This window comes from Embiotoca jacksoni, unplaced genomic scaffold (genome assembly GCF_022577435.1).
Source record: "Embiotoca jacksoni isolate LCO1_2020_lvr unplaced genomic scaffold, fEmbJac1.0.p SCAF_5, whole genome shotgun sequence".
NCBI classification, from domain to species: Eukaryota; Metazoa; Chordata; class Actinopteri; family Embiotocidae; genus Embiotoca; species Embiotoca jacksoni.
In genome coordinates, this window is record NW_027185403.1 from 16,650,085 (window position 1) to 16,789,880 (window position 139,796).

The 139,796-nt window shown below is 42.3% G+C and overlaps 10 protein-coding genes across 12 annotated transcripts in view; 3 read left to right on the forward strand and 7 right to left on the reverse strand.

Annotated features, from left to right (window-relative positions):
• Positions 1–4,528, forward strand: part of rps6kal (ribosomal protein S6 kinase a, like) — a 16,076-nt gene extending 11,548 nt beyond the window's left edge. Inside the window, exons 19-22 of the mRNA XM_069170833.1 lie at positions 290–366; positions 548–665; positions 1,635–1,775; positions 3,220–4,528. Of these exons, the coding sequence (XP_069026934.1) occupies positions 290–366; positions 548–665; positions 1,635–1,775; positions 3,220–3,345 (462 nt within the window). The 3' untranslated portion in view covers positions 3,346–4,528. The remainder of the gene's footprint in view (positions 1–289; positions 367–547; positions 666–1,634; positions 1,776–3,219) is intronic.
• A 7,203-nt stretch (positions 4,529–11,731) lies between these two features.
• On the reverse strand, positions 11,732–14,109 carry LOC138211635 (POU domain, class 3, transcription factor 4-like). The gene has a single exon (XM_069171607.1). The coding sequence runs from the start codon at positions 14,055–14,057 to the stop codon at positions 12,969–12,971; it is 1,089 nt and encodes a 362-aa protein (XP_069027708.1). The 5' UTR covers positions 14,058–14,109; the 3' UTR covers positions 11,732–12,968.
• Positions 14,110–59,483: 45,374 nt separating this feature from the next.
• Positions 59,484–64,778, reverse strand: LOC138211234 (transmembrane protein 182-like). Its single transcript, XM_069170976.1, has 5 exons — positions 64,469–64,778; positions 62,914–63,037; positions 62,490–62,588; positions 61,373–61,510; positions 59,484–61,024 (listed from the first exon to the last, which is right to left on the reverse strand). Exons 1-5 carry the CDS (start codon positions 64,640–64,642, stop codon positions 60,804–60,806), a joined length of 756 nt encoding a protein of 251 aa, XP_069027077.1. The 5' UTR covers positions 64,643–64,778; the 3' UTR covers positions 59,484–60,803.
• Positions 64,779–65,345: 567 nt separating this feature from the next.
• LOC138211625 (sodium/hydrogen exchanger 2-like) lies at positions 65,346–70,739 on the reverse strand. The gene is made up of 13 exons (XM_069171595.1): positions 70,490–70,739; positions 69,726–69,948; positions 69,182–69,422; positions 68,444–68,694; positions 68,116–68,333; positions 67,838–68,034; positions 67,656–67,745; positions 67,009–67,079; positions 66,713–66,847; positions 66,330–66,426; positions 66,024–66,149; positions 65,647–65,710; positions 65,346–65,530 (listed from the first exon to the last, which is right to left on the reverse strand). The coding sequence occupies exons 1-13, from the start codon at positions 70,737–70,739 to the stop codon at positions 65,346–65,348; spliced, it is 2,148 nt and encodes a 715-aa protein (XP_069027696.1).
• Positions 70,740–75,386: 4,647 nt separating this feature from the next.
• Positions 75,387–77,216, reverse strand: LOC138211687 (uncharacterized). The gene is made up of 2 exons (XM_069171746.1): positions 76,935–77,216; positions 75,387–76,371 (listed from the first exon to the last, which is right to left on the reverse strand). Exons 1-2 carry the CDS (start codon positions 77,101–77,103, stop codon positions 75,698–75,700), a joined length of 843 nt encoding a protein of 280 aa, XP_069027847.1. The 5' UTR covers positions 77,104–77,216; the 3' UTR covers positions 75,387–75,697.
• Positions 77,217–79,346: 2,130 nt separating this feature from the next.
• Positions 79,347–91,058, reverse strand: sh3bgrl (SH3 domain binding glutamate-rich protein like). Its single transcript, XM_069171442.1, has 4 exons — positions 90,823–91,058; positions 83,697–83,882; positions 80,723–80,803; positions 79,347–80,310 (listed from the first exon to the last, which is right to left on the reverse strand). The coding sequence occupies exons 1-4, from the start codon at positions 90,865–90,867 to the stop codon at positions 80,275–80,277; spliced, it is 348 nt and encodes a 115-aa protein (XP_069027543.1). The 5' UTR covers positions 90,868–91,058; the 3' UTR covers positions 79,347–80,274.
• An 807-nt stretch (positions 91,059–91,865) lies between these two features.
• On the forward strand, positions 91,866–95,574 carry LOC138211362 (non-histone chromosomal protein HMG-14A-like). 2 transcript variants are annotated; one of them, XM_069171175.1, is made up of 6 exons: positions 91,866–92,251; positions 93,209–93,241; positions 93,441–93,470; positions 94,168–94,212; positions 94,318–94,437; positions 94,561–95,574. In XM_069171175.1, the coding sequence occupies exons 1-6, from the start codon at positions 92,237–92,239 to the stop codon at positions 94,606–94,608; spliced, it is 291 nt and encodes a 96-aa protein (XP_069027276.1). In that variant the 5' UTR covers positions 91,866–92,236; the 3' UTR covers positions 94,609–95,574. The 2 variants fall into 2 exon arrangements, with proteins under 2 accessions (XP_069027276.1, XP_069027275.1); XM_069171174.1 differs by having other exon boundaries at positions 92,058–92,251; positions 94,165–94,212.
• Positions 95,575–103,700: 8,126 nt separating this feature from the next.
• Positions 103,701–111,995, reverse strand: LOC138211461 (proteoglycan 4). Its single transcript, XM_069171379.1, has 3 exons — positions 111,562–111,995; positions 108,747–109,061; positions 103,701–108,372 (listed from the first exon to the last, which is right to left on the reverse strand). The coding sequence occupies exons 1-3, from the start codon at positions 111,574–111,576 to the stop codon at positions 105,013–105,015; spliced, it is 3,690 nt and encodes a 1,229-aa protein (XP_069027480.1). The 5' UTR covers positions 111,577–111,995; the 3' UTR covers positions 103,701–105,012.
• A 1,533-nt stretch (positions 111,996–113,528) lies between these two features.
• Positions 113,529–119,055, forward strand: LOC138211674 (charged multivesicular body protein 1b-like). Of its 2 annotated transcripts, XM_069171714.1 has the most exons (8): positions 113,529–113,643; positions 113,916–114,013; positions 114,103–114,249; positions 116,275–116,343; positions 116,439–116,546; positions 116,680–116,723; positions 117,052–117,124; positions 118,230–119,055. In XM_069171714.1, the coding sequence occupies exons 1-8, from the start codon at positions 113,637–113,639 to the stop codon at positions 118,275–118,277; spliced, it is 594 nt and encodes a 197-aa protein (XP_069027815.1). In that variant the 5' UTR covers positions 113,529–113,636; the 3' UTR covers positions 118,278–119,055. The 2 variants fall into 2 exon arrangements, with proteins under 2 accessions (XP_069027815.1, XP_069027814.1); XM_069171713.1 differs by having other exon boundaries at positions 113,529–114,013.
• Positions 119,056–127,633: 8,578 nt separating this feature from the next.
• tbx22 (T-box transcription factor 22) lies at positions 127,634–133,811 on the reverse strand. The gene is made up of 8 exons (XM_069171404.1): positions 133,673–133,811; positions 133,006–133,219; positions 131,581–131,682; positions 131,330–131,504; positions 129,539–129,703; positions 128,645–128,709; positions 128,266–128,351; positions 127,634–128,178 (listed from the first exon to the last, which is right to left on the reverse strand). The coding sequence occupies exons 1-8, from the start codon at positions 133,809–133,811 to the stop codon at positions 127,634–127,636; spliced, it is 1,491 nt and encodes a 496-aa protein (XP_069027505.1).
• Positions 133,812–139,796: the final 5,985 nt, after the last annotated feature.

Genomic DNA, 139,796 nt, shown 5'->3' on the forward strand with positions numbered 1-139,796 from the left:
TATGCAAATTTTAGCCCCAGATTTGCACCATATTTGTAATGTAATTTTCTTTTTCTTAAAAGAGATTCTCTGAAATTGGTATCAATAAACATATTGTTCAAGAACTGGTATTGAGGTCAAGCTAGTGGTACTGGTATCAAAAACCTTTCAACCGATACCGAGCCGTAGAAACATGGCAACAGAGATGTTGGAGAAAAAACTAAATCAGGATAGAATAACATCCATAATTCACATTGTTAATAAGAGTCTCTAATATTGTGCCTTTCTCTCTCTCTGTGTGTGTGTCTAGGTACTAATGCGACAAGGTTATGATGCAGCCTGTGATATATGGAGTCTTGGAGTTCTACTGTACACCATGTTGGCAGGGTAAGACTGGACTCTCAGGGCTGGTTGGGAAGCATCAACAGTAAACGTCCAGATTTATAAACCACTCTGATGTCTTACAAAAATGGAAGTCCAAACAAGAGCTGTGATTCATACATAGAAGTAGTCTGAAGTGAAACCCTACATATAATGGGATTATATCTGTGTTTTATCCCTCTGTCAGGTACACACCGTTCGCTAACGGCCCAAATGACACGCCAGAGGAGATTCTTCTCCGGATAGGATCCGGAAAGTTCTCTTTGACAGGTGGCAACTGGGATACGGTTTCAGACACCTCAAAGGTACACACTGACACTCCGATTGAATGTCACAGCACCACCGGGAAGTGACAAAGACTAGTGCTAATTAACATTTTTATTCATGTATTGTCTTGGTGGTGCTTCTTTTAATGTCGCTGTCATATTTGTTTTTGATCTAAACGTTGGATTTTCTTCACTCTGATTTTTGCTGTGACTCCGAGCAGCTGAACAGAGATGACTGAACAACAGCGATCACAAGCTTTTCTGATGTATTAAAATGTTTGATACACATCATGACTTTTCTGTCAATTAAAGATTGGCCAATTCCGCTTATGATAACATAAGAAATGAACTTTTATCACAGTATGAATCCATAGTGATCGTGTTCATCCTTCACGACGGCGTTATGTTTTCACAAAACGCCCGAGTGGAATTTTTGAAAATTTGGGTACAAATGGTCACTTGGATTTAAGATTTTAGGGGTCATAAGTCAAGTTCACGGTGACATCACATCCTCCCATTCTCGTCAACACAATATATAATTAACGCCTTGAGGGAATTTCTTCCAATTTGACACAAACGGTCACTTGGACTCCAGGACACTTTGGTGGTAGAAGGTCTTATTCTTGTGAACATGATGGGATAAATCAGGACCAGAAGGGAAGATGGCGACCATTATTTCACATTTGGTCAGATAGTGAATTGATGACGCTCATCTTGGCTGTCCACCTTGAAATGTCTGCGCTGTCTAGATGAAGAAGTTTGTGAAGCATCCACATTTTAGAACTTGTTGCTTCTTTCATTCATATTGGACGATTTTTCTGTTGTCATGGCTACAACTTTGTGCTCATAGTGTTTCATCAGAATCGCCTTTATTAGCCACACGGGAAGTCATACATGGGTTCCTTCGAAGTCTGCGCTACCGAAATTAGCTCTCTGGACAGACCAGGATGTAAACTGCAACTTGACTAGTCGGTACTTTCATGACCAGACATGTTTTTAATATTCCAGGACCTGCTGTCCCATATGCTCCATGTGGACCCTCACCAGCGCTACACAGCAGAGCAGGTTCTAAAGCATTCCTGGATCACGTGCAGAGATACACTACCACACTTCCAGCTGACACGCCATGATGCACCGCACCTCGTCAAGGTGAGAATACACACTGTCCTGCCAACTAAGACATTTAATATACAGAAACATTTGTTACCATCAGGTTCAATTGAATGGTTTGTAGCACCCCAGAGTATCTGCTGCTCTTTAGCATTACATCATCCCACACCATCAGAGGAGGTGCTGGACATCACACCCCGGCAGCGCCTGCGCTTATTGACGAATAAATGTGATGCTTGATGATTCATACACTTCTAATCTCATCTGTTGTTAATATCAGATCCTGCACAGCAGACATGTCCGTGCTTCTATCTCATCTCGGATCAGATGCGTCCTCAAATTGAGCTCATCATGTTGGATTATGTTTGGTGTTCAAGTGGTGAGAACTCTGTTGCTAGGTGACTGGAAAAAAAAAGGATGTTGTCTTGCTCACTTTAAAAAAAAAAAAATAGTGAATCACTTTATTTAGTATTCTAACATCATGTTTAAAGTAGAGATGAAAAAATGTACATCATTAAGATGAAAGAAACTTCAACGTGAGCCAAAAGACATCAGTGTGCGTCACACATCCTGAGCTGGAAGAAACTTTCCACTTACAGAGAAGAGGACAAAGTCCTGACTCCGTTTGAAGGTGCACAAGGTCGCAGTTAAAACGGCACAAAATCCATTCTCCATTACCGTCCCTCAGGTCTGCAGCCATCTCAACTCAGTGGTGCAACATCCTGGAGATTTCTCCGAGTTGCTTGTTCTTAGATTCTCTGTAGTCGGGTTGTCTGGACAGCATCATTTAACCCACATTACTGTCCTTCTCTTTGTCTACTTCAACAATAAGACATTCACATATTAAACGATGTCTCTGCCCAAACGAGTGTTTCAGCAGTGTTTAATAAATATGTAAAGACTTGACAGGAAAAATGTGTATTGTGTTTGTTATATAAGTATTTGCTTGTAATTGAATCAATTTTGATACGATTTTCCTGCTTTTTAAGTTATATCTGCACTTGTTAGAAGTCCTACTTCAACGCCATGTTTAAATACAGCTCCCATTTTGCAATGTATTTTTTAAATAACACACGACATGTTTCTGATTGATATAAGTGGGAACAGTGTTGTGTGATACTGTTGATGAGCTGAAAATGGAGGTAACTCAACCAGAATCTGATAAACCTGTTAAAACACGAATGATATGAAAAACAAATACTAATCAGCAACCGTTCAAAGCTGCAGCGTGGAGCTGTTGTCTCCCTCCTTCTGCCAGTAAGGGGAATTACAAAAACACAGGTTAACATCTTAGATTCCACCGTAGGCTACTCTGTCGCTACTGTTGTGGCTGTAAAACGGTGGATAAGACAAAAAGGCTTTAGCCTCGATGCAAGTGTTAAAATTCAGCCATTTTGGCCACTCAGTCCGTCAATAATGATAAAGTCTAGAGGAGCTGCATGATTTTAAAAGTTTAAAGACAAGTGTCCATGTTGTTTTCCAGGGAGCCATGGCCGCCACCTACTCGGCTCTGAGCCAGAAGACGAGTCAGCCGGTGTTGGAGCCCGTTGCGGCCTCTAGTTTAGCCCAGAGACGCAGCATGAAGAAACTCACCTCAACAGACATGTAGACACACATCGCTCCCTCTCCAGTTTTAACCTCAGACTCTCTCACACACACACACACACACACACACACACACACACACACACACACACACACACACACACACACACACACACACACACACACACACAAGTCTTGGCCAGTCAGAACTACTGTCTCCCTTTTTAATCTATTTATTTGACACACCCAACATCCTCACACACACACACACACACACACACACACACACACACACACACACACACACACACACACTGGACAAGGTTACATTGCAAAGAAGTCAGCAGATGAGTACCAGGGGAAACTCTCATATCTGTTGCTGCTGGGGAGACGGACTTGAATTTATTTCCACAGCTTTCATATGCACTCGCCCTCCTCGCCTTTCATTCTTTCTTCCTCATGTGGGGAAGAAACGCACCAGCTGATGTTCTCCTTCACTGTGATTGGCTGATTCAAAGCTGCTTTGGTAAACTGTGCCCTCCCCCACTGCTCTTCATCTTCACTCTGCCGTCCTCCTCAGTTCTCTCTCCTTCCCTTCTTTGCTTTCGCTCTCTTTAACTTCTTTTCTTTAAAGTGAACTAATGAATTATGTGTGAGAGTACTGGCAATATGATATTGACTGAGGTGCAATTTAAGACTGTTTCCTCTCTGAGACTCAGAAAAACAAAAAATATAAATATGCGAGTCTGCTCGTGGTGGATTAAAAAGTCCCTCAGGATCAAAATCATTTACCAGCACTTTTGGTAACATAAAGACATGTGTGGACAGAACCTGTTCTCCCTTTCCCTTAAAACTCACCATCAGACTCATGTTACTTTGTGATGCTAACGATGTATCAAAAGAAAGCTGCAGAAGGACAAAAGATCATGTCTAGAGGTTGAAGGTGAAACAATGTGGTAAGATAACAGAAAATCTTGTTTGCAAAAAATATATAAATATATATAATGATGATGAAGATGAAGAGCATGTGGGGGAACTGTAGGGATTTCTCTGGGGGGGACAGGACGCACCCCGTCAAACCAGAGGCTGAATTAAAAAAAAAGAAAAACAAATATTTCCATGAATATCTCTTCAAAAAGACATTGTGGAAATTGTATGATATTGTATTTATTTCATTTGATTTTTAAGATTCTATTTTTCTTTCAAGTTCTGTATATATTGACATTAAAGATCATTATTGACATGCATCCTCTGCGGCCCAACCTGGTTTGTTCTGTCACAAAATGCACCACAGAATTCTGTTAGTGACTGCAAATGAGCAAAAAACAACTGGCGGCTGTCTCACACAGACCTGATCACCCATGTAACAACAAGAGTGTGTAGCTTGTGTTCACAGGTTGCAGACACGGATTTCCTCTTTATTTGTGTTGAACTAGAGTGTTACATAATTATAAAAACACTGAAATCTTTACGTAACTTCTGAAAGTTACTGTAAAAGTAGCACAAATTGAAAATTTAAAGTAAAAAAAATAAATAAAACCTGACCTTGTAAAGTCAGTCAAACAGCCTTGTCTACATAAGTAATGTGTGTAGCATTAGTTGGCTGTAATAATATATTTATCATACAAGACCAACGCTTCGGCAGTAAAACCCGACAACCTTGTGAATCAAATGAAACAAAGGTTACTTGGTGTTCGTGAATTAAACTGAGACAAGCTGAAAGATTTACTACAAAAACAACTAAAATGCAGATGAATGTGATGTTTGTGTTCCAAACTTACATTTAAAAAATGGTGACACGTCTCTCTGGGGAGAATATTACTGTTACTCTGGATAATACAGACATGACCTGTGAACAATTTGAACTGGAACTAATTATTGGAATAAACTACTACTGGTGTCACTCGATCACTGCTGAAAGACCTAACAACTGTACTCCAACTGGCCCAAGTCCCAAAACAAAAAAAATGATCATTTAGTTCATTTGATTACAGTTATTACAAATACACATCACATTACAACCATGTAAAAATGAATGTCTAATCATTTAAATTGAAATAAAATGTGCCTGTGCATAGCCAGTGAAGGATGTCACGTCAAGCTGAGTCAGTCAGATTCAGACTCCTCAGTTGTTTATTCTAACAAGCAGAATGAGTGCAGGAACACGTCTGAAAAACAGGTGACAACACTGGACCTGACAGGTGAGATGAACCTTTTAATGTAAAAAAAAAAAAAAAAAAGAGGAGTCAAAGTCTCCAGTTGGAGCCGCGAGTGGCTCCTTTTTTTCTTCTTTTTTTTTTTTAGCAAGACATGTAAGTGTATTCTATGATTATGAAACGGAGGCCTGATGTTGTTATTTAACATTTCTGAAGCTGCTGTCTGGTTAAATCAGTGAGTTTTGCTGTATGACAAAAAAATAAAATTGTATCTGCAGTGGGAAGTTTTATTGGAGCAGCTTGGAGTACATGGTCTGACCAGTTCGGGAACCTCTGATCTGACGCGTCATCGCCTCGTAAGATGATATGGTGAACATGTTAGCGTTTTTTTGGTTTTTTTTGACACATCCGACAGGTAGAGCATCAGGATCAGATGGTGGCAAACTGAAACCAGGCCGTGATGGATGCACAGAGAGCAGATGTAACGTGAGTTCCCTACTTTGAACTTGGTTTCGGTCTCCACTAACTCCTGGGAGGATTCTGGGTCTGGGTCTTCAGCTCCACGATATTCGCCAGCTGGTCGCTGACTGTTTCAGTACCAGGATGATGGTGTACGTCTTTTACCGAAGCAGTAAAACACAACTTAAAGGGCTATCAGTGGTGAGAGTGAAACAATACAGTAAAGTAGCCAGGACAAGATAAAAGGAGATAAACTATGACAAACATATGTAGCCCATCAGTGCAGCTGTGAACCGAACAGTTTATCTCGCTCTCGGGCCGAGTGGAGGGAATGTTTGTGTAATTTGGGTGGAGCACACCCTTGATGGCAACATCCCAAACGGCTTCATTTCCCTTTGTTTCCTCCGCCAGTAAACATGAATGAGATGCAGTAATGCACCTTTCCCACCACTAGGTGGTAATACTGTCCAGCCCAGGACGAGTTACTGCTGAACACTCAGTGTCCCACGCTGGGTCTGTGTCCTGTCCTTATGTAAATATCCTGTCTCGCTGCTTCCATTTTGTAGCCCCCCCCCCCCCCCTCCCCAGAGGATATGAGCTCCTCTAACCAGTGGTGTGGAAAGGAGAGAGTGTGTGTGTGTGTGTGTGTGTGTGTGTGTGTGTGTGTGGTGTGTGTGTGGTGCGCGCGTGTCAGAGCTCTCATGGCCAGACAGCAGAGGATGGAGATCTAGGCAGGAAGGCAGATGGATTGAGGCAAGAGAACTGCCCTCATCAATGCACACACACACACACACACACACACACACACACACACACACACACACACACACACACCAGCCTAGGGACCAGCTGTTGTCCTTTTTCTGTGACTGTCTGAGCTGCCTCCATGTGCTCCTCTTCCTCTCTCCCTCTCTCTTCCTGGATTAGATGCATTTTGCAGTCAGCCTGGGAGCTGAGAGGTAAACAGTGGGGCTAATTGCTTTGACATACTGCTCTTTGTTTTGGCCTCCTGGTGCTAATCAACCACTCGGCTAATACGTCCTGCCTGGCAGGGAAAGCACCAGTGTGTTCAGGGCTGGGAGGAAGAAGGACGGGGACAGGGGCTCCATCCCGTTGACTTCCACTCTTCAGCAAAGTGCTGCGGTCATACTAACAGCCCACGTTTGCTCGTCACTCATCAGAGTTCCCACAGTGCTGCTGTGGCTGAGCTAGCGCCCTGCTCAGGTGTGAATCTATTTATCCTCATTAATGAGTGTCTCCCCAAAGTCAGCCAATTAACACGCTGCTCCTAATGAAGCCATTAGCTGTCAGATGAGGTAGAGGCCGTGCTTGTCATCGGTCCACTGTGTGTGTGTATACATATATATGTGTGTGTGTGTGTGTGTGTGTGTATCCACTCTGGGTGCTAATAAAAGCAAGAGAATTAATGGAGTGAGCTTGTGTGATAATGAGGTTAATGTGGAACAAGCAGGACGAGCAGTGATCAGCCCTCTGTCTCAAATGAAGATATCAGACAGTGATTTACTCGTGTGCCATAAACAAGCCTTTCTTCCTCTCACATACACCACTCCCACGTGTGCGTGTGCGTGTGTGTGTGGTGTGTGGTGGTGTGTGTTGCGTGTGTGCGTGTGTGTGTGCGTGTGTGCGTCGTGTGTGCATGTGTGTAACTGGCAGATAAGTGGGATGAGCAAAAATCCTCTAAATAGTTAGAAGCAGCCTAAGACCTCTTGAGTGCAGGCATGCAGGCCATGTGTGACCACCTAACATCACATAAAAAAAAATAAAAAAAAAAAAAATATATATATATATATATATATATATATATATACATATAAAAATAACAAACAGCAGCCATCACTTGTGTTCATATGTTCCTTAATGGAGCGATCGCACAGCTCGACAACAGTAATATTTTAATTGTCGAGGTGATCGCGAAGACGTGAGCCCCACAGTCTCGACAGAGAGGAGCACAAAGATCACAGAGGCAGCTGTTCTACTGACACCGTTTCTACAATTAATCCTTTGTCACTGACTCAATATAAAAAAAAAAAATGAAATGGAGATCCAGGTTGGTGCAAGGTTTCCTGTCTCAGGCTCCACTCATCTGAGAAGGGAAAGAAAGAAAGAAGAAGAAGCTTTCTTTTGCCAGCAGCGATGAAGAGCTGCACTTCATTTTATTTCTATTCATGATGATTCATATGGACTTTCATGCTGGTATCAGTTGCCTGAATGTACTGAATGCCTCACACACACACACACACACACACACACACACACACACACACACACACACACACACTAAGAGCTGCCCAGCCCTGTCAGGAGGGTTGGATGCCAGAACTGAGGATGTGAAATTGATTTCAGGTTACACGATTAATCCCATTGCAGATTCTTCTGTTTTCTCTCTTTCTTCTTTGAACACCCCTCCACCCCCACCCCCCCACCCCACCTTCCCTCCTCCTCCTCATCCTCCTCCTCCTCATCTTCATCCACGCTGCTTTCTTCTCTCCTGTCTCTCCAGCTACACTCAGGATTGATTCCGCCGACTGTCCTCTAATACATTATCAATACTGAGTGTTCCTCTGCCCTCCAGTGATCAGTGAGCACGTTTGGTCACAATCACTGTGAAGTTGTTGAAGCAGCCAGTTGCCCTGCAGAAGTAAAAGCACGGACACGCTGTCGGAAAATGTGTGGAAATCCATCCCGCAACAAGTGTGTAATGCTTTGCCAAAAGAAAAAGTGTTTGAACAATTCCAAAACGTGCAATTTGTGGTGTGAAAATACCAAAAATGTGTCAACCCCAAATAAATAAATAAAACAATTCTTTGTCTGAGGGAGAAAAGCAAGAAATTCTTAACCATCACATGCAGAAGGTTTTGCTTTCTACACATCTGGTAATGATGTGATTTCAGGACATTTATGAAGAGCTGATCGTATGTGCTCATGCAGTTTGTTCCAGCTGCTCCTCTTGTAATGGATTTCTATCTTTATGTGACACAACATTTTGTTCGTCTGACATCAGGAGGGAACTTTAGTTTTTAAAATGATCTTTTTTCATAAAGACTTTGGTTGTCGCAATAAACTAATTTGTCACTTCTTTTTCAGAATATCAAGTTAAAAATTCTGATTTACTAAATGTCACATCCAAGTGATTGAATGCTAACTTAAATACACAACACGTGTCACTGGTAATACATAACTTTTATTATGTTTCATGAGCATTTATATATTATATAACAAAACGTATTGATTTTTAAGGCAAATATTTTACTCACTTGGATTTGCTCACGTTAAATAAATGATTTGCTTACATTAAAGTTATTCTTGTCGAAAGTTATTTTTGTGTGTTTTGTTTGAACATTTAAAGACAAATATAACGGCTGATTTTATGCGCGATTATTTAAGTTTTTTCACACAAATTAGTAGAAGTGTTTAGGTGTTTCAGGCAAACGAAGAATTATGCAAACAAAGCAAGGAAGAAAAAAACGAGTTTTTGCTTGAACTTGTCTCGTGGTTGACGTACAGCAGGCAACCAATCACTGCTCAGCTTTGAGGTGTCACAAAAGAGTCTGCACGGGAACAACAAGAACAGGTCAGACTAAGAGTGGTCTGACATCAGAGGTATGAAAACACATTTGTGACCTTTTGTTGCAAGCAGCAGTTTGCAGAAAATAAAGGAGTCCTGCAAAGTGGATGATTTTATACACTTTAAGAAAAGGAAGAGACAGAATTGGTGTTCAAAAAGTGGAACAACCATGTGGCTGATATTCATTACTCCCATCCTCTCATGCTGCTGTTTCCCTCTCGTCTGTGTTCTTGGTAAGCAGACTGCAGCCCCGTGCTTTCCTCCGATATAATTAAAGAGAAACGTGATGTTCAATGTCCTCTCTTTGACCTCCTACCTTTCTAGTTTTACTGCAAACAGTATATCAACATCTCACATACTTTCTTCTGCCTTCTCAGAAAGGTTTCGCCAACCTGCTTTAAAGTTACTGCTCTTACTTTACTGACCTTCAGAGGTTTGTTTTTGTGACTCTGAGGGAAAAATAACACTATTAAAAGCTTTGAAAAACAATTTATTTTACAGGATTTGGTGACCATTGTTTCTCTTTTCATTTTTGCTGTTAACTTTCAGGGAAAGCTCTTTAAAAGAGGATACAGACTGACAGAAGGTTGGAGATGAGATGTAATTATGAGAAATGTGCGAGGCGTGCCAGTAAACAACTGTGCTCATCCTCCAACCTGCGACGACACAAATCACTACCTCTGCTTCTATTGTCGCGTGTCTGATTATCAGTCTGCACTCACTCAGGATCTGATTCACAGGCTCAATTATCTGCCACAGAGCAAAGCCCAGTCATCCAACCTAAAGCGGTTTTTTTTTTTTTGAGAAATAATTACTTGAAGTTCATCATTTAATACCTCTGAAGTACGCTTTCATCTCACACCTGTTATGTTTTTCTCACTGTCCTTTCCCCGAGTCAATCATTTTTCCACTGGTGAGATATTTCTGAGGGGGTATCAGTTACTCTTGAAAGACATATTTGGATGGTGGAGGTTTGTTTTTAACATCCAGGCAGTGCTGGAGCTCCACACTGAAGAGGTGGAAGAGGCTCAAGGATACTGCAGTGCTGCTCTGGACCTTGGCTTGCTTTGCTTGTTTGCTTCTTCTTTCCAGGGTCATTCCCCTCCTCCTCCTCCTCCTCCTCCTCCTCTCTCTCCCAGAAATCAGGGATTATTCCGAACTAAAATAGATGGATGGAATCAATCAACCATGGTTTTACTTTTCTCTTCTTCTACATAAGAGCCCCCCTTTCACCTCCACCCTCACACCCTTTTCTCTCTCCCCCTCCCCCACCCCCCTCTCAGGGCTGCAGACTGAGGAGATGCATAAATTCAGACACATTAGTATTCCAGTCAGGCTCTCCATTTCAAGGCAAGGCCTAGCACCCTTCCGCCTCTCCTCTCTCCCTCCTTCGCTCTCCCTCTCCACATCTATTTTTGAATCATTTAAAACAGCGCCGCATCTATAGGCCTACTTATATCCAAACCATCCCTAAATTATTTTTAGGCATTAGGATTTTTTTTTTTTAAAGGAAATACAGCTCTATTTTGCCCCTGCACGGCCAATTATACACAGCTGTAGTCTTTGAAATGAGATTCATCTGCTTCTGATTGTGTGTGTGTGTGTGTGTGTGTGTGTGTGTGTGTGTGCGTGTGTGTGTGTGTGTGTGTGTGTGTGTGTGTGTGTGTGTGTGTGTGTGTGTCATTGTGTTTTGCTGTCAGGCCCAGCGGCCCAGGCGATAAATCACGCATGTCTGATTGAGGAGGGCAGAGGGCCCGGACAATAACATTTCAGTGGAACGGGCTGGAGAAAAGCGTCTCCGTTTGCTGCGATCCGTGGAGCCGGCAGACCTGCAGCCGAGGTCCCGCTCAACCTCTGGATATTTTACTGCTGTTAGTGACACGGAACATCTGCAAAAGTTGCCTTTTGACACGACATTGAGGCTCAGTGAAGGTTATGCTATTTAACAATGCAAATATGTAAATATAATAGCATAACATAAATAAACTTATGAATAGAGTTTTTAGGTGAACCAATATTAAGTACAGAATCTTTAATATTATGTAACATTTTAAAATTTGTATTAAATAAAGAAAATGTATTTTACATTTTAATTAGGCTATTGCTTTCCCTATTTTAATAATAATAATAAAAATCATTATAATAACAATCATCATAATAGGCCTAATTGTGATAATGATTTTAAGCCTGCTTCTAACTTCTGCATATTCAATATTCATTCCTCTGAAGTTCAACTCTGTTTTAGACAGTTGTAGCAAGAAATTGTTTATTACAACATACATAGTTTATTTCAAAACATAATACAAGCTTTTATACTGAAAATAAATAATTACTTGAGCTGTCATCGAAATTTGGAATAAAACCGCCGGAACAGTTCAATCTTACTGAAAATATTGTTTTTTTGTTTTGTTTGCTTTTTTTTTTTAAACATTGCTAATTAAGTGCATGAATAACTAAGAGCATTTGTTTAAATTAATGACTTGAAAAGGGTAATATATAAAACTGTACAATATTCGAAAAAATACTTCAGAAATAAACCGAAGAACAGGAGTATTTAAGATTATAAAATTTGTTTTTGATACTGAACGTACATTAAAATTATAGGCAGGTGTATAGCGTCGTCAACCCCTCTTTCCTATTCTCGGCTCTGTTTCAGAGTCCACACAGTTTATATGGTCGAAGATGATTGAAATCAAATACATGGATTAATAAATAGCTGTAACTGTGTGTGGCTTCATAAGCTACAGGCCATGAGGGAGGAATTTCATTTAAAGAAAAAAAAAAACTCCAAGTGCTATTATGCTGGCAATACCTCTTGTACAACTGGAATGATGGCCTATATTGGCATAAGCAAAAATAATAATAATAATAATAATAATTACAGATTTGCTACATGTAATGTTACAAAATAATGCATGTAAATAAGGTGAGAACTAAAGCATTGAAGAAGCCCGAGGGAAGCGTGAGCTGGACTGTAAAATGGCCTCTGGTGCTGCAACAAATCAATTAAGAAAAGTGATATTATTATTTGTTTCACGCCACTGATCGGACAACACAAGCACAGCGTGTGTGAGCAGAGCCCAAACAAGTCCAAACAAAACCTCAGTCCCGTTTTAGCGTTACTCTAGAGCTGAAATGGAGACACAAACCAAAGGCGCTGGCAGGTTATTAGGCACATTTTGTATTTATATCCGTGATGTAGGAAACAAATTGGCGGGCTCCAAAGAGGGATCTGAAATGTGACGTTTGATATGCCGCTATGGAGTAATGCCCTCATGACAGTTAGAAAACGACGAAGGCTGAGCAGGTATCTCTGTTATTGTTATTGTCGGGTTTCAGTGCTGGAGGCATCTGGAGGAGTCTGTACCGGGACAGGCGCGGAGCCTGGAAGGGGCCACCGCGCGCCCCTGCGCTCGAGAGTCTGTGCCGGAGGGAGGGGGGGGGAGAGAGAGGAGGAGAGGGGGGGGATTCCTCCCGGTGCTTCGGTCAGAGGTCGTGGCACGAGGAAGCGTCTCCTGCACTCCCGCTGTGAGAATAGGGTCCCTCGTGCGGCGGCGGCTCTCCGGGCGGCGTCATGCGCTTCTCCTTCTGCCTCCGGTTGCAGAACCACACGCGCACCACCTCCTTCTCCAGCTGCAGCGAGTCCGCCAGCGAGGTGATCTCCGGCGCGGAGGGTTTGGGACACTTGAGAAAGTGCGTCTCAAGAACTCCCTTCACGCTGACCTCGATGGACGTCCTCTTCTTCCTCTTCCTCCCCTGAGCTGCTATCTTGTCTATACTGCTAGCGCTGCCAGTGGAAGAGTCTGCCTCCTCCAGCCACTTGTTCAGCAGCGGCTTTAGTTTGCACATGTTTTTAAAGCTCAGCTGCAGTGCCTCGAACCTGCAGATGGTAGTTTGGGAAAAGACGTTACCGTAAAGCGTGCCCAGTGCCAAACCCACGTCCGCCTGCGTAAAGCCCAGCTTGATTCTCCTCTGTTTGAACTGCTTGGCAAAGTGCTCCAGCTCGTCCGAAGTTGGCGTCTCCTCGTCGGAGTGGTCGTGGCAGTGGTGCCCGCCGAGGTCGCTGTGCTCGGGGCTGAGTGTGTCCCTGAGGCCCGGGTGCATGCCTTGGCCCTGCGGGTTGGGTGGAGGTGTGAGCCCTCCGTGGTCCAGCATGCCGTTGACAGTGAAACCCGTCTGGGAGTAGATGTTGATCTGCTGCCCGCTGGTGATGGAGGAGTTGTGGGACACCGGAGTTCCCCAGGCTCCCGGGTGGTTGCCATGGTTGTTGTGATGAGGGGAGTGATGCGCTACGTGCGAAGAGCGGTGATGGATGATGCCGAGCTGCAGGTCCTCTCGGCCTGGTTTGACGTCCTGCTGCTCCATGGAGGCCGACCAGGGGCTGCCCTCCGACAAACTGCTCGCCCATTGGTGCCCGAGGGGGTGCCCGTTGCTCTGGACGCTCTGCAGGTACTCACTCTGGAGGAGTTTCTGGTGTCCTCTGTAGGGGCTCGCAGGCTGCATGGCCTGGCTGTCCGGGTGGATCATGGGACTGGAGCTGAGCAGGGTGTAGGGGCTGGAGGCAGCTGTGGCCATGCTGGCTGCTGAACCCCACTAATGCTACTGAAGGGAGGGAGCAGCTCAGCCTCTGACATCTCCCTCTCTCTGGAGTCTCGGCAGCAGCCTGGCACTGACTGACAGCCTCCACCACCACTCACAGTCCGACTGAGACGCAGTGACGACACGTCTCCACCAATGGCGGCGCAGATACCGGAACCTCCGCCTCTGAAAGCAGCGCTGCGGGTAGGGAAGGGTTACAGGGAGTCGAACCGGAAGTGTGTCGGGGAGCTGGTCCAGTGGGTCTGGCTGTGGAATGATGTGAGCGTGGAGCGCAGTTCCTGTTTATTAATTAAAGTTTCCAACTGATTTACGCACGAGTTTATTGCTGCTCCTGTCACCCTTGAGCGCGTGCGAAGAAGGAGATTAAAGCGCAATGGCATTTCTTAGACGTGCCAGCACTTAATTTAGAGGGATACAATCAAACTAAGAGCAGTTCTCACTGCTAATTATTAACTTGGAGAATATTTCCTTAGGTGTTTGTAGAATGACACGACTGAACGTTGTGTTTTACGCAAAATTGTTTTACGCACGCATCCATAATCCTTATCCATTTTATTTGACAAAAATAAAACATGCGTGGGCTGATTATTGCAATTTAGAGCTTTAAAATTAAGATTTACATATATATATAAAATTTACATTACTCTGGTAAGCTAAACTCACTTTTTGCTGCTACTGTTGGAAATGCTGTCACCGGTTTACAACCTAAAACGTCATCATTTTTACCTATTCACAAAAATGCACACGTGAGCTCGCGCAGCAGACACTTACACAGTCTTTAAGAATCTCATCAGGTCCTCTCAGAGTTGAAAAAGATCTATCTGCATATCTGAGATTAGCTGCGTAATTATATTTGCCATTAGAAGGCTGCGTTCCAGTCTCCTTATTGGTTTGAAATTCCATTAAATATATTGCTCGAGCTCCCAGGTTAAGCTTGATTTAAATTTGCATACATTTTCATACATTTAGGAGAAATAAAAGAAGGCTGCAGCCACCAGAAAGTCATTAAAGAGCGGCTGAGCCGAGCCACAAGCTGCTGGTGGAGACAGGAGACAGGAGACACGAGAGGAGGCCGGAACAGGTGAGCTGACCGCGGGCTGGAAGTGAGGACAGGGCCGCTGGACGGTGGACAGGGCCTCGGGTAACGGAGGAATGACAGACAGCGGAGAGAGGGGAAAGGCGATGACAGGATGGTCTTTTCTAAAGTCTCACAGTGGAGCCTACAAGTCTGTAGATGGAAGGAAAATAATTCATCATCTGTTTGTTGTTTTGTTCTTATTCTAATTCCTGTGTGATGTTGTGCGTAAATTCTTTATGGAGCTTCCTCTTTGAAACTTGGCTAAAAGTGGCTGAATATTTGATGTGGATGGCAGCGGCCTAGTTTGCTGAACTGGATTGCTTCGTTTGAGTCGTAATGGGATGAAACAGGAAGAATAATTAAGTACAATATATGTAGTAAAAGTGAAGCACAATGGTAGTTGTGGTATTTCAGTGAGACTGCTGCATTTTCAGACGTGTCATTTATGACGCGCCACAGCGAATTGATTTTGGAGGATGAATTCTCCATTTGAAGGAAAATGGATTTTACTAATAGAGTTAATTTAATCTGGAAGGCGAGATGTGAACAAAATTCGAGGTTTAAAATTTTACCAAAGCAATTCCACGATTAGAATTTAAACAATCATATTTTTTGTCTTGTTTCAAAGATAAAGTGTGCGTTTTTGTGGCGCATAAAGCAGACAGGAGAGGGACTTGGAGAGGGGGTTGTATTGCTGTCGATAGTCTAAGTTTCTAAGTGTAACAGATGCTTCTCTGGAAACGCTCCTTGTGCCGATTCCTTTTATTCGCATCAACATTTTTCTGCCGTCGAGCGCGTTTCCATAGCGAGGCGAATAAAAGGCAAATCCCCGCTCCGCGCCTCCAATAAAGAGCCCATTCACAGATAACCCGAGCCAGCCTCTGCTACACTTACACCATGCAGCACTGCAGGCTCTCCCCTACCAAGGTGCACATTACTGCTAAAGAACTACAACTAATGACTCATAATTTCGTTCATTTTGTCTTTGTGAAATGTCAGTTTGTGGCTGTTGATCGCACTTGTTTAGCGGCTTGTTTGTGTTTGCTTGACGGCTGTGAGTGGATCTTACACCGATTATCTTCTGAGGTTGTTTACTGCACAAGAAGTGGAGTAAATACAAAGATTTGTTAACGATAACCTGCAGTAGGTATATTATTCATGAGGCAAAAACAAATCAATAATATTTTCAGGATATTTTCTAAATAAAATAGCATATTGATTGCTTTCACTCCTAAAACAACCGCTTCTTACAATTGGCCTATAACTTAATATGTTTTAAATATTAAATTAAATTGCTTCCTGGTTGCAGGTTTGTAAAATACTGGTTTACAAAACAACAACATTGGCACCCATAACTTTTGGAAATATTGAATTTAATTAATGTTGTGAATGCTTGTATAGCTTTAAGGACAAAAACATGCTGCAGGTTTGGTCTTTCTTATTTTTTGTACTTTGAAGGACTTAATTGTATTTTGTCATCCCTATAATATTTATTTATAATATAGTTTTGTCTTTTCTTTCCAAAAATTACTTTAAAAAAATGTTTTGGAGTTGTTTTCCTGTAAAAGTCTAAAGGTGCCGTAGAGGGGTATTTTTTTAATTATTTATTTTGGTCTAAATGTCCCCCTCTCCACATTAGCGCACCGGCACGCAGCCTATAGATAAATCAGATTTTAGAGACTGCCTCTGGGCCTCAGGGCGGGACCTGTCACTTGGTGTCATGACCTTTGAAAACTTTCCCCATGACGCCTAAATCTCTGCCCCATGCCCGCCAACAGTGGCCAGTATTTATTTATCTATTTATGTGAGGAATGAACTTATTTCCGTCCTGTTTTTCATACAAACATAAAATGAAGCTTTCATTTTTTGTTATTAACAAACTTCTTTTGGTGTATTTTTGTTTGTTAGAGCATTTCAGTTTGTGCTTGTTTTGTTTAAAGGAATCCAAAGCCTCCCTGTCATCTCGATGACACCCGCCGTAGATACTTCACAAGCTCCCAGACAGTAAAATCGATATTTCCATTAACCCGTGACGTCGCTAATAAAAGACAGTGACGAGTGTTTAGACGAGGCGGCCCTTCAGAAACAAAACCTCAAACTAATGTGGCGACATTTCGGTGACAAGTCGTTTGTTTTCCTCGTCGACTTGACACAACGACGTCTTTTTATGCGCTGCTTGTGATATGGAGGTGCATGCTGTCAATCACAAACCTCACTTCTGACTCCGTGTGTGTGTGTGTGTGTGTGTGTGTGTGTCCAGCAGAGGTTATGAGGAAGTAATACATTGGACACACCGATGGGTGAATGTATGTGAAGCTGAAGCTCATCCCAGGAGAGTGTAAATGTCCATTCATAATGCATGAGGCCCAGTGCGTCTGTTTGGTCTGCACTGCGAGACCCTAGTTCAAGGTGTTATACGTGTGTGCGAGTGTGTGTGCGTGTGGTTCTATATTCTGTGCACGTGATTTCAGACATCTGCAAATCATAATGTAACGACGAGGAGGAGAGGGGGGGAGGAGGGGGGGATGAAAGGGGTGCTTTTCAACAAGTGTGGAAGTGTCGAGACTTTTACATGCAGAAAATGAGTCTCTGAAGGTTTTTCCTCGAAGTGTCCTGTTCGCTGGGTTTTCCCGACAGCCTCGTTCTGAGGAGGGAAATGTCTGAAATTGCAGGAATTTAGAGAGAAAAACTGCATTCATAATGTTTATGACATTGAACTCAACCTGCAATAAGCAGAGCATTACATCAACGTAAAATGTTTCACTAATTAAGACAAAATTCAGGAGATCAGGTGTTACATTTACTACAGTGACGTCAGTTTGATTTTTTTTTGCTTTTGTTTCGCTAATAAATGTGACTTTTATTTTGAAAAGTTTCCATTAATTATCAACTCGTAAGAGAAGCAATTAATACCAGATAAAAGATTAGCACAGTTTGGCATGATCCCGATGATCAGACAGCAGTAAAAAAAAAAAAATTAAGTTTAGGATGAGAGGGTGAAACTACACCTGAACTTGTTTGGGGTAAAATAAATTTGACTTTAAATTAGGAACATATTAAAATAAGATCACACAGGCTTAGTGTTACATTTCATGGCCACAACAGTGATCTTGAAATGACATTAAACTGTGGATTTAAATATGACAAGTCACTCTGATGATGAAATGTTGCTGTCACAAAATGTGTTTGTATTAAGAATCATATTAATGTGTAAAATGTAATATAAATAATGCAGAGCTACAAAACTGAATACACAGATGATATATGGAAGTATAAATAAAAAACATTGGATCATGACAATATTCTGCCATTATAAGAGAAATCAAGTATAAGAGATTTCTTTAAACACCCAGGATTATTCTTTTTTTTTTTTTATAAGATAAAGTTGTTTTGAACGTGTTTCAGATTTAAGTAATTTAATTTCCCTGAACAACTCAAAGACACCAAAGTGCAACGGAGAGCGTGAATTTAAATGTCTCAGGTTTGGATATTAGTATTCCAACTATGATGTAAATTCCAGCGTAAAATTATTTTTCCCAGTTAATTAGAAAATGAATTCAGTCACAACAAGACACAGGCCTGAGGTCAGAGAGTCTTTGAGCTCCTGAAAAATTTCATTCCTTTCACTCTCGGAGAACAAACACTGTGCAAAAGCAATTGTTACAATATATATATTTTTTTTTATTATTATCTGTAAGGATTTGAAACACCTGAACAAAATTTAAACTGTTTGTCCCTCTTGCCATCCCTCAGACAAAGCCAACGTTTGTCAGAGAGATTATTCATCGCATGTGTGTGTGTGTGTGTGTGTGTTACAGGTGCTGTCTGCAGAAGAGGCTAGTATATTGTTCCTGGGTCAGTGACGGAGCCACGGCGGGTAAAAAATCTACATAACATTACCATCTGTTAAACTTCAAACTGCTCGAACACACACACACATGAACACAGAGGATCCTAAACAGAAAGCATTGAAGAAGAGTGGAGAGTCTATAGAAAGGTAATGTATGCTCTTCAGCACCCTCTCCAGCTCCTCTTCCACATCCTCCTCCTTCGTCTCCTCGTCTCTGCTGAGAGCAGAGAAGAGCTCGGGGTTGAGGCCTCCGACGGCACCAACGAGCAAGAGAAGGGACTGCGGAGCAGAGGAGAGGGCAGGGTTGTCACGGAAACTTCTCTGCTTCTTCTCTTCTTGCTCAGTAGTCAAACGCGATGTCGATGTTTCATGAAAGGCCCCAGTGAAAATTTTATGAGGAATATGAGCAAGTTCTCTGTTGCTGCTAAACAACCAACCAACATACTTTCCCCTGTGGCCCACAAACTCCCCCCACCACACACACACACACACACACACACACACACACACACACACACACACACACACACAAGCACACACAAGCACAAGCACGCACACACACACGCACGCACACACACACACACACACACACACACACACACACACACACACACACACACACACACACACACACACGCACGCACGCGCACACGCGCACACAAGCACGCACAAGCACGCACACACACACACACACACACACACACACACACACACACACACACACAGGTCCCTCTGAAGGAGCAGGCGGAGCCGGCAGTTGCACATCTGCATTTCAAACAGAGACTCTCTGGGATTCATTATTAATTAGCCTGCTGAGCCCTGGAGGATGGTGATGCTGCCATCACACACACACACACACACACACACACACATACACACACACACACACACACACACACACACACACACACACACACACACACACACACACCTCGTGACCCCTACGCCCCCTCTACACTTAGAGTCCTCACCAGAATACTGAGCCATACAGGAGCGCCGGCCCTCCAATCACATCACTTCCCCTGATTTCCCAACCTAATGTATGGTAAGGATGATGAATTACAGGAGTAGATGGTTTTATTAAGCTGAACGCAGCGTGAGTGTGTTTAAAATACCAAATTCGATTGAGTTGTTTAGCACAGCAGAGAGCTAAATGACATGCGAGAAGATGAGAGAGGCCTGCAGAGCTGTACTGCTTCTTATATCACCTCAATAAACACGACAGAACTCCTTCCTGTCTTTGTTTGCTGTCTTTCTTTTGCTATTTTCGGGGAAATAAGTCGCATTTCGCTCGACTCTAATTTAGCAAGTGTGTTTCTGTGCGAGCAACTCTGCGCGTTAACCTCCACAAGCAGCAGATAGAGGCAGATCAGAAAGACACACAAGCGATTATGCATGAGCAATGTCTCCGGGGTCCAAAGAGAGCGAGAGAGTGAGACATCAAACGCGACGCAGCGAGAACACTCCGTCCACGACGCAGGTCCCACCGCTGCGCAAAGTTGGAGTTGCGCAGTTTACAAAAATAAACAAGAAAGGAGCGCGGTTTCAGCCTATTGTGTCGCTGCTGTTGCCCACGGTTGAATTAGTATGCAGGGAGCTGACATCGAAGGCTGAGATCATTCAAGAGCATCAGATTATGCATGATTCTCTGGCATATTTGTGTCGGGATGCTGAGTTGACTGCTAATATTTGACCAGAGTGTGTATGCGCTTGGATTCAAGTTTCCTCTCCGCTCCTGAAAATAGAAGTTTTGTAATTGGTGGTTGATTGAAGAGTCCTTTTCTCCTGCAACATGTGTCTCCATCCATCCGTCCACCATTATGGCTCAGATGATATTACCATTGCCAGTGGGGCTGTGAGGTGGCCAGACTGGGATCTCTCAGCACACATCATCACCTCACCGACTGGCTTGCTCAAGGCTATAAGCTGAGTTCTGATAGGGCAAGAAGCTCTGGCAGTGATTTGAGCATAATGGCATAATTGAGCAGGACTCCACCATCATCATCATCTGCCTCTGAAGTCTTCAGTTTAGGCCTCACAGTGGCTGAAGCCACAGCTCAGCTGTCACCTCCTATCTCTATTCAAGCTGATGCCACATGAGGGTGAAACACACAAACACACACACACACACACACACACACACACACACACACACACACACACACACACACACACACACACACACACACACTGCAGGGTCAGCGCCTCTTGAACCAATTGGATCGGACTACGAGTCAGCAGCGGACCTCCTCGGTGCACACTCACTTCCTGGTTTTGGAGAGAATGCTGAGCGGCGGTGCAGGGCGGGTTGCAACGGGGGGAAGAGACCACTTCTCCACAACACAGCGTGGCCTTTGTTAGATGTGTAACGAAGAATCTGGGGCAATCGAAAAATCTGCACAAATGTTGTTACAAGTTCTCGCTCTGAAAGGGAATTCTCGTTCCCCATTCGGAGCGTTCCCCCTCAACCCGCTCTTTCTTTCAAAGGAATGTACATGTGATTTTTGGTTTCATACCAATTCCACCTGGAGTCTCGAAGGAAAGAATAACAAATATGGGAAACATTTAATCCAGAATAATATGTTTATCCAGAGACCTGTGGACTTGGGGAGGAATGGACCCCCTCTGATGTGGTCTGCTGCCAGTATGTGTGTGCGTCTGTGTGTATCACATGTGTGGGTCGCTGTGTTTGAGTTGGACGTGTGAGACGGGTGAAGAGACCCTCCACCCCCTGGGTCCAGGAACTCTGGGTGAGGAGGAAGAGAAGTCTAACACACTCTCAGATTTCGAAAGCTATTTGTGTGTGAGCTTTAGTGAAGTGAGTGGTGTGTGTGTGTGTGTGTGTGTGTGTGTGTGTCTGATGCAAGATGTGACAAAAGCTCAGCAGCAAGTAAAAGCTTGGACAGAACTGCAGTGAAAACTAGAAGCATCTCAGTTATGGTGTTGATTCTCACAGAGAAAATATTAATTCAATCTTCCCAACATCCCTCCGTATTTCTGTTCATGGAGTTAAGTGTAGAGAAAATACTCAGAAGTATTTTCATGACCTGTCTCTGTAGGGAAATTTTGGTTTATTACAGCTGGACTTTACTTTCATAGTTTTAGTCAGTTTTTACTGAGAATCCAACAACAAAGTCAGACGGGTCAGAAACACAAGCAGTCACATGATCAACTGCTCCTAGTTTAGCCCGTTTCTCAAAATTGCTACACTACTACTACGACTACTACTACTACTACTACTACTACTACTACTACTACTACTGCTATTGCTATTGCTACTGCTACTGCTTCTGCTACTGCTACCACTGCCACTACTACTACTAATACTATTACTATTACTACTGCTACTACTACCACTACTACTACCACCACTACCACTACTAGCACTAGTACCACCACTACTAGTTCTACCACTACCACCACTACTAGTTCTACCACTACCACTACTACTAGTTCTACCACTACCACTACTGCTACCACTACTACCACCACCACCACTACTAGTACTACCACTACTGCTACTACTACCACTACCACTACTACTACTGCTGCTGCATGTAAGTACAATAAAAGTCAAAATGATAGTAATTACATAAAACTGCATTCACACACAAATAAGTACTATGTATCAAAGATAAACCAGGAATTCAGTCTATAAATTGTGGTGGATGTGAATAATCTGGGCAGTGACTTTCCATTCACGTCTGTACTCAAGGCTAACCTGAGCCACTTAAATATATTTTGTTACGTCAATGTGATGGCAAATTTACATTTCAGTCCCTGTCTGGAAAGACACCAAAGTTATTGTTATATAAAGGTTATGATGCCAAAATCTCCGAGTAACTTAACAACACTCAAGTAGCCCTGTTTATTACACAAAAAGAACCTGTTTAATGAACCCAAAGAGTTCCAGTTTAACTTCTTGTCATTCTTGGCACTCTCCACTTTTGACTCTTCTCTGTGCGTGTATGAGGTAGACTCACAGAGCCCTGGGAACTGAGCCAATTTCTACTGAAGGTGAAAGGCAAAGATGCATCTTCTTGTCAGTTTCTGGATAATTTCACATCTAACTGTAACTTTACAAAATAAATGATGTATCGGTATCTACTGTATATATACATATATATATACATATATTACATATATATTTAGACATACACATATATACATATGCATATATATATACATACATATATATATCTGCATATATATACATATATAAATATACATGCATATATACATATATTACATATATACATACATATATATAGACATATATATATATATGCTTATATATATATGTATATATACATTTATACATATATATATACAACATATATATTTAGACATACACATGTATATATATATATACATATATAAATATACATATATTACATATATATTTATACATACATATATACATATGTATATATATATGCATATATATATACATATATAAATATACATGCATATATACATATATTACATATATACATACACATATACATACATACATACACATATACATACATATATACATATATATATACACACGATATACATATACATGGCGATATACATATATATATACACACATATATATATATATACACACATATACAGATCATTTCTTATATAGAAATTAATGCAGGAAAAGAAGTTTGGCATGAATTAAAAAATTAATAGAATGTTTTTCCTCCCTACTATCAGGAATTGGCTCCAAAATTTCAGAGTTGGTCTGGGTTGAAAATGTCTTATCTATTGAATGAAGGAACACTTTTTTGTGTGTGTTTGCACACACTTTCACCTCCCAGTGAATGTTTCTCATGATGGTTGAAAACTGAGGGTGAAATTGTAAAGCAAGTTTAAAAATCCATCACAGATACATTTTACAAACATGTGTCTTTCTACAATAGTCAGATAATGGTCCCGTTACATCTGAATAAAGCCATAACAAACACTTATGGAACTCACACTTATTAAATGACTTAAACAGATATACAGTCAGCAATATTTTCTATTCCATGTTTGATCAAAACCTGACAATTGATCTACTTTGTGTTTTTTTTATTTTGTGTCGCTGTTTTTGAGGACGATGTTAACTGATAGAACTGAACTGAACTGAACGCTCAGGCATTCCTAACTCGGTGAGTAAATGTTGTCATCGTCAGATGAATGTATGAAATTACCATTTAAAACACACAAAAAGTGACATAACATCTACTACTATCTCTACTACGACCGTATCAGTATGCCAAAAGTACTGAATCCCACTCTCTCTCTGTCTCTCGCTCTGACTCCGTCTCCTTCCCCCTGAAAGAAGGTCTTATTGTGGCGATGTCAGCTGTCTCAAGGGCATCCAGAACAAAGAAGCTTTTCACCCCTCTGCATATCCTCCTCTCATCCTTCACTCCCTCACCTCTAACTCGTTTCTCTCAATCTCTCCCAGTTCGGTCTGACTCCCCGAATCATCCAAACCTCTCATTTGTTTGCACCTTTTATTCTTTCCTCATCACAGTCTTGCTGTGGCATTCTCGTGTGTGCGTGTGTGTGTGTGTGTGTGTGTGTGTTTGATAGTTGCTGGTGAGCACACTATGCAGCAGGTTTACATATATGCAATGACGGGCCTGGAATACTAAAGAATAAATCCTGTGGTGGGTTTTTGTGATTTGGACTTCGATGTAGCATATGTGTGATTAGTTTGTGTATGTGTGTGTGTGTGTGTGTGTGTGCTTGGATATACGTCCTGCATGTATCTGTGCCTGGCAGAGTGTGGAGGCAGGAGGAGCGGGATGTGTGAAGGCAGCAGCAGCTGGTGGAGATACACAGTGTCAAGAGAGCTCAGAGAGACAGAGAGAGAGGACAACAGAGGATGCCTCCTTGGCCGACTGCGTGGAAGGGGGGGGACAGTGGAGCATAACAAACAGGATCCACCTTTCTGCTTGGCTAATTTTCCCCATTAAAACAGCCCAGCAGGAGCCTCAGCAGTCCACCAGCTGGAACAGAGGTTATTTTAGTGTCTGTCTTTCAGCAGGATGTGTGTATGTATGTGTGTGTGTCACTTGCATCTATTTTGGTGTGTGAATCTGCAGTTTGGGGAAGCATAAAGATCTTCCATAGGAACGGTTTCAACACACTGATATTAATTTCCTTCCCTCCAGTCGTGCATAAACAAATAAAATCTCCCCGGTTGTCGCCCGTATGAGGTTTTTTCATCCTGCTGGGCGTCGCTACAATGTGCTCGCCTCTGAGATTGATGTAGGTGCCCATATTTGCCCAGTCATCTCTTTATGTGGCTAAAGTCATCAGCCCTTCTCTCCTACGTCTCAGTCAGATCCTAAACTAATCCCCAACCCTGCTACTCTGACAAGAAAATCCCCTATTTTAATGCATGCACACACGCTCCGTCTTCCTCTTTCACCCACCAGCCACACACACCCCCATCCCTCACACACAAACACACACACACACCCCCATCCCTCACACACAAACACACACACACACACTTTCTGTTTTATCCCTCTGTGTACGTGAGCACTGCATCTCTCTAGTCTCTCTACCTTTCAGTAAAGCATGCCTTGTACACACATTACCATTTGTGATGTTTGTTATGGTAATATCCTCGCAGTGTGGTGGCGTTTCTGCAAATTTATAATGTAATGAAATTTCTCCTTTTGGTAACACAAGGTAGCGCAGCGTCATTATGTTGAAGGCCGTCAGGAGATGTTAACCGAAATCTGCTGCGGTCCATTTACTGTAAGAAAACATAATCAGATGAGAGATATCAGCCATTCAGGGGAAGGAGTGTTACTAAAACAACGCATCAGTAAAGCTCACTACGTTTCCCAAAGGGTTGTAATGGTTGTAGATGAGAGCTCATTCATATTGGAGTCCCAGAGCTTGGATACATTTTAAGCCTGAACAATCGATTTCAGAGTAAAAGTAATCCAATAAAATCCTCTGAAGTTTCTCTTTTTTTTTTGCCAACATGTTTTGCGGTTAATTTGTACCTCTAAATCAAACTACAGTAAATCTGCCCTTGAAAGGCAGAGAGCGCTAACCAGTAACACTTACAGTATATTTGAAAAAAAGGCTTGAAATTGACCTTTTTTTTAGGCTGGCTGACAAGCTTGCAGCAGTTGGAAAGGTTTTAAGGCTAATTATCTTGGGACTACTTTGACATCATAATGCCTAAAGATGCAAATAGTGTGTTCCTTCCTTTGGATTATATTTGAGAACTACAGTAAATGAGCAAAGTGCATCTGTTCAGATTCAAAGTTTTTAACTTAAAGCTCTGCTATTGTGGTTTCTTTTGACATTTTTTTTTTTATATATAAATACTGAGTCTAGTATAAACATAATCAAGGCATTTGATTCACCAACAGTTTGGAAAGATTAAATTCCTTACCGTCACGATTTCCCCCTGTCCTGTTTTGGAAGCTATGTTCATACAATTTGTATTATTCATGAAGACCTGGTCTGGTTGGCTGGAGGTGTGGTCCCAGGTTCACCTCCAACCAATCTGAAACCTCCTATATGAATAATGCAGCTTCCCATATTACTGGCTGCAGCTGGAGCCATTAGTAAGACAGTGGCCAATCAACCGGAGTCTCTTCCTGAATGGGACGGGGAGAAACCTGTTGATATTATAACTATATAATATATATATATATATATATATATATATAACATAACTACATATATATATATATAACATAACTACAGCAGAAACTTTTAGAGCAGTAAGAATGTAACAAAGTCGCCTCAGTGTAAAAGTAATTTTATTTCCATTGTAGCCAGGGGTTCCTACCTTAGCTTTACTGCCACTTGCCAGTTTAGAGGGAAGATTATTTCCAAAAATGTATTTCAGCTATTACTCACCTAAATTTTCATCCTGTGGATGGCTGTATAAAGACGCTCCAGGTAAAAGCAGCAGTATGACACCTCATAATGTTCTGCTTTCACTCTGGACAGGCAACAATGCAAACTGTGACTACAGACGTATGCGCTTAGTGAATGCGCTGATTTGAGGTGAGCTTCTGCTAAAACTTCGTAGCAAATGTGATTTGACTTTCTTATGTGACACAACAGATACTGAATCAAATTCATGATGCATGAATTTCAAAAAGCTTAAAGAACCTGAGGAGATGAAGTAGTTTCACAGCACAGGAGGGACCCACCAGCACCCCAGTCCACCATAAAGCCATTTACTCTAAATAAATATGAGAATATTGATTATTTACAGCTCTTGGTTTATAGTGATGGTTCTGGGTTGTTTTTTTTTACGTGTCTGTTCTCATTTAATATATCTGTAATATAATTTGTGATTTAAATATACCTTTACTATAACAAACTGCATGAATTGTACAAGCAATTATGCTACTGCTACTCTGCTAATATAAGGTATGCTTTTGATATGAATTATAACTGGATTTGATGGGGAACCTTTAGCAGGGGTCTTGTTATTTTTTTATTCTGCATCATTACTCAATTGAGAGACTTTTAGCAGGAATTTATCTCCATTTATATTCTGCATCATCATTGGATTTAACGACGGTCTCGTTTCGTTATCTGTAAAAACAAACTGAGAGGATGTAGGTTCATCACAACGGAAATTTTTCATTTACTGTTACAGCAAACAACAAAAAGTAAGGCAAGTTTTAGATTTAGTTAAGGCATCCTTTAAATTAACATTACATGACCTGCTCATTAGCTTCCTATCTGGCTGTTTTTTCTGTGAGACCGTCTTTATGTGTAGTCTAATAACTGATTTAACATGATTTAAATGCCCAAACAGAATAAAATTGCTGTATTTAAACAACTCAGTCAGAACATATGGGCTCAAACAAAATGAAATAAGGAGTAGTACTTTCTGCATGCGTTCTTTCATTCTTTCTGCACATGCCTTCCGTCTTGACATGCAATAAATGTGTGGGAACATACATCTCTCCTATTCCAAAGAAATGACTGCTTCCACGATGAACTGGTGCGCAGTAAAGAGTTTGTTTTTAAAACCAACTCTCCAAGAAGTAAACACTACTGGGAGCCTACGACGCAATGACACATTGCAAAGTACCATCACCAAAAAGGTCTCGTCTTCATTCCTTTATTGCTCTCCGTTCGTAAAAAGTGTGTTGGTATCTAGCTGTAGTTTAATGAAGAGCAACACAAGAACAACAACTACGATGCTGAACAAACAAATGGACGAACCTTTTAAACACGTCATGTATTCATCACTTTTTGTCACACAGCAGTTCTGATTAAATGGATCAGTGCCCGTGAACACCGGACTGTATTAGATCACATCCCACGTAAACAGTTGACCTGAAATTTCCAATCAGAATGATTTCTATCTGAAACAAAAAGTGTATATGCGGCTAGTGTAATCAGTGAAACAATGTTTTCCAAACCAGAGTTCATGTACTGTGGTTTGGTTTGGGTTTTAGCCTGTTTGGAAAAACTGCCATTTTCATTGAAATTACACATTTCTATGGCAAAATGACGTTTTGTAGCATTTCAGGTAAAACAGATGCTAAGCAGTCAGATTTGTGTCTTAGCTCAATTTTCTAACTAATACGTAATTTCCCAGCAGTCCACAGTGGGGTCATGAACTGAATCGAATGCATACATCCAACTGGGTGCGGCCTCTGAAAGGTTTCTACGGTATTGACTACAAGAGTGTGTTCTCAACCCTGCTGAGTTTTCCCTTGAAATATAACCACATACACAGAAACAGAAGTCACGCTGAAGGCTTAATTTATGCTCTTGTTGGCCTGTCAGGAGGTCTGCCAGCTCGAGCCCATTTGGATTTCACACTGTTGTTTTCCTAGCGATAAAACATTTTATTTTAAATTTTTGTGGTTTATAGCATATTAATGCTCATAATAAAACAGCACTATTAAGCTGTAACTCTCCTATAGCACATTATTTATGTTTAGTAGCAATAAATTCAGCCTGCTCAGATGACCAATTAGTGCGTCGTAGCCAACACATGTAGAAATGTTATAATTATGGCTTATAAGAAAAACATAAATGAGCTAAACCAATAACAAAGGACAGGTTTCTATTTATCTGTGGAATACCCGCATTACATTTAACAGGTAAAAGGGCTGCCTGCATTTACCAGCCAGCAGCGATCAGGTGCAGTTGACCTTGGCATGTGTGGGTGTGCATGTGTGTGAGCACACATGCACACCCACCACGTAGGGCGAAACTGACAAATGGCAGTACAGCAGCTCAGTTAGATGGTAAATGTGTGTTTAAACAATGCAGAGTGACGCTTGCACACACAACACTTAGTGGCCGGTCAATGATATAAGATTGATTTGGTTCTCTCTCTCTCTCACACACACACACACACACACACACACACACACACACACACTCACAATCACACTCTATTTCCCTCTTGCTCACACTTTTAAAACACACACAGACAGACACACACACACACGTAGTGGAATATGAGTGATGTGATTCAGCACACCTCTCGGCAGCCACTCTGCTTTCCATCCTAACGCCTGAGCAGAATACTAATCACTGGATCACATTACGCGGGGGTGGGGGGGGGGGGGGTGTCTCTGCTGTGGAAAGAGAAGAGGAGGCTAGGATTATATCTGATAACAGAAATATAAAGGTGGGCTTAGCAGGCCATGGTGTAGTTTTACATCTGCACCTTCCTGAGCAGCATGCAAATACTGTGTCGCTGATGAAAAAGTAATGTCATGGGCAGGTGAGAGCAAAGCTAAACAGCGGGGTTGGAAACATGCAGGAAACAGAAAAGAGATCAGAAAAATAAGTTTTGTTCTCCTGACAAAAAAGAAAAATCACCAAAACATGTAGTCGCTAATAGAAAAAAGATTTGTAAAATTACTCAACTGCAGGACACAATAAAACCGAGTACACCTTTCTTAATTTTTTAATGTACTTCATTAACAAAGGGAATTAACTCTTAGACACCAGCAGGCCAAAATCATGTTCACGGGTTGCTTTAAAACTGTGTATGTAATTAGCCTTAATTGGAAATTACATGTGTAATTGGTTTTGTTGGTCACAAGTAAACTGACTGTTGTTGCATTGCGGTTGCACTTTGGGGCGCGTCTGACCTGTTTCATTTTAATTCTACATGAGATCAACTACCCGGCATTTTAACTTCAACTTACTGTAAGACGGTAGTTTTGGATCATTTACATTCTTTAGGATATTGCACGGGGGCTCTGTTTTGTTGTATACTTTGAATATAACTGACATCATAATTTTGCATACACACTGTTGCATCAGTAAAAATAAGATAATAATGACCAAGCATTTCTGCTGTATAAGGATTACCTTCACTTTTAAGCTGAAGACTTGAAAACTTATCAATGCATTTTTAAAAGAAAGCTTCAAATGTATTTCTTCTTTTTAGCCCTTAACTAGCTACACCTGAAGCTCTCTTGCACCACAGAGCCTTTAAAATGTGTTTTGCTTAATTATATATTTTTTGCCTATTTTCTTTTATTAATGTGTTGTCTTATATTTAATTGCATCTGTTCTTGTGCATTTTATTTACTTTTAAAATTGTAAAATTACATTTTAACATGTTTTTGTGTTCCTTTGTGTATTTTCTATGTGAAGCACTGCATGTAATTTTCTTGCTGTAAAGCACTTTTATCTGCATTTCTTGTATGCAAGGTGCTATACTGATAAAGTTTATTATTACTATTATGACTATAAAGTCAAACTAACAACAGGAACAAATAAAGGTTTCAGTTGTATTAACAAACCCATGGATAATTATCCCCCAAACCCCAAAGTCCTAAGGTTGCTTTTTATTTATTTTTAGCTTTAGACGATTTAGCAGCTAAAGAGCCAAATGTTCCCTTTAGGAAGTGGAGGACACCAAAGAGGAGCTAAAAGAAGAGCGATTAGTGGACTGTGAACAGGTTGCTGTTTACAAACATGTTCGTCACATCAGGACATTATATGACAATGCTGTCTTTGGAGCGTGACACTCTGCCCACAAGTGGCCAAAAATAAATGAATGCTGCTTTCATTTATTATTGTCCTTTGGGATCGTTTTCTTGAGATGGAGTGTCTTTGCACTTGTTTTGCAGCTTTCAGTGCAGAGATGATATAAACAATGAAAAAGAAGCTGCTCTATGCACCTGTGCAGGACTCAGGAGGGAGCTGTAAATAGAGACTTTTAGTTTCATTAAGTAGAGTTATAAGAAATAATTGTTGGAGCCATTTTTCCCGAGCGGTGACTCAAATTAGAGCTCATTTCAGACTAAGCTGGATCATCAAATGCCAGATTGGGCAGCACAGCATCCTTTATTCTCCGTTCTGCACTTCCCTGTATGGCTTCATGCAAATACAACGACTCACACTAAACCTCACACACTCTCCTTCTCCTCCCTCCTCCCTCCTCCCCCCACCAACCCCATGCTGAAGCAATTATGTCCAGTGTGTGAGTCTTCTACAGGCAGTGTGAGGGTGATTGATGATGCTGTCAGCACAGGGAACATGTTTTAACGTCAGAATAATCTCCCTGCTAATATATTACATCCACTGGATAGGGTTCAATCATTACTAATAGCGGCGCTAAGTTGGTGAGAGGGTAGCTGGTTGTTGTGAGCACGTGCCTTCGAGTGTGTGTATGACTTTGTGTGTGTGTGTGTGTGTGTGTGTGTGTGTGTGTGTGTGTGTATCTCATTAATCAAAGGAGAAGTAGAGGCAGAGAAATCTAGTAAGGCCAACCAATAAACAAGTATGCCAGTGCAAGGTGGAATAAGCAGCCAGTGAGAGGTGTTTACTTCTTACATAATTACTCACTCATATCCTGCAGTTGGTGAATCAACTGAAACGTTGTTATTGTGAATGTGAGAGTCTTACCACCACTTATAATATCGTTTTATGAAATGAAAGGGCTGGAAAAGAATGAAGCACAAAGGCATCCGACGCTTCAAAAAGAGGCAGCCTTGTGGTGTCTAATCCGGGCTGTCTAATCTCTCAAATTGCTGTGACGTTTGATGAAGGGGATCGAGCTGGTGTGAGGAGAGAAACGGGCCGAGTCAGAGAGGGAGTGTTGTTGTTTTTTTTCTTTTTCTTTTCTGCTTATGTGTACAGTACAGATCCAGCTGTGCCCTCCACTTCTGAACAAATCCTCCTTTAAATACAAGCTGTGTTGTTTACAGCAGTTTTCTGCCTCCAGACACCATCCGCTCTCTGCCTACACTGCCTCTGTTCATTTGACACTGCCTCCTCTCTTATCTGCTTTACGTAGTTCTGATCAGATGCACCATCCCCCCACTTTCTCACTTTCTATAGCTGGGTAGAATTTGCATGTAGGCGCATGTTGCATGCATGGACACGTAAACATACGTGTCCATGTGGGAACACGGGAGAGGGAAAGAAACAAGGAAGCAAGAAGGACTGTGTGTGTAGGAGAGTCTGTGGGGATTGGTGTTATATTCTGCTGGAGTCAGCTGGCTCGTGGCCTGCAGATTAATGTGTGTGTGTGTGTGTACATGCATATGTGCGGTGCGAGGCACAAACAAAGGCACCCTCACAAACACCCGTAAACAGATTAGCTCGTCTGCTGAGAGACAAAGGGTTAAGAGAGAATGCAGATTTCACAGGAAAGGGGAGGGAGCCGAGGCTGTGCATCTAGTTTCAGTGTGTGTGTGTGAGTGTGTGTGAGTGTGTGTGAGTGTGTGTGAGTGTGAGGGGTGAGCGGGGCCAGCGTGGCGGTGGAGCGTCGTGATCCCTCTCCCTAATACTGTGTGGAGAATCTCCTCGCTGGGCTCAGCTGCCAATTCTCTCCACTGTAACAGTCCCATTCTCCTCCTCAGCCGGTGAAACAATACTGCCATGCCTTTCTGTGCATCTCCACACAAAGAGCCCAGCGCTCAGACAGACGCTGCGAGTGAACTGAGACACAGAACCAGGACAATAGACTAAGAATGGTTTTGTTCGGCATTGTGTTGTGTGTTTGTGAAGACAAACAATAAAGAAAGTTCCGAGGGAAGAGCGACTTTTTCCTCATTGTTGGAACTTTAAGAGGATGTATAGTTTATGGAAGTTTCTTCTGAGAATCTGTTGCTTGAACCCGTGTGGATCACTCGTGGGTGTATGGAAGTCTGCAAGGAGTCACACTGGGGTACAACTTTGTTTTCCACGACCTTTCTGCATGAAATAAATATCGTCTAGGCCTGTGCCACTCTGCATTACCAAGGTTTATCTGTCAATCAACTCCCCATTTCCATGGTAACAACTTAATAATACATACAAACTTAAACAGTGAAAGCTCTTCTAAAGTAAGTTTAGAAGCATCATGCGTCATCATGCATCATCACCCCCCTCCTCCCCTCCACACACACACACACACACACACACACACACACACACACACACACACACACACACACACACACACAGTGTACTGTACATTGCTTGCCATACTGGAAGTTCCCCCTCTACTGGTGGCGGCGGATGCTGAGACATACTGCCCCAGAGGACCACCTCCCTGGGACCTTGAGCCAATCACAACAGCCGAAACAAGCCCTTTATCTACAGGGGCTTATTAAGCTAATTGAATTAGCATGTTGTGGTTTCTGAACCCAAATACGATTAGCCTGTTATTACCGTGTTATCAGGGTCCCTTGTTACAGTAACAGCAGGTTACTTTTGGCTGCTACATTGGCTTTTTCTCTCTCTGTCTGTCTGCCTGCCTAACACCGAATCTTTTAACATATTCGTCAATCAGTTCCTTATCTGTTAAAAACCTGGCACAGTTAAAGAGTCGTGAAAATCAAAGATGTACTGAAGCTCATACGTTCTGAAGCTGCTCGATAACACAGGTTATCGACATTATAAAGTATTTAAAGTGAGACTAGTCAACATTTGATATGTAATGTAATGTAATGTAATGTGAGAGGTGTTGCATTACATGCAGGTGTCGTAGTGATTAATCTATGAAGAATTGTTCGTGACTCTGCAGTTTCATTCACATCTAAAGGCTGTTTCAGCCCCCATTTGACTGTTATCAGATTTTTGAAACGATGGTTATCATCAATCAGCTGTCTTGACTGTACGAGCTAATAAATATCTACTAAACCTACTAGGATGTTCAGGAGGTTGTTATCACCCCTTTGTCTCATTGATCCAATGTTCAGACTGGGCAAACTGCACCTTGGAGTGGGCCAGAAGGTCGTATTTATGACGACCTCTAGCGGCTGCAGTAATTATGACTGTAGCGGAGAAAGTGAAGTGACGCAGTATAACACAGTAACTGAGATCATGGACTTGACTCACGTAATGCAATTTACATGACACACATAACGTACATACGTAACCTGTAATGTACTTATTTGAACCCAAACCATGATGTTTTCCTTCACCTACATCCAACCAAACTGTGACCACTTCATAATATGAACCACATACTTTGAATTGTTACTATGACAACAAACCGTCCAGTATACCGGTTGTTGGTGTAACAACTTCCTGACCCGACAGATTTAGTAGACTCCACATATTTAATAGTACGACAACAGTCAAACCGGGCGGTTTGAGCATCTTAGCTTCAGCTCCTTCTTTTGGTCACTATGGCGCACCGCTACTGGGGTGTTTCTTTTAACGGATGAAAACACAATATAAAATACCTCGCAAGCGCAATGGTAGACAGTCAAAGTTAGAAAGTAGCATTGAGTTATTTTTTATCACTCTTTAGGGGGGGCACTAAAATGAAATTGTAGCTACTGGAACTTGGTGCCAGAGCTGGCTCTGACCAATTTGGTGGCCAAGGAAAGATTATGGCTGGTGTCCTTTGCATCACGAATGCGGTGATGCTGTGGTCAAAGTAGTTATGTTGTTGGAGGCTTCTTTTTTTTTTGTAGTATTTTGATATAATAGCATTAAAATAGTATCAGTAAACAATAGCAAAAGGTTTATGTTTTTTCTTCGCTCATTGATTAGATGGATGGATGGCATCTTTATCATTCACCTATTCCACCAATGGACCGGTGCTGATTTTGTTGTTAATGTATTTCAATATAACTTTCTTTAATTGTGGGAATCTAACTTTGGAGTCAGACAATTACATTATTAACATTAATGTCACTGACGTTTATCACTGCTTTTCATTACCATTTACCTGAAATAAACAGCAACGTGTCACAATAAAGTCTAAGACAAGAACACCGCTTAAAATTTGAACACTAAGGAATTATAAGGAGAATCAAGGATCACTTAGCAACAACGAATACAGCCTCGCATAAAAAAAATACAGAAATATCTGCTATTCTTAAACAATTAACATACAAAATGGAAAAATAAAATCATAAGAGTTTGGACCTCAAGCAAAGATTTCGAAAAAGAACCTCCACTGTGGAGTCTCAATGAACCTGTGTGAACACAGCGGTCCTTGTGCACCGAAGCTCCCTTTACCAGCTGGCCGAGGAGTCATAGAGGCTGGCTTCAGTTGGGAGAGTAGGAGGTGGGCAGAGTGGGTGGAGGGAGGTGCAGGGGTGAGGGTAAAGGGGGTGGAGGGGGACTGAAGCAAGATTTATGGTCTGTACGAACTGCATGTCGGACGGTCTGATCGTGTTGGAAACCCCTCCCCCCACACCTTTGGATAGGGGGTGTCTGTGTCGCCCGACAGAGACTGGGTTGGGGAGTCAGCTGGTCTCACTGAGCCTGTGATTAATACACTGGGGCTGCTCTGTACCACCTCCACAGCACACTGTCCTCACCTCCAATTAGCATGCTAATGAACCCGCACGTGTGATAGTGTGTAGATATATATATATATATATATATGTGTGTGTGTGTGTGTGTGTGTGTGTGTGTGTGTGTGTGTCACCTGAGGGCTCTTTCTCACTGTGCAGTATAAACAGAAACAGGCTGGCATTCAGAAGAATGACTGCTGCTCTGCTAATTGAGACTGTGTGTGTGTGTGTGTGTGTGTGTGTGTGTGTGTGTGTGTGTGTGTGTGTGTGTGTGTGTGTGTTATGGACTGTGACCCTGGTCATACTCGCTGCTGTTATGGTAACCGGTTGAATAGGAATGTTTTCTCCGTCTAGTTCTACCTGTCATGGTGACCTTTGTTCTCGGTGATTGCTCAGAGGTGGACATGCAGTCACAGTTCGTTCTCCATGGGTGACATGATTTACAGGCCATGAAGCAGGAGGCATATGCATATATTTAGATGCTGTAAACAAACAAAGCACAGCCAACAAACAGACACACTGAATCAGATGTCTCAGGAAAGTGTTTTAAATTACATTTCCAAAAACAATACTTTTTCTTGCAAAACTATAAAGTCCTCTGAAGTCAACATACACATAAATGGCACTGATTTTGATTATTAACTTCTCATGTCATCTTTTTTTTTAATTTTTTTTTTTTATCCAGGACAATTTTTGAGTGGTTGCAGTAACTGGAGTTTTGGCTGGTTGAGTGACAGCAAGATTCTGGAAAGTACAGAGGTGACATTTAGTCCAAAATATTTAGTTGGGAATCTGTGGGAATGGATTAATAAGACGTGCACACAGATTGGCAAACCAAGTGCACCAGTTGACAAAGATGCAATTTTTTTTCTTCAAAACAGCTACTTACTTCACAAGTGTTGCCGGTGACAGATTACTTCTTGATTGTTTGCAGAACTCTGGCCGGAAAGCTGAATTAACAGGAACTGTTTACAAATGTCAGTTTGGCAATCTGTACACTCAGGTTACTAATCTTTGCACTTGGTTTGTCAATCAGGTTATTAATCCGATTCCAGAGATTCTCATCAACATTTTGTCCTCTACTGCATGACCTCTACAGGATGGGTAGGGAACTGACCATTTTCAGCAAAAGATTAGTTAAGTAACATCCCGTAAACTTGCAATGTGTCTTTTTAAATATTTTTGTAAGGATTAAAGAAACAAGAAAGAGCGAGTTAATGTTGTGGCCTGCATATGTCCGAGCAGGCTTCTGTTTCCAGTATCTGTCCTATGCTACCTGGGTGCTGGTGGTTCATATTCAGGGTACAGATATGAGAATCTTGTCTTATGTATTTAGTTAAAAAGTAAGTACTTTTTTTGATCCTCAATCATTTATTTAACAAAAATATGTAATAAAAAGTCAGCACACCATTGGCCTCAAAAGACAGCACTGCCCTCTTAAGCTAAAATAATTACTGTCCACCAGTGACTAACATTATCTTGATTACATATTTTACTATTCTTTCATACCAAATTCTTTCAGCTTCAAAATATTTACTACTATTGGTCTTTGCTTATATGTTCACTGGCAAAACTAGTTTTGCTTTAATGTCTGTTTTTGGACAGGAGAGCTTTTATCCTGGCACACCTCACATGCAGGTAAAATTTGTATGATCTCTTTCTGATCGTAGAAATTTGCATTTTGACACCAACAGCTGCAAGAGTTACCTGCAGATCCTGTAATGAAATTTTTGGGTTCTTTGAGATGTCTTTTTGCATCAAAAGGTCTGCTCTGGGCTGAATCTGATGGGGTGGTTGGCCCTGGACAAATAGGCAATCATTGGAATTTTTTTTTATTTTGAATAATCTGGAGATCATTTTAAATCTCTTGCCAGGCTCACACGCATACTCAACATTTTTTTGAAGGTCTTCTTGAGCTCTTTAGATTTTGGCATGACAACACCGCACGCTTTAATTGCAAAGGGAACACCAGACCCGAGATGTCAAGAGGTTTAAATCTGACTGGTTCCACCTGGAACTCAAAGGAACATGATTCTAACATTATGCATTCAGAGGTGTGATAAATGTGGGGTTCCACATACTTTCTCCATGTGACAGTTTTTATTTTTATTTGAGTTGTGAAAATAACTACAAAATGTAATTTGTATGTTATTTGTTTCAGTTCATGACATTTATCAATAGGCACAATTGCTCCAGAAGGGGAGAGGACGGCAGGTAGTGCTGCTACCGGCAGCTATGTAAAGAAAACACGGTAATATAATAAAACCAGGAGTAACAGAGACCTTCCGTCAGTGATCCGCGGGGGAATCACTTGTGCAGAACGAGGGGAGCCCGAAAGAGCATCTATAAAATCACAGAAAGCTAATATAACAAAGGTCCTGAGTGTGATAGAAGCTCCATTTTGCTACAATCATATGCAATTTTATCTTTTCTTAATTCCAAAAATTTTAAATACATTTTATTTTATTTGAAAAATCAGGAAGGTAGGAGATTATAATGACTGGCAGGTTGCTGAGCTTTAAGTGTTTAACATCTATAAGGCATTACAGTAATGTCACAAGTAGAAACATATTTTGAAACATCCTCATGCTTAATGCTGACTTTTTCAAAATAGGATATTGTATAATATATGAAAGGCCAGTTGAGAAATAAGTGTTGACATATTCATTCTCATTACTAAAGTGAGAAGAGAATCCAAAGCTCAATGCGAAAGGTATTACATGTAGAAAAATTCTTTTAAAAGCGTTTTATGAGCAACATGAGTACGTGTGGAGGATGAAGGCAACCAGGATTACTTCCTGGTGCTTTTGTTAGTGGTGCTGAACCAAAACCATAATTTCACAGTCCAGCATCCAAAATGTAAAAAGGTAGCAACCGCACATTTCAACAGCTCTAAATAAATACATCTTGGTTTCACCACTGTGTTTTGGCTGTGCTGAAAAAAACAACCAGTGTTTCAGCCCTCCAGACATTAGAATAAGGTTTAGTTCACATGCTTTATGGTGGTGGTGATGATCTTGCATTGTTACCCTGACTCCGTCTGCCTGTCCAGCTTCAGTCTTCGCTGCAATTACTGTATATTCTGAAAACCCTATTCGCATTAAGGTTTGTTTGGCCGCTCTGAAGGGCGGACGAACCGGGAACCAGTCGGGGTGGCTGAGTTTAATGACGTTGAAGTCTAGTGTTTGATTCTAAATGTAGTCCCAACAACATGTAACCCAGATTGTTTTCTGTGGCTACACTTACCAGCTTTCCCCTAAACGCCTCACATGCAAGATCTCGCTAGATGCTAGCAGTTTTGGAGTTTCAGCACACAGCATACGTCATGTGGTGGTCAACGCTGATTGGTTAAAGGCTACTAAAATAGTTTCCAAACTAACCCGAGGTCTACACCCATTGAGATGCAATGGATGGAAACAATCCTCTATGGAGCATGGCCAGACCCATATAGTCACCAAGTCAATTTGTGTCTGTTAGACCTATAAAAAAACATCTTAAAACTGTACATCAACTACGGCGCGTCATAAACCTAAGATGACTCATGAACTACAATGTAATCCTTTTTCCATTCCTGCCTCCCGAGAGCTTGTGTATGTTCAAGAATGTATGTGGATTTAAGTGCGCGAGTATGTGCGCACACACTTACGTATGTAAGGACACAGGAATGGAAACAGCGAGTAGCACTGCTACAGTAACCTTTGCAATAATCAGTTCGGTCTGATGGGCCTCTTTAATTAACCTTGTAGGAAATTAATCCCAGTGTTAAATGGACAAGAAAAAGATGTTTGATTACCACCGCGAGCCAACTGGGACTTCTCCCTCTGTCTAATTGCCCAGGAAGAGAGAACAAGAGGAAAAAGTAGCACAAATGAGAAACAGAGAAACAGATAGGGAGAGAGAGGCATGAGGGGAAAGCGGAGAGCAGAGCGCCTTGAATCCTGTGGTGTCATTAGCGCCTGTGTGAATGTCAGTTGGTCCCTGGAGCACTGATAAGGCTTCACCAAGAGGAGAGAGGAGAGGGGAGAGGGGGGGAAAGACGAGGAGAAGGACAGAAACATTTTGTTACACCAAGAGGAACAAAACATTTTACATGACGTACAGAAATCCCTGAGACCATTCCACTGAATCGGTAAATGCCAACCGATGAGCAGCTAACAAGTAGTTGATAAAGACCTCAACATGTCTCAGACTAACTTGCTTCTAGGATGTGTCGTCCAAAAGTGTTATTACCTCTCCGCCCATTAGGATGCAACGACTGGAGACAATCCCCAAGACAGCGTGTCTGGACACATCTATTCATAGTGAGGTGATGCTAGGCTGCTTACATGTGAAAAGTGATAGAGATTGTTTGTAAAAAAAAATTTTTTATTATAGTGTAAATATCAATAGAAATCTGGCTGTGCAACCCTAGTAAACATTTTCTTAAGTAGGGGGCCTGACTGACTGTTGACTATTTTTCTGAAGGTTAATGGAAATTATCAGAAGTGTTACAGACGTTGTATTATGTGAAGAACTTAACTTGGAATCAAGGACTATGTAGTAAATAATTATATTAATTACAGACTGCTAGACACAATGTTAAAAAACAGTAATGTTCTATTAAATTATATACAGTGTGCACAACTATCAGATACTAAAAGTAAAGTGATGATGTATTCGACAGAAATGCAATTAATAGTGCCAGTTTTAACTGGGAGTGGACAATTAGTTTCTGTATGTCAGAGAAAGTGGAGTCAAAGAGAAAATTCTCAATGTAAGATTTTTACAAATTATATTTAGAGCACGTCTCTCTTTTTACATCCATATGTAAAATGAATTCTAAAAATGGACTCATTTGGACAGTACACAGATTTACAGATATCCAGATATCCATCATTTGTTACTGACTCAAAAGTTGCATCAGGCAGTTTGGTTTTAACTCAGTTATCATGATAAACTATAGTTTACTAAAAGTTTGCAACTTTCTACTTTGTGGAGGAGAACCAGCTGTCGGCAACATAGCCCACTGCTTCGCTCTGTTAAACCTTGTGTTCAGATGCTTCACTAATAAATCACTAATTATGCTACATTACACACACGTTGAGTTATGAGGAGGCGATACTGTGACAAAGAAGGGGAGTATTGAGCTTTATCGTAACGTGCGAGGAACATACTGTAACAGCTGACCGAGTCGATAATTGTGCTGCCGGAGATGGTATAAAAGCGTATTGACACAAAGTTCCCCCCCAGCAGTCCTTCATCCTCACCTTCCTCACCGCTACTCCATCTCAACCTTTCTCCCTGAAGGCCTGTTCAAGCAGGTGCTTCCTCTCTCTCCTCACTAATGTCTCCAGATCTCTGCACTGACCTCAGCTCTCCGTGACTCATCCTGTAGCGTGCTGGCTCCGTGTGTCGGTGTATGTGTGTGTTGGCCGTGTTCATCGGTGTGTGTTGACTTCCCGGATCCCTGCAGGTGTCTGTATCAATAATCCAGAGGGCAGCGCGAAGAGAACCAGCGGAGGTTACGTCGACTGTTTTATCTGTGCACCATAGCGGGGTCTGTCTGAACGTCGTGTGAGACAGAAGTTCAACATACTCGTCTGTATTAGAGAGTTGATTTTTAGGAAGAAAAAAAAAAGATTGGCTCTGTGTCATTTCCTCATTTATTATTGTTATAGTTATTCTGATGGAAAAGTTATGTTGCAAGGACATTCATTAGCTAAAGTTCACAAAGTCTGAAGTACAGTTAGAAATGAAGAGACAGCAGAACTTAAGCAGGTGGATCTATTTTTCTGGATTTTGACTTGTCAATTATTACTTGCTGGAAAACATAGGCTATCATTATTTATCATTATTCACGTTGTGTTTCATGTCTCTGCCTGGTTTCATTAAAGGTGCCTTCCAACATCTCTAAAGCCTCGACACACACTTGCAAATCTGTCCATCCGAGTGTCTGTCCACCAACTCTGAACAAAACTCGATGACTCCACAGTAGAGCTCATCGGTGTTGAGCCGGTAAGAACACAGAACATGTAAAGAAGACAACTGTCAAGTCAGCAGAAGTATTATTTCTCCACTCTGGATGGACCCAAAATGTAAAAATATTATGAAAGGTGAGCAGCCTCACTGGCGTTTCAAACTTTACATTCATTTCAAATTGCTGTCCTCTGCAGTACTCATTATCAAAATATTACTCATTATCAAAATAACTAATTACAGACATTAAGTAGTAATGTGTGTAACCTACTGCCCAAATACTGTGCCCATTAGAGCCGAAACCATATGCTCATCTTTAAAATCATTACTATGACAATACTTGGGTGTTGATTCGATATATATATATTGCAGTTTTTAGATACTGTTGATTCTACAGGTATTTTGATTTTATGATTTATTACACTTTTTTTAATACTTTTTTAAACACTAAACCAAACAGTAAAGTAGAATCCTACATGTCTACAGACAACCATCAATCATATTCCAACAACAATGCACATCACATGTACATCAGTCTTTCTGAATTATATTTCAGCAGTGCCCTCGGCTCTGTCTTAATATGTTCACAAAAAATTGGTCATTAGAAACACCACTTAAAGTAAGAGTTCAATAGACCAGCTCCAATCTAGAAGTCGTTCGCCTGTTAGTCAGCTAAAGTACTGCTATCATAAAATAAATCAAAGCAGAACCACTGATGTTTTATTTCTGAAGCACCAGGCTCGTCTCGCCGTTAAACGCACGGAATTATTCTCTGTGAGCAGAAAAATTCACGACTTCTGTCCGCCATATAAACAAACTAACACCTCTCTGGTTGACTTTTTTTCATGTACCGATGTTCACAGGCCAACCAGCTAGCTCCCAGGCTAACTGTTAGCTGTTAGATGTTATTACATGAGCTCAAATTAAATATCACATTGTTCAAGATTAAGATCAAGATCAATTTAAAAATCATAAAACAGAGAATACTGATACTTCAATGAATCAAAATTTTTTTCACCACAAGTCAACAAATGTGAACATGAATTATTTCATATTATATACCATCACATTTTCAAATGAAATTATATCTTATGAGCATACATGGAATTAAAAGGAAAAGTTATCAGGTTCTGGTAACCTGAAAGCCAGTAAGTATTTGGTAAAAGAAGTATTTTAATAATCCAGTAATATACAATGAGATCAACTTACTTGGTGGACATCTGTTTCTCTGATTAGTCTTTATATGCGAGTCTATTTGAATGTTGTTCCTGTCAGTGGAGCATCCACTGACTTCATTGTCTTCAGCTCACCTTGCCTCCTCTTTACGAGCTCGTTAGTGTTAACTCATCAGCAGGGTCAAACTCTGTGAAAACACACATTACACAGCTAAAAGATCACATTACACAATTTGAATAAATATAAGGCAATTTGTCACTGTCATGTCAGAGTTGCCCCTTTTGCTGTCTGCCCCGGCCGCCTCTCATCCTCCTCCCCACCGCCCACTTCTCCTCCACGCCCTGCCTCCTCTGGCCCGGCACGGCGGCAGGAAGCAGTAATGGTGATTGTATTAACCCCTCGTAGAGAGCGCTGACCTCCGCTTCTGTTCAGCTAAAGGTAATAGTGGACAGACATTCAATGTCTTCACACTAAAGGATTCAGCTAAAGTTCAACATTTTGGAAGCACTTTGTTCTGATATTTCAACACGTCTAATATTGCAACAACATCAGCTAAAAGCCGCAGTTACAACAAAGTGACATATTAAAGTGTGTCAGCATTACTAATTTATACAAGACAACTTCTAACACAGCTGCAGAGGGTGAAGATGAGGATTACATCTTTCTGTTGTCCAGAGTTCATATGCAGGTATCAAGACCGGTATCATGTCGAGTTCTGCCCACCTGTAAATAACTACGAACGTGAACTTGCAGCAACAGGAGGGAAGCTGAAACAAAACTACCAGACATTATAATGATTTGTCTGTTGGTTAAATACGATGTAATCTTCCTTCTCAGGTTCCTCAATGATGATAAATGATCTGAGGTCGGTAGTTTTTAAACATTTTGAGTCTTCAGTGTTTTATTACACTTAGTAGTAGCATTTCATTGTTACCATCGATCTGAAATTTACAAGGTTTCCTTGATTAATCTTAAAATATATACTACTTGATATTTTACTCGAATCTTATCTTGTGAAATATATGAAGCACAATAACATTTTTGTTGTGTTCTTTATCAGGTAAACAGCAATAAACATTTATATGAATAAAAAATAAATAACATCATGAGAGAATCATGATCTCAAATTTAAGCAAAAATTTTTTAGATTTTCTCCAGAATCATGCAGCCCAGTACTTTCTGTGTAGTTATTAAATGTTATGGAAAACAAATGTAAAGTGCCTTATTTGTCTGCACACTCATATGCTGCACGCGTGCACACACACACACACACACACACACACACACACACACACACACACACACACACAGAGAGAGAGAGAAGATACTATGCCGTTCAAATTCCCCCTGTCCTCCAGTTCACCTGTCCTGCTGTGTGTAATGTGTAATAGTAGCCTGTACAGAAGATCCTCTGGTTGCCTGTTACAATGTTTTCATACCTGTTTAAGCTGTGCTATAATAAGTAATTAGCTTTATTAATTAGCAAGATAAGAAATACCATAGGCTTATCTATGCTATTTGTGATTAGACGGGTAACAGCAGTGTGCAAGTCATGTTTTGATACATGTCCGATACTGAACATTTAATTGAGCATTTTACATGTATTTGTTATCTGTGTAATCAGATGTAATCTGGCAATTAATATTCAAAATAGATGAGAGAGGTGTTTGTCTAAATGACATCTGCAGTTTAATATTCTGTGGTGATTTACATGTGAACAAGATGTGGCGGTAAATGTTAGAAAAATCTCCAACACCAACAACACCAATCTCCAACTTCATGCTGAACTGAATCCCACCGTCAGACAGGATCGCTCCTGTAGCTTGTTTTTCTATTGAACAAAACATTAACAAGAGACTGAGGGAACATATTAATGGACTGAGGATAGTTCACCTGATCTGACTGTTATAAGACTATTGAATAGGTTGCCATCATCACACGTATATGGAACAGCCATAACATTAAAACCACTGACAGTAGAAGCATAAAGTATAATCTAACAGCTCGGCATTAAATACTGCCTTCATAAGGATTATAGCATTCAGCTGGTGTTCAATCTGATTGAAAGAGTTGTTGATTTATTTCAATGATTATTTTGGAGACTGTAATTCAGGGTGCTGTTGAACTCTACATGGTTATACTGAGAGGTGTTCCTAATATTTTGTCCCACCCATTTAAATTAGTTGGATTGACCAAACATTAGAACAATAATAAGCCGTCAAAAAAAAGAAAAAAGAAAAAAAGACTATATCAGTGTTTCCCATATCGGTGACTTAGTAAAGTATCTACTGGGTCCCTCCGCCTCCACTGAAAGAAACAAAATATGAACTCACAAATAGAACTGTAGTTTCATCCAGTAACTACTATTGATTCACTTACTTACTGTGCATCCGTTTCGGTTCAGCTCAGTGAGCGTCGCTCATGCATTTTTCTGTCGATGAAAGTCACGCTAATTTGTCCGTTTCTCTGCTCTGCTGAGTGTCTGTGTTTCATGAATGGCAGCGCCGGGCCTCACAGACATGCATAGCAGCAGAACAAAAGATGGACACAGGTGAACGTTTCAAGAGTTGATGACATACACTGGTTGCATGACAAAAAAAAAAAAAAAGTGCAATAGAAGCCTAAAGTGAAGTTACACAGCACATTTCTGGAGTGAAATATCCTGGAGTTAAACAAAGAGTTGGATTTTGGGAGTTTATTTTCTAAGTTAGACTCCAGCTTGTGTTCAGGGAGACTCTTTGGCGGGTAATATTCTGGTGTTCATTCGCTGAGTGTTGAGGACCACGATTCAACACGACTCCCGGGGTTGACTGCCCAGCTTTGTTGCTGTAGTAGCATTTCCCAGGATGCCCAAGTTATTTCTTTGTAACTTTTGAGAATAAAGCAACCAAATTAAATCAAAGTTATGGGCGGAAATTATATTTAGTTTTGTTAAAACATGCTGTTTATTAATATTTCAATGAAGACATAATGATAAATAAAATGGGGCTATCATTCAAAACCATAAGTGTACAAGGTAGGAACGTAACATATATAACAATCACAGTCACATTAATATATTAGTTAGATTGTAACTTGTTACACAGTTTTAATGCAGCATTAATTGTTGCACATTACATATAATCAATCTGCATATAATTGTTAAATATAAATTTGTGATGAATATTTTGTCATGTTGTTGTCAGTCTTACCTAAAACCTTTTTAGTGAGATGAAATTTTAATTCCACGAATGTCAAATAATACACACTTTTGAATGTTGACTGTCAACATTGGGGAAAAGTTCACATTCAAACAACTCAAGGTTAAAGTACATTTTACTCTTCATGGGAGTTGAGTTTTAACTCCCAAAGAGGTCCAAATCCTGAAAAGTGTTAAAAATCAACTCCAAGAAAAGAGTTACTTTCACTCTGCTTGAGAGTGAATTTGATGGTTTCACATGTTCAAGCAAAAAGAGTTGATTTGAACTCAGAGAGAGTTTATTCCAAAGATGTGAATTTGCTGTGTATTAATGAACAAACCCATCACGCCACCTTACGGCTGTCTGCATATATTCTAAAGTTTATCCAGCTACTGTTTTTCCCGGTAGTGGAAACGCTATCAGCTTACTCCATCACCTCACCAGCCTCATTGGATTTGAGGCCGTCAATCAGTAGAGCCAGTGAAGCAGTGAAGCCAAAAGGCCGGTCAGAACTCGAGGAGGCATTTTCTCCAGACACTACATGAGATGGGAACAGCCAGTGGTGGAGCGATGTTACAAACGCAATTACAATCCACCTATACGAGGAGTTCATCCTGCTGCACACAAGAAAGACGTGTTTGGAGCAAAATTGAAACACTGGACTCAAGGTATGTTACATGTGAGCTGTTCTGCAGTGTCCTGTAGTCAGATATAGCACCTAATGTGTATATATATTCATATATAATATGAAAACAAGAGGTGTGCAAGAGGGTGTAAGTGAGTGGACTTAAGTGAGACTGGACAGAAACGTGTAACAACGTGCTGTCTGTCTATTTTGCACAATAGCAAGCGAAGGAAAACAATCACTTGTATAAATAATCGTTAAAAAAGTGTGCTATACATACACAGTAACATTTAAATGTTATTATATTTGCTTTACTCGTGACAGTATAATTGGAGCAAACAAATAAACATCGTAATATACCAGTGTTTCTCCAAGGCTTAAAAAAATACCACGAGACAAATGTTTGGTCATACCACCCGGCGCTAGGCTAACACGCTGTCGCTAACTTCAGGGTTGACGTCCTTCACATTAATCAGCAGGCCGTAAGCGAGTCACGGGAACTTGGGTCGAGTCTTGAGGAGAATCAGAATCAGAATCAGAATCAGAATCAGAATCAGAATCAGCTTTATTGACCAGGTATGTTTACACGTACAAGGAATTTGACTCTGGTAGTAACTTCTCTCTCAATGTGCAAAAACAAAAACAGACAGACATAAATAAACATATATACAGCTAAGAAACATATACACATATAGACACATAAACAACGTCACTGACACGCTTTCTCTCTGTCTTTCGACCACACACACAACCAACACACTCAGAATAGAGTTTTTTCTATCCACTTGGCTTCGGTTCAGTGTTGTTATAATGGTCGGGAAAACTCTGGCCATGTTTATTATTGTTACCTTGACAATGAAAGTCCACTATGATACAATCCAATGGTTATATATGTCCTGGATAACGGCCTCTTGAACCCACTAGCAGGCTTAATAGGCCCCTACTAGTCAACATGCTATATTTGGGACATATGTGTGATGATACCTGTCTATTCAATAATCTGATAATAAGGAACATTGTTGTGGTAAAATCTGTGATATATTCACATCCTGATATATATACTCAAATGCCTTTTAACAGTGATGTGATTCAGTGACTGTAAACGTTTGACCTGAAGTGAAACAAACTATCCAAACAGGCACAGCGCCTTCACATTTACACTTCTAATCTGTTGCATTTGTCTGTAAAATAACTCCAGCAGCAACATTTTACAACAACACATACTCAGAGTATTGGTCTCGCTTCCCCACATCACACCTGTGGTAAAGATAGTGCTCTGACTGTAGTTTCAGGGTTAATAAACTGCACCCACCCCCCATAAAACAAGAGATGGCCAATGTGGTTTAAAACAGGCCAAAATCACCACCACTGGTAGCTGACTAAAAGACCCAATTCTGATTTCAATTGCCAGGTTGACCAAAGATCTCTCACCTGCAACGATCTCACCGAAATGTGACCCGCATGAACCCAGACATCTTCATATATGTATTGCGCTTTAACAATTTGAAAGACTGAGAGAAGGGCAACGAAAATATTCAGAAATAAATCATATGCAAACTATCTTGTCTATTTGGACAGAGAGGAAAGTCTTAAATGAAACAATTTCTCAGAGATGTGTGTGGGGCGGAAGTGGAAGGGACACCGCCGAGTGTATGAGGGTTAGCACAACAGCCCAGACCTCCTGCACTCTTTCATCTCGCTGTTTCAACATCCCTCCATCGCCTCCACCCCTTCCACTCCGCTCTCTTAAACAAATCCACTTCTTTCTGACAACCTACTAACTCTTAAATAAATCCTGCCCGATGTGAGATCCTGGCCATTCCCTCCTGACCCAGACAGTACCCCTCCAAAGACACACACACACACACACACACATACACACACACACACACACACACACACACACACACACACACACACACACAAAGAACCCCGGGGCACAACCGTGACCTATCCCAACTTTGACCTGTGTGGGTGAAACACTCAAAAGTCCTCGTGGACCCAGATGTCCTCTCAGCTTTTAAAACCGCACAGTCTCTCTTTTACTTTCTTTTCTCGTCTCCTCCTCCTCGTTCGCTCTCCTTTCCCTGCAGCCCCTCTGGAGACTCAGTGATAACCAGGGCAGACGTGAGGAGGAAGGGAGTGGAGGAAAGAGGGGGGGGGGGGGAGGGAGGGTGGTGAGAGGGAGTTGTGATGTCCCGACTCAGGGATATTTAATCCTCTCTGTGAGGGGCGAGCGTCTCTCTCCCTGTTTGGCTTGGGGAGATCAAAGAAGCAGTTCAGATTGTGGGCGAGATCGCTCGCTCTCTGTTCTTGAGTGGACCAGAGACTCTCTCACACACACACACACACACACACACACACACACACACACACACACACACACACACTGAAGTACTTGGGGTGAGTAGTGAGGATATTGGTAGTGGTAATGAGGCAGTGACTGATGGGACTTTCTGATTCTTAGCTGCACCTTCTCAAACCACCAGTTTATGAGGAAACTACACACAAAATGAAATCTGTGTGCAGAAGAAAAATGATCGGTGAAGACCAAGACAAAGACCCACAACTGGCTTCTATCAACAATATTATGAGATTTATTTTTTAGTTGAGTTTTTCCCCCGCATAAACATTCATACAGTTACAGAAGTTAACTTCTTGCTTTAAGAAATGTTCCGCTCCAGTGTGCTCCCACTGCGCATCGCAGGCGTCTTCCTCTGGCATGGACGCAATAAAACAAACTCACCTCGAGATGCGATCACTGTGGTGGTATTTGCAGTTATCTGCTGTCTGAAATGCAATTTGGTCTGGAGTATACTGTTGGCTTTAGGCCATGACCATAACACTAATGTGGGTACATCTTTTTTAAAAAGCATCTTTTTTTCCTGCTTGGCGATAACCTCAAAATAAGTTTATACATTTTATCCACTGGAAATGGATGATTTAAAAAAAAAAAAAAAAAAAAAAAACGAGATGTGAGAACTCAGGTCTTATATTGTGGAGTGTAAAGTAAAAGTTGACATGTCTTATCTGCATGTAATCCACGATTGAAAAACCTGGCATTCGGTTCCACTCTATTCTTAACAAAATACAAAAGACAGTAGTAGCATGCACTGAAGACATCACCAGTTTGATTTCAGATTCCTCTTTTATGTCTTGATGTCTTATTGTTCTCATTCTTGCTCTCTTTACCATTTTTCTGTTCTATGAGAGCTATCAAATTAAGTTAAAATGGCCTAAACACTGTTGTTTGTACAAGTGCGCTGAATGAAAAAAATGTCTGTCTTTCTCTCGCATATGTTATGGATGCCGTCAATATACACTGTGTAGGAAACAGGCTAAAACTGACAGTTTGTGGAAGTGTAGATGGTTGATTAAAAACATTTTTTCTCTGCTTTAAGACGTCATTTTGCAGGAACTGGATGACGTCATTCACCTTCCATCAGCTGCTGGAGTCTGACCGACACATGTAGGCCAATGCTCTGTCTTTTGGTATGAGCTTAGTGGTAGTACTGGCCATACAAGGCATCCATATGTATCGCTGTGGAAACCTATGGATTGTACTTATACTAACTGGGGTCCAGTTCAGTAAAAGTGCACGTTGCACTTTCTTCCATAAAGGTACTGAAACTAAAAGGTACTAAAACCGTGCTCCAGCTTTAGCCTCAGCTCCAATCAGACAACCTTTCAGGGAGGTTAACTTCTCCTTACACAGTGCATCACAACTTGTTTCATATGAACACCATACTTCCTTCCACAGACTTATTTCTCTATCAGTAACTTGGGCAATCTGACAGTCTATTAATTTGGTGAACTGGCTAAACTTCAACCTGCATCACTCACCTGCAGATTATGGTGCCGTCTGAGTGAGTCCTGGTACTCCTGACTGCAGGTCCTCCATCGGCGTTTCATCCTCAATGGACAAATCCATAAAAATATTCTCTTTTGTCGAAACTACTGACAGCATTTGCTCGCCTCCAATTCAGTACCAGTTAATAGTGTCATGGAGGCGCAGATGGTTTTCATCCGTCCAAAGCTGGCGTTACTCAGCCATAGTTCACAGCTTTCTCGAAGTCTTACAAATTTTGACTCTCGTGTTTCGGCAATAAAATATTGCGTAGTGGAAGTGTTAAAACTGAGCATTTAATTTGCCAATATGCTTCAGCTTTACGGAGAACAAAGTAAACAGAACCAACTTTTACTCCCGGCTTCTCACATCCAAAGCATCACTGATGTGAGCGAGCTAATTGAACAGGTGATTTCCTTCAAAATAAAAGCACGTCCTGTCAACACGAACCATAATAATACTGACTCATTATCATTAGCAGATTAAACATTTCTCACGTAATTATTAAAAACATTTAAATAGTATGTTTCTTATAACGAATAACTAATAACTTTCAAACTTTCAAAATCACAACACCGACTAAATCTTGAAATCCAGTAGATGTTAGTTCATTGTTGACAAAACAAAGACCATTGTAGAAATACAGTGTCTCCACATTCATGGGTGCCAGTAATCCTCTGGGATGTACATGTAGTTGCTCAAATTTAATACAGCAAGCAGTTGTTATGGAGCACGCTGGGACAGGAGAACAAGAAATGATACAACAGCTGAGATGTGAGGCCTCAGCGAGTCAAAATGGTATTTGACATAATTTCAATAGTTTTGGAAATATATTGTGTACAGTGGTGGTGGTTGCAGATTTGCATGTCATAGAAGAGTGAACTCTTTTATTAATTTGACCTTTGCAAAGGTCTGGACTCTCTGAGTGCCATTCTAGTTTATTTGTTTACAGTATTTTGTATAAAATAAGTTATTGAGAATTGTGGAATCTTAATGATACCAACTCCCAAATTTCTAGTATTGTGACATCGCTGACTTTTATCTCTTTCAGCTCTGATAAAAGCCTCAGCTGAGGTAACAATGGGTAATTCTTCCAGAAGCAACCACAGGAAACACAATATGTTTGTCTCTGGGTAATGCTGACTGATCATTCATCAGGTTTCATAATTGATTCATAAGTCTACAAAACCACAATCAGTTTGGACATTTTTCATCAATGAATCAGTTGTAATTTTTGCAACAGGATGAACACTCCTCTCTGCCACATGAATATGAGCCAAACAGTCATTCACTGTACGGCCATAATTTTATGACACACTTCACGAAGGCTGCAGTACTTCCTACAATGGCGTGAAATTTTGTTATTGGTTTTAAATTATCCAGCATGGAAATAATCCCTCAGAAGGTTTAAGGTGCAGGTTGAAGTCTGTAATATCAGATGATGTCCCTGGATATTCTGACAGACTTGGCTCAGTGTAACATATTAAATAACTCTGTGAATGTACACATCAGAGGCGGAGCGCTTTATTGTTGGATGCAATAACCTTTTTCTCACACAACGCCTAAAATGAGTTTCACATCCATTGCGGTAACTCTTGCCAAGTGTTTATAATATTACTTAAAAGATATTCTGTGAGTCATGGAGTGAGTACATTTCAGCGCTTTCTGTTTCATCACCCTGGAGGAGTTTGTTAACAGTGGGAGCTGTAAACCGTATAGCTGGCGATAACAAAAGTGATGATTCCAGTGTTTCCTTTCTATTTGTATTTTAATTCTGTCCTGAAACACACACTCATATACACACAAATGCAAACCCACAGCTCCCCTGCCACTCTGCTTCTGAGGTTTGCAGGTCTCTGATAGGAAGCCTCTGAAATGGAAAAGAGATAAGAGTAAATAAACAAATAAATACAATAAAACCGAATTTGTGCTGGTTCAGTGCACACAGAGGGAGAGGGGGATAGAGAAATGGTGGGAGTGCACTCTGCAAGGCCTGACGTCGAAGCCCACAAAGATGCATTCTCAATAAAGCAAAGCAAGGTAAATACCTAAGTGAATTCATGCAAGTTCCATTTATTCAGTGAAATCTGCAGAGACTGTGCGCTGATAGAGAGACACCATTTGGCTCTCTAACAATGGAGCTATCAGTTACTGCCTCTGTTCCCTCGATATGATCTCCGTCCATTTTATACAACTGAATTGCTCCTCCAAAAAAAGCATTTTATTTCCATAACAATAAAGTTATTTGGTGTTGCCAGCTAATTCTCAATGGCATAACAAGCTTTCTCTGAGCTCAGGTTGATACCTTCGCAGAGGAACCATGCTAAACCAAATGTTCTGCACAGCCAGTCTGCCTTTAAAGCAGCGCCACAGGCTTTGATGTGCGCCCACACCAACGCGCCACTCCAACAGCCTTTCTTCTCAGATGTTGCTTAATTACACTATCATAGTCTGTTAATTACCTTATCAGTGCTGCATAATCCCATGGTCAGTATCTGAACGCCATGTATCAAAGCAAAGCAACTCTCTTTCATGTGCTTGTTTTTTGGTCCTGATTAATGAATTCAGCCGTTTGTGAGATCGCAGATGAAGTTAGTTATTTTTACTAACAATTCATCTCTTGAGGAGAAAATAGAAATAGGTGTGTTTGTTTTATTTTGTTTATTTACCGTAGTTGCGCTCTATTTGCTAATTCTAATTGTTGCCCCAGGGAATTTATCTTTGTCATTTGAATAATGAAAACAAAGCAAGCCTTATTTGTAGATATAACATTGAAGGAATGGCTCAAAACAATGGGAAAAGGTTTTTAGTTTCTTTCCTCCTGAGAGTGAAGGGAGAACTTTGATACAACTCTAAATACCCTAAATACAGGAGGCGATTATCCTAGCTTAGCATAAAGACTGAAAGGAGGAGGAAACAGCCATTGTGTGGCTCTCTAAAGGCTGCATATGTTATTTCTCATTTATTTAACTCATGCACAACAGTCTATAGATGTAGCATGAGTTGCCAGATTGGCTATTATACCGCTGGTCAGCACAGTCTTTATGCGTTTCTGTACAAGCGTGACTGGCAACGAAAACCTGCGTTGTATAGTCATTTTTACAAAATTGCTTTTGATTGGTCCTTTGCATCAAGCGGCAACCAATCAGTGACGTGACCCATTGGTTCACGAACTGCCGTTCTGAAGCCTTGAGTTTGGCATCAGAGGTGACCATATTTGGATGAGCTGCAGAGTAGCGAGCGGTGGATTTGCCTCGATCTGGTTGGGAACTCGAGGACTCAACGCCCGCTCACCTATAGCAGACACCTGATTGTACCCAAGACCTGTCAATCAAACAGACACGCCCCCAAACATCCAACTTTAATATCTAACCAATAATGGGAGTGTTTTCAGATGGACTGCCAGAAAACTAATAAGAAGGACTGACTTTAGCAAATGACACCATAACGACTTAATGAATGTATTGACTTTCTAGTTAATGAGCGTAATTGAATGGGATTCTGTGGAGCCAGAAGTTTTTATGAAGCCGTTCCCGAGCAGCCCTTGGTGGCATTGCAGTTAAAGGCACTTCCTCATGGGCCTCACATTTCAGACCTGGAAGCTACATCCATTTTTACATACAGTCTGTGGCACAAACACAAGGCAGTGTGTACCAAAAGACATTTTTCAAACTCCAAACTTAAACGTATAAATTAAAACAGTCTCTCTTCCCATGAAATCATCATTTTCTCTGTGGATGGTTTAAAGACGTGATTTCTTGACTGGTATCTCAGTGTTTACCTTGAGTCCAATTGATGTGGTGCATGTGTGTCCATTCTCTCTCCACGCAACTGCGTTCGATGTGGAGATGGTAATTAGGAAATAATTGGAGGGGCCAGAGACGTGTGGAAGATGCATGCCTAAATGTTAATTCCACTCAGAATATGTAAACGTATGCACAGATGTTAATGTAGACTCCATGTTGGGCTCCTGTGTTTGTGCACCTCAGTGCATTCCCTGCTCACATGTGTTCTTACCCTCAGCTCTGCTAGCAGCCTACTGGATCTGTCAACTTGGGGAAAATTTCCATTTTGCAGCAAACTCTGCAGCCTTTTGATGGGTACGTCTTGCCGACTTTTATCTCTCAGTGCGTCTGCAAACTAATTAATATTTTTTTTTCTCACTCTCTCTCTCTCCCCTTCAGGCAAATATTTGTTTCCTCAGAAGTGAGCGTGGGCAAACCTTCCTCACAGCTCCATATGCTGCCAGCTGCCAATCAAGCGGGCTGGAACCCTGAAACTAATCGCAACCCCCTCCTCTTCTCTTCTCCGTCTCCTCTTCCTCTCCTACAGCAGAAATAAAGGAGTTGGAGAGAGTAATGATGTGTGTGTGTGTGTGTGTGTGTGTGTGTGTGTGTGTGTGTGTGTGTGTGTGTGTGTGTGTGTGTGTGTGTGTGTGCGCGTGTGTGTGTGTGTGTGTGTGTGTGTGTGTGTGTGTGTGTGTGTGTGTGTGTGTGTGTCTGGGGTGTTAAAGGAAAATAAAGACATACAGTAGAGAAGAAGAAGAGGGATGGTTGAGACATGAGCCCAAAGCAATATCTCCTGTGTTGTTTCTGTCCACATGCCGCTTTCAGGCTGGTCTCTATGGTAAGCTTTTTGTTTCTATTTTACGTCACGCTATTTATTTACTTCCTGTTCTTGTGGATTGTACTGTATCTGTACTTGTTTGCTAGACGGCTCCAACAGTGAACAGTGTGTGTGCACAGTGATTTATTTATGTTTGTGTGTCCCATCCAGGTAGCTTCACTGGTGCCAGAAAACACAGAGCGGGCCAGAACAGCTTTACACACCCCCTGCAGAGCAGCAGCAGGTGACCAAAGATGGTAACAAAAATGATCAAAGTTGTGTATTTTATCCGTAACCCTGGTGTACTGCCAGGTGAGCCCACTGTCTTTCTAAGACGTTGTATTGTCCAGAGTGTTCTTACAGCACTGTAGCGCAATGAGGGGTGAGAGCCAGGTGTTGGACAACATTCAGTATAACAAAATGCCCCCTAACAGGATTTCAACCATGGACTCAGCTACAACAAGCCCTGACCTCAGGCCTATCAGGACAGCACAGCAACATACTTGTAAGGAACATTTTAGACAAGATTTCCATCAAACGGATGAAGCTTGTAAGCCAAGTCAAAAACATATTAACTTTTGTTTCCCATCAAAACAGGCACTAGAGATCATGGTACTATTAAACTTGACTTACTTTTTAACCAGGAGGCCCCATTGCATGAAGGCAGAACATGGTTATACACATGAAAAGTGACAGAAGCCATGTATAAAGGAGAGTTTGAGAGAAAAATTCAAACCATGTCTACTTTTCCAGCTCCACACACATGATGGCCAATCCCTGTGAAGAGTACAGAAATGCCACCAAACAGAGAGGGTGTTTGAGATGCTGTTAGATGATCTGGCAAGCACTTCGATCGAGGCATACTGAAGCTTTCACTTTGACCAAAATCTCTCATAATGAACACAAAAACTAATTCAGCTCAAGCAAAACATACTGCAGACACCTGTTGTGTCCCTTCGAATACAAAACATCTGCATCATTCACTTTATTTTGGGAATGTGTAACATAAAAAATACATACACACATATATACTCATTTTCTAAAATATACCCAATGACCAAAGCAAGCTGAACTATACTATTCTAAACAAGTATTCAAACCTACTTTGATGCATGCCACATAATTCAAAAGCAGAGCTGTACTTTGCTCTTTGTTGCCCTTTCATATCCTCTATTTATTTTCTTGAGAGCGCACTCAACCATGTATTCCACATTGACTTTCTCCTGTCTTCTTTTTCCAGATAAACATTATGTTCATCGGCTGAACATGGTGGGCGACACACAGGAATCTCTCAGAATGCAGAGCATATAACATTATGTCCTTCACTAATGAGTTGACTATTGTAGGGCCGTTCTGTAGAGCAGAGCCTGTTGTATACATTGCAGCAGCTATTCACACACACACACACACACACACACACACACACACACACACACACACACACACACACACACACACACACACACACACGGTCCTCGCTGTCTCCCTCCTGCTGTCATCATCATGTGTGTGTAAGTGATCCTGTCTTTGTGAGGTTAATTGAAGGCAGGAGCTCTGACTGGCTGAGACATAATCTGTCTGTGAACAATGCGTGTATGAATGTATATGTGTGTGTGTGTGTGTGTGTGTGTGTGTGTGTGTGTGTGTGTGTGTGTGTGTGTAGTGGGAGCAGTGGTGTTAGAGGGGAAGGATGCCTTTAATATGACTATACTAGTTTTTTTTTTCATACAAAAACAGAAAAAGAAACACACACAGCAACTCCTCTTTATCCCTCCTGCTCCCTACCTCCACTGTAACCCCCAGTACAGATTAGCAGCATGTGTGTGTGTTGGGTGAGGGGGTGTGCGGCTCTGTTCCTGGGGATTTGGGTTTTACAAAAGAAACAAAAAAAAGCAAGTGTGATGCCATAAGGCTTGCTTTTACTCTCATATCAGCTCTTATCAGGGCAGTCATTTCTGACAGGAGAAAAAGCCTTTATCTGGAAGAAACTGTGTCCGTCTGGCCCCGCGTGTGAGCGCACGCTCACGAGCACGCACACACACATAAAGAGGCAGGTTTTTGGGGCCTTGCAGACTGGGGCAACACACACACACACACACACACACACACACACACACACACACACACACACAGCAGGTAATCGGCTCACTAGCAGAGTTAGGGAAGTAGAGAAAGTAAGGAAAGGGCTCTCACCAAGTGTACCCCCCCCCCCTCTTTGACTGGATTAGAGCCCACCAGTATTCAGTCCAGGTGCTCTGCAGGACAGAGGGGTGAGAGGTCCACGTAGAGTTAATTTTCCCCTACAGTGTAAGACCACATCCTGCTGTTTGCTGTCTGACAGATCACATATTGAGAAATTAGCGATGGATAATGCGGTCTGAGAATACACACACACACACACATACACACTTATAATACACACTCATTACCCCTAATCGACAAACTGTATGCTCTTTGGTTTCCCTTGGTCTGTCTGGGTTAATTTTCAAAGCATGTATTACTTTATTATCATGTCATGTCTTTATTCACATGATATGCATATGCATAAAATTAACTATAACTATATAATAACACCATAATTGCTGACACTTGAGGTGCAAGTTCATTTCTTCCTTAAATTAAGTCATAGTGTGTTTCCATTGTTGTGGATGACAGGGGAGGAGACACAAGAGTTAATTAACTATGATTAGGAAGAGCTACAGTCACTGAACATGCCAGGGTTCGAGCTCGACACTTGGCTCAGTAATTGCTTCCTTCTCCCTTCCTTCCCTTCACTTTCGTCTCCTTTCCACTGACTGCTCCCTCATTTTTCTTCCTGGTGTCCATCCATGCAGGAGAAGTTTGTCTGTCGAAGAGGAGAGCTAGAGAGCCCTCTGCTGGCTGATCATGGAACTAAAACCACCTCCATGGGTCAAATGACATTTACTCATCCAAGGCTGTGAACAATAAGTTATTACGTTCATGGTTTGATGGTATTTTGAATGTTCCACAGAAAAATAATTTCTGCAGAAAATCTGGGGAAAATTTATTTTCAAAACAATAAACTCAGAATCAGAAACAACTGAAACACAACTGTTGACATTTACACTGAATAAGTTGTGGGCACTAAACTAAAAATGCTTTTACAAATTATGCCTTTAAATACTTTTTAAAGAAAATCCATAACTCCGCTTCATACAAAATGCAGTAAATGGAAAGTAAAATTGAATCAAATAATTGTTTTGGTTTCCCTTTTTAACACCATACACTTGCGAACAGTGTTTCAACGTTTGTGGGCAAGTAAGATGAGACATCTTGAAGAAATTTCCAGTTTTCCTGAGGATTCAGTTTCCAGGACTCTTTGCTTCTTCTTCTCCCTGAAGATATTGGTTTATGAGTCCTGCTGTGTGTTTGGAGTCGTTCTGCAGAATGAATTTAGGACCAAATCTAAACATCGAAATTGTATGCTCATTTAATTGGCCTCTAATCAAATTCAAAGCATCCTTACTTAAAAAGTCATACATTTTAAAATAGTGCCGTTAACCTTTTCTAAAAAGTATTTATCTTCAAAGACATCTTATGCTAAAAAGTTCTGAGCCTCACTGCGAACACCCTCCCAAACAGTCAACCCTGCCACTACCTTCATATAGTTGACTTCATGCCCCACAAGAGCTAAGGCCTGAGGATGGTGATAATCAGAGCTGTCAGTCTGTTGTGCGAAGGAAGAAATCTCAGCAACTGACTACCAGATTTCTGTAAAGTTACTGCCAGCGATGGACCCAAATTATTTTTATTTTGATAAACCTCCTTACCTTTCCACCTACAGGCTAATATTTGTACTGCTAAATAAAAAAATAATTCTAAAACAAATTTCATGATATTTTTCAGCACATTGATGCTCCTGCAAGCATCAATTAGTTTGACTTTAATGACCCCATGACTTTTCCGAAAATAAAGGTGGATGAGAAAATTGTATATTGAGCAAATTCCTGCTGCTTCCCTGAACTTTGAGTTTAGACACATTGACAGTTCCAGCTAATTACTGGGAATTATTAGACAAGCACACTGCCGGCCTCATATTTACCACCTCTGGCAGATCAGTGGTAGCATGCTGTAGGCTTTGACTTACTCTGTTTGTTTTTATCTGTCATACTGTCATCATGCTTCCTCAGATCAGGAGTTTTGTGTTTTCTTGTGGTTGAAAGGCTTTCAGAGTCACAGTGAGCTTAGCTGTTAAGATGTCCTGCTCAGAAGGCACAGCAGTTCAATAGTTATGTCACAAAGTCAAGTCAGTTGTTTTTTTTTATAAAGCCTAATATGACAAATGTGTGTCAGACTGTACAATCTGGTGGAGACTTTTTTTCCTCTGTCGATGGAAATAAATGTTCTTATTCTTTCGAGGTTTATTAAAATTCAAACATCACATCACAGCATTTTAAAACAGTTGTTTGAGGATATCTGAGCCGAGACAAACAGCTATGACTGTGTTGTGGACAGTGACACAAAATATATGTCAAATATATATAAAATAACAAAAATATACCAATAACAGTAGTTTAAAATACAACACTGACAAAAAATAGAAGGAATCAAGCAGCAAACACAAACTCAGCTGACCTTTGGTGTTACTTCACTCAATCTTACATAAGTCAGAACTAGTATATTTCAAAAATTAACATTGGTGTGATCTGGACAGTTTGATCACAGCATGTGTGTGTATGTGTGCTCGAACATATGTGTTCGATTGGTGAGTTATTTGAAGCAAACATACACCCCTCCTCCTCCTCCTCCTCCTCCTCCTCCTCCTCTTTCTCCTCCTCCACTCCTGTCCCTCAGATGAAAGCAGACATGTGTGATTGAAAGTCCATCCGCTTGTTTCCGCATGCAGCTCTTTCAGACCAGCGACAAAAAGAGGATGGACTAATACTGTCGCAGTTCTGATACAATCACAAGTCTGCAATTCTCCCTTTTGGATGACACTGAGTAAAAAGACGGGAAACCCACGAGGGTGTGGGTCATTTTGTTTGTTTATGTGTGTTTAAAAGCAAAAAGACAAAGAAAATCACTGAATTTAAAGTTTCTGTAAACATGTAAGGTGGAACAGAGAAACATAACAGACAGAAAAACTAAAGCGTGGGAGATTGACCGAGGGGCTGAAATGTGATTGGGTGAAGGAGGCAGGTGGCTGGCCCGCTGTACACCAACCAAACCCACAAACAGCAGTTCATTTCTCAAAGCCCCCTTGTGCCCCCCTACACGCATCAATTCTCCCTCTATCCATCCCTCTCCTGCTCCGCCCCCAGCCTCTATCCAAGCCTAGCATCTCTGTCTCCCGTCCATCCAGCCATTCCTGCCTCCCACCTCACTCTGCTCCAGCAAGTGCACTTTGATCGGGTGCCAAAATCAGGACAGAGGACACAGCTGGTTCACCCATGCATCTCTCGCCTCCTACTCTATGGACTCGTCACTTGCAGCATTAACAAAAACAGAAGTGACTTGTTGTGATCATAATGTGTTTAAGTAAATTGGGATTTTTATGGAAATTTAAAAAAAAAAAAAAACAGTGATAGAAAACTAAATTTAACATCCAAAGGGTGGTGCTGTCATATTGGTCGTATCTTTCCTGCCAGTATTTACATCCCACAAGTGTGCTGCTGAGTCCCAGGGCAGGACATATAAAAGGTCAGTCCTCTCCTCTCCTCCCAGCCAGATGGCCTGCTCACTTGCTGGCATGCAGCACACGGCCCACCAGCATGAAGACCAACCCAGAGACGAGCTCCAGAGGCACGCCAGCCGCCGCCACCATGAATGACAGACCGTAGAGCACTGAAACCTGTGCATCCGGACACGCTTCTCCCCTCTCCTGCAGGATGTAGCGCTTCACGTCCACCACCTCCATCCACAGCACGTAGAGCAGCAGCATAAACAGGAAGAAGCAGGCTGTGGAGGGATATGGAGAGAGTTAGAAAGACAGACAGACAGACAGACACAGAGGCTATCACTGCTGCGAGTATCTGCAGAGGAATGCTGCTCCTCCTCATCTCTACTGTAACCACGGTAGCAATGTTTACACCGGCTGTTGTTATGGCATTGCAGAGTGACATCTGCTGCCCTGTGTGTTGCGCATGTGTTTATCATGTGACAGGCATGAACAGCTGACAGCAGCAACATGTGTTTGTGTCTGTACATTCAACTTTTCCTCTGGGAGTATATTTTACACTGACTGCAGACAGGATGGTAATAAACTCCACATCCACACACACACACATACAGCAGGCTATATTTTACCAGCAGCGATGAGGAAGGCCCCACCAAGCTTGTGTAGTTTGTGGCTGATGAAGGGGACACCACAGACCAGGAGGAAGCCTCCAGTCAGAGCTGAGACCAACCCGAGGATTATCAGCACGGTCCAGAAACCCCGAAACACTGCAGGAAACACAAGCCGAGCAGCAGACCCATTTATGTATTCAGCATAGTATCTGTGTGTTAGTACGGGCCTCTGCTAACAGGCCACTGACGTCATGTGCTCAGTATTTTTTTTGTTGGGAATTTGGAGGTTTTAGCAACCTGTAGCGTTTTCTGCTTTCTTGGTTGAAACCACCAAATATGAAACCATAGCCAGCTCCTGGCTAGTTTGATTAGACCAGTGAAAACAGTAAACCAGGCTCTGTCCAGAAGTAACACAATTCACCTCTCCATTCCTCTAAAACTCACTAATTAAAACGCCGTGCCTTGTTTGTTAAATCTGTACAAAAACTGTTGTGTTAAAACCACAACTTGTGGGTTTTATTGTGCGGGCAGCACAGCTCAAACATTTGTTGAAAACTCCAGAAAGTCACTTCCGAGATATATAAAATGTTAATTAAAGAACTACAAGGCAAAGTCTATCCGCTGGAAGATTAGAAGCAGGGAAAAACAGCTATCTCTTTTTTAGAGCGTCAGTGGTGTTGGTCTTCTCATCATATCTCTGCAAAGTATGCATCAAAAAGTGGAACTATTCCTATTTAACTTAAATGTGATGGATGTTTTAGAACCAGATTTTAATATTTTGAGAATTAAATTTGAGCACCTTTCGACCAATAAATAAATTAAAGAAAAGATGTTTAATGCTGCACTGTGGTGCTTAGATACAGTGTGTAGATATTTACCTGGGAAAATATAACAAAGAAAATATGGAACAGCTAACCAAGTAAATGATGATAATTGTAAACTAATTACATTGAGGGACTGGCAACAATTCTAGCTACTACCCAGGTTTGCATTTGAATATGTTTTTATTTCCCCTGTCATAATATCTGAGCATGTAGCCTCTCACTGTAATGTTGTAAATTGTGCACGTGTGTATATGAGTGGAAATTGTGAACTTGCATGCATTGATGTGTGAACATATTAGTTTGTGACTTACCGGCTGCGGCGTCATAATTTGGATGAGGAACTTGTCCGAGTGCGACAGGCAGTGGGAAAAGGTAACCATGGATACACACCTTGGAATCTGGCTGGTTTGCTGCAGTAAAAAGAAATGGGAAAGACACTTTTAAAAAAGAACCTAAAAACCTAAAAACAATTTGTGTTTTTCAAACAGGTTGTGTGTTTTTTGTGATTAAGTTCAGGGAGAAAAAAAAGTAAAAACCCAATGACAGCGGGAGTAACTGCTAACCTCTTCCTATCCTTTCTGTTTCTGTCACATATCCACACTATGGACATTTTCCTTTCTTTCACTTGTTAGCATGTCAAGCAGACCACACACACATGAGACATACAACCACATTGGGCAACCCCCCAACAGAAACTTTGTGCAGGCTCAGAGGAAGAAGGTTTTGCCGACATACTGAAGAGAGTGGCCAGGACTGCATGAGTTGTGGGCTCCACCTGGAACACACAGCGCCAGAAGAAGCCCTCGTGGTGCAGCGTGAGGGACGAAGGAGAAACAGTGACGGCCTCCACTGACTGGATCTAAAACAGAAATAGAGACAGATGGCCATCACAGAGATAGACACGCAAATATCTAAAGATGGATGAACCCTATTTGCTGTCAGCTTTGTCAACACATGTCTGCTGGCTGCTCTGTGGGATTCTGACTTCAGTGGTGTCACGCCATCAAACATGGTTCTGATTATGGCCTGCTGGTCTGTGAGGTTTTTCTTGGGGAACTTATGAAACACGCATGAACGATACTCTCCACTTGCTTGTCAAAAATATGATTGATGGTGCTGAGTAACACAACAACTTTAATCATCCTCTTTTATTGAAAATGAAAGACTTTGTTGGGCTGTGATGTTACAGAGGAGTTCACAAGGGGATTAGCTTTTAAAAATATATACCTTACTTTGCACTTTGTGAACTTTCTCACAAATGCAGGGGAGAAGAAACTGGAAAATGAAAGGGGCACTTGCTTTTTTTTTTTTTACAGACGTTTAGTTGACGCGTGATGGGGAGTCCTACTCAGCCTGTGTAAACAGTTGTGTTATGGCTCTGGAGGACTTTTCTCAAATCCAACCTGATGATGTCCTCCAAGTTATCTTTGCTTGGGGAACTATTTATACTTTTGAAAAGTTTATGTTATAGCTGGCAGTGGAAATATTGGACCAACAATATTATAAATGCACTTCACTTCATTTTTAGCCATATGGTTTACTGAGATGACAATGTCATGTTTGGGTGGTCCACCATTTTGGTCCAGACTGAAATTTCTCAACATCTGGATGGAATACTATGGAATTTTCTGCAGATATTCATGGCTCCTGTGGTTCGACAGCATCATAGCCTCAGCTGCACCTTGTGCTTGGTGCTAATTAGTAAATGTTAGCAGGCTAACACACTAAAGAAAGCTGGTAGACATACTAAACATATCTGCTAAATAACAGCATGTTAGCATTTAGCTCCACTTGAAACTGTGTTTACGAGCAGCCTCAACATTGACGTTTTTTAAGCTTACATATGTAAGTTAACTGAAGTAACATTTTTAACTTACGTAGCATATGTCACATTACTTATGATGTACACAACCCATGTAAGTAATATATTTTGACTAGACGTCCGAATGCCTCGACCACTGCTGCATTGATTCTTATCTGCCTCTTCTAACTAAGTTTATGAAAGGGCAACACTAAATTACCTCAGTACATCCTTAAATATCCCATAGTGGCATAGCTTGCACTTCACTGTGTACACAACAACTTATCATGTTCCACACTGGTCTGTTTGTGGTCATCACGTGCAACCTTTCAATGATAAAAAATAATACTCTGCTTTGACTGCTATTATTTGCATTTGTTTAGATGGAGGTGGCCAACCAGTTCTAGCAGGAAGCATTAAGATTTGCATTCACTGTATGTATTTGCACTAGTGAACAGACAATTGTGCGCACACTTGTATCTGTCCTACCTCAGTCCCATTGGCATCTTGGTCCACTGTCACTGTTGTTTGAGTTGGCCATGTATATGGTCCACAGTTGTCACTGGCTATCAGCCAGTAGTCCGTACCAAAGGCCAGAAGGAAACACAGGGTCCCTACTGCCCCGAAAATCCCCCCAGCCAACGCTGCAGCTCCCACTCTCATAACTCCAACCTTAAACCTCCTTTAATGTGTCTGTCTCAGTCGTAAGGTCAGTGACTCCTCACTGGTGTCCACTGTGCAGCCCTCTGCCCAAACCCAGTCCTAAAGAAAACAGTCAGGCTGTCCCAGCCACTCCCTGGCATGCTGGGAGCTGTGAGGAAAAGAAGCGACAGTAACTGAGGAGGTCAGACAGGGGGACAGGAGTTATTTTGGGAAGCAGTAAGCCTGTCCTTGTCAAATTACCAGTGGGTGTGCTGCACATTTTTAAAGGAAACAAGGAGAGGGCAGCCTTGTGTGTGCGTGTGCTTATAATGTGGACAGCGGGTATCAGCATTTATGACTGCAAGGTATTTCTGAGCTAGGTGTTGCTCTTGGAGCGTCACTTTGAAAATGAATTAGACTGGAGATGCAAATGACCCTAAAACCTCCAACAGAGTTTATCAAGAGGTGAAACACAGTGCCGAGGAAAGCTTTATTGTTGCTGGCAAACACTCAGAATGATAAAACCATTTCAACGGTTTTAATTGGGAGATGTCCATGAAATTGTTCGAGCCCTTTATCAGCCCAGTCTTTGCACCCCACATCTCTATGGCTAAAATAATATGAAGTACTTACAACTTTATGGAGCCATTTAAAATGACTGAACACACTGAATTCATTGCTTTTACATTTCTTCCCCCCACCCCGCCTGCTTTCTCACAGTCTGTCATTGCTGCTTCTCGTTCTCCAAATCAAAGCTGAGCTGTTTCTTCGGGACTCTCTCCACAGGTGCTGGGTGTTTTGGAGAGACACGGTCTTCTCTAGCAGTTTTTGGATGCAATGGCCCGGTCTGAGATGAGGCTGCTGGGCCTGAAGAGTCCTGGAGGACAGGCCTCGGGCTTGTGGAGCAAACTGCAATGAGATCAGAGTGGACAGTGAGCTCAACAGCCACAAAGTCAGAATAACACCATACAGGTCAAAGGTCAGAGGGCAAAGAGATGAGGGACAATCTGTGTTTTTCTCTTTACCTGTATGAGATCTGCTGAGTCCTGCTCTCACTCTGTAGGTCTCACTGAACTCTCCATCCTCCCCCTGTCATAACAGAGACACAGATTCAGGCAGCATGGAGGAGACTCTCGACTGTGTTTCATACTCCAAATTCAAAAAGTTAAAAAGCACACAAATTAATGACATTTTCTTTTGAGTCAGGCATTTTTGAGTCAAAACTTATTTATGCTTTTCAATTGCCAGATACATTTTCATGTAGTATTTCCCCCCAGAATGGATACACTCTATAGCACTTTGGAAAAAAACACTGATTGCTTATTTTTATTTCGTTAAAAATGCGAATTTGAGAAAATGCGCCTGACTTGCAAATGGGTATTTGTGGGTTTCCATGTTCTACCTGTGACCAGTGTGGGATTGTGTTATATGTGTGTCTTTCTCCCAGGCTCTGGTGTCTGTGAAGGGGCTTCCTTGTCCTGTCCACGGTGGCGTCCTGGTGCAGGGTGTGTCTGCTGTAGGCTGGTGTCTGTTGGAGTGTAAAGGCATTACAACCCAGAAACATCCAGGTGTAATATGCATACTGCGCATGCTCTACTTTCATACAAACAAATGCAATCCGTTGTTCATTACTGGCATTAACGTAGGTGGTCAGGTGACCACAGAAATACCAAAAGACATCTATAAATCAAGGTTTTTTTTTATTTACCTTGTTGTTGAAGTTGTGAAGGTTTCTGGAGAGGATGCGCCTGATGCTGTCCATCTCCTCTGGCAGGAGGGGACGGCTGTGAGAGCGAGGATCCACTCTGAGGGCAACGTTTGAGTGTTCACACCCATTTAGTCATTGCGTGTTAAGAAGCCTGGATTACTGGATCGGTCTGTCTTTGCACACAATGCAGTGATATACTCTCACAAATTTGAGCTAAACCATGAAGGAACATTATTATCTAAAGATTTTAATCAGCCCAGATAAACATGATGATGATGATTATTAATCTTTCTTTAGTTTTTTTTTAAAGAACCTGTTGGACCCTTTCAAAGAAGACATGGAAATCCCTGAGTCCTCCACAAAGTAGAAAAGTGTTTTCTCACAGTGGTGGTGCCTCATCGTCTCCCCTCTGCTCCCTCCTCTCCAGCTCCTGGTAAACCCTGAGGATGCTGGACCGAGCCTGGTGATCTTCACGGATCAGGAAACGACGGAGGTACTTCTTGTTGAACTGCTCAAACCTCACACACACACAGGTAAACAGATGAAACATGACAATATGATGAGTCCTGCTGTTATTGTGGAAAAAGCACATGGCATATGCTGCCACCTACTGGAAAGCACAACCAAAACTTTCAGGGGAAACACAAGCATTAGGTCAAATAAAAGAAGAGAAACTAACTTGTCTTTCCAGTAGTGCTGCCCCCAGTAGCCGACCACATCCTCTATTCCTGCAAGCAGGTGATCTATGAGCTAAGAACAGACGTAATCAGACACACATATCAATTGTATATTTTATTTAGATTCTACACGTATTTTTCTTTTAACTGTGATTGTGTTTCTAAATGCTGTTTAATCTGTCATATAACCACAATGTCATCCCTGCATGTTTTATATTTTATTTAGAAATTTTGAAAAGACATTCAGAAAGCAGGTTACCCTCTGAGTTGAACTCTTATTTTAATTTTCATCAAAATCAAAATATGCCTCTGCACAAAGATTATTTACTTCAGTGCGCTCACTTCATTGTACACTGTGTGTGTTGTGTTTTTCCAATAAGGCTCCAAAGCTAATGTTTTTTTTAAATAAACCTGCAGCTTATATTTATTTTGTTAGTTATGAATTAAACTTATATTGAGCTGTGCTATGAAATGATATCACTAAAACAAATTCTCATGAAACCAGTTAAGCAGTAAATAGATTATTAAATCACCAAATAATGCCTGTGTCTTCATTCCCATCACTCAACAAGTATTTCAGCTTTAATGTGGGATGCAGTTATATTTGCTTATAACATTACACTTTGCTGTGATTGCTGTAATTTCTCACCCTGCTATGGATCTCCTCACTGACAGAAGGCAGAGCTCTCTTCTTCCTCTTCACATCCAGGAGCTCGACCAGAGGCTTTATGGTCATGCCCTGCAAAATAAGGTCAACAAATAAAACAAAAAAGTTCCCCATGAAACCATGAAACTGTTTTTATCACAATTCAGCGGGCATTATTTCCCCACCTGCACGAAGACAGTGAAGAGAATGACCACAATGGTGGTTGTGATGAAGAGTCTTTTCTTTGGGAAGTCGTCAATCAAGAAGACCAGGGAGAAACAGATTGCTCCTCTCAGGCCACCGTAGGCGATGATAAACTGGTCTCGAAAGGTCACGGCGTTCCTCCGGAGCTTGTTCACCACAGCAGTCAGCAGGAGGACACCTTACGAGCGGTCAAAATGTGCTCAGACCTTTAGTTAGTATTAATGCATCAGTGATCTAGTAATGGTAGGAAGTGAGCTACCTGTGGCCCTCCAGATGAGACAGAGCAGCAGCGTGGAGCACACAAAGGGCCAGCTCCACATGTGGACATCCTGAATGGTGGACACACCCAAGAAGATGAAGATCAAGGTTTCACTCACGCTGCTCCACATCTTCAGGAAGTACTGGATGCTGGTGTTGCTGCGCTCCGACACGTTAGCTTCCACGTACTGTTTCATGGTCACAGCACAGGTCACGATACTACAGGGAGGGGACAGGACAAACACTGTAGGAGAATAATCAAAGTTCACCAAGCAAAACATTTACAGAAGGAGGTGTGTAAGTTTAGGCTGATACTCAGCAGCACTCACGCCATGATACCCGAGAGGTGAAGCATCTCTGAGGTCAGGTAGGACAAGTAGGAATAGAGGAAGACAAAGAGCGGGGCGATGACTTGTGCTCTGGAGGTGAACCGTGAGGTGAGGGCGGCCACCAGGCCAAAGAAGAGGCCGACACAGAGGCCTCCCAGTCCCACCACCACCACCCTGCACCCACCCAGCAACACATCCAGCCCTGACACTGACGGCAGGCGGAGGAAGGACTCAAACAGCTTGTAGAGCACCTGAGAGGAAGAAAAGTATATTCAATATCCTCATAGGACCACCTGGGTGGTGACACACACACCAACCCAGTCTCACAGCAAAATGTGAAATAGCCACGTTTTGGGCTGTCTCAGCATGAAAGTTACACTTTTTGAAAGCGTGAAACTTACACGCACGTAAATGTCATGTGACCATGGTCCCGCAACAGAGGCAACAAAACACATGTTTTGGCAATATTAGGAGGAAAGAGAGGTGGCTTAATGGCATTAGTCAGAGACTGCCATGTTGGAAGATGAAGTATGAATCCAGGAAATGACAATGTTTTTGTTGAATTGTTTTTTCTTTCATAACCCCCAACCACGTGTTTTAGCGACAGGTTTTCCTGTAAATCACGTGGCTGCATGCATGCAGTAGGTTTCATTTCCGGCCACTACAGAAAAATGACCAGCGTGTCTTTTCACGTTTTGCCATGATAACGGGTTGCACCCACAGCACTTCTGCCCTCACCACAGTAACAGCGTCGTTGAGCAGTGACTCTCCAAACACCAAGATATGAAGCTGTTCGTTGACATGCATCTCCTGAAAAACAGAGAGCACGGCCACCGGGTCAACGGCAGCGATCAGAGAGCCAAACAACAGGCAGTGGAGCAGGGAGACGTCTCCCAGAGAGCTCTGGGCCAGCAGGCAAACACCATACAGAGACAGGCCGATGCCCAACACGTTCCACAGGGTTCCCAGCACTGCATACCTGGAGGTGTACACAAAGACAGCTTTACAGCAACCGGAGTCATCTGGATTCACAAAGTGCCCAAGTAAAATTCAAATCCACCCCAATATCATCTGCATTCATTTTTGTGATCACCAAAGGTCTAAAACTGTAAACTATTATTACTGATCCATCATCAGATGTGGCACAACATAAGCATTCATCATAATAATATGTTAAAAAGTTGATCCTTCTACAATCAAAGTGTATTGAGTCTTTTTTGCAGACAGACTCCCCCCTCCACTCACACACACATGAAATATCAAACATTTAAAGTCTACCAACCAGAGGATGGTACCGAGGTTTTCAAAGAACAGCCTCCCGGGTAGGAAGTATCCTGCATCCAGGACGATGGGTGGCAGCAGAAAGAGGAAGAAAGCATCAGCGCTGAGAGTCGGGGGAGCAGAGTGGCGGACCCCGTAGATCACCCCTCCGACCAGCAGGCCCACCATGATGAGGACGCAGCTCTCTGGGACGACTGCTGGGACTCGACCTGACCAGTGGAAACCTGAGTAGATGAGACAGAGAGGAAGAAAAGAAAAAGGACATCGAGCTGGTTGGATTCAGTGGACCAGGGTTGTGTTTATGTGTGCTGTTTGGACTCTGTCTCTCAGACTGAAAGGACATATCACATCATACAATCTGTGTTCTTACAAGTGCAAAAAACATAATGAAACATTACTTTATGATGTATTTTTGTAGGAAGTTAAAAATGTATTAATGCAAGAGAAAGTGAAAGTCAGACATTTAGAGGACCATTGATGGTTTCAGTTCTTTAAAAATGTGGAACAGAGAAATCCCCATTCATTTTGTACATAACAAAACATGTTACATAACATGTGAATGTAGCACTCATCCCTTTATATTTCCAGTGTTCCAGAAGAAGTTTGGTTAATGACTTGTATTATACTTGATGCAACAGTGATAAAATAATAATATGCGCTACATTCTGCAACTCCTTCATTTTCTGATTTTACATCTCACCCACTTGTAGCACCTATTCAAAATTTGGCTTCTCATGCATGAGCAGAGGTCCGGCTGAGGCTCACCCAGCTTGGCCAGCGAGGCCAGCATGATCCACAACACGATCTCAAAGGGAGCCTGCACATGGTGGTAGTCCACGCTGAAAACCCTCAGAGCCATGGGCAGATCCTCAGAGAGGCTGCCATCGCTGCTGCTGTTCAAGCCCAGCGACGGGGGCAGGTTGTGGGGCTGAGGGGGCTCATCGGGAGGGGTCAGGGCCAAACGTCCCGACAGACAGGCAGAGAGGAGCAGAGGAAGAGTCCACACAGAGGCCATCCCGACCTGCAGCCATGCTGGGTACAACAGGAGAGAGAGGCAGAGACAGAGAATAGGAATGGGCCTATGGAGGCAGGGGGGAGGGCGAGCAACACACACACTCACACACACACACACACACACACACACACACACACACACCTATAGACACACACACTCACACAAACAAAACAGCCTGACCAGAACTCATGCAGCCACTAATGTGCACAGGAATCCCTGAGCTAGCAATGATATCCAACCAGCAGTACAGAGCTCAAGGGGTGGGACACACACACACACACACACACACACACACACACACACACACACACACACACACACACACACACACACACACACACACACACACACACACACATCCACAACCGACATCCAGTATATTTACTTCTCCTCTGACCCTAAACTAAACCTTAAACCAACATTTCCTACATTGTGGGGACTTTTGTCTCCAATAGGGAGATGTGTGTCCACAATGTGTCAGTGTAAACAGATCTATGTCCACACAACACAAGTACACACTCACATACAGGAGATGAGTTGTGGAATTAGCACTGATGGCTTGATGTGTAGGTGCAACATGAGTGGTGTAAAGGCTTTTGGGATCACAAACTAATTTCCCCCTCACATGTGACTGCAGAGCTTAATTTTCTCAGAATTTGTGTTTTGTTGTCGTTTATTAGATTTGTAATCTCCTATTTCAAACAAACAAGTTATTGCAGATGTGTCATGCTATGATTATTAAAATGATTTAGAATGCTAAATTATATGGAGTTTCACATATCTTCTTTTGTGGCAACAAAAAGACTTTAATTAGCAATTTGTTTTCCTTCCAGTGTCTTATTATTAGATTCAGGGTTTATCGTCCTTCTATATATTCCTCATGTCATTTTAATATGCTTGCAGTCTGGTCAGTTTTGGTGGCCGACATAAGGACGTATCAGAAGAAGTCTTCCACTGTGTAATTACCCGACATAATGGGTTTAGTGAATTCAGTTGTGGAGGTCATTTGCACTGACAACACAAAAATATGTTGCTTGTGTGATTGCTTCCCTTCTCCAAAATTTCTAACAGATGGCATTGAAAATATTTTATTCTCTATGGTTTTCAAAATCTGTTGCTGCTTTTGGAAAATTGTAACACATTCTTCTCAAGTCCAAAAGAAAACTTCAAACTCCAGGTTGTTTTTTTGCTGAAATCTGTTGATGATGTCTGATGAATTATTAATAGAATAGAAGAAAGAATGACCAGATATATTCAAAATTGACCAGTTTGCCAGAGCACGATAGTGCTGTCACATAACTACAGGAAATAGTTTGTCACTTAAAACTGAAACCAGATCATTCGTGTTTAAAATTAATATCAAATATGATTAGAGACTTTAGACACTTACTAATGAGGCATATTTTTTAAGGTTTTTCAAATTATAACTGAAGGCTTTCTTAAATAAATCATTTGTCAGTGATTTATGAGTGATAAGTCATTAATTAGAAAAACGTTTCTTTGAAAAGTCACCTTAATCTCATTTAACATTTCTTACTTTGTCTCTTCAGTTTCCTTTTTTTCTGAAGAGTTTCCCCTTATGGAAAAGTGCTGCAGAACATTTGGACCATTTTAGAAAGTGTTTATAGAGCATGTCTTCTCAGAAAGTGGTGTCTTCTCACGTGAAAAAAAAGACTGACTTTTTGGAAGTTATGACTTGCTTCATCTCCTTGCAAGGACAAAAGAGATAATGATTGATGTACATAGCTTGATGTACCAGAGCTTTTAGACCATTTTGGCAGACCTTCTAATGCAGGAAAAGCGCAGGTCCATTTATTAATTGCTGCATTTCTCTTGCGGTATTTTGCATCCTTCACTGTCTCACAAGGACACTTCATGAAACAGAGACATTGTTAATGGTACCAATGCTTTTCCTGCTATGACAGGTCATAATGACCTCTGTTGTGTATTGTATGCTGCAGTGCTGCTTTATGTGGTAATTCTTGCTAACTTTATATTCTGCTTTCATTTGCTCGTGTATAACTGTAATTGTGCCCACAGTACAAACTGAATACAATCCTGGTACATGTATCAACAGGACTGTAGTGATTAAAATGTGTCAATAATCAGTCCACACAGCATTTGTGGAATTTGAAGTTTTGACTGCTTCCTCCTTCAACCCTTTTAGAGGTCTGGACAATTAAGTTCAAACTGAATGTGGTATTGTTTCAATTTCTGAAGCCTTTCAGAGTTTGACGTCTTCAGAACTCTTTTCTACACATTTATCATATGATTTTTATTTGTTTGCTTTTAAATGATATTTAAATTCAATATAAATGACTTTTTTTGGCCTTTGCTTGCTTGGGCTTTTATTTTCTAAAATATTCTAAAGCCAATACACACCAGTTGTTCCACCCACACTGATGTTTTCACCTATTGTCGGATTGGATCCATTCTCATTTGCTGCGTTCAAATGCGTTTACAGTGTACACGAGGAGAGTCTATATGAACGACCCTCTCTTGTGGTATTCATGACATTGGAACTTGAAATTTTCTAAAGGCCTTGAGTGTTTGTGATGTGTTTGCTGACGTTTATGGAAATGGCAGAGGCCATGGAAGTGCATTTTTTTCGTTGGATGTTATCATTTTTGTCATGTAGAGTTTGTTTTCATAACTTAGACAATAGCCTATGTCTGAGGAAAATGTTGATCTTCCCAACAGCCTCATCTCTTCCCTCTGTGGCTTCTAGGCGGCATCCATGTTGCCGCTGGCCTAGCAACAGTGTTTTCAAAACTTAACTACTTGAACGGCAAGGATACGGTTTATATGACTTCCCCTGTTGTAATCACGAGTTCACGAGTTCCACCAACTGTAACAGCCAACTGGAATTCAGCCATCATTTATTTATTATATTCATTGGTCATTTTCTTACTGTGACATGTAAAAGTGTCTTCAGTGAAAAAGGCCTATACTGCCATTTCCCCTTAGTTATGAGGCACCTGTTTGGTTGGCCAATTTTTACCTTTGCTAACATTTTTACTGTAATACATGGACTTTGGTGACCCAGTTCCCTTCATAACAGCCTTCTTCAACCTGAGCAGAGTGAACAGAGGTCTGATTAATCAACTGAGAACAACTTCTTGAGCACATGAGATAGGGCCTTTAATACAAGTGATAGTTTGGTGTGTAGGCCCTTTAATTCCAATATGATACTTCGTGTTATCAAAGTGATGGAGGGTAGCTTTGTGGTTACTGCACACTGGCCATTATGTGTGTTAATTTTTATGTTCTCACCACACTTTACAAGTCATTTTTTAAGAGCCCCTAGTTTTCCAGTAACTCATTGGGGTTTTGACTTGGTTTATACGTCTCCCCGGGGTAAAATCCAATTTCTTCTGCTCTTTGTCTTTGTATTTAATTTTTAGATTAGCTGCTCTTAATTACCTGGGAATTACCTGCCATAATCTCCTGATACAGCCTGTATGTAGCAAAGCCTGATTAGCCTGCCAACTCTAATCTATTAATTACAGGAAAAACCTTGGTGAATCTCTGTTTTCCATCTTTCTTGCACAGATGAGTGAAGTGCCCCGGGCTTGCAAAGAGTATGTTAACGCATGTTAATGGATCACCATTACCCTAGCTGCAGGAAGACCAGTTGTGAGGATTTGTGCTTCACAGCTTACAAATCAAGTTTGTTAAGCAGGCAGATCCATCATGAATCTTTAGGTTATTGCCCTGTGAGATAATGCTAGATCTTACTGTGATCTGCAGGTGCTGTTAAAAGACCTGTTGACCCCATACAAACCTAAATAATCAGCGTGGTGGAGGTAGCTGAGCTGGAGTCTGAAGGTTGGGATGCACACCTTCATCATGCATTCATAGACGCTCTGGAATGCTTTAAAATTTCATCCAAAATCCTTATTCATATTAATTCTACCTCACATTTAAATGCCTGACTTGTATGTATCTGGACTGCAGGGAGACCCTCATGCAGGCTGCAGTAGGAAATATGAACTCCACAGAAAAAAGTCTAATGGCGGCTAGCAATAAAGCTGAAACCACATCTACAATGTGCAGTTTGAGTGATACTTAACACCCATAAACACACATGGACAACACTCTTTAATTTGGAAATGTGAACATTAAAATTAGATACTTAACTTCATTAGGTTGGTTCGATTTAGTCCATGAAGATAAATATTTTACTGTACTGGTAATGTTATAGAATATGAATAAGACCATAAAATCAATAATTACACAGCAAATAGCATTCGATGTGTGATATCAGGTTGTATTTTTCAGATTTTTGTGGTGTATGGCAGCACTTTAGACATCCTTTTTGCTTTATCTGCATGTTTCCTTGTATAATTTATTCTACATAATGATAAACAACAGAGGTTGTCTTTAATCTCTATCTTCACGGCATTAATATGGCCCTTCATGTCATTGTGGATGGGTGGGAAGGCCTTTTGTTACTATGTGGTAGGTATAAGACCAAAAGCTCAGGAAATTAAGTTGCAGTCAAACTTTTGCCATTTCTCTCTGCAGACCATGATGTTGCTTCATCAGTAAGTGGAGAAGAGATACCGGTGCTCATCATCATCAAATCAAATAAAAAAGAGCTGCAGAAAAAAAAAAAAGAAAGAAAGCTCATACTGGATTACGGCTTGCTTTAATACACTGAATATATTTATTATGCACCTTTAATACCAATAAAACACATTTGAATGAAGAACAGGTAAATGGCGGTGTAGTACTAAAACCTTACAGCAGATGGCATAAGAAAGCAGCAAGGTTTGAGGAATCATTTCATTAAGCATGTCAACAAGGCATTTTGTAAAAATAGCACTGTTTTAGTGGATTGCACTTGTTTTCATTTCACAGTTGTATCTATATGTGGGTATGTGCAAACTTGGGTGTGAAGTACAGAGGCAGAAATGCTTAGTTTCACATTACATTTAATACTTCTGGAGGATGTTTCACTGCAGATGAGAATTGTCAGCCTCGGAAATCCTCAAAACTGGAGAGCTGAAGTTAGATGAGCAGGGAACAATGTTCTGGGTGCTCGGGTAACTAATTTTATTGCTGCTGTCTTCTGTTCCTTCTTGCAGACTGTCCTCCAGTGACTGGCAGCCGGGCTGCGGCGGCGGCACCAGGCCATGCAGGAGGCTGTTCCCCAGGTAGGAGTGGCATCGAGCTAAGTTGTCAGTCAGATGCTGCATGTACACCTCCTCCAGCTGTTTCTCCAGCAGCCCGTTCAGCACGGAGTTAGACATGGGCTCCAACCCTGATCCAGGCAAATCCAGGCTCATGTTCACACTGTCCCCCATAACCAGATAACCCTGGTCTGGCATGGAAGAAACTGGATCACTTTGTGGCTCCTGCTTGGCTGGATGAGAAAACACTTCAGAGACAGGAGGCTGAATGTAAACATCGTGCTGGCTGGCGTTGGTTCTCAGTGGGTTGTATGAAATGCGGCCTGAGTCAGCCACCTGCAGGTCTGGATACTGATCCAGGAGGCTACAGTCCTCGATACAAACAGGGTACAGGGTGATGGCAGGGGAACACCCAGGGATCAAGAGGCCTACAGCACCCTGGGGCCCCACTTTCAGTCCCTGGGCTTGGGTGGAGTTTAGCTCTTCCTGGTTTGGCCCTGATTACAGAAAAACTAAACTGGTTATTTAGATATTTGTTGTTCAGTTTTCAATTAAATCTTACACAGTACACACACTTACATCCTTTTATTTACCTAAACTAAAATATTCTGCTGACTCAGTCTTAGTTTTACCTTAAAACTGTCACAAATTTGTTGTCAGTCGTACAAAACCTACTATATGTGCATATGACGTTAAAAACTAGAAAGGACACGCATATTATTCATGATCAGTTCCAAATAATGGCCTGCAAATATAAAAAGAGAATAGATTATAACAGCTCACAACCATCCAATTTATACAGTTTGAAAAAAATACTGTAACACAAGACATCAAGTCTCGAGTGCATCTCTGCCCACTACATAAAGTTGCTCTTGTACTGCATTGAGTCATTTTTCTATGTGTTCGTAGGCTTATATCTGACAAAAGAGGAACCTCATCCGTTAGAAGGAACTAAACCGTACTAAGCCAAACTTATATTATATATATATATAATATATATATACTTATATATAGCCACTATATTTTCAAGGTTTTAGTCTTATAAATGAGGCTTCCTTACCTGTTTCAGCTGAATGCATCTGTTGGTCCGTAGAGTTTGAGTCAGACAGCAAACAGCTGAAGGGATCGGCACAATGATCGTTTGTCTGACATCTCTTTTGCTTGGAAGTGGAGGCAAACTTTCTCTCCTCCCTGTAACGCAGTATTCTGAGAAAACCTTCACTTAACATGGCACAGGATACCTCTAGTCTTCTTTAAGTGATATTTTTTTTTAACCCCCTTTTGTGTCTTTGGTAGGTACGACTGACACAGTGTGACTGCGAATGTCATTATGAAGCTTTTCTGTCCTGTTTCACTTCTGCAAATGAAACTACACACTTCCTTCATTAATCTGTAACAGAAAATCACTGGTGGACAAATAAGAGAACAGTGCATTTATACATGCTGAGAAACTGTAACATGGTACGCTGAGGGGTGCAGGTATCTATATCCCTTACTTAAGTAAAAGTGCAATGCATCAATACATGTAAAAGTCATGCATTCGGTTTGCCCAGATATTATAAGAATAGTTACGTGGCTCTAAACCTGAGGGTCTGAACTCATTCAAATGTTAAAAAGATCAATCTGGAGGCTTTTAGTAGATTAGTGGGGAAGGGAAAGAACAAAAAAGAATTTGGCTACACTCATTTGCTTTAATGTTTTCTTAATATTTTCCTTTTTAGTGAAATATCAGAGTTTAAATCATTTTTCCCTCAAACAGTTACTTAAAATCGTATGAGACGTTTAAAGGGGAAATTTCTCCCTCGTGGAATCCACTGGTTTAATATATAATAAGCAGGATAAATTGTGCACATCCACAAAACCTCAGTGGAATAATCTCTGAATGATTTAAAATGCAATACAAGGAGCACAATGGAATCACAGCTCCCATTTATTATATTGGTCATGTTTTGCCTAAATTGGAGTGTACGTCCTTGTACAGGAATAATGGTCCATATTATTTTCAAGTTGACAAAATTTCAGTTGTGAATAATATAGAGTCAAGAGTGTTTGTTGTCCTCAGTTACTTTTGAAATATGTAGGTTAAAGTAGCGTATTGCACATAAAACCTTTGTGGGACAGTGATGGATACAAAAATCATTGTAACATCAGCAGGTGATGAGCAGAGCCTGCTGTTCACCAAACACAATGTTTTAAAGTACACACAAAGTGTCCTATTATTGCGAAACACAGTTTCAAGGGTCAATTGACTCAGTGTTGCTAATCAAATACTTTGCTAACTTTGCCAATGCATACAAGTAAGACACTATCAAGTACAAAAGCTCAGCAACAAGTGAGAGTGTGCAGTATCTCACTGGGGTTATCACATGGGCACTTCCCTTCATCGAGTTAGGCTTCAACAGCAGTCCTGGCGTCCCAGAACTAGTCCCCTCAAAACTTACACCACCTCTGCTTTACCTGTTCTCCATCTGAACTAGTATGACTTGTGCCACATACTTTGGCATCAGATCATACCCGCTATACATGACCACTAATATCCTTCCTTCCCCGCCAAATCCAGACTCCTCTGCTGGTATCTGGTTCCGACATACTTTGGCCTTAGTTCTTGGAGTTTTGCTACAATAGTTCAGTTTTTGACCCAACAGAGAAACGTACTCCTTGTTCTCGCAGAATCAATTAAATACTACAAGCAGGCTGTCATATCTTTCACTCACAGCGGCCTCCATCTTGCTGCTTGAACATAAAGCGCAGATTGATGAGTTCTGCTGAGATGTTTCAGCAGGTTCTCACTTCTCTGCAGAAGACTTCTGTAGCTCTGTGCGAGTGACTGCTGTTTTTTTTGTATAACCTCTCTGATCTGGGATCTTCTGTTTGGCTGGACAGTAAACTCGAGGAGTCATGCATGTTTCAAACTTCTTCCATTTCATAATTAGTGAGACCCTTGTGCTCCTGGAAGCACCCAGAGCTTTAGAATTGGTTATATACTCTAGTCCTGATCTATGCTTCTTTATAGTTTTATTGTGGTGGTCTACACAGAATCCCTCGGGTTTCTTGGCTCTGTGTTAGTCCTGGCATCATGTAGTGTGAATTGTGCATGGTGTGTACACAGGTGTGGGCCTTTCTACACTATATCCAATCCCAATTTAGTTTGCCACATGTGGACTCCAACCAGGTATCTCAAGGATTGTTAAAGCAGACAACAGTTTGGAGTGACACAGCAAAGAGTCTGAATTCTGGATTTTAGATGTCAGAAATTTAAGTTTTTGGTTTTAAATAAATGTATAAAACTTTTAAAAATCTAATTTTCTCTCTGTCATCATGGCTGAGTGTAGATTGATGGGGGAGGAGGAGACAATTGTATTAATTTGAAACTAAATTTATAACAATAAACTGTGCAAAAAGAGAAGTGGTCTGAAGCAGGTCTCTGAAGCGAGTGCAGGTTATTTTCAGCAAAAGAACAGTCACATTCTGTCAACTTAAAATTATTTATTATACGTTCATAAAAAATAACAGTATGTTATGAGGAGGCAGAATTTATTTCAAGTTTGGTTGACTGTGTTGAGAATCATTATTTCCATTTTATCTGTATTTTACTTAAGGGAAGACACAATTTATGTAAGACAGGGATTACCATCACAATGTGAAACAGGATTCTTATAACAAAGAGAAACTGTTATCCAATTTCCCGAAAAGCAAAAACTCAATTTAATGTGCTGCCGTGTTTTCAGACTTATACATTTAAAGTTTTTTAAACATGTCATCTCGTAGAAAAAAGTTTGCTTTTAAAACAGCATTAAGACAATATAAAGTAAATAAAACACGGAGAATGGGATTGTAATACAAACTTTTACAGAAGGTGCTGCAGGTTGGGTGACAACATAACTGGCAGGACATGATTTGATTCAGCGTTTCCAGGATTTAAGACTTCCACTGATTCAACCTGTCAAGTTAAATAAGTGATAGAATAATAATGTTGTCAAGGTGACATGGATGACGTTGTGTTGACCAAATGATGATTCTGTGTTACAAAATTTGTTTACGTTTTGTTGGGTCTTATGATGCGTTCTCAAACAGGAAGCTACACGTTCATGCTAATGGTTGATTGATGTGATTATGCCAATAGGCTTAGCAGTCTGAGGTTAATGGGAGGAGGCAGAGCTGTTTTTGGATACCCATAATGCTCTGCTCTTGTACCTCTGTTCACTACAGCTGGCAAGGCACAGCTTTTTGATAGTAATAATAAAATAACATACTGAAAAAAGTAAATCAAAACGTCCACATTTGTAAGCTGAGTGAAGTGTGGCTTCTTTTTTTCCCCTGGGTCTCTTCCAGGTCAGTGTGGGTCCAGGTCTGGGTCTTGGGGAAGGCCTTAGGTTTCAGGTAGAAACGGTGTCATGCTGCTACTGCTGTGCTTTCTTTGCCAGAGCCTCTGCCTCCTGTAGACAAACAGAGAGGAAGACAGGGGAGGGAAGACAGGAAGGAGGAAGAAGTCGAGTGGGTGATATTAAAATGGTGGATATTGGTTTATTTATCCCCTGCCACAGCTCGGAGGAAAACCCCTCTGTTTCTATGGTAACTGGCACACCTCCCTGCAGTTCCTGCTGCGGCAGAGAGGAGGTGCCAGCGTGCAGGAGTGCGAGGAGGAGAAGAGGCCTGCTGGAGTGTGAGGATATCATGAACAGATGTATTATGTAATGTGAGTGATTCTGTGTCGAAATCGCACCGTGAGGACAAGTATATATATTTAGGCTCATAAACCTGTTTATACAGGAAATATGATTAGGCTGCAGGAATGCATCTCACAGAAGAGACCGATATCAACATGTGTGATTGTGTTCATAAGCTTACCTTGGAGCCTGGGGGAGCAGTCAGACCCAGAAACGCATACACAGCATTGTCCTCTCGAGCATCAAAGAAGGCCTCATAATTCTGAGAAAGAGAAAGACAGACACACACACACACACACACACACACACACACACACACACACACACACACACACACACACACACACACACACACACAGCAGTTTAATGCAGATCGATCAGAGAATCATCTCAGTCTTACCTCCATCCTGAGGAATGATAATGTGAAACAGACTCAGGATCAGTGTCCTGGAGCGACAATCCGAGCATTTGTTAGAAACAGTTGAGGTTGTGTTATTTGTCCAAGAACAGGCTTCGGTAGTCAATCTGATAGGCGGGCATTGTCTCTGAGAATGAAACACAGAGTAAACAAACTAGCTCATTCACCCGTTTACTGTTTAGTCATGTCCCTCACATTCTTGATCCCTCACTCCCTCTCATTCCTTTGTGTCCTCTCCTTTTTTTTTTTTCCCACACACACACAAACAGATTTTTCAAAAGCATCCAACAGCTGCAAGTATCCTGAGAAATGCTGTCCTCCCTGTCTGTGATATGCAATGCAGCCAATCCTGCATGTGCAACTTCACTTCCAGGCATCTATTAGCACAGCGTGATGCCACAGAGCTCTCAGACTAAAATCCCTGTGTGTTGATAAAGGGAGGAAATTTGCATCTGCAAACACAAAACACGGGTTTGTATATGGTTTCGTTGACTAGGCTGTAGCTAGGGTAACGTATAACCAAATTCCCCCATTGCAAAAACATTTTTTGGAGTGTCTCCATGAGACTGAGAATGTTCTGAATTTTTTTAAAATAATTATTACATTCTATATTTTGGTTTTGAATAGAGTTAGATGAGAAGATAACTACCAGTCTTAAGGCAAATTCCTGGCTTCCACATCCCCATGCGTTGATGGATGCAGACTTAAAACGTGGACAGCGGGCCGGCACAACTTTAGGTTCCATAAAGCTCATGATTGCTGGAGAATTTGGACCTTCCTACAAAAAATGGGCTCCATCAGCAGCGACGGCTTCAACCTTAACCGGTTTTCGTGACTGCCTCCATCCGGCCTCAACGACTACCGACCGGTTGCCCTCACATCTCATGTGATGAAGGTGCTGGAGAGGCTGGTCTTGGCCCACCTCAGGCTGCTGGTGAAATCTTCTCTGGACCCGCTGCAATTTGCGTACCAGCCTCATGTGGGAGTGGACGACAACATCATCTACCTGCTGCAACGAGCTCAGTCTCACCTGGATGGAACCGGTGACTCTGTGAGAATCACTTTCTTTGATTTCTCCAGTGCATTCAACACCATCCAACCACTGCTGCTGAGGGAGAAGCTGCAGGTGGTGGGGGGTGGACACGTCCACCGTCTCCTGGGTAACTGACTGCCTGACAAACAGGCCACAGTTTGTCCGACTGGGCGGTGTGCTGTCTGATGCGGTGGTCAGTGGTACTGGAGCTCCACAGGGAACTGTTCTGCAGAAGTTCTCTGATGACTCTGCAGTGGTCGGTGTATAAGGGACGGACGGGAGGACGAGTACAGGGCAGTAGTGGAGGACTTTGTAAGGTGGGCAGATAGAAATCTCCTCCTTCTGAACGTGGCCAAGACCAGAGAGATGGTGGTCGACTTCAGGAGGAAGACGACGGCTCCACAACCCCCGAGTGTTCTGGGAGAGGATGTGGACATGGTGGAGGAGTACAAGTACCTGGTGTCTCCATGACAACAGATTGAGCTGGAAGACTGACACCAACGCTGTCTACAAGAAGGGGATAAGTCGACTCTTTTTCTTGAGGAAACTTTGATCCTTCAATGTGTGCAGCAAGATGTTGGAGACGTTCTACCTGTCTGTTCTAATTTTATTTGTATATAATGTGCATTTCAAAAAAATTATATTTACTATTTTGTACTACCTCTGTTTTATATTTGTCATTTTTATTGCTTTGCCCTGTATATGCTGCTGTAACGCCCACCGTGACATTACCTGTTGGTCTGTGATCTGCTATGCTGAAGCCTCTCAGTCTGGCATTTTGTCTGAAGCCATCTTAGTTTTTTGGAGTCAAAAATTACCATATTTGGATGAGTGGGTGGTGCTGGGAGGAAATGAGGGTGTGTACTTGAGGACACTATGCCCGTCCACCTATAGAGACACCCTGACTGCAAGCCAACATGCCAAACAAACCAGACATGCTTTTTGTGCCTTAATATCTAATTAACTATGGATTGTTTTCAGGACCACCAGAACACTGATGAGAAGGAATGAATTTAGAGAATGACGACAATCACTCGTGGAAAAAACTTTTCAATTTAGTGTTTTGAAGTTGATGTTTTTGAATGGGAGTCTACTGAAGCCAGGAGTTTTTAGTATTACAGTGGTATTACTCTTTAAGGCACTTACACATTGGCTTTACTTTTCAGACCAGGAAACAATGTCCATTTTTATATATAATTTAAGGTGTGTACTTGTTTACCGATGAATTGTAAAGATGTGGAAAGGGCTGCACACAGCCGTCCACACAAAAGTCTGCGCGGACCCTCGAGGACTTGAGCATACAATGAAATCTATGTCAGGTGAACACAATTGGCCATTTTATGTCTTAAATAATATAATATAATATAATATAATATAATATAATATAATATAATATAATATAATATCATATCATATCATATCATATCATATAATATAACATAATATAATATAATATAATTTAAAAAGGTGAAAGAAACCTGAGCAGTCTGTGTAGCTGAAGTGAACTGCTGAGTCAGCTGATAATTCTCTCCCACTAAAACTTTGTTCAACGTAATAAAAAATTAATGTTAAGTGCAGCTTTAAATATATATATACATATATATATGTCTTAAAATATCAGCATTTAAAACCTACCATGTGTGATTTGTGCGTACTGAATGAATGACCTGGATGCCCCCTGTAGAAGCTATCTGACTGACTTACCCCGCAATATTTGCTTTCATTGAATATCTGTGGGGGGAGAGGGTTCCCCGTGGCGGGCCTGGACTCCTCAGGAATATTCTCCCTCATCCACTTCCTGTTGGCCTCGTTGGCCGCGATGTCACACTCCTCGAACTCGATCTTATTGGCTGCCAGGAAGCCCATCACATCCTGCTGCTGCTTTTTAATCTGCGTGCGGAGAGACGAGAGAGGGGAAGTTGTCAGTTAGCCGTGTGTTAACTTCAGCCGTATGACTAAGCAGAAGGGCTTCAGTTCACCACACTGTCACCAGTCTGTTTCAGGAAATAAGGACACTTATTCTCTGGAGTGAGAAATGGCACAACAGAGATCGCTGGCTGCTCTGTTACTAAGTTACAACTCGCTTGCTGATAAGTGAATGAAGCATTGAGGAGGGTGCAGGCTAAGCAGCGACAGACTGTTTTATCTGCATTAAAACAAAACACCAGATAGTGTGGATGCCAGCAACTCCCAGGACTGAACACCCATTATAAGGCCTGACATTAGAAGAGGAAATGTGACTTTATTGTTTAAAATGGGGGTATTTCAAAGTAATTTGTGAAGGATCGCATTGTTTTAACTTGACATTTGCATACAATTAACTGAGCATACAGTAATTCCCACAAACACAGCTTGTGTAGGCTCTTCAAACACAAGAGTTACTGTCTCTCACTAGCATGCTGATGTGATGACTTTTGAAAGGCATCACAAAAGGATATTCTGTTGCACTGGTAAAACAACATATCAAACACAAACACCTGACTCATTTGTGACACTTTAAAATACTCTATCCTGCAAAACAATTAGCTTTTCATCCAAAGACGCAAAAATAAACGCATATCTACAATTCAAAGGAAATAAAAGGATGACAGGATGACACAGTGACATAATACTTCAAAGTATATTATTATGTCTTAAACTGTTATGTCACTAAAACTCCCAAACACAACCACACAGAAAGATAATCCACGAGCTACAGAATGAAAGTGTAAGTATGTGTATAACTCAATGTGTCCTTTTCTCCTCTGTATCCATCGCTATAGCTGTGTGTGTGTGTGTGTGTGTGTGTGTGTGTGTGTGTGTGTGTGTGTGTGTCTGTGTGTGTGAGATTTAGTGTGTGAAACTGTGGTCCAATGAGCTCTCGGTGTGTATAAGAGGGAGGATGGCCCTACAAGGCCAGACGGAAACAAGAGCTCCTCCGGGAGTCGAGAGGAGGTAACTTGGTCAAACACGAGCCAAATAAGGCCTGCTGCAAAGAGACACACACACATCCAGCTTCAGCTGCAAACACACACACACATTCACACAACCGAACTAAACCAACCTCACTGCAGAAGACAAAATAAGGATCGATTCATGGTGTGCCTGTCAGGACTGACAGGCACACCATGTGTCGGCTCCTCCCAGCTTCATGGCGTGCAGATGAGACAGGTGGATTATTTAATAGCCATCTGTTGAAACAACACTCAGGCATGGAAATGAGGGGAACTGACAACGCTGGCAGATTAACCGTGGCACAATTTGAATCACTTAATGGCAGTTGCACTCCAAAGAGCAAAGTCCTGAAGCCAGCTCTGTCCCCACCTGCTCTGGGAACCAGCGCGGGACGAAGCAACCGAGCGTAACGCTGTGAGCTCAAACATACTTCAACACACAGACTCTGATGAAGGAATCTGCACAGCCTCCGCTTCACTCTTATCAATCCATCCGTGTTTGGGTCCTCATTTGACTCACATTGGAATCGTACACAAAACACTAACTGGATCCTAAATTGCTCTCATGACAAAAGTAAGGTTTCCTACAATTTCACCTTCACTTTAGTGCACTCTGGCCATTGGCCCAAAAAGCCTGCATTGTACTGTTGCCAAGCAAAATTAATTTGCAGGACACACTGGCCACATGCCATCTGCCCCCAACTCTAATTGCACAGTGAGAGCTCACAGCTTTGCCCCTTTCTTTGTCTCTGGTGTCGTCAGTCTTAAACCGAGCCCATTCGACTGGCCGATTTTAATTGGGAGGAAAACAGACTTGTCCCCGGTTTTGGGTGTGGTGATTCTAAACAAGCACTCTTCTTGCCATGTCTTGTATAATTCACTCGTATCAGTCTCTCAGGAATGCTACTCCTCAATCTTCTTCTCAAGAGAGAGACGGAGAGAGTTGGGCCGTTTCAGGCTTGCAGCCACTCAGCAGGTACCCTGCAAATTTGATTTCCATAATCTGCGCTTTCTCTTGCAGTGTCTCATGTTCATACATAAACAGTGTGCCTAATATGTAAATCGATTTTGACTTTCAGCTTAACATAATGCAAAAGACATTGCAAACATGAATCAGGCAGTGACTGATTGTTTTAATCAGGCTTGCTTTGAGGCTACAAGGATGGAAATGTTAGTCTGTCTTCCACTTTGGACCAAACTGAAATATCTCAACAACTGCTGTGTGTACTGCCATCAAACTTTATAGAGATATTCGTGGCCCAATGACAATATACCTGAGTGATTTTTAAGACTCCCTGACTTTTCCCGTAGGGTCATTTTTATTTCTTAATTTAACAATTTGCATGATTGCCATGACGTTTAGCGCAGACATTTGTGGCCTCCAGAGGATGAATCCAATAAATTGTGGCTACTCTTATGGTGCCTCCAGACATTTCACTGATTCCTGTGAAATATTTCAACATCTTTTAGTTGGACCACCATGAAAGTTTGTTCAGACACCTGTGGCTCTCAGAGGATGAATCGTAATGATCCTTCGACATTTCCTGTTGTGAAATGTCTCGACAACTGTTATCAGTTGTAACTTTTGTTTGATACTAAACAACAAATGTCACCATGCTAAAGTGCTAGACTCAGACAGTAAACATAGTGAAGCATTAAACCTGCTGAACATCAGCATGCTAGCAATGTCACTGAACATGTTGGCACACTGATGTCAGTATTGAGCTTAAGGCACCACCATGCAGCCTGCAGAGAGGTGCTAGTATGTCTGTCCAGGCATTTCTATCACACTGACTAACTAAACTGGTTTTAAATGTATCTTTTTTGAGTTTGAGCCTGACAGAAACACTGGGAATCACTTACAAACACTACAGGAGACAAATCTTTTTTTTAAGTGCGCACTGATAGCACTTTTATCAGCTCTGACTTGGCACCTTACTTATGTGTTATCACATTCCCAAGACTGTCCGTGTACTGTACACACCCATGGAAGAGCTGCAGCAATCATTAGCTGATTCAGTGTGTCCATGAACGTAAATACTGTCTACATGGAACAACATGAGAACAGATCTGCACATTAAAAGTTTCACATTCATTCAATAATCACAATCCTGAGATAATTTCAGTGTGTTTACTGTTGCTCATAAGATATACTGAGATGGATCAGAGGCTTCTCATGATGCAGAGGAACATATATTGTTGAAAGGATCATTACTTTTTAATAACTTCAACCTGAGTCAACCACAGCTGCAGGAGAAGGAATCTGCACCACACGCACTTGGTTTACATTCCCCATCATCATGTGAGTGTTGTGGCGGGCCAGTGTGCTCAGATCGACCTGATCAATCCCAGAAAAAGGTCAGAACTCGTCAGCATTAACAGCTGCCAAACAATGGCAGGCATTGATTGGATGGACTGCATCCGCACCACATGCTTACATCAATATGGTTGAGACTGATTCAATCGGTTACGCCAACCCAGGATTGGGCTCAATTCATGCTCAATTCAATTAGATGGAAAAGAAAACACATTTAAAGTAAAGTTATCCAATGGTCTTCATAGATAAGACTTCAAGTGACCTTTGTAATCTGCCTGAGGCCCAAAATTTGAATGCAGGAAAATCCACTCTGTGCTCCAAAGGAAACATGAATCAGCCACAGCCCTGTGTGTTTGTAAAGGATAAAGGTTTTTTCTTGATTAGATCAAGTTGGATTTCTGCTGAAAACAGACGCTTACTGGACTTTTACCAGCAACAGCGGTAACCTCCACCCAGTCCTGAGCTCAGTCAGCATTACAACACTGTTACAAAAGAGCCTTACACTGCCACTCTGGCTGGGTTCCCTCACCCACTAATGCTTAAAGGTGGGACAACAGCAAAAAGTCCCAAATAAACTTTTAACTCTTCTACAAACTAACTGACTGACTGTAGCTGCTGTCCAAATCAAGCCTGACCTGTAGACCCTGATGTGGCGAAAAATGCAGTAAATCTGAAAGCATAAGACGCTGACCCACACAGATACACTACATGTGCACAATCTTCAGATTATTACCGGTTCTTTGAACATTTATTGTGGCAATGAGGAACTTGTACAATAGTGTGGCTGCAATGAGGGACGGGAGGGAGGGCGTGCCGGCCAATGTGTTCGTCTCGTTCCACAGACGTAACTTCAGTTTGAAGTTGAACTTGTTTTCCACGGTCCAGACAAAGTGCTCCAGGTGTGTGTGTGCATTTGCATCATTTGCATGTGCGTGTTTAAGAATAAATCCTAGTTTGTTATTCAAACTTGGCTTCAGCGTGACCTCAGGACCAGGTGAATGGCCGTGCTCTTTTAAAGATGGTGTTCATACAAATCCAGAATATCAAAAGATTTCATTCAGGCTTACGATGAAGTTTATACAAGGATACGAGAACGCTGTATGACCTCATCTTTAAAAAGCCACTGGCGGTAACACGAGAAGGATCTCTGGAGAATTCACACAGAGGCACAATGCTATTTCTTCAGGTGATTCAAACACTCGGCTTGTCATTACTGGGCGGAAATCCGATGAAGTCGGCTTTTATCCAGTTTGCAGGGATACCACCCTCTATAATCTGTGGGACTCACAGATCAGAGTTGGGGGGGGGGCTTTCAGGGCAATCGGGGCTTTCCTCAAAGAGTGTGTCATGGAGCAGAACTAGAAAATAATATTTTTGTTGTTGCTTATTATGCCCTTTGTTCTTACAGGACTCCATGGACTATTATATCAGACTACAATATAGCAGAGGGCAGGCACACGTCCAACCTCATTCACTGTATATGCAGATGGGAATCATTGTGTAAGAGTAATGTTGACACTATTCACCTCATATCGTCATTATTTTTGATTAACACATCGTAGTTCTCGCTCAGTGAACTTCTTGCATCATAAAACACCTTTTGAGAAACTGCTGTATATGTCTTGTATTAGAAATATTAGAAAGATTAGAAAGGTAAATCCATTAAAGTGTACACTGCTGACTTTCTACTGTCACATGAAACATCTGTATGAAATCAATAAGCACCAAAGCTATTAAAGTGCTCGAACACGAACTAGAACTTGACTTCTTTGGGAAAAAAAAAAAACATCTATCTGGATCATGCTGACTGTTGTAGCTTGTCAAGTGCTGAATGTGATACATCCCTCTGTCTAACTTAACACCGTCTGTCTCCCTGACCTGCAATCGTTTCCCTCTGTAGAACAGAAGCTTTCATGTGTTTTTAGATATACCTGTACTTGTCTGCCTTCCTTTCATAGGCTGGATTCAGACTGAAATGATTAATGTAGCAGCAGACCTCTGCTGGATGGTGAAATGCAATCACATTGTTTTGTAGACTCTGATGCAATCGAACCGCAAGCTTGATGAGGACACAGCGTTTCCACCACGATTTGCTGCTTGCCAGCTTGTCAATGCAGAGAGGCATTTTAGGAAAGTGTACAACTCAGTCTTTTACTATTCTGATGTGACTGCACAACCTCTAAATCAACCTAAAGAAGTTACCATACCAGATAAAACAGAATGTTTATGACGCTTTGCTTTAGCCAGTAATACTGCTGATAATCTGCTGACACTACAAACACTGCAGAATGATGATAACATGAGTACAAGGATATGTGTGTGTGTGTGTGTGTGTGTGTGTGTGTGTGTGTGTGTGTGTGTGTGTGTGTGTGTGTGTGTGTGTGTGTGTGTGTGTGTGGGTGGGTGTGTGTGTGTGTGTGGGTGGGTGTGGGTGAATGTGTAGCCAAGGACTACATAGGCACACTTGTTCTCGCAGACTTCTCTAACGACAGATCAATGAGCGGTAATGTGTCTTCCTCACAGACTCCAGCACGGTGGTGGCTTCGCTGGCTCTAAACTCGGACTCTACACGAGGCTCCTGTCCTGTAAAGCTGTTGTTGAGCCTTTGCAAATGTCATTTACTGTCAAGGCAATAAAGGCAGTCAGTGCTGACGAACTGAAAAGAGGGTCTGTGCTTGATTGCTTCCTCTGTGTGCGAGCAGTGAAAACAAACTAGATTTTGTTTTATTTAAAGATGATTACGTCTGAGCTGTTTCCGTCCCTACGCTGCAATATGAAGACTCTCAGACTCTAAACTTAAAGAATTGTAAAAGAGCTGTGTGCAAAATTTGAAAAATATTACATTGTGGCCTGCAATCAAAGTCTAGTGAACTTATACTGCAGTTATCTATACGTCTCGGTTGACCCAGACCTTCAGCGAGTCTTAAACTGTTCCTGGGCTGCAGCTGTATGTATAACAGGGGGCCCTGGAGAATTGCATCACCATCATTCCTCTCCACTCTGGAAGAAACTGGCAAGTCTGAAGCTGATGGTCCTTCTGGCTGCATGACAATATAAATAACATTTAAGAATCCATTTTCTAGACCAAGTCACATCCCAAACGGCCCCTCTTATCAGACAACTTCCTGCCCTGGCATCAGGTGACACAGCAGAGAACTTGATGTGCATGTATTGATTTTGCTCCCTGCACGCCTTTTCTGTTTTCAGCCTGGTTTCAACTGCGAAAAAAGCTGAAAACTGTCACTGCAGGAAGCCTTGCATGTGACAAACCGCAGCTGAGAGAAAGGTGTGTGCTATATTCAGTTCTCCGGCCTGAAACTTCCGCTGTTTCTTCCAATGTGATAAAGTTAAAGATTATGAAGGAGAGGAGACACTGATAGACTCCAGCTGTGTCCAAAGTCTTAAGGAAAGCAGAGCTGCATGCTTACTGATGAGTCAGAGCTCTCCAGACACAGGATGACAGCCGGATGGACATCAGTTAGAGAGTTCAATCAAAGTTCAGCTGCCTAACATGCTACAGAAAGAAATTAAAGCTGAAACATCATTTATATGCAAGCCATGCCGGCGTTTTATCTCTTACCGAAGTGGATCCGGAGGACGTTGCTATGTACACTTTGATCACCATGTTATATCCTCCCTGAAGTCCGGTAAGCTGCGGTTGGTCGCCTTGCTCCTTGCAGACACTTTGCAGACGGGTGGCTCAGCGGTGGGACAAAAAAGAAACTACAACAACAAACTTCCAAGGCTGAAATGCTGTGTGTCTGGTGTCGGCAGCGCAGACTATCTGCGCAAATGCTCCTGTCCTCAGCACTGGATGGAGCTTTGCATTCCTCCTCCGCCTCCACCTCCCCGCCCCTTTTAGTCCCGCTCTCTTTCTGTCTCTCTCTCTCTCTCTGTGGAGCTAAAGCACACACACACACACACACACACACACACACACACACACACACACACACACACACACACACACACACACACACACACACACACACACACACACACACACACACACACACACACACACACACACAGAGGCCTGTCAAGATGGCAACACAACGGGGTCTGAATATTTCGGCATCGACCCCTTTGTCTGCGCACCAGACTCTGCTCTATTGTTCTTGAACAGTGCCGATGTGCACCGTTGCAGGTGTTCAGGTGAATGCCGGTGTGCTGAATGAATGGAGGGTTGTGGGGGAGATGAATCAAGAATACAAAAAAAAAATATGTTGTGATTTTGCACACTTCTGTGAGCTTTTGTGTAACAGCAGCACAGCCTCTGGAAGAAGCGCCGTCTCGAGCGGCGAGCCAGCTTCCATTAGACGGGCTGCGTGGGCCCCCTGCAGGCGTCTGGGGCAGGCGACGCAAAGGATTTTCCCTGAAACGAATTTAGGAAAGCCGACTGACAAACAACAAAAAAAAAAAAAATGTGTCGGAGAAGAGTGGGCGCCATATTGGACTGAAACACGAAGTGAATTTACGGTGAAAGTGCTCTCCGCTGACCGCCGCTGACGTGAGCCCCGGTTTTAATACGAGTGGAGGATGCAGGGCTTTACGGCGGGGCACGAAGCCTGCCGGTGAGGGCCTCTGTAACCGGTGCAGACAGGTTACGAGGCCTCCCTCGCGCGCGCGTGCGGCGGCACGAGCCACTTGTATGAAGGCACCATGTCCTCGAAGGCAGAAAGCCTTTCATTCTTGCAGGCTTCCTCCCATCTTTCTCTCCCCCTGCAAGAAGCCATTCGCGCAGACCCCAGAACATCACCGGTTCCACATTTCCAAGTGTTCTGCAGCCCCGAATGGCGTCACCTGATTGGCTGAGGGCCTATCAATCATGCCTTTTAGCCGCACCCCTCCCCCCATTCAACCACTCGCCTCTCTGTTCCAGTGTGTTTACTACACTGCCGAGCATAAGGGAGACACTCGTCTTCACATGCACTGATCCCACTAAGAAAAGCAGTTTTTAGTTGTATTTGTAAGAAAAGCTCCAAGAGATCAACATGCCCAAGAGAAAGGTACGTATTTACCAAATAATAAGAAATGTTTGAGGGGGATATGAGCCATGAATGCAATGCAAACGATTATGAAGACATCCCTCTGAGACATTACTTAATTATAACGCAGTGTATATCCGTTATTCATGGCTGGTAATTTTTGCCTATTTTCTAGATATAATGTACATTTTTTGTGTGTTAGAATGAATATTTTCCTGCTCGGACGCGGCCTTTAAAACGCGTTTTCCTGTGCGAGCCGCTGTCCTTTGGGGAGTCAGAAGTCTCTTTCGGTCTCCATGCAGTTAAAGCACAAGCAGCAGCCATGCTTTGCAGCTCTTGTCCACCTTCGTCGCCGACCTACCGAGAACAAACGCTTCACTTATCGCCGCGCGGCCGTCAAACCGGCTCAAAGTGGCGCCAGAAAATGCCTTAGTGCCTTTACTTTGCATTTTGACCGCGAAAGCAAACATTCGCCGTCGCGTTTCGATAAAATTATATATTTTCTCTCTTTGTTCATAGTCCCAAATGGCTGCGATGGCGTGGCTCTGCCGCCGGGTGGCGCCCGCGAGCGCGAGCAGGTCCCTCCCCCTTCTGAAAGACTCCCGCGCCAGCTTTCAAATCTGAGCCTGCATGCATTGAATGAGAGAAAGAGATGGGGGGAGTTGAAGGGAAAAGCAGGGCCTGGACCCTCAAAACATGGCTCCAGAGACCCACATGGCAGCGCTCTCACAGCCTACTGCCGAATCCGCGCACCAGCCGCACATTTCTGCCCTGAAATCCTTAAAACCCACCTGGATTTGAAATACATTTTTGTTTTCACCTGAAACTTGAAAGTTTTTTCAGAACGTCTGTAATTAGTTGTAATTTGTGCCTGAAGCATTTGGCAGCTGTTGGCTCTTGATATAAACACCAGTTCAAGTCCTAATCATCTTTTTTGAATGTAAATGAATTCTAACCTGATTTCTTTGTGTTTTTCAGTCACAGGGAACAGAAGGAGGAGACAAGGAGGAGGTAAGAAGGGGACATGTCAAATAACTCCTCATAGCCTTCGTATGATTAATAATTGCATTTGATATGTGGGATATGGGAGTGTTTTTTTATTTATTTTTTTAAACAAAAGCACTTTTTAACCCAAATCAAGTGTGTGTTTCCTGAACCAACTTCCTAGCAATATAAAAGCCCTGCAATAACAAATGTTGTTGTGTTTCAGCCCCAGAGGAGATCAGCTCGGTTATCAGCGGTAAGAAAACGTGTTTATAGACTCCGCAATCTTAGTTACAGTAACAGACACATAAAACATCATAGAAGGATTCAAAGTAGTAACATGTCTATAAATGCTTCAATAAAGCATCGTATTACTTTAGAGAATCATTCAGAAGTGTAAAACTACATTTTTTTACTGTTTAAATTTGAATCCTAACTATATAAAACTAGTAGACATGTTATATTTTGGTAACAAAGCTTAAATATTACTTAAGAACAATTATATAGTGTATAATGTAGTAGTAAATTAGGCAGAAATATCTCGGATTATAAAATGGCTTATTAGGAAAAATACAATGATTTTGACATGTTATAGCGAGTAAAAACTGCAGGGCTGGACATTTAAAACATTCTCCCATGTATCTACTCGTAATAGTAATAAAATGTCTATAGCTGGCATAATAGAGGCTCAGAAATGTTACTTTTTGCACCATAATGTGGTCAAAAGTGCTTAATTTACCCATTTATGGAAATAGATCAATATTATAAAGTATTCAATTTATTCTTTATTCAAAGAGGTTCCTGTTTAGGGAACATTTTAGATTTGTTTAGTGTCTTCAATACACTAGTCCTCTTATCTTCAGAAATACAAAAAAAGGTTGTAAATGAGCAAAAAAGCACTACTATATTCGAACGTAGCTGTTTCTAACACCTTCTCATTCTTTTCCCAGAAGCCGGCCCCACCCAAGCCGGAACCAAAGGTCAAGAAGGCAGCAAAGGTAAGAGATATACTGGCTTCTGGATAAAGTGGTGAAAGCAGGAGAAGAGTCAGGTGTTCTTTGAATATTCAGTTCACTAACAGCTTTTCTGTTCCATATATGTAGAAAGAAAAGGCTGTGAATGATAAGAAGGAGGACAAGAAGACCAAGAAGGCAAAGGAGAACGCCGAGGCAGAGGCAAACGAAGAAAACCACTCTGAGAACGGCGAGGCCAAGACCAACGAGGTGAGCGGACGGGTGGGGGAAGTCCTCGTGATCAGGAGAATCTCGTTGTTTCAAACGTACAATATCGACTTCAAAACAAAAGTTTAAAGTTTTGACCTTGACCTCGTGTGCTTCATCCCACAGGTGGAGGCAGCCCCCGAGGAGGCCAAGGAGGAGGCCAAGTCCGAGTAGCACCACTGCCCAAGCTTCCTCCTCCTCTACGACCCTCCCTCCTCCCCCACCACCTCCCATCCCCCCCCAGCCAGCCAGCCAGCCTCCCCTCTTTCTCCCCCCACCCCTCCTCCGCCCCCCCCCCCCAAGTCTCTCACATGGTTTCCCTCCAAGGCGTATTGTTAACAGAGGAATATTTTTATCAATGATTTTATAAGTATCCGTACAGATTTTTAGCACAAAAAGCAAAGCTGATTATGGAGCGCCTTGCAGATTTGCAGTGGTCATATCAAGTGTCTGCAAGCAAGATGAACACACTAAAATCTTTTTTAAATGGCATTTCATGATTGTTGAAGGCTTGTTTGGTGTAGAAAGCGTGTCCCTGCCGGATTGGCTATGTCGTGAGTTGTGTATTACTGTGTTTTGCCACCTTTCCTGCCACCTTGCCCCCTCCCTCCCGCCTCCGCTACCCCTCTTCTTCCTCCACAGATTAGACCTTCCTCTCTCTCTCTCTCTCTCCTCCTCCTCCTCCTCCCCCCCCCCGACAGTTCAGCCTTTATCCATGTTTTATTAACGGTTCAGCCATGTTAATGTGGGTGGTTCTTTTAGACCTCTAAATGTGCAGTGAGTTCCCTTTGCTTCTGTCTCATGGTCTTGTTTTTGTTTTGTTTTTTCATTGAAATTGTGTTTTAAACAAACAAATGAGAAAAAAAAAAAGCGTGTTGAAGCGTGTTGTCCATAAGAAAGAGGAAGACGAACATGTGAAACATTCCGGGAACAGCGATTGCCTCCGACCTGTCTCCTAGACGACCCTGCGTGTAAAACAGCTCCTGCTCCATCCACGCTGTCGTGTCAGCTTTTCTAAACACTGGTTTTTTTAAAACAATCGAATTTGGAAACCCTTCTCTGACAAATGCAGGTGTCTGGTCCCTCTCTTATGTTCTGAAATTCTCTTAATAAAAAGAAGTCCTGGGAATTTTCCTCGAATCAGCGTCTCTGGTTTGTTTCTTTAAGAGATACTTAAATACCCTAAATGATACAGAATATGGGGGTTTGTGAGCTTTAAACTACCAAATTCAACTTCATTAATAGCTCAGAGTGCCTCCATTTAACTTGGGGAAGTCATTTTGCAAGTAAATGCCTCCATGTATTGTCTGTAAATTAAAATGTAAAGCTACATAGTTGCCTGTGAACCTGTAACCCAGTTCTTTAGCAGTCTTCATTATTAAACACGAGAGCTTTTCAGTGTTGATCTGTGTAAGGAGCTGTATAATCAGACAATTACATACATTTGAATAAGAACGGGATTCCTACAACCAGATTGTAACTTGATGTGACCTTTGACTAAACACAACATCCCTGCAGTGTAACATTTCTTTTTGAGAGAGCTGCTGTGAGATGCAGATTCCTGACCGAGCCGACTCATCCTACCTGCTTTTCTAATTACACGGGAGACGCTTGCTGATGCTCCAAACTTACTGTCTGTGTATTAGCTGAGAATTTGAAAGAGGAATTTATTGCACATATGTGCTGCCACAGACTCAATGGGAGGTCAGGTCAGCCACAGCTAAATCCTGTATTCCCTGACAAATGAAGGAATCTTCCATTTGTCTCTTTATCCCACTGATTCCACTCATAAGATGCTCCAGTGAAAAACATTATACTCAACAACTGAATGAAGGCCTTTAGTAAAGCCTAGTCCTTTCATACTCCTGTGTTACAGCACACATGACAGACCTATATCCTCTCAAGGAACATGCAGTTCTCCAGCTTCTTCCTTCCCCTTTAGGCTCCACACACTCATTAAACTCTAGTGCTGTGACCCAAGTTCACCTCAACCCTCAGACAACATCCTTCATATTTAGAGCTTCATCTTTAGTACATAGCCTACACAGAAAGCTGCATGCATTGCAGCAGACGCCTGGCAGGAGAAGGAAGCACAGATTGCGTGGAGTCAATTAAGCAGTGAATAGGAGACTTTCTCTGGGCTTTGAATGTGTGCATTTGCCTGCAGCAAAGGCTGTGTGAATGTGTGTGTTTGCTGTATTATTTCAGTCCCAAAGCCGACTTTGCTGTGAGTTATGATATACAAGTACATTCTGAATTAACAGGTTATTTTATCCCCCCTTTAAAAATAACCTTTGAAGGCTGATTATATGTCCAGCTGTCTGCAGCATACAGGCCTCCTGGTTTATGCTTCACAGTAGCTGTAAATGTTCATGTAACTCTGATTCACTGCCTGAATTTTCCACAGAAGATGACGCTGTGTTCATTTTTGACCTTTCTTCCGCTATTGTGTGCAGCACTTACAGCCCCTCTGACCTGCATTGTCATGGCCGAGCACCGGGCTCCATTTTGTCGATATTTTTTGTTGTGTGCTGAGCGTCGTTGCACCGCGCCGCCGCTAGATGGCAGCCTTGCTTCAGAGTGGCTCCTCTCCTCTTCTCCTGTGGAGCTTTGATAAACCTCCTATTTTATTAGCTCCCATATTAAAGTTTTTTTTTTTTTTCCTGAGGCATATAAACCACTGCGCATACGAACGTTATACTTCTTAATGAAAAATCTCTTCAAAGGCTTAAAAAAAAAAAAAAAAAAAAAAAAAAAAAAAAAATCTCTTTCAGCTACATTTCTTTTCATGCTATCTTTTAATCCTCTTTCAGTATCATCTGTTTACTGCATTTACTTTCCAAATTACCACAGATGGTTTAATTATGATCAGATTATCGGGCTATGAATCCAGCATCCTCTTTGTGAGATCTATTGATAAAGTGCAGTGATGTGAGGGAAAACTGAAGGAAATACATTATTGATCAGACAAGAAAGTTTCAGATCAGTGGCCTCTCTCTTCTGCACCATCCTCTTTCATCCATGCAGTCCCTGTGATATTCCTCAGCTCCTACACTTTCATTGATCCGTCCATTCAATCCTGTCTCCTGTGATCAGGCCTCTGACTCGTTAACAGCTCTGATACGGAGAAGCAGACCAAACACACGCGCCCACATATAACCATCACCTAAGTGCTAATCAGCCTACTTCAATATTATTTTATCTTTGGGTCTGCTTGCTTCCTGAAGTCATTGTTTGCCTGCCTGCTTATCTGTCTCTCTGACCATCTGCCAGTCTGACTCCTTGTCTGCTCTTCATCCTCTTCTGTGTCTTTTCACTGTCTAGTCTGAGTAATCACAAGGGAGTTGTGCCCCAGACGTGCATGAACCCCCCCAGTGTTCACTCTCATTCTGTCTCCTCTAACTCTAATAGTATGTTGACTAAAATAGCTCCCCCCCCCCCCCTTTTTTTTTTTTTCTTTTTCTTTTTTAAACATGTGCACATCCTATTCTGTCATCCCACGCATTTCCAGACTCATGACTCCCCACACACTCATCCATTCACATCCACCTCTCACATCATCCTGGTCAAGGACTGAGCCTTCTTCCTGTGAGCTTTGGTGTGTGTGTGTGTGTGTGTGTGTGTGTGTGTGTGTGTGTGTGTGTGTGTGTGTGTGTGTGTGTGGAGGGGAGGGGAAGGGGGGGGCTATTCTCTGAGTAAAGAATGAGGATGACCTTTTGCGAGGAAGTGATTTAGATGATGACCTGTCGTCAGCAGGGATGGCACTGTGTGAATGTGGTTGAGCAGACGTCATGATTTTGCACATGTTAAGATGCACACCAGATGCCAACAGGTACACATTCACATCATTTTGTGTGAAAAAAAAAAACCTGAGTCAAATGTCCTCCCTCCAGTCCTCTGGATGTCAGTGATGCTCAAAGTGAGCAGATGTTCAGTGGCAAGGATCTATAATACGCTGCTCTGAGAGGATGTTGCTGTCTGGCTGTCTTAAACTGTTTGTGTTCGACTGTCTTGTTTATCTGCTATACTGGTTGCAGTGGAATGCAGAAGAGTGAATGGGAAGAGGCAGGATGAGAAAGAGCGGGAGAGAAAGTACCGGGAGGTGAGAAAGAGGAGAGGAGGAGGGGGGCATAGGGAGGAGAGGAGGGGGGCATAGGGAGGAGGAGAGGAAGTGTGCAGGGGAGAAGAGCTGGATGCAGATGGGGATCTATTCTCTCCGTGCACGCAGTCAAGATGGAAATGAGTGGGCGTCTGTGACGTCAATCAGTGTAGACACAAACACACACACACACACACACACACACACACACACACACACACACACACACACACACACACACACACACACACACACACACACAGTGAGACACTCTCCTCCTCTTCCAGTCCCATGCTAATACATGCTTCACTGCAAACAGCCTACGGATCACGGGCATAAACATCAGCACACACAAACAGCCCCTTCGCCAAATACAAACACACGTAGAGGCACACTCAGACACGCAGATTGGACCTGGCTCGTGACGTCAGCCTCTCGTTTCTGTCTTTCACACAAAGAAAAGATCTTTTGGACTATAAATAGTAGTGAAAGAAGGACATCCTTCACCTGTAAAAGAACATTTTAAAATATTGTACAGGAATACAAAAAATGAAATCAACATCAAATCTTTCTTACTTATTGTAAATATATGTTTTGGTTCATTTCATTTCAATTTAATTCAATTTCTTTCTTAATTTCAGACAAAAATACGAGTTGTTCCAACTTGTTGTCGAGTCTTTTAATGAGTAGAATGAATCAGAGGTTCACTCAGTTCACTAATTTCAGTTTTTAAGGGTTTAAAATTAAAACTAGAAAACTGCCAGAAGTCCCAGCCTGCACTGTTTGAGAGTTAAAACACTTTTGCTGCTGTAATAAGAAAACAGACATGATGGAAACTAGCTGTGTGTCTTTAATGGGAAGTATTGTTTGTTTCTGTTCATGATAGGTTTCTTCTACACCAGTGATCACTTATTGTCATTGACTCTGCTACAAAATGTCCCCAACAGGAGCAGCTGCAAGTTCCTCATGTTAAATAGAGGACATACACAGCATGTAATATTTAATCAAGATAAAATTTGCATATGTTAGTAGAATTAACTGCATCTGTTTTGCTTGATTACATTTAAAATATAATTAATGTATTATCAGTCAAATTTAATCTTGAGTGCCAAAGGTAAATACACTCCCTCCAAAAACAGTCCCTCGTTAGTCCCACCATTGTATTGTTAATATTAATGTATGTTAATGGATACAAAATTAGACAAAACACAGTTCTGCTGCCCAAGTTTGTGATCACTTGGGACTTTTCACTGTTCATCAATGCTGTTGTGAAATAATTTCTGATACTGAAAAGAGTCATTTCACGGGGGTTGTGACGATTTTATATTTTTATGTATCTTCCATTTATCCACAATTTATCCGCCGTCTTACAGCTGCCACAGTAACAACAGAGTAGGCTATGTCAGGGCCTGATGTTTTTCCGAAATTAATCTTAAGGAGAGACAAAAGTTCTGTATGCAGATTTTAATAAAACCATGTGAGAAGGTCAGAAGGGGAATATCTCTCTGGTGGAACAGCTGAGCGGCTTCTGAAACAAGACAAAAAATACAGAGTAGACACGGCCTTTTTTTAATCAAAGGTCACAAGTTGTTTGTTTGTTTTCTCAGTAAGATCTTTATCTTCGTGGTAACCAGCAACTAGCAATGCTCAAGTACAGCACAAGTACTTCAAAATTGTATTTATCTGCAGCACTTTATGTGAATGTACTTTTAGTTACTTTCCAGCAGTTTGGATAGACTCAGTTAACCGTCTGAGGAGGGCAATCTAAACGTTTTCACAACAGGGCAGACACATGCAGGATCACCTGAGGCCAAAGGGTAAAAAAGGAACATGACAAAAATTGTCAAAATCAAAAGCTTGGAAATCACGAAATCTCAATAGAATTGATGCAATCATTGATTAGATCCTTTCTTCAGGGTAAACATGAACTTCTTTCAGACTGCACACCTTCAGTTATAACCCTGATGACATCCCAGTGAAATCCTGAGGGGTTTTTGTTTTTGTTTAGGATTTTTGTTTTCAATGTCATTTCTTGTGATTTATAAACTGACATTTATATGCAAAATTGAAAGTGTTTCCCTTTAACTTGTACTTCATTTTAAGGCAACTTAATGCAGAAGATATATATTTCCAACCACACAGTGGCACATGGGCTGCTGTGTGAAGTAAAATAATGAGTAAACTTACAGCAGCTAGCTGCATGTACAGCTGTGCTGCCGTTCTCAGTAAATTGTTCTCTTCACTTTGTTGTAAATCTGCCTTTCTGTCCGCCTGATTGATCACCTCTTATGTAAGCGGGTGTCTTCATCACATGGCTAATCTTATGATCCATTATGCTGCATTTAGTTTGCATAATTAGCAAAGTAAGGTCTCAGTGACCCACAGGTTCCTGAATAGATCTGATACCTGAGAGACGGACAGACAGGCAGGAGTCGCAGACACCATTCAGGAAACATTATTGTCTCCCACTATATTCTGCATCAGAGCACAATTTGGATTGATGCAAGAGGAGTTAAAGTGATGGTGGTACAATTTAAGCAGGAAAATAGCACAGATGGGTTTGACGCTGAATAACGAAGTAATGTGATGGACAGTTTTGATTCCTCAAGGTTTTCTGATTCAGGCCCCATGTAAGGCGTGTTTCTGGCAAGTTCGCCTTTAAGAAATCATCCATCCATGTCACAGAGTCGTGACGACACACACTTCTATCTAGAGAAATGAAAAACTATTTTTGAAACACTCCTCACTGCCTCCCCAATTTTGCTTTTAAGGATGAATTAGCGGATAAAGTGAGACTGCATCAATTTCAATGTGGGGGCGGCATGTGTGTGTATGTGTGTGTGTGTGTGTGTGTGTGTGTGTGTGTGTGTATTTGTGATGAGGGGGAAGGCTGTGTGGGTGTGGTGGGTAGCATTAGAACTAAGGATGAAGCAGCCACTTTTCTTTGCCAATTGCTCTATTTCTTTTGAGTAAAATGCTTTTCATGGCTGTTTTTTCATCAAGGTTTTTATCCTGATATATCCTCAGCTGGAAGAGGACTGAGTCATAGCAGTCAAGGAAGCAGGTGGGTGGGAGGCACACAGTGGGTAGGGGGTGAGGAGAAGAGTAGAGGATGTGGGTAGTAGGGGTTAAAGGAGGCGGGGGGTGAGGGGGTGTAGTGAATGAAAAATAAATTATGAATGATGAATACTATGCATCCATTTTATTGCCTGGTGCTCATCAGTAACAGAAAAATAAATGTTGTGTACAAAAGAGCATAAAAGTCTCACAAATGATTATTGATTGTGCCTATAAACCAGTAAACATTTTATAATGACATATTTGTGGAATGTTTACTGTCCCATTTCAATAAACAGAGATGTCACATGAGACTTTAAAGGCCCTGGTAATCAACAGGAAGTTACGGGGAAATTAATTTGGGGAATATAATCAAGGGAGGATAGGGAATAAATTGGTCGGCAGCCATAATGATCTCACTTCACACCTCTGACAGAGCAACATGTTTCATCCGTTAAGCCTCTGCTCACCCCGACTTGCTGCTTTTGTTTTCATTTTGACTGCAGAGGCTGCATGTGCCCACAAGCTATTCCTATTTTTACTCTGAGGTATGAGCAGATTAGGAAAAGTGAGCAAAACAGAAAGCCTTCTTGCCTTTTTAAATCTGTCAAACCTGCATGGTGATTATAAAATGATAGTTAGAAGATAGTCAAATCAAATGTGTCAGCACGTGAGAGACGGAGAGAGAGAGAGGCAGATGTGTGGGTGATGTTCTCTTTTTGTCTCAGTGAGTTTGAACATGTTTGTTGAGGGTGGACGGGTGGGCAGGCCATTAGGAAAATTGATGTGCATGCAGCTGTGTGTATGTGCATGCGCTCGCACATGTGTGTGTCTGCTCCTGCTCTGACATCACTGCTGCCGTCACTGCAGCCACCTCACACTGACTCCCTTGTGACAGAAGGCCTGACAACCTCCCACGCTCTCCCCATCAACTCCCCTGCTCCCGCTCCTCTTTCCTGGCTTTATCTATAACTTCACCCTCTCCACACACACTCACTCACACATTTTCTGTCTCCTCCTCAACTCTATTTTCTCCTCCATCCATCTCTCTGTCCACTATCTTTCTCGTGTTCATTTCACCCACCTCCTTTTTTCTTTTTGCTTGTTTTCATCTCTCTCCCCCTCGTTTGGTGTGTGGGTCTTCCCTGTCTTCCGTCATGCTCTCTGCGCCCACAGTGCTCCCTGTCTGTGTCTCTATGGAAACCCCGAGTGGACAAGAGTGGCTCAGAGGTCTGTGAGACACTGATATAGACCCTATTAGATCACATGCTCTCTTTCTCTCCCACAGAACCACATGCATGCAACCTTGTGCACATCAGTGCAAGCCCATAGTATGTGTAAATAGGAGGTGCGTCCATGGCGATACGACCTCGCGCTGCAGAGAGACATACCATCTTCCCTTGTGTCCATGACCTGTCAGTGGAGTGGAGTGGGAGGAAACGATAGAGACAATGAGGGAATAAGGAAGGAGCCCTATTGATTCATTACACTATAGGTCTCCTCAATTACTGCGCGGAGAAAAGGACCACCTGATGCAGCCTCTGCATGTATATTCCCAACTGCAGCACACACACTTTGCCCTCCTCCTCTCCTTTCTCCCTTTGCAGTCTCACACCTCACAACCATATTCTCCTCACATTTACACATTGTTGAGCCTGCTGTGTTGCGCAGACCGTGCGTCATCTGGGTCCAAACACATCTGAAGGACAGGTGATTTGCGATAAGAGGCCTCACACAGACAGAATTTCACAGCTTTGGGTCGCTCTCCTGGGCACCATCGTGATTTGACGGTCACGCTTAAGTGGATCATTGCAGAGCGCAAGCATGTCATTTCGGGGTGTGTGTGTGTGTGGCGGGAGAGGGGGGGGGGCATGCAAAAAAGGCGAGAAAAGTGATATTGGTGTACTTTTTCTCTTTAAAATCAAGGCAGCTGCTTTGAAAAAGAAATTCTCTCACATCTGAAGTTTTGTTGAGTTTCCACTTTATTTTATCAAAATGTACATGAATAAACTACAACAAAGGACTACATTAAAGAAGACGTCAAAATGGGCAGCAATAACAGGGGTCAACAACTGAACACACACCCAACCCAGCCCCAGCCCACCCCATTAACACCCCCAGTGCAGTGAGATAAAGACATGCCAATGATGTCTCACATTGAGGCACTTGATTTCCCTACCGAACCATCTTTGGTCAGAGTTGCTGTTGCTTTGAACTTAGATTGAAACAGGTTTGAGGTGGATCTGAACTTGTTTCATGTCGGTTCACACTCAGAGAGGTCGTATGAGCTGAAATGTAATTACATCACTTCAGACAGATCTGCATCCGCCACGTTTAGAGATGATGACCCAAAGATGGTTATAACCTGACCACCTCCATAGAGTAAACTTTAGCATTGGATAAATGAACACTAGATGACACAATACTTCACATGATTACAGAAAGGACTCCACAAGGGAAAGGAATCAAGCACAACATCTTAACACAATTTTACCTGAAAACAATGTATTGTATTCACACACAATATACTGTAATCAATACACTGTACAGTCTATTCCAAAGGCATTGTTGTTGGCATTTTCTGTAGGAACTAACCAGTCTGTTTACCACTGAGTATTATCTTGGAAAGTCTTGCAAAAATAGATCAATTTTTAACAAATTAAAAGCCTTTGTTTTGACTTTAGGATGTGATCTATTTAGCTACTCATGCATTGACTAACTTTGTGTGCATACAGTATAAACAAGTTTGCTTGTATGTGTTGTGCATGCCTGTGTGTTTTGATGAAAATACTGTACACACTGGTAGACTTTTGCCGCACACCGCCCTTCAGTAAATGAATAACAAAGTTACATTAAACTGTTTAAGAAGCATAGTAGTCACACAGTATTTGGCAGTGAGAGAACAGTCCTAATGTATCCATGCACAATATCAACCACAGGCAAGGTCCACACTCTGAACAAACCCATTAAAACAACACAGTAAGAACATGAAAAGAGTGTATAAGAATTTAAGAACCTGGAAGTGTGTTTACGTGTGTGTGTGTGTGTGTGTGTGTATGTGTGTGTGTGTGTGTGTGTGTGTGTGTGTGCGCGCGCGTGTGAATGCCAACAGCACTGTTGGTTTCCCAGGGAGACCAAAGGCCTGTGACTCATGCAGTGCATACAGCATTTTCTGGAATTTTAACAATATCGGAAGAATTATTATTTTCCCACAAATCCCAGATAATTACATATAATCATGTTAGAACCTTACAGAGTACTCGGGGAGTTTACTGAAAAAACCCACTCAATCCCACCCCACAGGTCTATTATAGACCGAACAGTTCGTGCCTGGATTTATTTCCATTCTCCCGCTCTTTCTTCATGGCCAGCACCATCCCCTTGCTCAGTTGTGTGTTTTGTGTGAGAACGTGTATGTTGTGTTAGACTAGTCCAGTCTGCGGGTGCAGGTGTAAGGGGTAAGGTTGGTAGAGCAGAGTCGATCCCCCCTGGGGTATGTAATAGCTGCAGTAGCTGGGTTCTGCCAGATACGGGGAACTGTGCTCAGCAAGGTAAGGGGCAGGCTGGTAGAAGCACGTCACATGGTCTGTGTTGGGAATAATGTTCTGCTCTCCCAGAACCTTCAGTGCCAGCACCGTGATCATGTTCAGTGTCTGACGCCTCTCGTGTCCCATCAGACACACTGTGCTGTCATCGACCACGCGACGCAGCGTCATCAGGTACTGGTACTTGCTTCTCTCCTCGCCGATGAAGTGGTTCTTCAAGTAGGACAGGATCTTCCTCTGCTGCTCCTGCACGTCAGGGAAATCGATGAAAAAGCGCGAGCACATGTAGCGTTCGAGTGTCTTTATCTGAGTCTCGCTGGCTGGTCGGTAGTCTCTGACCAACAGGTTGCTGTATTTCAACAAGCCGCCACCTCGGATCTCCTCAGGGTTCCTGGTTGCGATCAGGCGGTAGCGCAGGTGGTCCATGGCCGCCTCAAAGTCACCGTACATGCTCTCCGCCAGGACTTCCACGGTGGGGACCGAGCCACATACCTGAGGAGCATCGCACTGTTCAGACATGTCTGTGGTTTCCTTAGGGGCCTCTTTGTTCTCAGGCACAGAGTTGGATGCCTCAACGGCTTTTGGAGGGGCAGATTCCCCTGAGGCTCTAGACTGAGCGGGAGGCCGCACATGTGAGGTGGCGCTAGGGATGGTGATTGGAAAAGAGACGGGCTCAGCAACCGGAGGCAACGATGAGATGTAATCGTGTTCCTCTTTATCCTCCAACTGTAAGAGAGGAATTCCTGGCTGAGGGGAGGACTCTTTAATCTGTTCATCGCTCTCAGTGTTCAGTATCAAAGGCTCCATGTCTGAAGATACCTGAGGTACAAGGTCCTCCGACTCCACCGGCGGAGTGAGGCAGAGGAGGGGAGGGCTGAGGCAAGGGGAAGGGGGGGTGAGACAGAGTGGAGACGGGTTCAGGCTGAGCATAGGTGGGGTGAGGTAAGGAGGTGAGCTGAGGCAGGACGAGGTCGGGCTGAAACTTAAGGGCGGAGAGCTAAAACTGGTAGCGGAGCTAATGGTGCTCAGCATTGTAGATGACAGGCAGTGAGATGGAGGGGTCAGACATGGAGGAGGGCTGAGGCTGGGGGGTGAGGGAGTTAAACAGGGAGTGGGGAGACTGAGCACGGGAGGGGTGAGACAGGCAACAGGAGGGGTGACACAGTGGGAGGAGGCGGGTGAAGTACGTGTGGTCTCTGGTGGACTGACGTTCAGCTGATTCACGTCCATCTTTTTGGTCTGTCGCTCGGTTCTGGTTTCAGCTTCGTCACCGAGCTCAGCGTCTGAGGTATGCTCAGTCTCTTGGGTGTCGGAGCTGGACGTGTCCACGTGTGAGACGACAGAGTCCAGAGGCTCTGACTGTTTGCGTCCAGAGACTGTTTCTTCGGGGGGGTTAAGGTTAGACTGGCCTTGCTCATCAGAAGACACTTCTGTCGTTGGGGCCTCTTTTAGGCTCTGCATTGTTTCACTTGAGTCCTCTGTGATTGGCTGAGGGGATGATGGGTCTTGAGGTAAATCAGACATGGGATCCACATCAGAGGTGGAGATAATATCAGGGGCTGGGTCAGGAACTGAGGTAAGGTCCAGGTTTGAGGGTAGGTCATTGGAAGGATCGGGTCCAGGCCCAGAATTAGTTTTCACAGGACTGGTCGGTGGGGTAGTTGTTGGGGGGGCACCGGGAGCCGTTTGCTTTGGGATAAAGGCCGTCTCAGATTCAGGGTTTGGATCTAACTCGCTTTCAGAGACCGGGCTGGGGTAAGGATTGGGCGTAACCTTCCTGCACATCCTCCGAGGGGGTTTGGGAGACGAGTGTTTGAGCACCACCATGTGAGACAGTCTCTCCGAGGCCTTACAAGAGGGAGGAGAGGAGGTCTTTTTGTCGGAAACAAGGCTGGGCGGTGCAGGTGAGATATCCTGAGTATCTGGAGGGTTGAGGCCATCAAGTGTGTCCGGTGTATTTTCTGAGTTCTCTGTGTGCTGTGTGCTGTGAATCTCCGGTGTATCCTGTGTGCCAGCCGGCTGCGTGTCGCAAAGTGGAAGAGTGGAAGAGGTGGAGCAGGAGCAATCGATACCCTGTGTGTCTCCTACATGTTCTGCTGCTGATGGTAAAATCTCGTCTGTGATTTCCGCCGTCTCCGTGTCATTTTTCCTCTCTGCTTGCGTCTCCTCGCTGCTCTCAGCTTCTGATTCCCTTTCATCTTCTGACTGCGTCTCTATCTTTGCATGTGAAGATGTGCTAATATCTGGAGCGGACACGTGTTGAGTTTTATCTTCCTCATTGCTTCTCTGATCCTCTCTGAAACACTTAGATAAGTTTGTTTTATCCGTTTGCTCCGTGCTGTGAAGTTCTTCTGCCGGCTTTCGACACTCTGCTTGGGTTTCGTTTGTGGTTTTTGGCGTCTCCGACTGCCCCATCTGCTCTGTGAGTTCCTCCTGATCATCAGGGGGTTTCGCGTGGTTTGCCAGTTCTTTCTGAACAGAGAGTTCCTCGTGGTTTGAATGTGCTAGCTGTTGGTCGTCGCACTTCTTCGTTTGCTCTAACTGTTCTACCGTTGTTGAGCATTTAGTTTCGGCCAAGAGCTCTGACTCGTGTCTGAGTTCAGCCTGAGCTGGTGGTTCAGCCTTCTCGGAGGTTTCTTTCTTTTCTGACAAACTGTTTAGAGATGTCTGGTCTGTCTCACTCAGGCTTCCTCTTTGCTCTGACACTTCTTTCAGCTCTGCAGGTGTTTTCTCTTTGCTGTCCTTTTCCAGTGTGGAGTGTTTCGTCTGGTTTGAATGTTTGGTTTGTTGTGAGAATTCTGTCTGAGACTCCTTTTCATGCACCTCGTCTCTCTGTTGTGTCCGGCTGATCTGAGCCCCTTCTAAGATTCTACCTGTGGACTTCTCTGTTTCTGGAGCAGTGGTCTGACTCTCCGCAGGCTGGTCCTTAACATCAACAGTGTTCACTTTGTGCTGTGAGTCCTGCTGGATGTAGGACTCCAGGAGACGGTCCAGAATGATCTGAAAGGAGTCGACGCTGAACTCAAACTGCCGCCTCAGCGTGCTCACAAACTTGAGCTCCAGGTTTTTGCCGCTGTTGTTGGAGAGGGAGATGAGGCTCCAGCGGTCGTGTTCATTGAAGACTTTGACCATTTTCTGGACGTAGGCCTCCTTCATTGTGGCGCTGCTGATCCGCTCCCTGTTGACCCCGGCGGGCAGGCAGTCCAGCAAGCAGCCCAGCACGGACTCTTTGATCACCTGGGAGGACAAGAGGTCAACAACATGACAGCTACAACTAATGACTGCAATCTGAGCGCAATTTTGCTCGTACGATTAAAGTGAATATTGTGACGCTTTTGTCGTTTAGTTTACTGCATAATGCAGAAAAGATATTCAAACCAGCAGTATTGATTCAGCCTTACTGTTAAACTTTGTGCAATTAAATGATGGTTAGAATGGAAATAATATGATCAATATAGAAGGATCAATACTACAACCCACCAGAGACAGTACATATTGAGTGATGTGCTTAAGGATAATGTAGCAGAATGAAGGCTGGTCAATGCAGGAAACTGAATCCCAATGTTCAACTCTTATAACAATGAAGTGACTTAGAAGAACAGTAATCGCACCTGGAACTCCTCTTGACTGGGCAGCTCCACTCCAAAGATGATGTCCAAGTCCTTGTAGCTCGTACCGTTGTCTCGGACGAGGACGTGGCTGGCTGTGGAGCCGTTCAGCCGCACATCTCTGACTGTGATGCCCTGCTTCTGCAGCCTTGCCCGCACAGCTATGATGATGTCGCGAGGACGCAGCTCCAGCGTGGGAAAGTTTCCGCGGCCGTGGATTGGAACCACCTCCGAAAGAACCTGATGGAGAACCTCCACCTGCTCGGCATTCAGGCTGTGAAACCGCTGACTGGATTTCCTTTCAGACATGCTGCTGCTCTGAAGGGAGGGAAGGAGGAGGACAATGAGTTTATCACAACTCCTCAACAAAATGTGCTATGTCTTTAACTCTCTTGCTCTCTCTGTTTCTCTCTCTCACACACACACACACACACACACACACACACACACACACACACACACTTAGCACTCAGTCACACTCATATGAACACTCCCTGCCAGTCTGCTGTCTGCAAGTCACAGCTTGGCTGACAGCTTTTCCACAATGCTAATGTAACTGCTGTGTTGACAAGCTGACACATGGACGGAACCACATAGATGTTCTTTGCATAAATATTTTTCCACTGCTCAACCAAATCACAACAAATTGTGGGAAAGGGTTTGACTGTGAAGTCTGAAACTCATTCCAGTATTTGAAAAAACAAACAACTGATACCACATTAATTTGTCACTCAGTAGTTTCAGTTTTACACTCAGTAAGACACAATACCTGGATCAGGATCCAGTTGAGTTCTTTTTAAAACATTACAGAAAACAATGAAAAATGTACTTATACTCAATTATGTTGTAAGGTGATAATAATAATGATCATAATAATAATAAGACATGTAAGGACAAGTTAAATCTTTGTTTATTGATTGTTTCCACCAGAGGAGCAAGGGTTAAGCTGAATGAGTCATCACCACCAGACTGCATTAATCACACCAACGTCACTAATTAAAGACACACATCTGTTTTTGTGTCCGTGTGTGCAGCACATGATGTGTGTACAAACAATAACTCTTTCACACATTCACGGCAGAGCACACAAGCTTTTATGTAAAGCCACTGAAAACTATAACACAAATTGGAGCAAAGTGGAATTTAATATCGGCCAATTATTTTTTGTTTGGCTTTCACATGTGCAGTCCTCCTCCTGGCAGTTACACACACACTCACTCTCTCTCTCTCTCACACACACACACACACACACACACACACACACACACACACACACACACACACACACACACACACACACACACACCCAACCTCTGCATCAATTAATCTCTACTAACTAGACACATTTTTCAATAAGCAACACAATATTTGCTGAACCAAGTCCTTCCAAAGAGTCTTTGTAATGTGATGTGTGATTGTGGGCACCCGTCAAAGTGTTTCAGGGAGTGAGTGCTCATGTTTGAGTGTGCAACTGTGGTTCATAGCAGCCCATTATGATCTATTGTTTGCTTTAATCAATAGTTGTCACTCAGTGCTGCGGCTGAATGCTGCTGATTGCTATGATTTGTCAATACTAGCAGGCAAAACATGGGGATACTAATGAGCGGTAATGGGATGCTTTCTGGTATCAGTTTTTCAGACATCAGAGGGCTACAGTCTGAAACAACAACAATCTATTGGAGGAATCTTCTAATCCTTGTTGCACGCATTTCAACAAAGCAGCACTACGCTCTATAGCATATGTACAACTACAAAGGGCAACCTTACATCTGCTGAAAAAAAATACAACGGAGTATGCTTACCAGAAAATAAAAGAAGTTGAGTCTGAGAACACAGAGTTCCTAAAAGACCGTTGTGGATGAGGCATCTGCCCGTGTCCCACTTTAACAAGGTGAACTTCACGTTGCAAAACAATCATACATCCAGAGGCGTTAAATACAGCTCCAGATGTTGACACAGATCGCAGTGAAACAATGTGTAGTGGAGGCAGAGAGGCACTGCGGGACTGTTTTCCAGCTGGCCCCTGTATCTCCCCCTCCCCTTTCGCACTCTTCTGCAAACTTGCAGCCTGAGTGACTCATCCAGGCGTATCGGCTCAGCTCGCACATAATCTATGGCCACTGAAAAGCCAACAAATCAGAGGCTCTCCCATACGCTGGACTACATGAAAAACAAGCACAAACAATAATGTCCTGTAAACTGCATTTTGCTGTCCTGGGTCTAAAATCGGTGAAGTGAAAAACAGGAAAACAAACAATTCTGTTGTGTATGTAAAAAAAAAAAACTGTAGATATAGAGCAGCTCTTTGTGTCCCTGACTTTTTTATTATTATTATTATTATTATTATTATTATTATTATTATTATTATTATACAGCATACTTATATGTACAGTATATCCTTATCCCAATTCATTTCTTATGTTGGCATGCAAAATGTAATTGCAATATCTACTGAGCAGAAATAAACTAAGTCTACATAGCCTATTTTGTTTTCTAAATGCTACTGTATAAATTGATCAGGACATTCTGAAAAATAAGGGAAGTTTTCCTAGTTAGTAACCGCCAGCTGGATGTCACCTCGGGCTCTTGTACAGTTTTACTGTCCAGAATTTCCTGGAAACGATCCAGAGTCCTGCTGGTTTTCACTCTAATCACCACATCACGCACTTACTTACACCTCAGGTGCCCGCTGGAGGCAATAAACCGCATTTAAGTTTCTGGCAGGATAAAAGGGCAGCAGTACTTCTGAGTACCAGGATAAAAAAACAAAACAAAACAAACAAACAAAAAACAACTTCCCAGACCTTAAGGGTCTTACCTGTTGCTGTGGCATTTGGGGGAGCGACTGGCTCCTCGGATTTCAGCGGAATTCAACCTCGAGTATCCACCGAGCTTGCAGGTCCGGAGAGTTTGCGTGTCTTGTGCGTGGGTTTGTTTTTCTTTTGAAGTCCCACTCCGGTTAGACTCGGTGCTGATGCGCCTCCGTCCCGACTTACAGAGCATACAATGCTACAAGCTGTGCGCGAGTTCATTCGGGCGCTGTCCAGGAGGCGCGTGGTGCTGAAATGAAGAATGAAGCGAGTCCTCGCGCTCTTGTTTTCTCCTCCGGCCGCCCGGAGCGTAACGCAGTTTCCATAGCGACCTGCCGTCATTCAGTTATGACTGGGGAGTGTGCGTGTGCGTGTGCGCGCGCGCGTGCGTGTGCGTGTGTGTCCTCACAACAATGATGGTGGAGTTGCGAGTTGTCTCGGTGGGAACAAGTGTCAGGGATAATTCGGGTTTGTGTGACAGTCCCATGGTGAGACAAATAAAAGTTTAGAACAGGAGCAAAATCCAAGACCTGAGCTGCATGAAGGACGTCTTGAAACTCGGAAAGTCATTCCGTCTGCTCTGGTGGGTTTTGTCGTGGCTTTAACTGCCACCACGTCGCCTCAGATGTCCCCCCCCCCCCCCCCCCCCCCCGTGGCTGGGCTGTCTGTTGAGGACCACAGAGGACTCTGCTGACACACAGCTTGTTGACCTGCGTGATAGTTTTAGAGAACATTTGTTTGAAAACACGTCTCGTGCTCTTTCCTCTCCCTCACGCATACATCGTTATATCCGGTGCGATGTGTCCATACAGTGTCAGCAGAGACAGTATGAGTCATCCGTGATGCTCCCTCCCCCTGACCCAGCTGTTAACCCCCCCCCCCCCCCCCCCCCAAAACCCTCTTCGTGCACACACACACACACACACACACACACACACACACACACACACACACACACACACACACACACTGGGACCTTTTTCTTTCTGGATAACCGATAATCCTTTTCCACCTCATGTTGCAATTTCTTGTTTCATCTCTTCAACACCAAACTATCCTGAAATTCTCCGTGTGATCGTGTCTGTAACTCAGACCAGCCTCCCCTTCTCTAAACTCTGCAAAACAACAACAACAACAACAACAACAACAACAACAACAAACGGTTACAGATGTTGCATAGCCTAATATATCTCAAATAAAGTGAAAGAAACATCAGAGAAAGCGTTCAGGCAAACACCGCGTGGCTCTGCAGGAAAGGTCACTTTACTCCTTCACGCACAATAAAAGGCACAAATGACGTCACTAGACGTGCACCACAACCCACCGGTACCGGGTACAAACTATTTTTAGCCTGGATGGAACTTGTCTGCTTTGGACACGCGCGCCTGTCCACTTCTCGAACGGTCGTGACGTAGAAGGCGCGAGCACGCCGTGCTTAGATCGTGACCGCGTGCGTGACGCCGATGAAAGGGAGCCAGCAGCGTCAGCGAGCGGAATCAAAGAAAAACACGAGGTGAGATCATTCACGCGTCGTTTTCCAGTCTCAGTGTGTAGGCCCAGACCACGTTACGCCGTAATAATGGAGCTCATTAACCAATAGGGAAAACAAAACATCCCACATGTGACCCTGTATGGCTATAGTGATATAGTAATATCATATATTACCCGGCAGACGGGACGTGTAATCCAAAATCACCCAAATGATGAAGTAAATCAGTGAATGGTGAGCACTGCCGCCAACGCTGCTGTTCTGCGCATGCGTGGTGGGAGAAAGACCGATTTTCTCCACTTTACCACCGTCGTTTCGACGCCTTAATAAATAAATAAACAGCTTTTTCCGAATGGAAAACGGACAGGCTGTTTCACATTTACAGTGATTTTGACAGCAAGACAAAATGTGAAGCTGTAACTCTTCGGAGCAAAGGCGGAAGTACGCACAAGGGTAGCCTCTTGCGTCACTACATTGGCGAATACAGCCACGAAAAATCAAAACAAACTGAGGAAATAAGCGAGTGGCTGGATGCTACTTTGTATTTGTACATAAACAAACTGAGTATTTCCTCGGAAAGAGACCTTCAACAACATGGAGAGTATCCTTTCACGAGTAGTTGAACGTCCTCTGCGGTAGTTACGTTTGCCTGGCAGCAGCTGCAGCTCGTCGTGGTGTCACCAGCTCACCATGCTGGTAACTTCTGCCCAGTCACTGTGTGATCAAGGAAACACGAGGACAGCTTACATTTGTACTAGTTTTGAAAACACTGCACTGCCTTGGGTTAAATTAGCTGGTGCATCAGTATTTATTCAGTATGATTTGAATACATAACGAATATGAACATAAATCAGCCCTTGACCAGTTTTACAGAACACTTGTTCAACCTCAAGTTTGCTGCCAAGGAGCTGCAACGCAACTCTAAGAAATGTGACAAAGAGGAAAAGGCAGAAAAAAACAAAGTGAAGCAGGTTGGGCTTGTTGAATATTAGATTTATTCGACAGCAGAAAGGTTCGCTGCAGTCTGTACTGTATGTGTATGTGCTTCTCTGTTTTTCAGGCTATCCAGAAAGGCAATATGGAGGCAGCCAGGATCCATGCAGAGAACGGCATCCGTCAGAAGCATCAGTCCATCAACTTCCTGAGGATGAGCGCCCGCGTGGATGCTGTGGCTTCGAGGGTCCAGACTGCTGTCACTATGAACCAGGTCAGGATTGCAGGTTACTGGTTTGTAGAAAGCTCGATTTGCTTTCCAGCGTTATGTAAAAAAGTGAAAAACACACTTAACCTTTTTACAGCAATCGCACATCCATTCATTTCCCCTTGTTGAAAAAATGTCCCCTTGTGGGATTAATAAAGTATCTATCTATCTATCTATCTATCTATCTGTCTGTCTGTCTGTCTGTCTGTCTGTCTGTCTAATCATAAAGATGACACAGGAGTTTCCCTACAGTTATGAAGCCTTTAGGTGCAGCACCCAAGTGTGTTTTCACAGCACCTTAGCCACTATAGATTCACTATTAGCTTTCTTTTACCAGTGTTTGGTGATTATTATTTTTTATGCCAGACAGTTTGTCCAAAATTACATGTAAATGTACAGTTTTTAGTCAAGTAACGTTCACCACCCCCACTGCTACCTCAGTACCAAAGCCCCCCAGAAACCCTGTGATAGGTCATCATCAGGTTTCCTATCTTAATTGCAGTTTACACATTATATCACCAGCTGCTCAACAGTGGAACTTCTTTTGATTTAATGTTTTGGGCATTATTTGTCTGAATTTGATTATGATATCAGAAACATGAATGGAAATGTGGACAGGAAAAGAGCATCAAAGGTCCACAGATGGATTCATCGTGGGGTCATTGCACTGCATGGTCAGGGTCCATCGCTGTCATTTCTAAAACGGCAGACCGAGCAGTCAGTTAACCCAGTTAACTCCTGTGTAAACATCACAGAATGACTCCCTGTATTCCCTGTTATAGATGTAGAAATCACATTTTACCTGTCAGTGGTTATACTGATATGAACACGTGAAAACTCTTTATATTCATATTCACATAGATTTGGCTGTTCCCTCCACAGTACATCCGTTTCCATCTCTTCCTGTAACGCTGCATTTTCTTCTGTCGCACCCGCACGTCCTCCCTCACCGCATCCATAAATTCCTCTTGGACTTTCCTCTTTTCCTCTTGCCTGGCAGCTCCATCTTCAGCGTCCCTCTGCCGATATATACCCAGCATCCCTCCTCCGCACTTGTCCAAATAATTTCAATCTCACGTCTCTCACTTTGCCTCCAAACCTGAGCTGTCCCTCTCATATTCTCGTACCTCATCCTGTCCATCTTCACAGTTTGTTGTCGTTTACACTGCCTCCAAACCTAGTTGGTCTCACAGCCATCTTGTAAACTTTCTCTTTCACTCTTGGGAGTGTTTACAAGAATTATCTCTAATGTATCGTGTTTATTGTAATGTACTTCTACATTTTATCTGAACAAAATTCCATTATCGTACACACAATGGTAATAAAAAAATCGTATTAGATTTGGGGTTGCTTGTTTACCACAAACGTTACTGTGCATGTGTTCATGTTAAAAACAACATCTTATTTCAGAAGAAGACCCACAGAGTGAAACCACTTCAGAGTCAGCAAAACTGGCAAACATACAGGCAAACAAAAAGACACCAATTACATCATGTCATTAGATGTTCCTCAGACCTCATGCTGTTACCTTCCTTCTCTTTGGAGAGTGACAGCCTCTTTGAAAGTGCTTTAATTCAAAGTTTACTGAAGGAAAGGCATCATTTCATAGATCAGAACTCAATAATGTTTGTGAAAATGGGAGCAGAATGTGAGATTGTGCAGCTGACAAATACATCTCAGCACTGGTGTATGTTGCTCGCTGTCTGATGAAACATTTAAGCCATGGCATTAATAATAGACCCATTTAACATAGTTACTTCAGCTAACGGTGGGTTGGTTTTGACAAGTTTCCTTCTTAATCAGCATCATCCTTAAACTATTAGGAAAGCTTCTACGATGAGAGGTAGTCATGACAAAGTGTCTTGTTAAAAAGTGACACCTAGTGGAGAGATCAGGATACAGCACTTTAAACTGTGTCACGTCAACAGCCATCTCACTGATGCTGCTTTCTGGATCAGAGCAGATTAAAACAGTAAACAGTGAGAAGACCACAGCAGCCTTAACACTTTAAGTCATGTTCTTTTTATTCAGGTATCCAAATCCATGTCAGGGGTGGTCAAGTCTATGGATGCTACGCTGAAAAGCATGAATTTAGAGAAGGTAAAAAGTTAATCCGTACACACTGCGCGACATATAAACAATTTTTAAACAAAATATGTCCATTAAGGATTGTTCGTATATGTTTTTCTGCACAGATCTCTGCATTGATGGACAAGTTTGAAAATCAATTTGAGACCCTCGATGTGCAGACAGCTCAGATGGAAGACACGATGGGCAACACTACAACTCTGACAACACCTCAGGTAACAAACAGCATTTTCTCCCAATCAGGAGAAATGCCGGTGGGTTTTTTTTCTGCTTGTTGCTTGAGTAATCATTTTAAAAAGTCCTCAAAATATATTGTCTTTAATCCATATTTGCTGGTGGTGTCCCTAGAGTGAAGTGGATATGCTGCTGCATGAGATGGCTGATGAAGCAGGGTAAGATAAATAACAATAATGACAACAAAATCATTATTATAGTACACAAAAAAACATGCTGTGCCATACTTGTTGAAATAGAAAGATAAAATAGGCACTTAAAAAGAGATTATATTTAATCTTTATTTGATTTACTTTCATTTAAAACCGAGGATCGCATCTCTGTAACTGTTTACCAGACTGCCTTTTATTACAAAAAGGCCATTAACATTGATAATTGGATTTTAAATAAGCTGCTTGTGAGCTCAGAGTGTTGTTATTCTTCTGTTGAGATGAACACGAGTTTTGATGAAACTGCTTCGTGTCTTCCCTTCATTTGTTTTTTTAGGTTGGATCTTAACCTGGAGCTTCCTCCAGGCCAAATTGCCTCACTGGCTTCGTCTGTGGCATCAACAGAGCAGGTAACACACACACTCTTATCATTGTGCAATCACACTGTCAGGTGTTTTACATCCCAGAACAGAATCGGCCCATTATCTTTAGCGTCTCACATGAACATGTATCGCCCACACCAACTTTAAAGTCATGTTTGACTGACTCACCTCCTGAACAGCTGAAAAGTGTCTCCTTAACATTTTTACTGTGGAAGAGTAGCCGAGGTCAGCTTGATTTATGTACAGTTTGTAGATTCTGACGGTTTCAAGAGCTCCTTCACCAACAAATGCCTTTTTTTTGTAATCAGACTTCAGACATTTACTAATCCGGAAAGGATTTTCTGTGATTTTAGTCAGTAATCCTTTATTGAAAGAAGGAAGTCTGTGGAGTTTTGAAACACAGATGTTTTGTAAGCTCACTCATATCATAGATTTAATTATTCTTTTGTGTATATTTTGATCATCAGGACAAAAAAAATATTCATATACTGTCTGGACTATCCTTTCAGTGATGGGGAGTAACTACTTACATAATGTTGTGTTTAAATTACAAAATAAACATACCTGTAATGAGAAAAAGTATTTCATTAAATTACAGTTACTTTTTAAAATGTTGGTGATTACAAAGGAGTTACATCCAAGTAAATATTTGTTTTGTAAAAAGCTTGTATGTAGAATATAATATTCATTTAGTTGCTTTGCATCTTTTTGCTGCACAGGAATGTCTTCTGTCTTCATCCTGACGGGCTCCATTCATTTGACAGTGTGTTTGAATTGATAAATAATGTCTCATTGTGATGAGTCGAGTGCTTTCAAATCAAAACATTTCAGTCTTTAGTTCAGTTTATATTGAAGAACTCTGACTCCATGTTTGACAGTAATCAGTGCCAAGTCCTGTTGTGAGGTCTACACTGCTGAGTTTAAATTTATTTTTAGGATTGTATTGCCCAGTTTAAAATACACATAATATATTATTAACAGGCTAACTGCTAATCTGTAACCTATTACATTTTAAAAAATAACCTTCCCAACACTGCTGACGAAGAGACCAAATCCTTCTATTCTAATTCTACTTTCGGTTGGACATCCCCTTCATTCATTCACCTTTCTTGTCTTTTCTGTTGTCACCCAGGACGAGCTCTCTCAGAGGCTGTCCAGGCTGCGAGACCAAGTGTCATAGTGACGCTGAGAAGAAAAGGAGGCAGGAGAAAAGAAGAGAGGAGACACAGGGAGGGAAAAGAGGGAAATACATTATTTTTTTTATTTTTTTTTTTAAGGTGCAAAAGGAAAATGTGCCCACAAAGCTGCGTCCCCTCTGTGCTCTGGGTTTGTTCTCGTGAGAGAAACACAAGGAAACTTGTCGCAGCAGAAAAGGGCTGAAAAAAATCATGTTAGCAGTCCTGCTTCTAACTGCATCGCTACTTAATAACGTTGATTTAACTCTTTATTATTTAGAAGCTCAGCAATGCGACACTACAACTGCTGATGTGTTTATTTATAGACTAATTGTGTATTGTGTGCAGCTAATACCTCAGTCCAAACTGGTTTTGCAGAATATATAAAATGCAAAGAACAATATATTTATGTATTTATTTATTTGTGTAATTATTTATTTATATACTGACTGACTGGATATTGATAAGGGCATGCCATGCTAACTGTGTTGTCGTTCCTGCATGACTGAGGATGCGGAGACTTGTGGTATCTCTGTTATGCTTCCAGTTTTGGCTGCACTGTTGGAACACAAAGTTATTTATTATTTTTTGTATATATTTAACCCAAAGTATTATTGTAATTTAGTTATTTTATTCAATTTATTTTATTTTGATTAGTATTGAGTATTCTTTAGAGATGGCTGGAATATTATTGACTTTCTTCGCGTAGCAGTAACCACTTTCGGGCCTCACCACACACTTGTATGCACAGACAGAAAGCCATTAAAAGAGTTTATAATTCGTGTTTGTGAGACTTTTTCATGTAATTTTGCAGTTGGTTGAAGTATGCACCTCGCTACACGCCTGTCAGTCCCTCCACTTTTCATTTTACCCCCTCCGCTGTCTCTCCTCCAACAGAGAACAGATGAGAGGTCAAAGGTGTCACCTGTAGAGGAAGCGGTCTTCTGCAGCTCGCATGCCAGGGCCTCATTACACACGCACACATGCACACACACACACACACACACACATGCACAGTTCAGCGTGTCCCGGGGGGATGCACATCTCAGCTGGGAGCCATTACAGGTGCCGCCAAGCGCACACATATTTCTATACATGAACACACTGGGAGCCGTGTAGCTGATGGGAGTTCTCCGGAGTGACACTCGGCCACCTCTGACCCTTTTTGTGTCCTTCCCAATCATCATCAGCACACACTTAACTACATCCACAATCATCATCACTGCCCCCAGACTGACACAAGTCTCTATTTTTTGCCTATTACCGGACGCTTTGATGAGTACGATGTCTGCAGTGTGTTGGAGCACGCACACGCTTCTTTAAGTCCTCGGTTGTTCCTTTTCGTGCTGACCCCAGCGATCCAACAGCTGTCAGTCATTTCTGCCTCCAGTTAAATCATCTGAAATTAAAATTCCATGTGTCTTTGCTGTAAGAGCCACGAAATCCGTTTGATACATTCTTTTACAATATTTTTAACCTTCACTGGCAACTTCTTCTCTTTCAACATGATTAAAGCTGGGGGAGTCTGTCATGGCCTATTTTTCTCTCTGCTGTGTTGCATCCAAACATGTGCAGGGATGCTTCCACCAGATGTGCAGGAGATGGCTCCTGTGTGAGTAACGCTGTGGGGGAAACCTGTGTTTGTGTCTGTGTGTGTGTGTGTCAGGTGTTGATACCTAGTCGCTCTCCCCTCCAGCGCCGTCATCACCCCTTTGTCCCGGTTCCTTGAGGAGTGGTACTTGCTGACAGGCCGGGATCCGGTGGGCCGGTGGGCCGGTGGTCCTGTCCCCATGGCCGGCCAGTCTGCTTCTGCTCCGAGCTGCACACGCTGGCTCAGTGGAAAAGCTCTAATTACATTAAGAGGGATAGGTTGGACCTCCATGTGAAACACACACACAGGATATGAAACGGTATGTTCAGACACTTATGAGTTGGGGTTTAGTAGGGAAAGAAACATTAAAGCTAAATCCCAAACTTTTATCTTGAGAATGCAATTTGAGGTAACATGAATTTATGGGTTCATAACTTCTGAAAAAGTTCCGAATAATCTCCAAGAAGTTTCCTGGAACTATTTAATATGGAACTTTTCTGAAAATAGAGAGAAACCAGAAAGTTTCCCATATTTCCACAGCACACAGTCAAACTTTTATGAAAATCATAGTTATATAGAAAAATATGTATCAGAAAATGTATATTTATTTGCACTTAGAGCTGAAATAATAATAATCATTTGATTAAATACGTTAGATTGCAGAGAAATAATTGACAACTGACTCTAATCAGTTTATTTTTTCAGTAATTTACAGGCAAATTTGGAAAACTTAATAAAAGCAATGTCTGGTTCCAGTTAATATAATTGTAATCTGAATATCTTAGTTTTGGACTTTTTGGCATTTTATCACTATTTTTTGATGTTTCAAAGTTTAACTGGTAATTGATTAATGAAATAATAAAATAATAGATATGTTTGTGAGCACATATTGAGCAGAAAATAAAAAATTCCCTACAGCTAGTCCCAAATGACTGCGACCTACAAAACTATTAAGACATGTTAAAGAGATCATGGTCTGCTGTGTATTGTGTCACCAAATGTATTTATTTAAACTAAAGTGTCATAAAAATCTTTATCTTATTATACAGCACGGTATATAATGAGAAAGAATCAAATTCTAAAAAAGAAATCAAATGAACAAACTTCTGGATTTTTTTATATATATCACACGATTTCACGAACATATTTTTGTTGTTCAAATCATTTGTGGTGTCGTTAAGCATTGTTTGAAGAATTGACCTTTGATCCCCACTTTTTACACTCAAGTTGTGAGTGCAGTAAAAAGTGTCATTAACTATTTAAATGGAAAAGTTTTATACAGTGAGGTAGCAAAGGCTCTTTTTTCTCCTCTGCACTGCTTGTCTTCCATCCAACTCCCAGCTTCCCATTTGAAAAATTCAATTATCAGCCGTGAAGGGTCAGGTCAAACACAGGAAGCCGAGCTGATTGGTTCTACTCGGATATCGATGGGCATGTGTGACCAATCGCTGCTGCCCAGGGCTTTCCCGAGTCTCCATCTGCTGCCGCTGCTCTCTCTCTGTGTGTGTGTGTGTGTGTGTGTGTGTGTGTGTGTGTGTGTGTGTGTGTGTGTGTGTGTGTGTGTGTGTGTGTCTAATCGTTCCAGACCAAGGCTTCCCCCAGTTTCCACTCACCTCTTGACCATTGTATCCTGTCAGATGTGTTAACGCTGCTTTTAATCAGTTTTACTGTCTCCTGCACAGACATACACACACGCCCCGATACAGCTGGCCCTGTCGATCCCTGAGCACGCTTCATAAAGATTTAACCAATCTCCTGCTCACACCCTCACAACCCCTGTCACACACAGACACACACCTGATCCCACCACCCCTCTCCTTACCCTGTTAACCCCCCTCAACTTAACCCTCGCCTCACCCCTGATATCTCTTACGGTGAAACAACCCGTGAACGAGGACATGCAGCCTCGTCTTTTACTCTTTATCGGTACGCTGTCTGCCAGTCTTTGTGTCAACACAGTACAAATGCAAATAAATGCTTCCTTTATTTGTATTTTACATTATAATTCATCACCCCGCAGGGAAATGTTGCCTCGGGCTAAACTTTAGCCCATCTGCTTCAGAACTGCAACACAATTTCATTCATTTTCCTTTTCTGTATTTTGCCTTTTATGTTGGCGTCAATTATTAAGCCCAAATTTGAACTTACCCAACATGCTTATTTTTGTGCAAATGCCCACTAAGTTAATATCCTTCCTAAAAAAACTGTAGCCACCCTTTTATATACAGTCTTTGATAGCTGCTAGCATTTGGATGTTAGTATTTAGCTCAAAGCACTACAGTGTCTCAGACACACTCAGTCTCCTTCTGAAATCCATTTCATTTCTTGTTTGTAGAATGTTTTTCTATACTTTATGCACATATTGTGTGCTACTTCAAAAATAGTGAACTATTGTTGAACTGTTAAAGTGTTGCTGTAGTGAAACGTGATGTCTTGCTATATTTCTTGAAAAAATGTAGGCCCATAAAATAAATGCAATTGCAATGAGAAATAACCCTTGCTGAATCACTCAACACTATATTTACTGTCTTTCTGGGACCTACTAGCTTTCATAAAATGATCACAGAGTTAACATGCTGAAACTAAAGTATGTCTCACTCAGCTGTTAATCCTGGGTTAGGACGAAGGGGTTAAAAAGGTGCTAATAGTTGTTGACAAGATGACTGTCTAATGACAATGAGGGAAACAGGAAGAGATGAGATCAACTAACAGGAATTAAACATGTGGAGTTACATTAGTTTAACACCAGTGGATATGACAGAGCAGTGTGTGCGAGGAGTGATCTGTTAGGAGTGTGTGTGGTGCATATGGTAAAACACTCTGCAGGTCTGCTGTTAGTCACACTCCCGCGTCTCAAATTGAATTAGCGTTGACAGCGCACAGCGCCAGCCGCGTGTAAGTGTGTGTGTGCACTGAGGGAACTAGCTGTTGGCAAGCTGTCTGTCTCTCTGTGTGTGTGTGTGTGTGTGTGTGTGTGTGTGTGTGTGTGTGTGTGTGTGTGTATGAAACAGAAGAGAAATAGGGCCTTCCCCCCTGAAATCAATTAAGCGAGTATGGGTCTGTAGTTGTGGGGGTGAGAGGGGCACATCCTGTAGAGGGCAGCCCAGACAGACAGCACCATCTGGGGCAGCAGGCGGGTCGACCCTTGGTAGAGACATGAAAGCAACGAGGTAGGGATAAGAGGAGAGGATAGTACAGGCCGGCGCTAAATCATTTTTTTTTCTCTCCAACCCATTCCCTCGTCTGCCATCCGATACATCAGCCACGGAGCATCACTCTCATTCAATCACCCTCCACCTCTTTTCTTATTCTCTCCTCTTTCTGTATCTGTCCCAGGAGTGATAACCTGTCATACACAGGAAGCAAAAAGAGGTAAGAGCGATCTATCCCTCTGTCAGAGATAGGGGCAAAGAGAAAAAGAATATCTCACATCTCTTGTTCCAAAAGGCTTGATTTATAGGCCTCTATTAAACAAAACCAATGCCAGAAGCTCTCTCTCTCTCTCTGTCTCACACACACGCACACACACACACACACACACACACACACACACACACACACACACACACACACACACACACCTGTAGAATCCCCTTTTGGCTGATCAGACATGGGGAGAAATTAGCACGCACACTCTCTCTTAGGAGGAGACATGACGGACAGCCCGGGTCAGAGTGTGTGTCGTGTTTGTTGGTCATAAGCTGAGTGCTGACAGCCCTCCTCCAGCCACCCTGCACTGAAACACAAAGCTGCAATGATGACAAAACACTGAGCTCAACACAAGTAATTCAATTACTTTAACCGTGGTAAAACATGATCATCTGCCTGAAGTAAAAGTGGTACTGGTAATGTAACCAGTAAAAGCACAGACGTATGCACAACAAGCTGTGCACATACTATCAAACTGTTTCTGTCCAAAGAAAATCATGTCTTTATTTGAGGATTGAGAAAATGTATCTACTTCTAAAGGTAAATGCAACATTTAAAAACCCTCTAAATGACCCTACAAAAGCAAAGCCTCCTTTTAGTATAAATATAGTAATGTTGTGGATGAAAATGTGCAATATTTCCCTCAGAAATATAACACAGCGTACTGATTGAGTAAAGGTAATTCTGTAGTTCACAGTTTGCATCAGAAAAATGAAGGAGACAAGCTGAAAACAGAGTTGAGGTGCGAGGGAGAGTACAAGAACTGTTTGGGTGATTAACACATTCTCTGATAAATGGCATGAGTTTGAGGCCCAGATGGAGCACGCTGAGGAAACCCCAAAACACACACACAAACATGCAGGCCAGCTGCCAGGCCACATGTTAAAACTGTTTGTCCTCCACTCAGCTAACCTCTGCTCCTGGAGGACGGGGGCTCGTCAGGGAGCGCATGCCTGTGCATTGCCCCAGTGACCCCCGTCCACCCACACGTGCAGCCGTACGGCGAGGAATACACACGTATACAAAGCAAAACGCAGATCCGTGGAGACTTGCGGGTCTGTCATCGTTCTATCTGACGCCGAGAGATCCCAAGAGAAGAGTGGGAACGTTTTGATGTTCTCAGCAACAGAAGCTGTTTATAAAATAGAAGGGAAATAACGTTGAGAGGAGCACTTTCACTGTGACTATGTGGCGAATGTCTGCTCGATAGGGCAGTGGAGGAGCGCTTAATAACTGTTAAACTGCTCTTGCTTTTCACATTACTCACCGAGTGTAATTCAATTTCAGCCACAGCTGGTTTCACTTTCAACTTTACAGCTGAGCTCAGTCATGTCCCATAATCTGACCTGATAAATAACCAGCTTTTATTGAGTTTGCAGAGAAAATAGCGTCCATTATAAACCTTCACAGGAGACACACGGAGCCCAGTACGAGTGAGGCTGCAGGGCATGGAGCTCCACGGGCAGAGGGCTGTGTGTAGTGTGTGTGTACAACTGAGTGCTCATGGTAAAAGTATGGCAACTATTATTAGGAGGTAACTGACGTATGCGTGTTTGTGCGGAGTTTGTGTGTGTGTGTGTGTGTGTGTGTGTGTGTGTGTGTGTCATGTATGTTAATCTAATGAAGGCAGAGTGTATTTACACGTCCTGACTCTCTGCCGAGCTTCTCTCCTGTTGCAGGATGCCATTTCACATGATTGGAAACAAATGACTTCAGGGTCAAATTTCTCTCCCTTTACTACCCGTCAATCACGGCAGAACAGTCCAGAAACGTCCCTCCTCGTGTTATTACAGAGTTGAATCATCACAGTTTCCATGTTATTTCAGCCACCACCTACGTGAGCGTGATGTTAACACATTATAAGGCAAATTCACAATGTGGATGAATAAACAGTGGAGGACATTCATGAACAGACTGATAAGAGGTTAACCCGACGGTCAACTTCGGGGTCTAACATGGATTTTTTTTTTTTGTAAATATGAAGACAGAGTTTGCTTTAGATAAGAAAGATGGCGGCACTGCCACTTCTGTCTGTTACCAGCAGCTAGTTAGCTCACCATAAAAACTGTATTCTGGAAAACTGCTAGGCTGCCTCTGCTGAACAACAACAAACATATCACCTCTGCATCTCACTAATAAGCACATTATATATATTTTTTTAATTTATACAAAAAAACTGAAATTTAAAAATTAAGGAAGTTATTGCACCTAGCCCAAAAAAAAAAAATCTAAAAATAGCACGCCACATAAAACAAAAAATAACCTGTCAATTTTGCACTTAATGCAGTAAATGACATACAGAGTATGTGATTTAGTGAGCATTAAAGGTGCTGGTAGGGACACTTTCTTACATTTGGACAGAAAATGTTTGCCTTTTTCTAGTCTTTATGCCAAATTCATTTAATCTAAAATAATCTATGAACTAGTCGGCTGCTGTCGTTGTCTTTTCATCTAAGAAAGTGAATATTCCCCAAAACGGCTTCATTTTACTAAAAAGGCTGATGCAGAGTGGCACTTCATTTTTTGCGACACTGTTTTATCAGGCAACATTTGCACTACTGCAAAATGTATCCTCTGTATGCACAGACACTAATCAGAAGCTCATCTTTCAAACGGATTGTTTTCTGCGATACAGCGCAGTCGTGTTTCCACTAATCATTACAGGTGCTTGATGCTCATCATATTTGCTACAAGTGTGTGTGCCTGCTTTACTACACCGGAGAGTGACAGGTGCAGAGTTCAGCTCTCCTGGTATGAAAGCAATTTGTCTAATTGAAAGATCAGGAATTAGTCGGGAGTTTAAAATGATTGTCCTGCGTAGGCAAACGTGGAGATGACAGCCGGTATCGAGTAACCGGCACAGATTACGTGTGTCTGCAGACAAAGGGCGGGCTGTTTGATGCCGGTGCACCTGACCGCTCGCCGAAACATGGGCCATCCCCTGCCTGAGCTCCTCAATTAACTCCTTCCTGCTATTTCCACGTCCAGTGCACATTATCTCACTGCCGTGCTCGACCATGACAAGTAAATTGGTGTTTGGTTTTGACCGTTTGTCGGGAAACAGGCCATTTCCCCCGCTTTGCCTAAACCGCTGTTCCTAGCTTTAGCGGGAGGGAGGGAGAGAGGGAGGAACGGGGTGGGGTGGGGGGGGGAGGGGGGGAGGAATGGGTGCTGGGTTTGAGTCTGAGTTGAAGGCAGGAATTATCACATCAGCGGCTGAACGGGCGTGCACCCCTTTGGTGCGGACAAAAAAAACACAGCATTATGTGGAGAGGTTTTCATTTGACTCTGAAAGCCTTCCACATGACTCAAAAAGTCAAGTCTTCACACAGCAGCATCGATTTTCTGTTGATCCTGGAACAACGTTACAACACTACAGTGATGACGCGGCTGCTTTAGACCGTTGTAGAGAGCAGGGAGCCTCGATCCAGCCTCGTTACAAACTAATAAAGGTCTTGATAGAAAAACCGTTTCACCTCCATGCGTCTCTGATTAGTCCTATTATTGGTAATAAAGCACAGGGATGGAAACTGGCTGCCTGAATTCTGGCAGCTGTTGTTCTTCCTCTAAAAAGACCTGATGAGCTCATCTTATTGGTCAGGGGTGGCCAAGCCTGACACCGAGATTCAGCTGAGTCCTCCAAAAAAAAAAAGACACGCTTTTGTTCACATTCAGTGAATACCAGTTGATAATTGCAACAAAATGTTTGTCTAATCATCATTTCTTATTTAAAGTTACTTCCTGCTGCACATTAAGCACATATGTGGTTTTGTTTACTTTGAATCACACTGCGTATTCATGTTAATACAAATTGAAAACGTGGGAAATGTATTTCCTCTTTCAGTTTGCTTATAAATTCTGTATAAAAAGAAAAATTTGAACATGTTTGATATTAATAAAATATGAAAAATACTTTAATGGGCAGTTATGGTCGGTTTAACTGTCATGATCATTAATAGTTATGTTACATACCTCAGATCCTATTGCTGATGCTCTTTGGTAACAACATTACAGCCCTTCAAGAAGGTAAATTGTGGGACTGAAATATAAAAGAAAAAAAGATGTTGTGCAGAAAAATAAAACTCTGCTTTCTGTCCCAAATAAAAATCACATCTTTTTGTTTAGTCAGAGGGCAGGGTTTTTTGGCTCTAGGTGAATGTGAACAGTAAAAATGATCTGAGTCTGGATCATTCTTTTGTGCTGGTGAATCCAACACAGAGTATACAAAGTTTTTAAATAGCCCCATTCGCTCAAATAGAAAATAAGCCCTCTCTGTTTTGTTGCAATAAACTTTGGCTTGTTACACTCAATGGGCCGAAGCCCGCAAGTGCGGTCCAGCTGTCAGAGGCAGTGGTTGGTGGTCGGGTGCCACGGAGACTGGCGCAGCAGACAGTCTGTGGTGTCTTCGGCTAGTTTGGCGTGCCGGGAAAGAGCCGCGAGTTGGGGGCTCAGGGGGAAGCTGTAGCGGTAAAGGCAGTAAGGGCCCGCGGTGTCGGAGAGATGAGGGAAGAGAGGGGACCCCTGAGGACCGAGGGGGCTGTGGAGGGGCAGCAGGCAAGGGGGGCTCCCCGGAGATCCGTGAAGACACGGGTCCCTAAAGTGGGGAAGTTTCTTCCCCTGCAGTGCAGAGAGGAACGGGAGGTCTGTGAGAGGAGGCAGTGGGGGAAGGCCTCTCAGTCTATCTGCTCCCAGGGAGGAGAAGGCTCTGCTGGGCAGCGGGGAGACGCAGGCGGAGGCGGCGGACGTCTTGCTGTAGAGGGGGAGAGCGAGGGTGTGGAGAGCAGCGTCCTGGCAGGAGAGCGCTGAGACGGAGAACGGGTGAAGGGATGACGATGAGGAGAGAGGGAGGAGGCTCTTCACACTGCTGGTCGGTGACCCCGAGCTTCCTGTTGGCACACGTTAGAAACTAAAATCATAAAAGAGCAAAAATCTCAGTTTGGACCAGAGAAGTAAAAAGAGCTGCAGCTCAGTACCTTGGAGCTGAATGGTAAACGGCTTGAAGTCCAAGCTGAGTGGGCCTCTCCAGGGATATGACTCCAACAGGCCATCCAACACCCCCCTGTACACACACACACACACACACACACACACACACACACACACACACACACACACACACACACACACACACACACACATATATAAAAATGTATACTGTAAAAGCAGTGAAAAATGTTATTCCAGGTATTTAAATATTGGTTCTGAGAGGTGTGAAATTCTGCACTACACAGTTCAGCTTTATTTGAAGGTTTTATGTGGCTTCAAATTTCAGTGGTTGAACTTAAAATCCCTCTTGGGTCCTTTGGTGGAGTACTTTCTGAGCTAACAAAATGTTCGGTGTTCGTTCTTTACCTATTCCTTCCTGGATCTCTGAAGCCTTTGGCGAAGGGGTTCCTGTCGATCTTCAGTTTTGTTATCTTGCCCGGGAGAGAGGAGCAGACACGGTGTTAGAGTAGACGTGTCGACCACTGACGTGTTAAGCTAACAATGAGCTCAGCTTTACAACAGCACGGAGAGTGGCAGAGCTCCCCCTCCGGGACCGCTTCTCCCAGCAGCACCCAGGGCGACCAGCCATGTCAAACAGGGTTCTTGGAGACGGAGTTCGGGGTCGGACAGTTTTATTCGGTGCTTTAATAGGCTGTGGACTCCAGCAATCTGCGCAGTCACAGCTCGTTATTGAGTTTCTGTAATAATACGCTGGCTGATAGTAAAATGAGCCCTGATGAAAAGAGCTGGCAGTCTCAGTGGACGGCTCTGTTACTGGAGGAATGGTAGCCAACAGCGGGGTCAGGTCCCCTGCACGGGAACACACACACCCTCTCTGAGCCCAGCAGAAAATCAGCAGACTGCAAATTTATGATTTTACTGAGACCGCTTGGACGTGGGCCTCATCAGCTTCACGACTTGGAGATTCAAACATTTTTATGTGAGGTCAAAGAGCACGAGCTGCTGACTGGATCATCATAACAACCGCTGTGTCGATGACCAAACATCTGCTTTTTCAATATTTCTGGCACCCAGAAGAATAAGACTCAAAATCAGTAATATCAAGTTGTTGACTGATTTCTACTAAATATTATTTAATTGTTGGCCAAAAATATGAACATTTTGATTCAGAAAATAAGCAACATTTTGAACATATCGTCTTCAGGGCACATTGTTTCTAAACATGAATCTGTTGTTCGTCGTTATGTTACAAAGTATTTTACTCATGTCCGGGCCGGTCCGGTTTAGTCTCAGCGTTACCTGTTGGTTCTGATAAGCTGTGACGGTGGTGAACTCTGTTTCTGGGAAGGAGAAGCTGTGCACTCCTTCAGCAGGCAGCGACTGGATCTGAGACAAGTCCATCCGAGGGTTGTGCCGGATGATGTGCACACGTGGCTTGTACTTATGCATCGACTGAAGAATGACCTGGATCAAGAGACAAAGATGATATAAAGAATTTTATAAAGCGGACCTCTATTATATTATTATCTTTAAGATGAACTTCTGAAACCAACATATAGGGCTGCAACAACTGACGATTGTCAGTATAAATACAAAAATGATGTTTTCAATTAATTGTTTGGTCTATAAAGTGTGTCATCAAATTGCTTCTTCAGTATTAATGGCAGACAACAGGGAGATATTCAGTTTTAATTTGACAATTAATCGAATATCCAAATAGTTGGCAAAATGTTTTGTTGCTCAACTAATTGATATATTCACTAATTGATTTAGCGTTATGGTAAATAGTTAATGGTCCAATAGTTTGTGAATTTTGCTAAAAGTTTTAAATGATTTAAAAAATATGAATCCATAAAAAAAAAAAAAAAAAAACTAAGAAAGAAGTGGCTTTTAGTGTTGGATGGAAAACATTTCCGTTACAGTTAGAGAAATAATCTACGGTAGATGACACATGAAAATAATATAATAATGAAATAAAATATTCTTCAAAACAATATCATAAGATGCATCACAGAATATAAAACACATTAAGACAGACTTTTCTGCACATTAAAAGTAATATGGATTTAGATAAAAAGGTCTATTCAACAAATAAAACAAAAAAACATAAAATATGATTAAATTAATAAATGATAATTATCTTGTGTTTCACAGAAATTAATCAGATTTAAAATTTGACATCGCAATAAGAAATGAAACAATAAACTTTGCATACTGCCAAAAACTAAAGTACAACTAATTGTTGCAGTTTATTGCAACATTTTGTGGTTCTGTAATATTTTTTCATTTTGCATATTTGGTCAAATATTTTGTGAACTAACCAGAAAAATAGTGTAAACTATATGAAAGTTCTACAAATTTGGGGATCTTTAACCCACAAATCTCCTTTTTACCTGCTTAGAGAGAATCCAAATAAAATCATGTGGTTATGTAATATAAATGAGGTTTCAGAGTGGAAGTACCAGATTATTTTAGAAAATGCAGGACACTGCTCCACTGCCAATTTTTGTGTCAAACAGCAATAACTTTAAAAAAAAAAAAAAAAAGGTTGGATAATAAGAAGCTCTTTACGTGTATTTAAAACCACAGTAAACTGACTACAGCAATACCAGGGATCATGAGGCCGTTTTTCAGCTCAAGCACAAACACAGTTTCTCCACTTCTGCTATTTAAGAAAAGTGAGTCTCCCAAACACACACACCCCACGGTATTCAGAAGGATCAAGACAAAAGCCTCCTATCACTTCCCTGGCCACCGCATTTTACATCACTGAACCTTTCACAGGAAGTTCAGGAGCCCCTTCCTCACTCCAATATTAGACTGTTGATAGGCAGCGATTTAGGGAGGGCATACATTTTCAAAGATTGACCCCTGTAAATGCTCCACATTATATACAGGTTGATATCAACATCAACACTCGGAAGTAAAAAAAAAGAAATGATCAGCCATATGCGAAAATCCCATCATAAATGTAGACCTGATCTGACCCCCACTCCACGAAAAAGTCTCCCCTGCAGGCCCACAGCATGTTGAGCCTTGATCCAGTATTTAAAGCACAGATAAAGAGCAAGCAGCTCGTCGGTTACCTACATGTCCCTTGTCGTCCATCTCGTTGTTGGTGAGTTTGACGCGGTCAAAGCTGATGACCTGTCGCATCCACGTCTCTCCCGCGCACGGTGAGTCCGGATGCACGTAGAGCCGCGGAGAGATGCACGAGTGGTCCGTGTTTCCAGCCACCATCCACTGCGAGCTGTGGTACACATATCTGAGGAGGGATGCAAGTCAATACGTCAGTGGATAAACAGGTCAATTCTGAGTTAGAATAATTAGTACACACAAACCTGTAGCGTTTGGAGTCCACGGGCATGACGTCCATTGCGATGTAATACTGCTGGCTGGGGTCCAAGTTACGCACTTTGACGCGCACAGAAGGAAACATTCTCCTAATGAAAAGACAGAAAAGAAGCGCAGCACTTTCGTTAGAAATAAGAAATCTGCTTAAAACTTTTTTTTAAACCGATGCATTTGTATTTAGTAGTCATGGATTTCACATTATAAAATAACGCAACAAGACATAAAGTAGAAAAACTTCAGGCAGAAACTTCGCTGCCTTTATCGGCCAGGTTCAGAGGGAAGTTCAGGGACGTCGAGGGGCCAAGACTCACAAGGGTATCTTCCCTGCCGAGATTTATAGCACGTGCTCTCGGTAATTGAATAAACGGTACCTCGATTTCAGCAAGTAGTCATGTCCCAATAACTCATTTCTGGAAAAACAGAAGGGGACGTACATGGCCAATTATCAGACCACAAAAGTATTTCTTTGAAACGGAAAGATAAAGTTAATTCAATCGACCTGTACCCAAGAATACCTCCGTGTCACAAGGTTTCCTTATTGACAGTCATCCTGTGACAGGTTCAATTCAGTTCGAGAGTATCTAGTTTTCGTCCCAGGTTTCTGCGCTAAAGTCTAAAATAGAAGCCAGACAAAAACATATAGAGTAAATATAAACACGCTCAGTTTTGGTTGTTGACTCTGCTTTATTGACGGATAACTCCGCTGTCCCGCTCATTTGTTTGGACAGTAATATAAAAGTGTCAGCTCCTCTGCTCACTTCTGATTGGCTGCAGCCTTTTACACTCGGTAAACGGGCACCTGTGACTGCATAGCAGTTCATTATCATGTTATTGATGACGACCACTCTATCTTAGATTTAGAACTGACACTTCAACAACTAACACTTAATTGTACAGACTGCAGATTAGACACTGTGTACCGTTTCTTTTTTTTTTTTTTTTATTATTATTTTCTTTTTTAATACAAAAGGCCCCATTTAAACAGTAAAAACCCGGGTGCGAATTATGAGGCCTGCTCATATTTTTGTGTGACTAAACTTTATTGTTTCAATCATTTTGAGATAAAGTATCCGTTTTGTTTTGTTTTTTCAAAATACTACTCTTAACCTGAACCCAATCTCATCACATTATGTTGGACTTGTGTGCCGTTTTGGCTGAACTGTTTTGACACTTAAAAAAATACGCACATTCAAATAATAGGTTGAGGTGATATGAATAGGCCAGGTGAGTAACTCCCTGTATGTGGTTATTGTTCATCTAACTCGTATAGGCCAAATATATTTGGATTTAGAAATTTTGCATGATGGATTTGTTGCACTAAATCAGTAAATGGAGCCTAAAGGCCAGTTTGCAAGAAGTAAAGCTTTCACAATAACCGCTACAGACCTCTGTCAAATCCTTCCTTCTTATACCTGCCAGCTTTGGTGATGATCATCTCGGTGCCGATCTCAAAGAATCTCTTCCACAGCTCGGAGCCCTGCAGCTCTACTCGGACCTCTCTGTCCGGCCGGCGGTCGCTCTCCTTCGGCTTGCTGTCCTCGCTGCCGGAGTCTTCGGTCCCGGATCTCACCGTCTGTCTCAGCGGGTCACAGGTGGTGTCCTCCAGCCTCCTCGGTGTTGAACCTGCTCTCTTCATCTGGCTGGTGGGATATTCGTGCTGGACTGAAAGTGCAAAAGGAAGGAATATAGTGAGATATTGTAAAAAGGAGCCACCATCCAAAAATCCATCAAATTATGTTATTTCAAAATGCTTAGGAGTGAGCAGCAACTTTGATGATTTTCTTTGGTTTGATGAAGCTGTGAATATATAAATCAGGATACTGTTCCCCCACTGTGCTGGATAAATACATATAACTTTTTTTTAATCATTATTATCTGGATTTTAATTGATTAAATATATTTTGAATTGTGACCTCTACATAAATCCGAGTGTGGACTAAAGATAAATTAAATTAAATTTAAAAAAAAAACTTGCAGTTGCAATTTTGCCAGTGTGTTTCCAAGCTGTGCGTAAAATGGTTATAACTAAAAGCAGCGGGATGTTCTTAAAAATTCAAAAGCCGTGTCCTTGTGTCTCACCGGTGAAGATGCTTCTCTCGCCACCGGTGTCTCCACCTGAACTTGACTCGTGTTCCTCTGACACTTTCATCCTCTTGCAGGGCTTCCCGACCAACGCCTCCACAGAAAACGCGTGAGCCCGGGAGCTCAGGCCCTGCATCCTGGCGAGAGACACCGTATATACGAGCAGTATATCCGCCTGAAGTTTGACGTTGGGCCGGACGAGGATCGGTGTCCCAGCTCAGTCTGAACAGGACGGGGCAGAATAAACATCAGCGGCAGCACATAAGGGAGACCCTTTTCTCCGCTGCGCAATTGATCCGGTGCGTTCCCATGTGTTCTCCGAGACTCGCGCCCCTCATCCAAAATCCTTGATTAGTGGCACGCCTCTTCTCCTCACTACAATACTCCTCTCTCCCCCTTTACCCGTCTCAACGTCTCCCCTTCCCTCTCTGGCTCACATAGGATATGTTCCTCGGGCTCTGGCTCCCCTCAGCGCGTCACAGAGAGGGAGGGAAGAGTGCAGCGTGCATTCCTTCACATGGGCCTGCGCTGCAAAAAATATCCATCCAAGCAGTCATTTCGATCTTAAAATAAAAATTTCATGAAACAATAGAAAAAAATATTGCACTACAAGAGGAAAATAATCACATTTCAAGCAATTGTTTCTTTTAACACGTCAAAGGAAACAACAACATAATGACAATGATTATATTTCAGCTGTATCAACAGGGGACACCTGTTTCAATATACAATTCAATGCTGTTAATATTAAAGGAAATGTTTAATCAAATCAATGAGGGCCAATGAATGAGGGATATTTATTGCAGTATTCGCTTGGTCTCAGTGGCATTTGAGTGTTCAAGAGAACCAGCAGGAGCATCTTTACGCACGATGTCTCGGATGACGAGGTAGAAATCAGTGAGTTCAACAGATGGTTAATGAACATGTTTCTGCCATTTAGTAATCTAAAGAAAATCGAATCACTTACTGAAATAAAATGTGTGAGAATCATTCCACAAACTAACAATAAAACCAGTGTTGATGGCCTGGAGTCCAGAATGCGATTAATGTGAATTTTGTTAAGGACATCTTCCCTTGAGGCAACATTTTTTAGCAGGAACAAACCTTTCAATTGTTTCACAAGTTGCTTCCCTCCATTTAGACAGCCGGCAGATAAATAGAATGCGTTTTGGGGGTATTGGATTGGGAGTCAAGGCACAAATATTTAAGTCTCTTAATTCAGACCATCTGGAAAGAAATATCTCCGTGAAACTCGCAGCCTTTCTGTTGAAGCTAACATTTCCTATATTAATTTGAAGGCTTTCCTTAAAGCGCTTTCTTGTCTCCCGTTTCTCCGGTATAGAAGTGGGATTTTTTTTTCTGTTGTAGTACCCGGTGAGGGTGTGCGCCAGTCTGGTTCTCATAAATGCGGAGATCAGATGGACTTTTGCGCACAGGGGGAAACTGGTCTGTAATGACAGCTCGGGATTATTACATTACTACTCGACATGAAATAGATCCGCTTTACACAAATAAAAGTCAGTGAAGGTTCTATTTAAAATGTTTTTTAATCACATGGTGTAATTGCTCTGAGGAGAAAACAAATGAGGGCTGTGTTTACGGCACGGTTGGTTTGGTTGGTGATGGAAATCTCTGACAACAGCCGGGAAATGGAGAACTATGACCAACCGGAATCACATGTTCCCTGTCATCATAACCTGTTTTAGGACCGTGGCCTGGATTCGTGTTTATTCTTCCCCAACTTTTCGTTTTCTTCCAAAACTAAGTGCATCTCGAACACCCGCCATGGTTCAAGCTGCTGCAGGAAAAAAGTGAGCTGGCTGGCTGTGCGCACACATGGCCCGCTGCTGCTGCTGCTTATTGAAATAAGACGCGACAAACTGATAGAAATAGCCTGTGTAGTTTCCCTTCACACACGTTTGAGAGATTGCTTTTCCATGCTGTCTTCAGCAGTCAGCTCATAAATCTTCCTCATGGGATTATGGGATGTCAACGGAGTGATGACGGGCGCGCGAGCTAGTGATCGCCTCGCCTGGTTTAGCAAAGCACAACAGGAAGCTCCTTCTCGTTGCTTTCTGATTCGTAATCCAGTGCAAATCTGCGCTCGTCCCATTCAGGGATATTTGGCACACATGTTTCCTTTTATTAAGCACAACACGCACGCTTTGCGGAAACAAGAGACTCAAATCCAATTTAGCAGGGGGCCTCAGGTTTCCATTAATGCGGAAGTTGGATGACCAGCTGCAATTAGGCTTTCCCATCATTTTGCGCCTTCAGGCTCGCTGGCATGCTGCTGATTTGTAGCCTAATTAATAATCATTTGCGAATAATTGGTTTGCTATTGAAGCCAAGTGGTAGGCCTCAACAACACACAAAAGCACAAATAAAATGCAACACAAGTTACCTTGAGCGGTTCATAAAATCTGCCTTTTTCTTGTTTAACTGGCATTTTTTTTCTGATTCAATACAAAGTCTTTGTTTATTCGGTGTAACTTGTTTTTTGAGGCTGAAGTGTGTGTGTGTGTGTTTGGAGCTGCAGGCCGGTGCCCAAACACTAATCACGACCAGCCGTACACTCACGGTAGGCATCTGTCGGTACTGTATATGTGCACACAACTTGCAATATGTGTGTGTGTGAGTGTTTATAAACAGGCCTGTCTGTCTGCAGCTCAGTGCTGAATGGATGTGACGGGGCCCCCTGATGGTTTGTTTTAAGTTGGATCCTGATGCTGAGCAGTAAGTGTGTGTGCTTTTGTAAATACGTGTGTGTGAGGGTGTGTGAGGGTTATTCTGGGCATGGGCTGCTGGAGCGGATGCCCGCTCACTGCCAAATGTCAAACTTCCACCAGCAGTCTGCTGTGACATTTGTAGAGTGTTTGAATGTGCAACGCTGTGCACACTTAGTGTGTTGTGGCACTAATGGGACATGAGCACTCTGTAGTGGACATGAGTGAAGGCTCACCTGGAGTACACACTCCCTGCTGAGAAGCTGATGTGCTAACTGTTTCCAATGCTGGTCTCAAACATTGGATATTGTAACTGAGGGGGTATTAAGGATATTGAGCTGTTTGTTATTTACTGATATTAATGCTTCTGCTGTCCGTCCACTGTTGATGTGAAGGAAGAAGAAAAGAGAGCCGGAACAGAACCAGTCAAAGTTTTTCTCAACATGCCCGATTACAGGGTGACAAATTCCTCTGACCCTGACATGTCATCAGCACCGTGATGTGTGTATGTGCAACATCACATCTGCTACTCATAACCTCCATCTTGTCCCTCTCTCAGCTGTCAGAGGTCCACAGTGTCTCTCAGACTGCGGACTCCCTGCAGGGATCCTCGCTGTGCGCGAACAAAGTCTCCTCATTGCTTCTGCTTCTTTCACAGCCCTACCAGGAGCGTCAGTGATCACATCCTTCTCTGCCTGTAGGAGTTAATTGACTGTGTCTGCCAACACGGTTGCATCGTGCCCCTTGATTTGCTGTTGAAAGGCATCCAAATATTCTCCTCCAATCAGCTTTGAGGGAGAGGAGGCTGCTGCCTTGATGTCAAATGCAATGAAAGGACCAAAGCTGATGAATTGATACCACTAACAAGTGTTGCCTGTGTAACCAAAGCCTGATACAGCTCATAATCCTCTGTGCCTCAAACCTCCTTTGTTGTCCAACACTATTAAAAACACACATCAATTAACCACTCTGGTGCAGTGAGTGATATGTTCCTCCATTATAAAGAACAAAGGCTGCCAGAGCACCACAGCTGAAAACATTTCCCCCAATGACATTTTTACTACTGTACATGTCCATTTTCTTAAAACTGAGCCTTTACAAAAATAAACTATATATCCATGACTCATTTTAAAGATTTACATATCAGAAGGAATCAATGAGCCTGGAGCCAAGAGACACTGACAGATAGGGGCAGTTGAACAAGTGTTAGGAAACAGAGAAAAGCACTGTTGGGTTACTTTTACATGGAGTTTGTTGACAGTATGAAATGCAGAATATTCCCAGCCTTGACCTTTAAAGATATCAACACTCAGTTGCTCCTCGACCCCTTGGCCGTCTGTTGGAACGGCTTGGAGCATAGAAATAGCAAAACGCTGCCTCGCCAAATGTTTTTGTTCGTTTCAGAACTACTAACAGGCTCCTGTTAGAGGAGCTTGAAAGCAGCTCTGGCTCAAATATAAGAAGCATTTCAGACAAGTATTTTGATGTCAACATGTAAAAAAACTTTATTAAATCAGTACCAGAAATGCAGGTGAGAAGTGCTGTGACGTTTGACTTTGAATATTGCAAAAAAGGAAATTCTGTGCTGAAAGATGTACATTTACCAGGCAGGGATAAGACCTAGTTGCATTATGGGAAGTTTAAAATCCAAGGTTTTTGGAACTTTTTTGGTAATAAACAATCCTGTCTACTAGAAATTATGTTGAATTTGTAGAAAACCCAGGTAGTTTCTCATGCTTCAGCTTTAACCACATGCTGTGAGTGCCTAAACACACAACCCTTAACAATGTTTAGACATATTTTAGTGGCCATAGTGGATATTTGTCAGTCAAGCTTTGGCACAAGCATTCTACATGATGTGCCGTTAGTTTTGTGCCAAAATGTATTTGCTGGTGCAAATTAATGAGCTATAGTGAGAAGGAAAAAAAATTAAAAAAAATCAATGAAATAAGTGCTGTTTTCTGCACCTTACTTTTGTCTGTTTTGCTGTGGTTGCGTTAACAGGGCTTTATTGGGGTCATATTAGAGGTAAAACTGTGCTTCTAGGTCTCTTTCCTCTCCCTCCGTGCAGCTCGATCTGGGCTGGCAGCGTTTGGGGATCCCGGGCACGAGGCCTGGTACTACCGCCTTCTCCCCTGCCCACAGTGTAGGAAGATTTAATGGCTCATGTGCCACGGCATCCAGCCTTTACTGACTCCCACTGCCTCTGCCTGGTCGGGTGGGTAACAAAAGGATGAGGGCGAGAGGAAAACAGGGGAGGAGGGGAACATCTCTGCCAAGATGCAGCCTCCTCTCACCACAAGCGTGTTGTGAATTATCTTCTACCTCTCCCTCCTTCTTTTCTCTTCCTAAGCCTTGAGTTATCCCTTTGCTACTCACCCTCTTCCTGTTAAACACATATAGATCTTCATCTGTCCACAACGCTTTCATGAGGCCAACTGTGAATCTGACTCTATGGCACATCCATCTCACTTGTTTGGAGAGCTAATTCTTTTTGATGAAAATTGCCTTTTCTCTCTCCTCCTCTGTCTCTCTGTTCCTCTGTCTCTCTCTCCCTCTCTGTCTGCCAGTAACTGTGTGGTTAATGGTTGCGGTAAAAAGAAACAAAAACAGCCATAATTGATAATGAGAGTCAGATTCTGCATGTGAGGATCTCAGCCGAGCGTCTTTCCCCTCGTCTCGGACAGGCCCAGACGGACGGCTCTGCCAAGCAGGACACTGATTGAACGGGGCACCGGGATCCGTGGGGCTTTGGGGAGTTGGGATTTGGGAATAGATCTGTGGGAATGCGAATTTTTTTCTTCCCAGAAGGATGTCGAGGGGTGGAAAACTAATCCGCAGGGTGTTAGTGTGTAATTTCCTAATAACATAATGTGTAACTAGCACACTATTTAGATAAAATAATGCCTAAAAGTGAACAATGCTCCAACATAAACACACTTGCAGATTGTTAGCTGACTTAAGCCGGAGTTTGAAATGTGTTGAGTGCTCCTTTTGGTGTTGTTAACATGCATGGGGAGGGGAAGTAGTAATTATTTAGGGGAAATCCATCGTTTTGCGTGCATGTGGTGGAAGCTTGTTGAGGAACCTCGCAGTCACACACGTCTTTATCTGTTTTTGTCCGACTGAGCACAATCATTGTGAACACAAATATTTTTTTATCAAAGCCGCACCGGAGTGGAGGGGAATTATTTTTAGATTTTGCCAATAAATGAGGGGTTTCATATATCTGCAAGTGGTTGGGGGGAAGAAGACTGAAAATTTAGGAGAAAAGAGAGAGAGAGTTGAAAAAAAAAAACCTGGCAGAGCCACAAAAGCTTTTAAAACAACATGTGAAAAATCAGCAGTTCTTTAACAGTTAGCTTGTCATTTTTATTTGCCTCTTCAGATGGTGG

What these genes read in the sequence shown, in the direction of transcription:
- LOC138211362 (XM_069171174.1), top strand. An exon ending in GATCAGCTCGGTTATCAGCG is followed by an intron (nt 93,471 to 94,164) that starts GTAAGAAAACGT and finishes TTCTTTTCCCAG; the next exon opens with AAGCCGGCCCCACCCAAGCC. An exon ending in GCGAGGCCAAGACCAACGAG is followed by an intron (nt 94,438 to 94,560) that starts GTGAGCGGACGG and finishes TTCATCCCACAG; the next exon opens with GTGGAGGCAGCCCCCGAGGA.
- sh3bgrl (XM_069171442.1), bottom strand. Translation starts at nt 90,867, where the DNA reads ATGGTGATCAAAGTGTACATAGCAACGTCCTCCGGATCCACTTCG. An exon ending in CGTCCTCCGGATCCACTTCG is followed by an intron (nt 83,883 to 90,822) that starts GTAAGAGATAAA and finishes CTCCGCACGCAG; the next exon opens with ATTAAAAAGCAGCAGCAGGA. An exon ending in ATGAAAGCAAATATTGCGGG is followed by an intron (nt 80,804 to 83,696) that starts GTAAGTCAGTCA and finishes TCTCTTTCTCAG; the next exon opens with AATTATGAGGCCTTCTTTGA.
- LOC138211687 (XM_069171746.1), bottom strand. Translation starts at nt 77,103, where the DNA reads ATGTTAAGTGAAGGTTTTCTCAGAATACTGCGTTACAGGGAGGAGAGA. An exon ending in GATGCATTCAGCTGAAACAG is followed by an intron (nt 76,372 to 76,934) that starts GTAAGGAAGCCT and finishes TTCTGTAATCAG; the next exon opens with GGCCAAACCAGGAAGAGCTA.
- tbx22 (XM_069171404.1), bottom strand. Translation starts at nt 133,811, where the DNA reads ATGCAGGGCCTGAGCTCCCGGGCTCACGCGTTTTCTGTGGAGGCGTTG. An exon ending in CGAGAGAAGCATCTTCACCG is followed by an intron (nt 133,220 to 133,672) that starts GTGAGACACAAG and finishes AGATGAAGAGAG; the next exon opens with CAGGTTCAACACCGAGGAGG. An exon ending in AGATGGACGACAAGGGACAT is followed by an intron (nt 129,704 to 131,329) that starts GTAGGTAACCGA and finishes CTCTTGATCCAG; the next exon opens with GTCATTCTTCAGTCGATGCA.
- LOC138211234 (XM_069170976.1), bottom strand. Translation starts at nt 64,642, where the DNA reads ATGAGAGTGGGAGCTGCAGCGTTGGCTGGGGGGATTTTCGGGGCAGTA. An exon ending in AAATTATGACGCCGCAGCCG is followed by an intron (nt 61,511 to 62,489) that starts GTAAGTCACAAA and finishes TGTTTCCTGCAG; the next exon opens with TGTTTCGGGGTTTCTGGACC. An exon ending in GGCCTTCCTCATCGCTGCTG is followed by an intron (nt 61,025 to 61,372) that starts GTAAAATATAGC and finishes ATCCCTCCACAG; the next exon opens with CCTGCTTCTTCCTGTTTATG.
- LOC138211674 (XM_069171713.1), top strand. Translation starts at nt 113,882, where the DNA reads ATGAACATAAATCAGCCCTTGACCAGTTTTACAGAACACTTGTTCAAC. An exon ending in AAAAAAACAAAGTGAAGCAG is followed by an intron (nt 114,014 to 114,102) that starts GTTGGGCTTGTT and finishes TCTGTTTTTCAG; the next exon opens with GCTATCCAGAAAGGCAATAT. An exon ending in CTGTGGCATCAACAGAGCAG is followed by an intron (nt 117,125 to 118,229) that starts GTAACACACACA and finishes GTTGTCACCCAG; the next exon opens with GACGAGCTCTCTCAGAGGCT.
- LOC138211635 (XM_069171607.1), bottom strand. Translation starts at nt 14,057, where the DNA reads ATGGCCACAGCTGCCTCCAGCCCCTACACCCTGCTCAGCTCCAGTCCC.
- LOC138211625 (XM_069171595.1), bottom strand. Translation starts at nt 70,739, where the DNA reads ATGGCCTCTGTGTGGACTCTTCCTCTGCTCCTCTCTGCCTGTCTGTCG. An exon ending in AACCTCGGTACCATCCTCTG is followed by an intron (nt 69,423 to 69,725) that starts GTTGGTAGACTT and finishes GTACACCTCCAG; the next exon opens with GTATGCAGTGCTGGGAACCC. An exon ending in TTCACAACTTCAACAACAAG is followed by an intron (nt 66,150 to 66,329) that starts GTAAATAAAAAA and finishes ACACTCCAACAG; the next exon opens with ACACCAGCCTACAGCAGACA.
- LOC138211461 (XM_069171379.1), bottom strand. An exon ending in CCAGTCAAGAGGAGTTCCAG is followed by an intron (nt 108,373 to 108,746) that starts GTGCGATTACTG and finishes TTGTCCTCCCAG; the next exon opens with GTGATCAAAGAGTCCGTGCT.